A 141,817-nucleotide genomic window follows, 5' to 3' on the forward strand; every position below is an offset into this window, starting at 1 on the left:
CAGTCCACTGTTTATTGAAACCTGGTGCGTTTCCTTTTTTAGCACCAAAGAAAAGCCTCATAACTCCTTATTCTTATCATTATCATTCCTGTAGCCCTGAATCAGAGGAGCCCTAAACTCCCGTGAGATGGTCTGCAACCATAAAAGCTGGAGATGGAATCACATAACTCTACAACAGGGATGACAATGTGTGTTTTTACTGCCTGCTGCGTTACTGAAAGCGAGGGCAGGTGAGCTGTCAGTCAAGAATGCTCCCAGTGAAAGATGGAGCAGCTTAGACCCGGTTCAGCTCCCTCTCCTTCATGTGGCCTGTTGATTAAGCAAAGCAAGAACAATATGTTATATTTATCTTAACCTTGTGTCTGTTTTGATCTAGTCTGCAGTGGGACGTAGGTGAAATGATCACGGCCAAAAAACACAACTTATCTAACTCTCTAATTCTGAAATAATGAGTCTACACGTTGGCCCTACTGCATTGTGGGAGTTAACAGGCCAGACGCCACAGTGAGTCTGTGATATTCAATCAGTGAGTATGTGGGAATAAATGACCCAAACAGTGACGTTCTGAGAAGCTGCGAACGCCATTAAAAGACGATCAATAAGGAGCAATAAGGTGATTTTGTTGTTGTTGTGCATTTGAATCTTTATGTGCAAATACTTTCCCTGGAAGAGGTGGCATGAGGAGAGGAGGGGCAACCAAACAAGAGTCATTCTTTCTTTGAAGACGTTGCAGAAACCGCCACTTAACTCTTTGATATTCCCTAAACCCCTCCAGGTATCTTACCTATGACATTTGGCTTAACCACTGTTGTTACTAGATAATGCATGTTCTTAAGCAGCACAGAGAACTTGAACAACACCTGATCTTCAGTGGAGTGGGCAGCCACGCCATGTGTCACCATTATGGACAGCAGCATGTCTCAAGGCACTTTCCCTGTTTTCTGACTTGCACTGAACTCCAGGAAACCTCTGGACATTCTCCGGAGTGGCTGCATGTGTGACTATAAACGTCCAGACTGTCCCAAGTAGGATGAAGGAGGACTTTGTAGAAACGGACATAGACCTTCCACAGGTGGAGCATTTGTTTCTGCAATATTTCCCAAAAATAGGTATTTTTGTGGATCCAGAGCAAGTTCCACAGGTTTGTTCATAATGTGGGTCATCAAACTTTTCTTGAGGCAAATGAGACCAAACCAGGCTCCACTGCACTGGATCATTCGAGGGAACGTGTTGATTCTTGTATAACTTGGCCTCGCACACCGTTGTGAGATAATTTGACTTAATCGTTGTAGCTACAGTAACAGCAGCTCAACACAATCACAACCTGTCTAAACACAGAGAAACATGCATATACAAATACATACAAACTTTAAGGACACACTATCAAATGACCTCGTCAGTGCTTGAATCGTGCTTTTTGGTTTTTCCCTTTCCGTTTGTGTGTCACAGCTGTTTCTGCTTGTGAAAGTTCTGCTCACTTCCTAACGCCTCGTTTGCATCTCTGGCTTTTTCTCTAAAACGTGCAACATGCTCACCTCCTGAAGGGGAAATGTTGTGATTGTGACAAATCAAAAGAGCTAAGATGAAGTGTTTCAGACACAGCGTGCAGGAATGTTGGCTATGAGATAAATAATGAGAATTTTGAAACTCAAGGATTTTTGCCATTAGGTGACATTCAGAGGTGTTGACTTATCTAGGAAAATATATAGTCTGCACTTGCACGACAAACCACAGTAGCCTAGCAACATAAAGTAATCCCAGCCGTCACTCATCAGACTTTACTTTGCACATGATGCCCAATTCAAATATGTGCTGTGTTTCCACAGACAAATACAGACGAGTAAAGATGCGTCTGTGCCTGCAGAGAGTCCGATAGTCGTCTGAGGGGAGAAGGATTTCAAGTATTGTTCAATCAGAGTAATATCCAAAACTGTGAGGGGTTTAAATGCAGTATTTAAACTAATATTTCATGTTTTTAGGTTTTACTATACAATCACATTATAATATTTTACTTTACTAGCACCCTTTTATGTTTTACTATAATATACTTTATACTTTGACTCAGTCTATACTTTTCACACTAAATTGAACTGCCATGGTAAATTATACAGTATTATGCAGACTACTGTGCAAAGGATTTGTTTTGTAAGTTAAATCAAAGTTTCGTTTGAGCCCTGCCTGTGTTGAAGGGTTGAAAAGTAACACAATACACGACTCGGCCATCTGCGTCTGCTCAGGGACGCTGTACAGAGATATACATATTTTATGCTATGGTTTAACAAAGGCTTTGACACATGCATGATTTAAGGCTTCCAAAATGAAAACGCATTCCATGTGTGCCACACATGTTCCTACACCTGCACAGAACCCACCTACAGGTCCTGCCTCTTTTGGTACAGCAGCACCCCCTGCTGTCCATATCATGGAGTCACATCTCTGGCTTACATCTGAGCTGCTTCCCAGTTCCACACTAAATACTGACACTGTACACAACTTCTATTAATATCTATTCATTCTCACAGCCTATTGTTAAATACTGTATGTAAGAAATTAATTAAATGGACTGTTTGACTTCTCACCACAAAAAGCACGGGAGCAACTGCTGACTTTCCCCATGTCTCTGTTCCACGAGTCCCATGAAGCCTCTTCACAGATCTATCATGTACAACACCACAGCACTGACCCTGGATCACCTCAAGGCAACAAGTACCTCAGTCAGTACATGCACTTAGGTTCCACCACTGACTTCCTAAAGTCAGAGAGTCAACTCGTGGAGATGAATTAATAAAGATGATGAATAGAATTAGGAGTTTTACAGTTTGGGATCAATGAAGTACACAAAGACACACAACCCCCCCACCTACAAATGTGTCTATCTGCCAACCTCCCTGCATGTCTGTGTGTCTGTCACCATGCATCTTATAACTACAGACATGTCTATCTACCAACCTCCCTGCATGTCTGTGTCTGTGTGTCTGTGTGTCTGTCTGTCGCCATGCATCTTATAACTACAGACATGTCTATCTGCCAACCTCCCTGCATGTCTGTGTGTCTGTCTGTCTGTGTGTCTGTCGCCATGCATCTTATAACTACAGACATGTCTATCTACCAACCTCCCTGCATGTCTGTCTGTCTGTCTCAGGCTCTGTGAACGTGCATCTCATCACCATGGACATTTTGCAGATTGTCTCTGACCCGGACAAAGTCGTCCAGAGAACAAATCAAGTCAGTGCAGCAGAACACACCCTCCTCCTCCCAGTGGATTCTGGGACATTGTGTCCACATGTAGAAGGGGACAGCTGGACAGGGAGAAGCTGTCCATGGGGTAGAAGACTCGTGAAGAGGAAGAACAACCTCTACTTGGTCCCTTTGAGCACAGACTGGGACAGGGCTCGAATCTGTGGAGGGCACAGTGTCAGCTGGCTCGACGCCACATCTGCGCATGCTCAGTCTGCCCCTTGACGTCGCACGCATGCGCAGTTCGCCCCGGCGCTCATTCATTATAAAGCCCCGAGTTCCTCCGTCTCTTTCCACCTTCAGCCATTTTGACCATGTTGGGAGCCGTAGGACGCTGCTGCACCGGGGCTCTGCAGGCTCTCAAGCCCGGGGTCCAGCCCCTCAAGGCCCTCGTCGGGTCCCCGGCCGTCTTGTCACGTAAGTCCCCGCATGCGTGGTGCTTCGTGTCCGGAGAGAAGTGTGTAATTTGGGCGCTTGTCACGGGAGGGCAGGGACGGTGCTAGCGTTAGCTGCTGCTAGCTGCTGCTAGCTGCTGCTAGCCACACGCTGGCTGCAGCGGCGCAGCAGGCCCGAGTCGGGAAACGACAAAAAGACGAGACGTGTAGAAGGAACACCAACACGTGAAGGTGTCACACGTGTCCACGCGTGCTCCTGGTCATACATGACATGCAACATACATGACCGGGCTGTGTCTTTACCCTGCTAGCTGCAATGACCTTTGTGTAATGACATGTGAGCATAGCACAGCCGGCTAGCTTAGCTCTGACGTCCTGCCAGGATCCTGCGGGAAGATTAGCAGCTTGAGCAGAGACGTGTTCTCACCACAGATCCGGTTAGTTCGTGGAGAAGAAGATCCGGAACATGACAAAGTGTCAACACACTGTCCACCGCGATGTCCTCTGCTGGCAGCACCGCTAGCTAGTAGCGTTAGCACCGTTAGCTTCACGAACCCTCCATTCATCCCCGCGTCATTGGGGTGCATCGCCTCTGGGATCCAGCTTGAAGGAGTCAACGTAACGTTGTTTTCAAACCGTCATGTTTCACTTGTACTCACGCGGAGTCGTTCTGCAGGTGTTGGCATCAACTTGACATTGAGGCGAAGCGGCCGCAGTTCGTTAACATCAAGGGTAATAAACACTAAAGCCACTGACTGTGTGTTCACTCCTCAGGCAGGGACTATGTGGCTCCAGCTGCAGCTGCCAGCGTCGCCACCGGCCGCATCGTGGCTGTCATCGGTGCTGTGGTGGACGTCCAGTTCGATGAGGGGCTCCCCCCCATCCTCAACGCCCTGGAGGTCAGCGGCAGAGAGGCCAGGCTCGTCCTGGAGGTGGCTCAGCATCTCGGTGAGCTGCCCGGATCACACCCCCCGACCTCCTGCAGAGAGATGAGACCGTGCACTGACTTGTCATGTTGTGTGTTTAGGGGAGAGCACGGTGCGCACCATTGCTATGGATGGAACTGAAGGTCTGGTCCGTGGACAGCAGGTCCTGGACACCGGGGCCCCCATCAGAATCCCAGTGGGTCCCGAGACCCTGGGCAGGATCATGAATGTCATCGGAGAGCCAATCGACGAGAGGGGTCCCATCTCCACCAAGCAGTGAGTTCACTTTGAAAATGTGACGGCAGCCATGACTGGATTTGGGTCATTAGGCCTGTTAGAGTTGTTAATCACTGGATTTCTCTTCCCCAGGACTGCACCCATCCACGCTGAGGCCCCGGAGTTCACCGACATGAGTGTGGAGCAGGAGATTTTGGTCACTGGCATCAAGGTGGTGGACCTGCTGGCCCCCTACGCTAAGGGAGGAAAGATTGGTATGTGCTAAATTTAAATGCTGCACCGATTGTTTCCGTTCTTGCCACTTGTAGAAGTCGTGCTAACGACTCTCTCGGCTGCAGGTCTGTTCGGTGGTGCCGGTGTGGGCAAGACCGTGTTGATCATGGAGCTGATTAACAACGTGGCCAAGGCCCATGGTGGTTACTCCGTGTTTGCCGGTGTAGGAGAGCGAACCCGTGAGGGAAATGACTTGTACCATGAAATGATTGAGTCTGGTGTCATCAACCTGAAGGACTCCACCTCCAAGGTGAGATTCAGGAGAACAATTTAAAAACACTGTCGCTGTGAAAAATCCAAGTAAGCACTAACCTCTGTCTCCATCAGGTGGCGCTGGTGTACGGCCAGATGAACGAGCCCCCTGGCGCCCGTGCCAGAGTCGCTCTGACTGGACTGACCGTGGCCGAGTATTTCCGTGACCAGGAGGGACAGGATGTGCTGCTCTTCATCGACAACATCTTCCGCTTCACACAGGCTGGCTCTGAGGTCTGTAACCTACGGATCAAACATTAGAATTTATAACTTGGTTAATGTCATTAACTTCATCTGCTTCCCTCTCAGGTGTCTGCCCTGCTGGGTCGTATCCCCTCGGCTGTGGGTTACCAGCCCACTCTGGCCACTGACATGGGAACCATGCAGGAGAGAATCACCACCACCAAGAAGGGTTCAATCACGTCTGTGCAGGTAAACAGTGACTCGGAGGACTGGAGAACTGGTGGTGGATGAAAGATGGAGTTTCTTTGAGTTATTACTATTAAAGACTAAATGTCTGTTCCCTCCCCCAGGCCATCTATGTGCCCGCTGATGATTTGACTGACCCCGCCCCTGCCACCACCTTCGCTCACTTGGACGCCACCACTGTGTTGTCCCGCGCCATCGCTGAGTTGGGTATCTACCCCGCTGTCGACCCCTTGGACTCCACCTCCCGTATCATGGACCCCAACATCGTCGGGTCTGAGCATTACGACATTGCCCGTGGCGTACAGAAAATCCTTCAGGTGTGGGACTTGATCATTTACACTCTGTGACGCCGTTTGTTTTTGTCAGCGCCCGTCTAACATTTGCACATTTCCTCCTGTAGGACTACAAATCCCTGCAGGATATCATTGCCATCCTGGGTATGGATGAGTTGTCTGAGGAGGACAAGCTGACCGTGGCTCGTGCCCGCAAGATCCAGCGTTTCCTGTCACAGCCCTTCCAGGTGGCCGAGGTCTTCACTGGCCACATGGGCAAGCTGGTGCCCCTCAAGGAAACCATCAAGGGCTTCAAGGCCATTCTTAATGGTAAGTGTGCTTCGTGCATTTCTTTTTACAGTCGCGTACTTGAATATCTTTGCATTACTAATGTTTTGCACGTGTTTCTCTGTAGGCGAGTACGATTCCCTGCCCGAGCAGGCCTTCTACATGGTCGGCCCCATCGAGGAAGTTGTTCTGAAGGCAGAGAAGCTGGCCGAGGAGCACTCGTAAACAAACTATCGTAGGGAGAAGAGAAACTCAAAGAAGGGAGGGGTCCTGCAATTAGGAGCACTTGGTTTGTAAAACATGTCAAAATATACTTGTCATCCTGAAAGAAAGTTCTATTTAATGTTTCCAATGGAAGATGGAATAAAATACTGTCTTTACACAAAACATCTTGTCATCTGCATATTTCCAATAGGTTGGACTTTTTAGTTCCCTGTGGTGTTTCATTAAAAGTGGCTGTTCTCATCTACTCTAACAGGAGAACATATTCCTGAGCTGTGTTAATATGAACTGTTGTCACAAACTGAAATAAAACAGTGGACAAACATTGGCATGCGTGTTTGTTTTCGAGGTGATGATAGAACCTTGGTCCAGGGGTCTGAACTATGACGCAGGATTTGTGTAGAGATCTTTCGATAGTTTTTAAAATGAAGGTTAATAAGAACTATTACATCCTAAGTTTAATTGGGGCTGTGCAATAAAACAATCTATGATTTCTCCTGTAGAAACTGCTCAACATAATTCTATTATAATAAACAAAGCTATTCAGAGACAGCTTAAGAAGCAGCGATTCAAGGTCTCATGAGTTAAATCCTCCACCTGCCAGCCCACATGCTGCTGATTTCCTCCGAGGTTTACAGCTCCTGTAATTCCTCCAGACAAATTAACCTTCATTACACAACCGAGGCTTCGAGGCCAAACCGACCGACTTCCCAGACACCGATAAACACTTACCAGCATCTCCTGGCTGCTGCCGACTTTTCCGCCCTGGTCGTCACCATTCGTCATATTTAAGATCTGAACTTAGTGCCGACTGGACGCTGACACTGTCATGAATCAGCTGTAATCGATAAGATGTGTAAACCTGAACTCACCCGTCAGTGATACTAACAGAGAATCCATTGTTTCACTTTTTCAATAATGTGTATGTTTTTAACTCAATTAACATATAAAGTTCATGTGTAGTTTTACTTATTTACACTTTAATGAAGTTTACATGTCTTGTATTTGATACCTGTGAGATTGATGTTCAAATAGCTCCATCCAGTGGCTGAAGTTGGGTACTGCAACCTCGTTAAATCATGTAAATGAAGTGTTTCCAAGAACAGGTCGGCAGTGTGACCTTGACCTTTGACCTCAAAGGTCTAAACAGTTTGAGTCCAAGTGAATATTTGTACCAAATCTGGAGAAATGTTTCCCCTCATTTCACTGCAGCTTTAATCCGCATAGTTTTTATTCTTCATAGTTAAAAGCCCAAAAGTGAGATAACTGGAAAACTGACTGTAATACCAACTCTTGACAGCAGATGGGGCTGAAAGTTAGACTTTTACAGAAAATAGCGGAAAACTGATAATATACAATTTAAAGGACAATTTAAAACCAATTACGTTTAATATGTAAATCTAAAGCAGAGGAATAAAAGATAATGAAAAGCAGGGACATATAGTCGTGGTGTATAAAAGAAAAGTCACTTTCTAGATATACAGAATCATTTAAACCTCTATCGCAGGAGTGAGCTCGTGTTACCTCAATACTTATTTAAACACACACAGAGAAGCAGAGTAATACGACGTGTCTGTGTGTTTATCACCTCGTAAAAACCCCCAAATTAAAACCGTGTGACGCGGGTTAATGAACTGCCTTTAAACACACACACGCACACACACACACACACACACACACACACACACACACACTTCAGCTTAAAGGGCAGAAAATAAACCACTTGGGTCATTTGGGGACAAAACACTGGAGCAAAAGGGGTAAAGAATTTAGCTTGTGCTCCTTGCGTGTTATAAATGAAATGATAGTTTTTTTTGGGACAAATTCATTCTTACTTAATAATGCACTTTATTTTGAATATTTTAAAATGTTAATATGTGAAACAATGGCGATAGGAGCCTCGTTATTATCCGTTCGCGTGTCGAGGTGCCATTTTGGCTGTTGGCCTCAAATTGGTTGAGCCAAACCAAACAGAAAGTTGTCACAGAACAAACAAGATGAACTTTAATCTAAGTGTTGATTTAGTGTTGTTGTCATTGGTTGTTTAAACGGAACAAAAGTTCAAATATCTTTGTTCAATCACAAACTTTTAACATAAAATCTAAACTGAATATCTAATTTCTAGAAGAAAACAAAAGGTTCTAACAAATAGAAAAACAAAATAAAAGTTACCAATCATTTCTTTGTCTACTTATACTTCGAACAGCTGGAGAAAGTTTATCACATTGTCCTGTGATGACTCTCCAGAGCTTCGTCAGTCGGTGGTGTCATTTATTTATACTCGCACTGAGGTTTTTTCCGTATTTCTACGCATATTCCTCTAAGAGCTCAGGTTTGTCACAGCAGGTTTTGTGAATCATCAAAGCAGGAGGAGTGTGGGTGTAAATACAAACTGTTTGATGAGTCAAACTGCTCTGATGCCGCTCGGCTGCGTTTACAAAGGTTCGGAGGTGGAGGCAAGTACGGCGACCATGCTAATGAGGTGAGAGGTGCACGCTCAGAGTTTGTGTTTGTTTGCACGCTGCAGGTGACACGATGGCGTGTGGGAGAACGGACGACAAAGCTAAATAGCTGCGAGCAATGCACTGGTCAAACATGCTTTTATCAACTTCGTGACACTGAGCTGTCCCGGTTACTCGCCTCCAACCTGCGGCTCCTCTGCTTCTCTGGTTTAATGCCACGAAGCATGAATAAAAACAGTAAATCAACCGGTACAGGCTTATTTGTAGGACAAGTCAAACCCACCATCGTTCTCAGTGTCTTGGTAGTTCACAGGTCAAAGGTCAATCAAAAGGTCAGAAATAGTTAGCAAGATAGCAAGACTCTTGCCTATCATTTCTGGAAGTATTGTGCATTTCTGTGACACAAGCATGAAACACTTCTTGTTTAAGTTGGTTCTTGTAGTTGTTGATGACGAACTCCATTAAAATAACCTATTGCGGTTGCTGTGACTATTATTAGTCCTCTTTGAGGGTTGAGGAAGTTCTTTACTTGTTGTTCCAGCCTCGTTCCATCTAACAGACGTCTAAATATACAAAAACATTTGCGTCTTCCATGACTCACCAGGGGAAATAAAATCATTTTCTTAGAGTAGCCATGAATTCAAGATGAATCAACACCACCTGATGTTCAAAAACTGAAGTGTATTTTTCCATTTAAGCTTCTTGATTTCTCTAATTTCGTGGACTTGTGATTTTCCAGGTTCAGTTTGTAGCCTTGACTCCGTCCAGCTGCTGAAGCTCTGATGTTTGTTCTGCTGAAGACTGACTCACACTGACAGACACACTGAGTGCACCTCTATAACCTTTATTAACGTTTCGTTTTTACGAGCTTGCGTGTGTGACTTCTTCGTTGTTTAAAGTCAGGAAACTGAGCAGGTTAGAAAATAAAAAGTTCAGAGGGAAGGTTTGGACCTCGTCTGGTTCTTTCCCTGCTCAGTCATAGCTGCGTCCTTCAAACCATCAAGGAACGAAGGAGCCCGGAGCTCCGCCAAGGTGGGAAATTTCATCTGTGACTCACCCTCTCGCCGTATGTCAAATCAATTTGAGCTAACGATGTTCTCAATAACAACATCGCCTCAGCGGCCAAGGAAAGAATGAGCCCAAAGTGTTCTGAGGAAGGACTTCAAAGAGGGAGAGCGCGCTGTGGACGTCCCTGGAGAGCTGGCTCATTTCTCGCCAGTAATGCCGGCTTTTCCAGAGGAGGGTCTTGGCAGCGTGGACTCTCCCACCCGGCGGTCCCACAAGATCATTACCGGAATGTGAATATATATCAACAAGCGATTTATTTAACCTGGAGCTCAGGCTGAAGAGATGACTCCATTGTGATTGGAGGCTCCGCTCATTTCCTGCAGCCGTTTCCTGTCCTGGGGACGGTTCTCCAACTTTTACCGAGCTTGTAGAAATGTTGTTTTTTCTCTAATTCTCTAAAGTAAATAGGAGAAACTCCCTCCAGGAAAGAGGAGTAGAAACATCAATCCAAACACTGTGTAGCTTTAATTTATGTTTCCTTAAAGTTTGTGTGAAAGCTGCCACACACACACACACACACACACACACACACACACACACACACACCAGCCTGGATTTCATGTGTTTTCATCAGGAGTGCGATTTGTTAGATTGAAACCAGGATGTTTATGTTGTTGAGTTAAACCTGAAATAAACTAGCAGCTGAAACAAGCTGTGAAATTCCACAGACTCACGATATGTTTCTGCTGAACGCTGCCCAATGAAGCAAAACAGTAAATTGACATAGTTAATAAGTGTCATGACTTTACTTCCCCTGGTTGAAGACCCACAGGCCAGTGACTCCACCAGCACAGGTGCATTGTTGCTCAGTGCAGCCGGTGGGTCCAACAGAGAGAGGGTCTGGGTTTTGCAGCCACAGTTTAAGTTAATTAAGTTGAATTGACCTCCACAGTGGAAACCAGTGGGATTCCAGCCTCCATGGGAGAGACCATTTCACTGCTCACGGTGACACCAGGGTACAAATTCATATTCTTTATCTCCACCTTCATCAAGGAATAAAATGTACAAACTATTGATTCCTAATCCTGAAACTAAACCATGTTTGAGTCCTGTCGTGTAGAGAATCTGTGCAGCCCTGAAAAGTCGGTTTAGAAAAGTAAAAGTGAGCTAATTATTATAGAGCAGAGAAAGAAGAGAGATGAACACCCACAGATTTTATTTTGAAAGGGTGAATGAGTTCATGGGAAGCCACGGTAACATTAATCATAAGTCTGTGTGGTATGTGTGTGTGTGTGTGTGTTTGTGTGTGTGTAGTCCTAGATACACCCCCCACCCATTTATTCAAAACCAAAACACACACACACACAATTTACATGGCTCATGTCAGTGTGTGTGTGTGTGTGTGTGTGTGTGTTTGTGTGTGTAGGGAAGTGGTGAATTTAATCAACCCCAGATGAGTGGAGAGGCCAGACGAGCTGATTCACTGTGTGTGTGTGTGTGTGTGTGTGTGTGTGTGTGTGTGTGTGTGTGTGTGTGTGTGTGTGTGTGTGAGATGTCTCAACGTCTCCGCTCGTCGGCGTTCACAAAAAATTTCAATCGAATATAAAACCAAAAAGCTGTCGGTGCTGCGTTCAAGGTCGATCAGGACAAACTGCTCCTAGAAAGCAGCAGCTTGGTGCCACGTAAACTGTGTTTGTAGATTTATGGCAGAACTGGGAAGTTCCAGTATTTAGGGACAGCGAGGATTGTGATTAAATAAGATAGAAACGTTAAAATGATGTATTGAAAGAGGAGCTGCAACCACGGGGGGGGGTGGGGGTTGGGGCCTGCAGCATGAAAACTGACCTGGTTCGGTTGAGTCTCGTCAAATGAAACCTCTGACGGAGACAAAAGATCTGGACATCAGGACGCATTTGGTTTCAGTGCTTTCAGTCAGATTTGGAGCTGATTAAAACTTTATTTAAGAGCAGCTACAGAAACGTCCGCTTCATTTCCCAGACCAGGTTTTATGTTGTCCAGGAGTGAGTCATCAAAACTTCAGGGTTTGGAAAGGACGGCCACCGACCAAAACATTTCCCAGCATGCTCGGTTAGTCACATAGCAGGATGATGGATTGAAACTTCTTCCAAATAAATACTCAAAAACAAATGTCCACTTCCCAGGTTGGCGATGAGGTTTTTATTCAACCCCTATTTATCCAGGGGAGGTTTCTCAACAATGCTGTGATTCATTTTCATAAAGCCGAACACATTGTGATGTGAGAGCTGCTGCGACCGCACTCTCCTGCTGTCAGCTACTGGAACTTTAAGTTACCTCTAGATTCTACAGGTTTTCTGTTCATCTGAAATAAAACGTTTGTAGATATATGGATTTTGAACCAATTTGAAATAGATATCCTCACAAAATATGTTTAATGCAACTTCAAATTAATGTAACTTTATCAAAGTTTTTACCTCCAGCAGGCAGATTATGATTTCTACCATGAGAAGTCATCGTGTGTAAAATCCTCGTTGTTGATCGCAAAGAGAAACAACCACAAAAAGAGATGCACAACAACCTCAAAGTAGAATGAAATGACAAAAGATGTGGCTGCATCATGTGTGTTTGTCTCTTTCTGTGCGACTCATATGCACATGTCCATGTTTCATTTGTTTCTGAGCATCTTCTGGCGTCAGACCAACCTTCTGACGCTCGGCTCCGATGCTGACGGGCAGCGAAGTGAGTGCGAGTGTTTGTTGTCCGAGGAACGAAGAAAATATGCGGCTCTCCTCTGCCATATTTTTCTTAAATTTACATTCTTTGTTTTCACTTTTCCAGAGCTGGCGAAGGAACTGAAGCTCTCAGGCGGAGTTAATCTCTCAGGCGTCAGTGTGTGGAAGCTGGTCTTTAACCAAACAGAGCCCAGATGACCTCTGGACGCTTGATGGGTTCACAGCTTTTCTCAACACACAGAAATGTGTAAAAAGATATGAGGCGATCGTTTGAGTGTCAGTCTCCGACTTGTGAAGCATTCGGTGAGATATCTCCAGTATCTCAGACGTGCCCTCACACATCCAGCAGATGCAGATCGTCACACAAGTCAAAGTTACCAGTTATCACACTTCTTCAGTATCTGCGTAATAACATTCCAGCTCATTTAGATTCCCCTCTAGTTGTCGTGCGTTGCTCTGGAGACACATTCATTATCACAGCCTGACGGGACGACACTAACACAGGTCATGCCAAAGGGCGGCCGACATTTGCTTTTATTTACACTGACTAATGCTATTCATTTATTTAACGGGTCTATTTTATCGCTCTATTTTTCTCTGCTGTCTTATTCTCATTGAATCCCTGTTTGGTGTTATTTCATCTTTGTAAAGTACTTACATAAATAAAGTTTTTAACGAGGGATTATAAACGGACGAGCTCAGAATAAGGAGACACGTTTAGAGGAAAGTTCCACTTAACGCAAACCTCCTCTGGTTAAACCTCTCAGACTCCGATGTGACGCTTCTTCTTCTTCTCCTGCTGAATAACAGGTTTTAAATGACCCGTGACTGGTGGTGTTTTGTGGGTTTGGTTTTGAGTGATGCGCTCACTTACTGTCGTTTGGTGGAACCAGGGCTGCAGTCTGGAAACGGTGGTGGAGGAGTTGTGGCTAAACGTGGTGATCCTGAGCACAGAGACACGACCGGTTACTGTCAGGTGGACAGGAAGGAGACAGAGACAAAAGGTCAAGGTCGGCTGAAGCGTTAAAACCACCAAGCTCGTACGACGAGATAGTTTGTGATCGTCAACCTTGTCCCAGTTTGACCAATAGAAAAAAGCAAACATAGATCAAGTGCACGCTGGACTCTGTGATTTGACTGTGTGATCCGATACGTTCATCCAAACAGACGCGCAGCTTTCCGCCTGATAACTCTCCCCACAAACAAATTGCTTACAAGCTCACAGCCACAAGAGCTTTAACGAGCTGCAGGGTTCGGCTGTGGTATAAATAGGAGCAGAGGTTTTCAGAGGCTGTGGGGTTAAAGTACAGGGTTGGAGGCTGTTAGGTCAGAGGTCCAGACGGTTTCATGACAGGGAGACGACAGCGACTGGCAGAGCTACACTCGAGCTGTCGTCTTCGTGGGAGGAAGAAAACACTCCACTTGTCTTTATCTTTATTTAGTCTGAAACAAGCAAACAAGTCTGTCAGTGAGGTGATTCCATTCCACTTGTTTCTCCTGCACACCGTCCCCTGAAGGACCAGTGGGAAGGATCTGGGAGGATCGATTGGCTCCAGAAACTAACTGTCAGTGCATTTTTCTGTTACTTTAGAATGAGCCTCTTATATCTGCATCAGGAGCAGGTTGTCTGCTACTTTAACCGACTTCAACCTGTCTGGATAATTCAAACCAAACTCATTAGAAACATGAACACTTGAACATGCACCAGTATGATGAGAACTACTGCACGATCTCCCAGTAGCATTTCTACAATATACTGGAGCAGGAAATAACAGGGAATGAGCTTGGCTGCAATCCAAACTCTTTTCTTCCCAGTCATATCAGTACCAATAGTTTTACTGTAAACGTTATTATATATCTATTTTGATACCTGATGGGTTATTAACACGTCTGGTTATCTAACACCACAGCTGCAGCACTTCTTCAGGGATTATGGAACCTTTCCCCCCCCAATAGCTGTCAACTCCTGCGGCCTCATCCAGTAAACAATGACTAATGTGAAGGTCGTGAAAACAAGATCCTTCACAGTGACTCATCTGCTCACAGACATCTGACACCGGACTTCAAAAAAACAAATCAGACGCCATCATCCGAGTGATGAAATGTTGTTTTTTTCCACTTTCACGACTTCATTCTCAGTTTTTCCAATAAACCTTTTTTTCAGGTCAAATAAAGTGGAATTTGATTATTTTGAGATTATGAGAATCAGTTCAGTTTCCTTACTGACAGAGTTTAAACCCTGTAAAAGGTCAAACTGGGGTAAAAAAACAAAAAGAGCTGATTTCCCAAAATACACCAAACCATAATAAATCACAAGAAAGAGGAAGAATGTGAGGTTACAATTACTGAAAAGCTTGTTCATAGATGAGGCTGTGTTTGAAGGAAAATGCTGCCATTGTTGGCTCGAAGCCCGCATGACTCTGATTTACTTAAACGATCTTCATAGAAAGATTGACACACTTCTGTCTGGGTGCAGAACGTCTCAGCACATTTGTGCTAATGAAGCTCGTGTGAGGTCTCGTCACAGACAGGAAACCAGGAATTGTTTTCTTGTTTTCTTGATTTTTAACCTAATATAAAATCAGCCCTTTTCTCTTCAAAAATAACTCAAATTGAACATACTATAGACAACACGGGACACTGGCATGAGGTTTCTCTACCTCTATGATCAAAACACCAGATTAACAAATATCTTACTTGGTACTAGTACTACAATGGTTTGTTTTACAGATACAACGCCCTTGTTATTCAGAACAATCCACAGACGTTGCAGTCGACTATTTTAATTGAAAATTATGTTCCACTGATAAAAAGCCAAAGAGTCCCTCTGAAAACTCTCCAGAGTGAAGTGTGTGATTATCCAGAGCAGCGAAGTGTCTGCGAAGATGTAATCAACGGGGTCATTCTCAGGCCAAACATCCCAACGTCTCAGGAACATAAAAACCTACAGTGTGACCAAGGCTCTGTGAGAAGAGACACTGACCTTTGACCTTCTTTCTTTCAGTAGCAACAGGAAGAGGAAGTGAAGGACTCATTTTGAAAAGTAGTACAGCATATATACAAAATATTACTCCTCAGGACGGTAACATTTGTATGTATGTATCGACATGGACCAAAAAAATACTAATCAAACTCCCTCAGGGTCAATTTAGCCCGTCTAGAGTTTTCAGTGATATCACATGATTCTCATCAGAACATAAAGACGGCTCTGTTGGAATTGTAAATTTCCACTTTTCTTTTTTAGAATCTGCCAATATGAGCCTTTCCCAGAGATCAGTATCACGATTATACTTATCAATACTATTCTACAGAATAATGCACAGAAAGTATGTGATTCAGGTTTAAATGTTATGTTTATTTATCTTTATCTATATATGTGGTTGTATTTGAGTTTTCTTTTCATTTAAAGTGATCTATTATAAAGTTTATGGTTAAACTGTAAAATATCAAGCCCCCGTTATATCTCTTCATCATAAGGGTTTTGAAAACGACATCTCAGGAATCATTGCCAACATTTTTTATTCCCTAATATCTGTATTTATTTATCATTCGGGCTCTAGTTTTTCCATGTTGGCTGAAACGTTGTGTATGTTTTTTAAATGGACCAGGACATAGAGTAGACTGTGTAATTGATTTTAGTAAAAAAAATGTCACTTTGAAAACTAGAAAAGTTCTAATTATAGAAGTTAAAGTTGAGTCCAAATGAGCTCAAATAGCTCCAAGTACGGACAGAACATCTCCTAAATTCCAGTTTTGATTCCACAGTTATTTACAAACCCACCGCTCTGCCTCTGAAAGTCCCCGCTTGCGTCCAAACTCCACGACATCTGCCACCAATTTACCAGAACACGCCTATCCCGGATACGACTATTAACCAGAGCTGCAGCCTGCCGCATCTCCTCCGGCTGCACAGCTCTCACCACTAACCAGGGCTGAAGGATGAGCCGCAGGTCCGAGCCCATCCAGACCGGCCCGACATGGAAAAAACACGACTGCAGCAGGCCTGTAATTTCAAGAGGCTGTGACCTTTAATCATATCTTGATCTACATCCTCTATCCCTGCTTCTGTCGGTGGCCCGGTGCTAATTTGAGACGACGGATGTCTAAAAAGTTTCACCCTGACCGTCGTCCCATGTTTGGTGCCATTTCATATTTTAGAGACGTCTGTGTCAAAGCTCCAGACGGTGAAAGACTCTCCCATAGTTGTGCCAGCTGTCCGAGGAACCAGAAAACAGCCAAAGGTCAAATAATACTGTTTATAAATATAAAACCAGAGGGATTTAACCCCGGTGGAGCGTAGATATTCTGCACTCTGGCCAAATGGAGGTGGATACTTCCATATATGCATCGATAAGTCGACCCTCAGGTGGTGTGTGGGTTTCCTGCAGGGCTCTTCAGGGCAGCACGATTAATCACATCAAAATCATGATCTCAAATCACACCTACATGCGTTCTCATTTGTAATTGATAAAGAAAACTCCACTGATAACATGAGAGCAAGAAAATACTATTATCACTAAATGTCATTCAGCTCAAACAGAAAAGTATCAGATGCAGAGGTGCTGTTGAGCAAGGCACCACCTTCACGCCGCTCCATGGAGCTGTGGCCCAGGAGAGAGAGGGTCTACGTGGGAACCCTCCCCTGCTTTGAATCAAACTCTAACCGCACAAATTTCACAAGTTGTAGTCAGAGTTTTGGGAGCCGTGTAAATGCCACCTCTGCATGTTGCAATAAAACGCTGCAGCAGCCTGCGGTGGCTCGGTGGAAAGTTACTGCAGCTCCTCAGCCTGTTCTGGTGCTGCCAAATATGTAAACTGGTGCACTTTAGTCATAGAGCAAGCTAATGATGAGGGACAACAGGTTCTGGCCTCGTAATGGCCTCTGCTCCCTGTGTAGTGAAAGCCAAAAGCTAAAGAAAACCTCAAAAACAGGCCGGCTTTTAATTCAACTGCTGCAGCGGACATGTTCTGATCAGAGGAAAGCAACACAGCAAAACTACTGATTCATAATCATGCTGTCAGCCGAGGACCAAACTTAGCTATTATCCTTTAAAAAGCACTATCATTTATTTTAATTACCAGCTATAAATCATTTTGTGCATGTCTCAATTAAGAGCAACAACTGCTCCGCTCCATTAGCGTCTGGAGATAACAAAGCCGAGCAATTCAAGCTCTGCGGGCTCGGATCAAACTGTCATCCTTCTCAAAATCCTTCTACGTGAAGACGGGGAAACAAAGCCGAGCTGCAGAAACAGAAAAAGGTGCTGTGGCTCTTTAAAAGCGTCTCATAAAGACAAAGGAGCGAGAGCGCGGCTGCCAGGCGCTCGGAGATTGAGCCAAGCTGTATTAAAACAGGGTGTATTTTAAACAAAGGTTGCATTTTAACAGGGCCAGAGGGTGGCATATCGCAGATAACTGTTGACTTGTAACTGCCGTGTTTAGTGTTGAACACAACATCCTGCCATGGCAACATGGACGCCAAGAGTTCCCCCTCAGCGCTCCCATGAGGCCGACCTGGAACTGTTTTAATACGCAAAACAGTTGCAAATGAGAAGTACATTTTAATTACAGGGAAGAAGAAAAGACCAAAATGTCTTTACAGGGAATGGTTTACATAAATAATGTAAATCAGTCTGCGCAGGTTTCACCTTCATCATCCTCATCAGGTGCAGGGAGGGAGACTCCAAGGCTCAGCTGCACCTCAACACATCAAACTTGTCCTTCTATCTATTTATTTGAACGATACTGCTGCGCGGACTATGGCATCGTTTGTATCCAGGAGATTTCATTCCTGGAGAGGAGGAAGTGGAGATGCACCGTCCGTCTTTATTTACAGCCTCTGCTTTAAACTAGAAAGAAAAACATTCAAAAGCAAATTGATTTCCTGTGGTTCAAAGAGAGACATCAACTCCTTCTGTTTCATGCCATTCATTGTCATTTTTTTCCAGTTTGAACCATCATGACAAGATTCCAGTTTACTTCATATCCGACAGAACCAGTGAAGCCCCCCCAACGTCTGAGCTCGTATCTTAGAGCTTAAGATACGAGCTCAGACGTTGGGGATCAGGTGATGAGAAGTGACTTTGTGCACCTTTCAGTTCTTTCATGGTGCGTGGCGTGCTGGAGCACGTCGCTCGCCAGGCGCTAAGATAAATTCTGCTGACATTGACTTCACGGAGCACAATGAACAATACAGGAATCCTTCAAATGCAGGGCTGTGCAAAGCCTGAGTTCACCTCCCGATGACAGGGCGTAGGAGGACGCAGCATTCATCAAGTACAAGCACCTCGGTCTATTCCTGTCGTGGCCGGTGGTGGAGCTGAAGAAAGACTTGAGAAAAACAAGAGTTATCAAGACCGGTTGTGTTCTCCTGGTTGTTTGGCAGTAAAAGTTTTTACAAGATATATTTTCAACCATTAGTTTTCCAATACAAATGTACTTGTATCTGCAAATATTTGTGTCTCTTTGTGGTAATTGTTCTGTTAATTCTTGTGTTCTTAAATCTAAACATATCAAACTAAACTGAACTAAACCAGGTAACAGCTGCATACGTCTAGATGTTACTCATGTAAATGATGGGATACAACCAACCTGTGCAGGTGGAGATCTTCATCTTCATCTTCATCTTCATCCCATGATGCTCGCTGAGGTCAGAGGTCATCTCCTTTCTGAGCAGTTATTCTCTATTAAAATCATTTTTAATCGATTTAAAATGAACAAAACACGTGAAAAGTTCAGGCCCATTACAGTAGAATTAATTATTCTTTAATAATTCATGATCATGATCAATTAATTACAAACCATATACAAAGTTAGAAGTTTTACAATAAAATGATTGATGTTTAAAATGATGTATTATTGTTACTAGTTACTAAAGTATAATTTCCTGCTCAAATATATTAAAAAGGTATGAGTATTATTATATTTGTATTGTATGTACTCTTATTATAATTATTTAAACTAAATGAATGTAAAAATTACAATAAAAATCGTGTAAATGCTGTGCTGTGATTGGTGGAGAGTGTTTTTAAGGTCGTCCGGGTGGGTTCGCAGTCCCCTGGTCCCTCCCGCTCTGCGCTGTCAGTCGCGTTTGGCCCACATTCGTTCCACCTTAAATATTTCTCCTCTCGCGTTATTACGGTGACACACAAACACACGAGCACACGCCCCACGCGCACTCACCAGCCGCGTCGGGAGCGCGCGGCGGCGGCAGCAGAACCAGCCCTGTCAAATCACAACGGAGGAGAGAAATCCCTCCGAGGACTTTTTTTAAACTTTACTTTACTTTCGAACGCGTGAAGCGTGCGGGGTTCTGCGGTGAACCGACGCGGGAGTACGCGGCCGTCGGGACTATTGAAAGTTGCGGTAGTTGACGTGCGTCTTTACGGACGTTTGGAGGAGTCGAAGGAAACAAAAGTAGTTTTTACGCACCAGGAGGAGAAGGAGACGGGTTCTGTGCTTCGTTCTCCGGCTCCTTTCCCCGCATCCTCTTCAGTCCTGGTCGCTCGTCGTCGAGGGGGTTCCCTCTTCCTCGGTCCGGACGTGAAGACCCTGACGCTCCTGGACGCAGCCGCTGTCCCCCCTCGTCTGCCCGGACGCCACCATGCTGCCGAGCACGGCGCTTTACGCGGCCAAGAAGCGAAAGAAGCCCGTTCAGAAAATGTAAGTCAAGCAAACCCCCCCCCCCCCCACTGTAATTACTGCTTTAATAATCCGCATAGTAACATCCCATAATGACCCTAATAACACCCCACAGGCTGTTTGAAGCGTGTTTACAGTGACTTGTCTGTGCGTAATGACCTTATTGTCTGTGTGAACACCCCCGACGTGCGTCTGTGGCTGCGGCGCCGCACCGCACGTGATCCTCCGGGACGAGCTTATAACCCAATACAACGCAAACACAACGCGGTTGTAACTCGTGAGTCGTGCGGGTGCGTTGCGCAGAGCCCCGTCTGTCTGGAGGCGCGTGCAGCTGTGCAAACACCTCCAGTCGCTCCGCATCGCAGTCGGAGCTGCATGGGAACAAGGGCGCAGCAGCTCCTGCGTTGGGCTCTTGTGTTTGCAATAGAAGAGACATTGTCCCGAGCTCGATCCATAAAGTCTATTTTCCCCCTGCTGCGGTTATGCAATGTTGGCCAGCCACACCAGAGGTAATGTGAAGGGCCGAAGTCCAACAGCCGCGCAGGCCTATCCACATGCAGCATGGAAAAGAAAAGAAAACTGTTGCTTCAGTACTATTTAAATCTAATTATACCATGTGAGACAGCTGGCCCTCTCAGACCGATTCGTGCAAATGGACTCCACGCTGTAAAAAAAGCCATTTCACTCAGATCTCCTTTCAAGAAACCTCCTGGAGGAGCATTGCAGCGAGGTGAGGGCGCTCTGTGGGTGGGGAGGTGGACATCAGGAATATCATCACACCACCTCATGGTTCTACTTGTGATTTAAGTAAACATGCACATGGCATCTCGTCCCCCCCTGGATTCCCCTGCTCGGTCCCCTGGAGGGCCCCAGACCACAATCTGAGAACTGCTGCTGCTGCACACTGTTGCTCTGCAGATCGTTCTTCAGCATGTGCTGCATAGTCCTGCTGTTTGTTCAGTGGAAGCCCGGCTCTGGGTTTCAATCTCCTACTAGCACCCAGGTGAAACAGGGAATTGAAGTCAGGCACCTCCGAACCAATCAGAACTCCCTGAGAACCTTGAGAAAACACCTTAACAGAACCCTTTGCAGGTTGCAGATACTAACTTCCTTTCAGACAACACACGGTGGCCCCCAGGGGACATACAGATGTGCAAAGTCCCTCTTCAAGAACCTTCAAGGGTTGTGTGTGTGTAACAGCTCTGTATTAGAACCCTCATAGAGGTTTAGTACCATAGTAGAACGGTTCCTCCTTCATATCGTCTTAACTTTCAGACAGGCTCCATACTTAAATAGTTTATAACAGACTGTTAATGGTGACAATAAAAAAAGTTGATAATTTATTCGTATAGCCGACTGGTGTCTCTGCCACTGACTAACTAGGAGCCTTTATAAACATCTGGACTGATTGTGCTCATCCCTAATATGAACCTTATATGGTGCTGCCTTGATCCTTTATCTGCAGCATCAAGGGCTCTTCCCTTCGTTCCACGTTACTTTGTTCTCTGATGTGCCGTGCAATTAAAAAACACTTAGTGCCGTAAGAGCTTTATATGGGTTCTCCGTGGGTTCTCTATTGCACCACGCTGAAAATAGTTTCATCCTGGGACCTTTTATTGCCGTGAGGAACCTTGAGATGGGTTCTTTAAGGATCCTTTTGAGGGGTTCTCTATACGTGGAAGTAACTTCAGACTTTCACTGTTCTTTTTACTTTTAGGAGCTTTTTTTTAAGCACAGAGTTGTTCCACTGGGAGCGTTCATGGTTCTGTAAAGAACATTAGATGGGTTCTTTAAAGCACCGTGCTGTAGTAGAAGTCTCCTGGTTCCTTCAGGATTTAAGAGCCGCTTTAATCCTCCCTGTCGCCCTCCTCCGCCTCCTCTCTGTGATTTTTACCAGTTTGTGATTTTCTAACTTTAACAAGCCAGACAGAGTGTTAACTGCTCCACTCGGAACCACAGGCTGGAGCCGAGAACCCTGGGAGAACCCTGCCAGAACCGTGGTTTCAGTGTGTGTGTGGTACTACCTGCATTAATCATAATCAGGACGCGGAGCGAGAGCACTCTCACGCAATGTTTCCACGAGGGAGGGAGGGAGGGAGGGAGGAAGGGAGGGAGGGAGGGAGGGAGGATGGCGTAATCTGAGACTCGCTCTGTTTTTTTCTCCTCCTCCTCTGACTGCCACAACATACTTTTTCCTGTCTTTCCTTCTGTCTCTCTCTGTGTGTTTTTTCGGGGGTTGTTTTTTTCCTCCCTCCCTCGACTCAAATTAACATAGTTCTGTGTCACGCAAACGGTTACGTAAGTCTGCCATGTTCACTCGCCTCGGTTTTTTAGGAAAACTTACTCTCTGGGAATTTATCTTTTTCTTCCTTTCTTTTCTAGGGGGGGGGGGGTGTTGTGAGTGAGTTATGAGTGTGTGAGACGGACTGTGTTTAACCGGCAGGCAGCACTGGAGGCGGTGTTCCAGCAGCAAACCCTCAAGCCCTTCACCTTTTTGTTTACACTGCACCGTGAAACCAGAACATTTAAATCTATGCTAATGTCCGCGAGGAGGAAAGAAGGAGAATTCAACGTGGTTCAGCGTCACAGAAATGTGCAAAACAAACTTTAAGTAAGAAGACAAAAGCCGACAAAGACACACAACATGACGTAAAGTATGTGGACACAAACCATTCACCCCCTTCATGACTTATGAACGTGACACTCTGAAACTATGCTCATGTATATGCTGCGAAGGAAAGCCGTTATATCATACTGGTATTTGCCCAGTGAGCCACCAGAGACACCAGAGACACCAGAGACACAAGCTGTGTTCAGACGGGGAAATGTCCAGAAAACTGGGTCAGGACGTTTTGCCTTTCACATATGAAGAGCAGGAGATTGTTCAGGTCTAGAGCAGCAGGAGGGAGGACATGACGTGGAAATCACATCTTTGTGCGTCGTCTTCTCAAGTTGTCGTCTTTGTCGTGGTCTTGTACGTGTGCGTTAGAAACGTCAACAACACACCCACTTAAAAACTAAATCTGACATTTCTTATGTTCTTGAAAACATCCAGAGCAGCTCACTCAGACATCTGCGTTCTCACATACAGCTCCTCCGCAAAAATTCCAAGAAAATGTCTGAACTTCATTGCCCGTGTGCAAACAGCTGTGGTGAGCTCCACCAGTTATAAGGTGCGGTGCAGATATTGGACTTGAGAAGGCTGCCAGCTGATATCTGATATCAGTTGCACGCTATGCATTTCAGACAATATGTCATAAATAGACTTTACACACTGTTTCCTGGATTAACTAAAGGTCATAATTGAGCTTTTTCGCCGTCAGAGGTGTCCCAGTAAAAGTTTTATGATGCTGGTTTGTGGGGAAAATGCTTTTTGTGCCGCAGGGAACATTCATGGTTCGTCACAGTAAACTGGGGAAAGTATTTCTTTATGGTGCTGACTTTGTGTTGTCATGTTGACAGAGGAAAGAGCTTTTCTCCAGGGCTCACTTTGGTCTGAAATATTGTTTTTATGCCGCAGAAGATTTACTTAACTCTGGACCTAAAGGGTTGAGGGACAACTCTGGAGATGCAGTGATGTGCATCAGAGCCAGTTCTGATGATTTGGCCATGATGGGCACAAAACCACAGTTATTAGTTTCTTTATTTATGGCCCTATAAAAGTTGAAATTTGAAATGTGATGATTTATGATCCATAGGGGAAAAAAGCCTGTAGTCAAAACAGGAATTTCCATTTAGTTCCCCTTTTGAGTTTTGATGGTAGGGGATCAAATGAGGTTTCCAAGTTGCAGAATGATGAAAGGAAAAGAAGCGTTAAAGAACAAGAAGTGGACGTTCCTTCCACAGTGGACCTCTGTTGTGTTCAGTGAAATGTGGAGCATGGCTGCACATGCATGTGTTTAGATTCCGTGTTTCCCTGCAGATGAATTCAAGTGCCAGATGATTTCTGTTTGTCAGACAGAATGAAAGAGAGCAGGAACAGAGCGGTCAGTCCTGCTCGTCCTGCTCTTCCTTGTGTTGTTGCTGTTGTTGTTTTGTGTGTCGCTGGACGTGATCCTGGCTCAAGTCCTGCTGGTGCGTCTTGAGGCCGGCAGCCCGAGACGCACAGCTTCTCTCATGACTAACACGTGATGGTCTCCCAACATCCACTTCCTGGGTGTTATGACACTGGCCAGTGCCACAACACACTCACTGGTTGATTTATTGATGGTTTTATTCTGATGGGTTTTAATTCCTGCATTGTGCTAATCAGCTTTGCTTCATTACAACGTTCGCCACTATAATTTCTAATATTTATGGATGAGGAAAGTTATAAACACTGACTTTAATCAGAGTAAACACAATTAAAATATGTATATTAGTACTTATTAATGTTGGTAATATAGGATTTTCCGACTATTTATGTAGTATTTGATATATATTCCAGTATCTTTGCATCAAAGTGATTAAATACCTACATTTTAATTTAATTAACCAGATCAGTCAAAAACAGACACCTCTAGTTATTTTAACCATAAACTCAGTTGACTTATTTATTTATTATTATTAACGTGGTGCTGAGTTTTACACTTTAATAAGATCAAAGTGTTTGTGACGCTGAATGTGAATAAAAATGTAAATTAATTTGAAAAGTGCCTTAAACATACAGACACACATAAAGACACATAAAGCAGAGAATCTTTTATGTTCATGTGTGAAAGATGATGTTAGTATTAGTAGAGTATCGATCAGCTTTAAACCCGATGACCTATCGGCTGTGTCGTGGTGTTTCTGGCTCTGATATCACTGGAGCTCTCACACTCCTCTTTTTTTCCTGTATCATAACTCCGGCAGGGAGCAGATGCCAAAATCGTATTTAGTTTCTTTTGTTCCGCTAAGGTGTCGTTTCCCCGTCGGAGACAAAGTGCCTTTGTGTGAGCGCAGGGGAGTGTTTCTTCAAATCCAACACAACTCCACACTCTCTCTCTCTCTCTCACACACACACACACACACACACACACACACACACACACACACACACACACACACACACACACTCGTATATACACGCCCCTTCCAGGACAGATTAAGCAGATAAAGCGAGAAGCAACAACACTGGTCGCTCATTGTTCTCGCAGGGAGTTGTGCCGTCAGGAATGCAGCGATAGCCATCTCGCCTTGATTTCAGATATGTCGTGTTCTGGAGTATTATTGGAAGCAGATGTCTTATTTACAGGAGGGAGGGAGGGAAGGAGGGAAGGAGGGAAGGAGGGAAGGAGGGCCAGCGTCCACATTTTACACGTTTGTGTTGCAGTTACACTTCAGACTTCCCTCCACAACTGTTCTCCCACAGGCTGTCGGCTCTCAACAGCAGAAAAAGCTCTAAAACATTTCAAGAAAGTGGTTTTCTGTGCTAGTGATTGTGTTTTTAGGCAGTTTTGGTCCCGAAGTTTGTGAAGGTCTTAACTCCAGCGAGTCGAGGCATGAGTTCTTCTGACACGTTTTGCCTGTAACCTCTTTGATTGCTCTTTTGGATTCAACGTATTTTACAATTCGTCCTTTTCCAGTCTGATTCACTGATCCACCCGGAGATAAAAGTCTCTGACTGGCCAGTGGATCACATTCCTGCTTCAGACTCGTTGGTACCCATCATCTAAATTGATCATATTTCACAGGAAGCCTTCTCTTACCTGCAGGGCACAAGTTGATATTGGCAAATGAACCCGGAGCTGTTTACATTGTGTATCCACTGCAGACGGCCTGCAGCAGGTTTCTGTGAGAGATGTTGAACAAACACAACGAGGAAAGAACTTCTGGTCCTCGCTGTTTTCACAGTTTCCTTCCAGGACGCTTGAAGGCACCGTTGATGAGTCATAGAATCCGACTCTGTCAGTGGTGGTAGCCAGGGTCTGTATGTGTTGAATGGCAGAATCCGGCGTTCAGGTCATTTTGCAAGGTCGTCTTCATCTTATTGTATTTTACAGGAAACGTTCCGTAACATGCATCGTCTAGACGTCGTGAACATGAGAATCTAACGTCAGTTTCTCTGCTCTGCAGATTCAAACCTGCTTCCTTTTGGTTTCATGTTGCCTTTTGGGCTTTTGACATCACATCCAATTCGTTCAAAAGGTTGAACACCTGACGTTGCTTCGCTCGTCTGTGGTACGTCCACCGCTGCCTCAGTTTGGTGGAAGGCCAACCGCAGAGACCGCGGGTTTGATTCCGCCGTCGAGGACGTTAGCTGCTTTGTACAAAGTTGCCAAACAGCCTTATCTTTGTTCACACACAAAACACGCTGCTGACTTTCTTGTAAAGTCTTTTTTTACGACTTCGGTGTGTTCCTGTGCTTGAAGAGCGAAGGAACAGGATCAGGTGTCACAGGCGTATGAGTTGGGTTGGTTTCAAATTGTTGATGCCAGCAACTTGGCACCTCCTGGGCCTAAGTTGTCCTCTGACTTAAGGTGGCGTTCGGGTGAATTTTCCAAGTCGGGAACTTATTTGATTATTCCAACGCAGTAGGTCAAGCTGCTCCCTAGCGCCCTCTGCTGGGTCATGAGGCAAACTATTCGTCTGATGCACGTCTAGACTGTAAATTTAAGCTTCAAACATTTCCCCCCCCGTGTTTTAATGAAAAATGTAAAAGTGACGGATCTAGTTATTTGTTTTATTTGTAACTAAGTCTCGTTTGTGTGTTTTCTTCAGACGAAAAGCCGAAGTAAAGATGAGGGCTTGTGTCTCTCAGTGGAAATTGTGTGAAACTGAATCTTTAAACGACTCATTGCTGTTCTTGTCTCAACTTTCTGAAGAACACGAGTCACCAAAGAAGAAGTCACCAGTTGATTTCTGAGCTGATAAGGAATTGAATACGTGAAAATTGAATGGGTGACAAATCTAAATTCAATGGTCAGACTAACCCTCGTCATCAGACTGTATGAAAACCCCCATGGAGCTCGGGTTGACCCTGAACGAGCGGCATCTCCTGGGCCGGCCTCACACCTTCTGTGGGAAAAAAGAAAAGCCCCTCTGTGCAGCGGAGGTCTGGTTTGAGTTACAGACGAGAAGCCGCTGGGTTTACCGCCGGTCACCGGAGTTCAGTTCCAGATACAGACCTGCCGCCGAGCTTCATCTGTCCCGTCGGCGTCGAGCTGCAGCCGGGGCCTGAGCGACTGGCGGTTTATTTACCACATTACACAGGTTAGAACAACAAAAACGTGTCAGGAATTTATTTGCACCGAGGCCGATATGGAAACCAATATGAGCGGACTGGAGCTGCAAGGTGTCATCGGGCGTTTATGAATAGAGTTTATTATATCAGGCATTCCTCTATAATTTAATCAGGATTTAAATATGTAACAGTCTGTCGTCTTCACTAGACCATCACACCCCCACGGATCAGATTTATCAACTACAGTAAACTGAGTATATTTATTTTGGCTGTTTTTCCTTCTGTTCTCCCCCAAAATGAATTTGAACTATCTCGGAAACGAGTGCCGCCATCTTGCTCCCTTGACATCATTTGCCGTGTCTCAAGTCAGCAGGAAGTTGCAGGCAGAAGAACTTGGTCTTTGAACTTTCAGTTTTGTATTTTGTGTAATTTTTTTTTAAATGGTGGAAAGGAAATCTGATTCAGGAAGGAAACTGTCCATTTCCTCTCTCTGTCTCTCTCTCTCTCTCTCTCTCTCTCTCTCTCTCTCGTCAACACTCCAGCTAAACATGACAGAGCGGAGTCGAGCACACGGGCGACAACACGTCCCTGAGCAGGTGGCATCAGGCCGTTCACCTGGTTCCCATGGCAACAGCGGATGGAGCTCCTCCACAGCTCGGCCTCTGGAGAGTCCAGGTGGTCGGGGCTTTGTTGTTGTTCACTCAGCCGACGTTTCACTCCCCCACATCCAGAAGCTCTTTCACAGAGGGATGTCTATTCAAATCAAACAGAGGGCCGGCACTTACTACTCTGTCTTAACTTCATTTGCACACATTAAATATCCATGTTCCTTATTGAATGTTGTGCAGCAACCATTCCAATAATTGATTTATTCTTGAAACCTTAAGTGTGTCCAGATTCTCAGGTGTGAAGATCTCTAGATTTTTCACATCTTAAATCATTTTAAGTTGAACACACTCATCCAGAATGTCAGTTTGTACCCTGGGAACTTTCTGACCTTTTGATTTTGAGTCATAGGTTTATGAATCGTTTTAATTCATGAGATGAGATGATTGATAATGGATAAATGGAATAATTGTGAGCCTTATTTAAAACGCACATTTATTTATGTGTCTCTCTGTTGTTTTATCTGCTTGTTGTTTCAATGTCTTCCAGCTGCTGTTGCACTGACGCACACAGACGTCAGTTTACAGAACATATTTAGCCTCCAGCTCATTGGTTGCACTCACCGTGACCTTTCTCAGTCTCAAACCCGAGCTGTGACTTGTCAGGGGAACTGACCTTTTAAAAAAAAGAGTCAAAACCGCTTCTACTTTCTTGTAGATGTTTGTTTTTATGTCCTAAATTAACCTTCTGTTCTTGTTTTAAAGTCCTTTTTCTTGTGCCCGCAGCCCCAAACCTCCACCTCCCGATGGCATCAAGTCCAACCCGTCCAAACGCCACCGCGACCGGCTCAACGGCGAGCTGGACAAGCTCACCAGCCTGCTGCCCTTCACCGAGGAGGTCAGGGCTCGGCTGGACAAGCTGTCCGTCCTGCGCCTCAGCGTCGGCTACCTGAAGGTCAAGAGCTTCTTCAGTGGTGAGTGTGGAAACCTCCGGAGCTGAAGATGTGTTGTCTCTTATCTCCCCGGCTGCATCACTTATTCTTCCATTGAAGCCTCTCAACTCTTCTCTCCTTGTACATTTACTATCAGTTTCATTTTGCATCGGGTATCAAACTGCTGCTGACTCGATAGCCTCCCCGTCTCTTTACTGGAACATCACCATCACAGGGTCTCTGACGTTCTTTCAAAGCCTCTCATGACGTTTTCCTTCGCAGCTTCGTCATGTTGCGTCACGTTTTTCTCCATTTCCCTGCTGGTGTTCTGCTACTGTGCAGCACGTAGGGCGGCGCTGCGATGTCATTGGTTGAAGGAATCATTAGGAGCGCTTGTTTTTTGATGCAGCAGAATCGCTGTCTTCTTTCTACCAGGTTCAGTCCCATCGAGTTTAAACAGCTCGGCAGCGAGGAGACGTCCTGCGTGTTTTTAACTGAGAGATATACATTTTATATTCATTGAACTTTTCTCTGTGGCAGAAACTGGAAGTGGATAAAGTATTAAATAGATGAAATGGCAATTTAAACTCAATCCCAATACAACAAATGCTGGATTTTGTGGAAACAGATTAGAATAAATAGACTTTTAACTTCAGGTAATGCAGGTTAATTAATCAGTCTTTATCTTTTTAATAGAGCTTCTATTGAACTTGCAAACACATAGTAGAATAAGTGAATTACCAGACAGACATTTCACGGCTAAGAAGAAAACCAACTGTTTGTTTCCCAAATGTTGCTTTAAATCTCTGTTAACAATTACTTGAAAAAGAAATAAACTTCTCGGTTATTTAAAAAAAAAAAAAAAGAAGTCAAATCTCTCCTCTGGGAACCAGGAGGTTATTTATAAAAAAAAAAAGAATTCTGCCCTATTTCTGTCAACATGGCGCTGGGAGGTTATTCCAGTTTCCATCCAGCTTCCTCACATTGTTCTGCGACCTCTTTTGAAAATAGCAGCAATTAGATCCAGAACGCCTGAAAGATGAGGTTCCTATTTACAGTGTGTGTGTCTCTGTGTGTGTGTGTCTCTGTGTGTGTGTGTCTGTGTGTGTGTGTGGTGTCACTATCTGAGCGGTGACATCAGTGCAGGACGATGAAATTCGTCCCTTTCTGTCTTCTCGTGTGTTCGGAGCCGTCCTCCTCAGCAACAGGAGGTGTGAAGCGGAGCGAGAGGAGGCGAGCATTTCTCTCTACGCGTTGCCGCGGCGATGATGTCCCCCCCCCTCTCTCGGGAAGTGACGACTTTATGAGGGTTAAGACTCAGGGTCCAGTGTGTGTGTGTGTGAGTGTAAACATGTCAGTGTGCACCTGCTGTCACTGTTACTGCGATGGTCAGAAGCTTTTCCTCTGGCGGTCGATGAGTCGACGGAGCAGGCGAGAGTGTTTGTCCAGTTTCACGCTTTCTATTCTACATTATACAACATTTTTTTTTTAGACTAAACAGTGGATTGATTGATTTGATTGAATTGACGTCATGGAGCACATTGGGGGAAGAATTCAGACAAAGAAAAGTCAACAGATGAAGTAATTGTAAATGGGATTCTGAATGAAAACAGAGAATGGTTGTTGATATGTCGAACTGGGCCGTTTCTTCTCAGCCCTGATCTCAGTTTGCTCGTTCAGACGTCAGAGCCCGTTGCTTCGGATCCATCAATTATTTGGCAGCGTCGCTCGCTGAGTGTCGGCTGCACAGATGCGCCCGGGAGTCTGGTTACTTTGGTAAAGGTTAAGTGTCGTTATGAGGTGAGGTGGCAGCTTCGCCCAGGGCTTTTATTTTGAAAGGAGATGAGAAGAAATAGTCATAGATTAAGATTACATTTTACAGCTGTTTTAAAAAGACAAGTCATGTTCCCTTATTGAAAAATCTTAATGTTGTGAATAGAATTATCATTGTAAAAGAGATCAATTCCATGAACAAAGAAAGGAATTAACAGATTAATCCCTGATCCTTTATAAGTTGCATCCCTGTGTCAACATCCCACCGCGCTTGTGCTTTTATTATGACAGGTACTGGCGCCTTTTGTGTGATAATCCAAACCACAGTCAGAATCCATGTTGGCACGTTCACCCCCGGATCAGCACAGAATAACTAAGTCAGCATGTGACAGTGTTTTTATTTCCTAACTCCCTCGCCCAGTTGCCACTCATTTACTTTCTGATTGCAACACACACGCCGCAGGTTATTACAGGTTGAGAACAGATTTATCTAAAAAGGACGAGATGAAATATAAATGCCAGTGTTCACAACAGCTTTTGAGATCACACACACACACACACACACACAAACACGCCCGCTCCTTGGCCACCGATCCGTCACCTCTCCCATCGAGCCACACCCGTTTCCTGTGGCGGCCCCTGCAGCACCCCGGGGCCCCTTTTCCTCCGACTGTTCAGCCCTTTCCTCCTCGGCTCCGACGTCTGAGGTTCGCAGCTCCGCTCTGCTCGGCTCGCTGCCCCCCCCCCACACTCCAGCTCAAACAAACGCTGCAGGACTCCAGTGTGTTGTTACAGCGGGGGGGGGGGGGGGGGGGGGGGGCGGCTTGTTTGCACGGCAGGTCTGCAGCAGGACAACTCAGGGCTTTATCCATTCATGAAACCCGCCGACACACAGTTCCCCCAATTTCAGCTGCTCCTTCAAAGGTCTCTTCTAAAGTGCACGCATCAGACGTCGGTGAAAGCCCATTGTGGTGCAGGTTATTATCTGCACTTGTTGAACAAAGTCCTCATTACCGATGCTTTTGAGGTTTTGTGTAATGACAGGTCGGCTTCCCCACCTCCAGGCTACATCCACTCTAATCCACCTTTTTAGTTCTAAAACTAAAACAACCTTCTGGCTCTGCATCCGTAATAACTGCCGTCGATACTGACACACCTGAGTATGCATATCACGTGGCAGGAAGCAGATTGGTTGATCAATCAATCAATCAATCAATCAATCAATCAATCGATCAATAATCAACCAGGAAGCGTTCAAACTATAAAGTAGCTGCAGAGTTTTTTTTATGGTTTCCTCAAACTAGTTGTCCCTTAATTTCCTGATATCTTTTCCTCAACTGTAGTTTATTATCAGAAAATCATGTCTCTGGGTTTTGAGAGTGTTTTTCTTTCAGGGTCATATTTATGTACCGTGAAGTACTCATAGGTAGTATAGTGTCGTCAACCGTCCACGTCCTCCAGGTCTCACCTGGTGTGTGCTGATAAATGTTGCAGCCTAATAATGGTGATAATAATCATGACTCTGCAGCCATTGTTCCTCTGTGGATTTCTGTCTTTGCTTCGCTCTAATAGCGATAATAGAGCGTATTGATTTTATTACACTAAACATAAAAGTGCTTTAACGGTCAAATAAAAGCGAGACATCAAAGAAAGGTGATTATTAAAAGTGTGGAGGGATAAAAGCACGAGGACGGAGCGTAGAAATAATCGTGGAAACAGTCAAAATAAAAGACATCGTGCAACAAGCGAGTCCATAAAATGGAGTTTACAAGGTTTAAAAGGTAAAACTGATACAAAGCAGCTGCTCAAGGATTAAGGTTGAAATGAGGCCGTGTTCTTCAACTAAAGAGAGAGTGTGTGTGTGTGTCTGTGTGTGTCTGTGTGTGTCTGTGTGTGTCTGTGTGTGTCTGTGTGTCTCAGTGTGTGTCTCAGTGTGTGTCTCAGTCCTGGTGAGCTGAGATGCAGGTTTACCTCGTGTGTCTATGAATTATGTTTGTAGATCATCAGCAGATATGTGTTTACTTGGACTGAGAGAACATGGATGATCTTCTGTGAGGTCATGTTTGGAGCCGGGGCAGCGACAGGACAGGAAGTGGCTTCGATATTCTTAGAGCGCAGACTGAGCTGCTCCATCTGGGAAAATTAGCATCTTCTTGTGGACAAACCCAGAATTTAGATGTTGATTCATAGCTTTAAGTTCTAAAAACGTCTCAACAATGGTCTAAAAAGGACGGTCGCTGAGACAGAAAGCGCAGACGTGAAGATCTGCTCCGTCTCTCCAGCGCGTTTTCCCTCATGTTAAACCACACGACCTCCGAGGCTGAGAAAACCTGATGTCTGTATCAAACTAACATGAATAAATATAACAAATTCAAGGAGCTTCCTTGAGGTTAAGAGCACAGTAGGAGCTCTAAGTGTTTGGATGGACATCTGCCAAAAAGACAATCTTTTAATCAACGAACCACACAAATGTATTGAGATATGAAGCCACTGTGGTTGATTGTGGCCCTAAAACATATTTGCTAATATGATTAAAGCGATAAGCGATTTTAAAAGATCAGAAAACCATTTGGGTTTAATCGTCCATCGTGGCTTTGTAACTCGTCATGAGACACGAATGATGCAACAGCGAGAAAACCTCTGGCTCTGCGTGAGTGAGTGAAGACGTGACGGTGTTAAAGCTGCACAGCCTTTTATAAATGAGCCTCGCTGCCCACATCGCAATTAAAATCGATTCCCCGACGCAGGGAAAACACCCGAACCAGTCGGAGCTCTGCAGGCGTCAGAGAAAACAGCAGCGGAACAGTGACCACAAATTAAATCAAGATATTCCCTCCATTCCCAGGACAAACATTTACTTAAGGGCAATAAAATTCCTCCTTCCAGACACAGGATCTGAAAACAGTGTCAGGCAGAAACTAAACTGCAGCTCAGTCTGATTATTAGACTGTTAAACACAGATTATTGATCGGTTTAGCTCAGGTGCACTCGAGGGGGTTCCCATGAGCTAATAGAGTTTTTTTAAAGGTAGTAACACGTGAGTTAAGATATTTAAAATACTTGAGCTCTCATTGCTTGAGTTTTTATATTTTAAAATACTAACTAAAGCTAAAACTCTAAATGTTAAATGTAAACATCCGACGTGCAAGCGCTTCTATTTTGGTTGCGTGTTGCATTATGGGTCATTTTGGTCGTTAACCCGCAGACGAGGAGTGACTTCATTTGTCTGCTGAAAGAGAAATAATGACATTCACAGATCCAAAGGAACAGACTGACTGAGCGTCTGCGGCCGCGGTGAATCCCTCATTGTGACGAGTCCGAGTCTGTGCGATGGAGAATTTCCCAGCATGCCTGTCAGCGAACAAAGACGACCCTGGAGTGTAAAGGCTCATGGGAAGGCCAGGCCGGCACGTCGGAGCGGCAGGAAGTGGCTGAGAAAGGAACGCTCTGTGTCCGTCCTCTCGTCCCTGTCTCTTACCCCGGGGCCGAGCCGCAGGATGGGGCGGAGAGGCCACTGGGAAACGCCTGGAGGTTTGATCCCATGGATCGACGCTCACAACATGGGCATTGTTTAATGCTATGAACGTTTTCTGAACCAGACCTCCCTCATGTTCAGACACGGCTCTGTTTGTCAGCGTCTGTGTCTCGGACTCTTTGCTTCGCTTCGACTGTGCAAATGATCGTTGGCCTAAATAAACTAAAAGGGACGAAAAACACCTGAAAAGATACCAATCGACTTCAAATAATGTAAAATGGCCCCAATTGCCTCATATAGACACAAAACTGCTGCAAAATGACGCAAGACAATTGCAAAACAGCTGCAAAGAGCTGCACAACTGCCTCAAAAAGACAAAATGGCCTCGTAGAGACAAACATCTGCCTCAAATAGATGCAAAATGATTGAAAAGGGATGAAAACCTGCCTCAAAAAGACTAAATAGCCACAGAGAAAACACACAACTGCCTCCAAAACATGCAAAATGTCCAGACAACAACGTCACAGAAGAATGTGGAAAAAAAGAAGTAAAACTGAAAGTACAGGGTGATATTTCACCAGAAATAAGAAAACAACATTTTACGACAAAAGCTGGATGTTGAGAGGTTTCAGGCAAAGAAGGTCATTGAGAATCTTTTGTTCCTTCTGTCTGTGTGTGTCACTGAAGTATTTGCCCACAGATCAGTGCTCTGTGATGAAGGTCCTCTTGAATCCACAGCGCAGGGATCTGAGGTTTCCACATTTTTCCAGAGTGGATGTGTTTGGTTTTTGGAGTGAAGTCTGATGAGGCCCCAGCAGAGGAGATTTCTGGCTGCGGAGAGCCGTAATTTGTGGTCTTATAATAGCTCGGCTGAACTTCCCTCTCCTCGGCTGGGCCTCGGTAAACACACACACACACACACACACACACACACACACACACACACACACACACACACACACACACACACACACACACACTACCCCCCTCCCCCTCCATGTATTTTCCAGATGTGTTTCCAGCGGACGGTTTCAGGCTGCGCTCTGTATTCCCAGCAGATAAAACCTGCTGGAGGTCGTCGAGCTTCCTCTATCTGAACCCCGTGACCCCCCCCCCCACCAAACCCCCAGCCCGACCTCGGGCCAGTCTCATGGCCGGGGAAGGAGGAGGGGGTTGAAGGTCAAGGGTCACCGTGCTGTCAGAGATACTGTAGAGCTTTTAAACAACAGCTAAGAAAACATCTCCGGTCACTTTGGTTTGACTGTTCCTCAATTTAACCTGGTCAAAAGCTCCAGAAAAAGCCAGTAAGTGGACTTTGAGTGCTCTAAGTTTTCTAGACTGTGAGTAAAACTTTTGTTCTGTAAGAATCGAGGGAGTGTCCACTTCTCCCCTCTTCTGCTTTTTCCTGCCGTTTGCCTGGCAGGCTGCTCCGAGGCGTCGACAGACAGAAACCAGTGTTGTGGTCGTTGCTGAGGTTTCACACCGACACTGTGCAATGACATGAAACACACACACAGACACGCATAAATGTAACATATCAGCAGCTCACCTCCAAAACACAAAGCAAGACCTGCTGCAGATTCACTGTTTGGCAGGAGTCCTGAGCTGGGAACCGCTGTCAGGAAACAGATGCTGGTTTAACAGCGTTTGGTGGGACCTGCTTCGTTGTGAGGCTGAGTGAAGCTGAGTGAAGCTGAGTGAAGCTGAGTGAAGCTGAGTGAAGCTGAGTGAGGCTGAGTGAGGCTGAGTGAAGCTGAGTGAAGCTGAGTGAAGCTGAATGAAGCTGAGTGAGGCTGATGGAAGCTGATGGAAGCTGAGTGAGTCCGAGTGAAGCCGAGTGAAGCCGAGTGAGGCTGAGTGAAGCTGAGTGAGTCCGAGTGAGTCCGAGTGAGTCCGAGTGAAGCTGAGTGAGGCTGAGTGAAGCTGAGTGAGTCCGAGTGAGGCTGAGTGAGGCTGAGTGAGGCTGAGTGAGGCTGAGTGAGGCTGAGTGAAGCCAAGTGAAGCTGATGGAAGCTGATGGAAGCTGAGTGAGGCTGAGTGAAGCCGAGTGAGTCCGAGTGAAGCCGAGTGAAGCTTAGTGAGGCTGAGTGAAGCTGAGTGAAGCTTAGTGAGGCTGAGTGAAGCTTAGTGAGGCCGAGTGAAGCTTAGTGAGGCCGAGTGAGGCTGAGTGAAGCTGAGTGAAGCTTAGTGAGGCCGAGTGAGGCTGAGTGAAGCTGAGTGAAGCTGAGTGAAGCTTAGTGAGGCCGAGTGAGGCTGAGTGAAGCTGAGTGAAGCTTAGTGAGGCCGAGTGAGGCTGAGTGAAGCTGAGTGAGGCCGAGTGAGGCTGAGTGAAGCTGAGTGAAGCTTAGTGAGGCCGAGTGAAGCTGAGTGAAGCTTAGTGAGGCCGAGTGAGGCTGAGTGAAGCTGAGTGAAGCTTAGTGAGGCCGAGTGAGGCCGAGTGAGGCTGAGTGAGGCGCTGCTGCTTGTTCTGTAAGACAGGATTTTGGTCAGGGTGAGAGAAAAGTGGATATATTTTCTCAAAACCCAGGATTTCTGCAGGTTTTTGGTCTCCTGGAATATTTGGGACTTTGTGGATAAATGTTCCTCCTGTTAAACTTTAAAATATGACTTGTTTTATTGCACCTACTCCTTTACAGGGAGTCACAGATTTTCAGTTTAGATTTGTTGTTACACGCTTTTAAAAGTATATATTACATTTCTGCTTTCTGCAAAGATTTGATTCACTAGTTTTCATTCATTGTCTTCTGGTAAAAGATAAACAGCTTGTTCAGTGAAGGGTGAACGGGTTGAGAACAGAGCCATAAAGAACCAGGTTGTGTCAGTGAAGTATGAGCATCAATATTTGTATTGGCAGGAGAGACAAAGTCCAACAGAGAGACCTTTACAACGCCGCCGCAAACCGGTTCTGTCGACACAGAATCAAACACAAGACGAGAGGAGGGAGAAAACATGGGAACCATTTTAAATACCTGAGACTTGTGTAAACGTTGAAGGAAGTCTTCATGCAGCTGATGTGTCAGTGCAGTCAAAGGTCAGAAATGAGGTCATGATGCACGAGAGAAGAGCAACGTGTTTGTTTGTGGTCTGGTTCCTGGAACATGATCTGGAAAGGGTCTGGAACGAGTCCTGTTTGTCTCAGTGGGTCCAGGGTGATAACATCAGACCTGCAGACCGTCTGCACGCCGGGTCGCAGTCATAACACAGCAGACAGACGCTCGTGTAGAAACCTGCCCAGGCATCTGGGGAAGACCACAGTGTGTGTGTGTGTGTGTGTGTGTGTGTGTGTGTGTGTGTGTGTGTGTGTGTGTGTGTGTGTGTGTGTGTGTGTGTGTGTGTGTGTGTGTGTGTGTGTGTGTGTGTGTGTGTGTGTGTGTGTGTGTGTGTGTGTGTGTGTGTGTGTGTGTGTGTGTGTGTGTGTGTGTGTGTGTGGTGATCAGCAGAAACATGCTGCTGCTGCTTCATGCACTGTTTCTGCTTTATTTTTGTATTTTATCTTCAGCGTTAACAAATCATTTCATATCCTTTAAATTTGTAGTTTTCTTTTCTTTCTTTTATGACATTCACTGAAAACTTTGAGGAATTACGAGACTTTTATTTTCATGACGATGTCGTTTTATCAATGTACAGATCCTATAGACCAGAGGGATTGTGGGACACGCGTGTTTCTCTACACGATCCACATGGATCAAACACGTACGACTCTTCATCACAGCGTCCTCCCAGTCAGTGACGTCACACGTTGCGGTGGGCGTGCTTTGTTTTCGTGCCACGATGTTGTTTCTGTGCCGAGCTCTTTTCCTCCTGCAGAGAACAATCATAAAGCTGGAGAACAATCAAACAACCTCCGTCTCTTTCATCTGTCCGCTCCCCATCGGTGACTAAAGCCTTACTCACTTCGTTTTACCCACAAATCCCAGCACCTGACACATCTGCTTTGATGGAGCAGTTGCAGTTTGTCGTCATGTCTCTGTCTGTTCGAGGTGAGATGTTACTACCGAGCCTCGTCCAGATTTTTATCTCCACTATAAAAATGATTTGCATCGTCCCTCCTGCTCAACCGTCCCTGCCAACCTCGCACAAACAGCCCAAACAAAGAGCTGTGAAAAGCGTGGTAAGCTTTTGTCAATATATAAAGGGAACAAGACGTCAATGCACCAAATTGTGAATGAAAACGAGCTTTTTTTAACATGGGATCAAAGTTAGAAAATGATAAATGCAGCTTAATCGCTGCTTCGGCCCGACGTGCAGCTCCGCCTGGAACTCGCCGCCGAGCTCCACGTGCTTGTCAGTTAATCAGGGGAAACCTGTAAAACACGTTGACTAATCTCTCCTCTGTGTCTTATAGGAAGTTATGTTTGTCAGAGGAAGTCAGGGCGGGAGGAAGCGCCCGGGGCGAAGTGGCGCTGGAGAGAAAGGTGTCTGCTAACCTCTGCTCTAGCCACAGCCCTGGGGCCAAACCGGCTCGGACGCACTCGAGAGATAGGCGTTGTTATTTAAAGAAGAAGTACAGGACACGATGTGCTCTGCGCTTTGTGGTTTATCTCGAATCTCGGTTGCGATTCTGCTGAGAGCACGCAGGGACAGAAAAGAAGATCCTGCTCCAACAGGAGATCAAGCAAACGTCTCCAGAATACGATTAGAAAAGGAAGTTTCAAAATCTAAACATTTAGGATAACAGGGAATCTGCAGGATTTATTTCCAATCAAAGATCAGTGAAAAGCAGCAGCTCGTGCACGTCACAGTGTTTTTTTTATATATTATTGCATGTTATTGCATGAGTGAATAATAAAGAAAACCGTCCACAGGGACAAGCAGCTGCAGGTCAAAGGTGAGGCTGACCTTTTACCCAGAAGCCCCTGCAGTAAGTTACAGGTAGCTGGCAGTTATCTCAAGCCACGAAAAACCCCTTTACATGCTAAATTAGCCTGTAGAAAATCTGTGCTGTTTGCGTGAATCTGATTTAAGTGAGATTTATTTAAAGAAGACGACTGTTTGTTTCTGCTCCTACAAAACCTCCTGTGGCTGAACCAAACATTAGCATACAGGCTATCACCCGAGCTGGATTTCAATATCGTTCTTCTTTAAACTAACAATCTTCATCCACAAGTCGAGGCTGAGAAACTGGGAAAAAAAAAACCAATCTATCGACGGTCGGCTGCTGTTTTTCTAAGATCAAGAAACGTTAATATCTCAAAAACAATGTACACAGCTCAAATAACTTATGAAGAGTTAAGAAATATTCGGTTCATGTCTCTATATTTAGAAATCTTTTGAAGGAATATGTTTATTTAACAGAAATCAACTTTAAGTATTTAGAGTTTAGATATATGAAGCATTTGAAGATTCTCTAGGAAATGAGCATAATCTCATATTAGTTAAAAATAAAAAGCTCTTGCGACCACATGTTTGGTGAATCATTATGTATTGTGGGGGGGTTTCAGTTGTGTAGAAGGAGGAGAAGCTGCATCGTGGCTCCTCAGAGCTTCTCAAACTTTTTACCCAGGACCCTTTTTTACGAGAGTGTGGTGGCTCAGATATTTCCAGAGTCAGGATACAGTTACCGAACCGTCATGATCTCATTTTCCTCAGAGGAACAAGCTGCTTCCTGACTCCACTTCCTCTTTATCGACCCAAATGTGTCGCTCAGAATTAGCCTCTCCTTTCATTGGATAATTGCCGAGCTGTTTGCGAACGTCCCTGATACGGAGCGGGGGGCTCCAGCCAAGCGCTTTGATTTGTCGGAGACGCCGTCCAACAATGACGATAATTAACACAGTGACAGTTTGTGCAGCAGCGGGGGAACGTTTTTATCGATCTGGACTCTTCTCTGCTGGACGTTCGTTGAGCCGTTGATGTCAGAATATGTCTTTGTTTTGAATTAAAATGATCTTTCTTCTTTTATTTCACTGCTCCATCTTGAAGCGATTTAAGTGATTGTTGTGCTCCACAAAAACATCCTCATGTGATTTATCCTGTCAAATATCATGTTTCCTAGTCAGGCTCATCAACAGGTATGTTGCTGAGCAGCCTAAAGACTCATTTATGCCCCATGTTGGATTTGGAAATGGACGAAGCCTTCGTGCTCTTTGTGCTCGTCTTCTGAAAACTTGTAGCCGTGAGACTCCAGTAAGAAAGGTCAACAAGACTTAAATATTATACTTCACTGAGGGGCAGTAAACACACTGACTGGTAAAGCAGCAGATACACAAACTATAACTGATCATGTAAAAGCTCTTCGTTCGCTCTGAAGATGTGAAAATCCGTTTCCTCCGAGTGTTTCTCCACCAGCTGTTGTCCCTGAATGTAACTGGATAACCTGGAATGAAACCGGGCCAAAGCTTTGCAGCATGGGAGCGGGGAGCCAATAAATGGGTCCCAAGAATAACGCCAGGGATGAAAATATGATTAAAGAGATCCGCGACATCAAAGTGTGTGTACTCCGTCTGACTGTTCTCTTGTTTCTGGAGTTTTTCTCACTGAGAGTCAGATACTTTTACCACTTGAAGCCTCCAACGAGCCTCCGAACCAAGGGAAAAATCCCTCTTTGCTCGACACACACATGTGACGAGGGCTCACAACTGCACATTCTTTGATTTTAACACATGAAATGTTGGGAATCACCGACTTGAGGCTTCTTTTGAGTTGAGTTGAGGCATTTCAGCTGCGTTTTCTCTGGTAAATACACATTTTGGTAAAGACTCAAGTTAGAAAAGTGTGTATTCCCTCTGGATATTCTATTTGTTTAGATTATTTTGTAGTTTGAGAAGCTTGAACGTGTTGAGATCTGCACGTTCAGTGAACTAAGCTCTTCACAGCTCTACTGTCGCCTGCGTGCTCTCCACCTACTTGCAGATCAATTATGAAAAGCTCGAGCCTTTATTCAGTGAGCACAGGACGACATGGGGCCAGAGAATCGGGCTCTTACTCCTCCGAGTCTTGATTCCTGCAGCTGTCGGCTCTCGCCACCTGTTTTTCCGCTCTGTGTTTTTGGTTCTTTTGCGCTCGAGTCTCTCCGCGGCTGTAAATCCTGCGGCACCACGTGCAGGAACCGCCGGCCGCTGATCTGCTGCGTTTTTCATGTTTCAACCCTCGGTCGCTCCGTCCACCTGTTGCGTCCGCTCCACGTCACCCCCCCCCCTGTCCGTTTGAAACTGTGCGGAGTGATCCATCACTCAGCTATCTCTCCTGCTCGTTACGCAGCCAATCAGGAGCCGAGCGTTGAGGACTGTCAGATATCAGGAGTCTCCCTGCACACGCTGCACGTCTGGAGCTGCAGCGGCCCTGTTGTTCTTAATAACAGGGAAGTGCGTTGGGTCGGATCTTTATGATGGAAAATTACTGGCAGCCTCTGGGCCCCGCCCCTCCTCCCCATGAATGAGAGTTTACACAGGCAGCGAGGCAACTATGTGCAGGTCATTAAGGAATCAAGGAACTGCCAAGAGACACTTTGGTGCAGGGGGAACTCGAGCTGCCGTCCAACACAACTCGATACCTGCACTGACAACTAATCTCACATTATAGATTCAAGTCGGCCGGAGAAAAACAAGAGAAACCCAAGTGATCGAGCAGCTGATGAAATATTCATGGTTTGTTGCTGCAGGAACTTTCTGTCTGATCAGAATATCAGTTATTTGTCTGTTTTAAGAATTGTCGTCATCTTCTGGGGAAAAAAGTAAAGTAAGTATTAAAAGAATAAACTCAGGACACAAGTTCTCCTTTTTGGATATTTCCTGAAAAATATATTTCAAAATATAACATTAAATGAGGACTTGATTCTCGTAATCTGACGTAATCTATAACTTATAGATCGATGATAATGTGTCACGTGGTCTAAAACTCTGACTAAAAATAACCAGATTTGAATTTGGCTAAATAAAAATAACAGGACGCTGCGTCTGTGTTTCACTCGCCCAGAGACTTTTCTTTTTTTTTACACGTGCACTCATGTACATTTCAAGCTCAAGCGTTTCCAGATGTGAAACCCAGCGTCTAACAAGGTTCTCCACATCGTGCCCGACGCAGTAAACCCACCAGAAACAAGTCGAACTGGGAGAAACTCATCAGCTCTTTATTTCTCACTCATCGTCCCACGGCTCATTTTAGCTTTTCAACACGTACGAATGAATGTGAGCGACAGCAGCAGGAAATGTGATCTGCTGCGAGGCAGACGACAGGGTGACACCACCCTGAGCCGCGTTAATGTAATCAGCAGTTTACATCGCTGCTTCTATCGTCTGTGCTTCTCATCTGTTTATTTTCTGCTTCTTCTCTTTTCTTTGGAGACACTTGAAGAAAAAAGCCTGTTGGGACAGATCACCCCCCCTCCCCTCCCCTCCCCCCGCCGTATCTTTCCCAGCTGTCGTTTCTGGGAATATTTTTAATCTCTAAAATTAAAGTTGTGTAATTGATAGCGATGTGCAACACTAAAGAAGACACAATGGTTTGAAGTTTTTAAAAAAAGGCCTGTTTGACCGAGACTGCGTCACCATCTGAACTTTTCCTTTCCTTCCAGTGTCTTGTTGGTTTTCTCGTGTTTCTGCGTCTCGTCACCGACTGTGATCGGACGCCAGAAACCAAAACTACATACAAGCAAAAAGTAACTGTCTCCCCGGAGCTGAGAGGTGTGAGACACGGCGAGAACGACTCAGCGTCGCTTTCATGTGAACACAAAGGAAGACGTCTTGTGAAATCTCCACAGAGACGTTTGACATCATGCAGTTTCACAACACGCAGCCGGCAGCGCTCAAGCTCCAGCTCACTACTTTTACTTTGATCCAAATCTGTTTTTGCTTCTTTTGTGTTTTTTGAAGCGTTTTCAGCCTCATCCATGACTAAATGTTTTCAGTTCCTCATTAACATAACAACCCGGCGATGCTCCTGATGTCAGTGGACATTTCTCGGCTGCGGTGTCATTGGTTTAGATTAGCTCACTGGAAACTAAGCAGCAGCGTTGCTGAATAGGAGCGGGTGTCACAGTCTATAAAAGAGGATGGTGTTCGTCTGTCGAGATCAAATTAGGCTCTGTCTCTTTCCTGAAGTCTGGGGCCACGTCTTTAAATGTCTCGTTCCAACCATTTAGATCAAAGGAAAGCAGAAAACTGTCTCACGGAAAAAGATGCAATGGATACAAGTAATTGATTACTAATTGGACGATTGTTGGCATGGGTACAGGTAATTGATTACTAATTGGACATAGTGTTTCCCTGATCAATCAAGGTGGCGTTCAGTACACGTCCTCCCTGCGTCCTCCTTGTCTGCAGATGGGACATTAACGAGGCTGAAAGCACAAACTGATTTGCAGTTCGTCAGTAGCGTTGAGTGGAGGAAGCGTCCAGCAGCTTCGCGGTGACACCAGCAGCATCGTGGTGACACCAGCAGCATCGTGGTGACACCAGCAGCTTCGTGGTGACACCAGCAGCTTCGTGGTGACACCAGCAGCATCGTGGTGACACCAGCAGCATCGTGGTGACACCAGCAGCTTCGCGGTGACACCAGGAGCTTCGTGGTGACACCAGCAGCTTCGCGGTGACACCAGCAGCTTCGCGGTGACACCAGCAGCTTCGCGGTGACACCAGCAGCTTCGTGGTGACACCAGCAGCTTCGTGGTGACACCAGTAGCTTCGCGGTGACACCAGCAGCATCGTGGTGACACCAGCAGCATCGTGGTGACACCAGCAGCTTCGCGGTGACACCAGGAGCTTCGTGGTGACACCAGCAGCTTCGCGGTGACACCAGTAGCTTCGTGGTGACACCAGCAGCCGCCGGCCTTGACTGCAACGCACCAACTGTTGCCGCTGAGTTCACTGGTGACAAATGTGTGTGTCTGTTTGCATACTTCTGAAGCCGTTCGATCCAAATGCTCCGGCAGGAAATTGAAACCTCTCTCGCAGGTATTAGTGCAGCAGCTGTAGGGGGGGGTGTTCGTGTGTGTGTGTGTGTGAGACAGTTTATAGTAGACAACCCCGGCTGTAGGTGTTGGCGTGTTGCTGCAGGATTCACCGTGACACATTCGATCCACACGTGACATCAGGGGATTATAATTAATGGAAGGAAACTATTAACCCAGTGAAATGAATGATCCTGAAAAGCCACTAATCACACCCATGATTAGTTCAAGTGCTGCTAATAAGAGATACAGATGAAAACATCACCTCCTTGGTGGTGAAGTTTAATTTAATAATCTGTTCTTTACTCTCGCATGCTTGAATGATCCATGCATCCGTCTCCTGGCACCGATCTGGCTCCACTCTGCAGAAACCCTGTGCATCAAATGTGATGAGGAAATTCCTTCAATTCAATCAATAATGAAATATAAAATGAATCCGTTGGTCCTGTGTCTTTACACGTTCAGTCCTCGGTGACTCCAGGTAGATTGTGTGCAGCGCTGCTCCTCGTGTTTACATACCTAACCGGTGCAGATGAAAGAGGAGCCGGCGCCTCCCTCCAGCTGGTTCAGACATGTCGACAAACATGGCCGTCCTCGCTGTTGGGCCCAAACACCAAAACAATGACTGGGTCTGTGTAATCACTCTACACACTGCGGAGGGTTTAACCCCCTCGTGGCCCTGCAGGACACACACAACTCCAACACATGTGAAACTCATCTGGGGTCAGAGATTCTGTTTCAGTTATGACACGGCAGAAAAATAAGTTCAGATGATTAAATCAATAGTAGGACACGATCAGGGACAAAACACACAAAGAGATCTGTTTTTTAAAATCTGTTTTTATCCACATCTGAACAAAAGCCACATGTTGCCTTGGAGCTGAAATTTGCCACAGATGCAGCAGTTTGGTCATTAACACATTAACGTGCTGATGTGAAGAAAACAAGCAGAACCTGGAGCTTTAGGGAGCTGGTGCCGACTTAAGGGATCAAAAGATTCCTGATGCAAGTATTAAATAAATTGGCACTGATTTCTAAGATGTCGTCATCGAACGCTTCATATTTTACAGTTGAATCATTAACTTTACTATAAATAAATAGTAAATACAATCCAGTTTTAGGGATTTGCGTGTGAACGAGAGGCTCAAACGCAGAATTAAATTCACCTTCGAACGCTTCACCTGTTTTAAATGATCAGGTGAAGTGTATTTTTCAGCTCGGACACAGATCTCAAACCTGCCACAGGTGGTTCCTTTGCAGCAGAAGAGGAAAAGTCTGGCTTCCATCATGAATTAGTCAAAGTGACCTTAACTCACCAACAATAAACCGTGGAGCGAGCAGCTGTGTACATGCACACAAGCTGCAGGGCAATTACACACATGAAGCAGTCGCCCCCCCCGACTGTTTAAAGGTAGCTTATCATGTGTTTCCTGTTGGGCTTCGTGTGGCAGCAGCTGACGGAGCTCTTGAAGCCTCAGCGTCCGTGTGTGTGCGGCAGTCCACTCCGACAGAAATATTTTTAGCCATGTGTTGTGTATTTTTAAGAGCCTGTCGGGATCGACAAATAAAACCTGTCGCCCTGCCCGGCCGCGCTGGAGGGGAAGGTGAGAGATTCCCGGCTCAGACCAACTGATCCGGTGTCTCGTATTAGATTTTGTGGCTCATGTGTCGCGAGGTGTCGCCCAGAAACTAAACCAAACAGACGCAGGTTTGCCCGTTTCATGTGAGGAGTCGTGCATCTGGATGTGGAGGATACGATGGAATGATAAGTTCAATTTTTTATCAATTTTATAAGTCACAATGCAAACTGTTAAAAGTGTCAACAATCAACTTGATATTGAGGATATGAGACAAATATTCCAAGTCACAGTTACAGTTAATAAAGTAAATATTGACAATCAAATTAGTTTCTGGTTAATTTCATCGTCTAATTGATTAATCAACTTATAGTGATTTCCAAACCTCAGGCAGACATGGATCAACACAAGCGCTCGGAGGAAACGTGAAGAGAGAGAGAGAGAGAGAGAGAGAGAGAGAGAGAGAGAGAGAGAGAGAGAGAGAGAGAGATCTCAGATGATTAACGTACAAATCAGAAATCATTCACTCCTCTCAGGGCCGGTCAGGGGGACGATGGCTCCGCCCTGTTCACAGACAAACCACGCACACGCTGAACTCAACAATTCAAAGGGTTAAGGATTTACTGCCGTTCTGTGTTTTGTCAGTTTTCTGCTGTTGGCCGGACAAATGAACGGATAATGCAAAGTGATTTGTCTTGTGTGATGTGAGCCGAGCACATTTATCTTGGACCGTGATGCATCAGAGCCACAAACGGCTCAGCCTGCGTTTGATGGACACGCCGGTGAAGTCCCGGAGACTTCTTTCCATTGTGGTTCGTGGAGTCGGTGACGTGGGTCTGGACGAGGTCCCGCACTTGCGGAGCGAAAACCTCGACGGATCTCCAGAGTCTGTGACTCGCTGATGGAAAACAAACTTTCCTTGCAACGTTCCCATGCCATCCCCGGCCAACATGCAGGCCCCTCTCCTCCTCAACCACCGGTGTTTACTGACAGCGCAGGCACAGAGTCACGCTCGGCTTGTGATTTCCTGAGCCTAATTCTGCTCTGATGCCATCCAGAGGCTCTGCCACTGCGTCTGGGGACGAGCGGCTGGCCTCCGGTCCCACTTTGCTCTGTTTAGGTTGGGAGAGCTCCGTGAAGAGGCCGAGCCAGAGTTTACATTGGAAGAGTTTCATTCCAAAACACTATAAATCTATTTAGGAAAAGAAAATGAATTCCCAATGTGCGTTGCTCAATAATAATTAAAGGAAAGCTCTGGTTCTGCCTTGTGAGCGAAGCTGTTGCAGTGAGGAGCTTCAGGGTGTTTGGGTTTCACTTTGATGTCGACAGAAGAAGTGTCTTTGCTCTTCAGATGCTGGTTAGAGTCGGATCACAGTTCACACAGTTCATCCTCCTTTACTTTCAGATGGTTTCTTGGAGTTAGATCTTTAGATGCGAAGATTCTTGAAGAGACAGAAGAAGAAATTACAAAACACGTCGTGTACGATGCCCTTAAACACTAATACGATGATTATTGCAACTTTAAGACAACGTAAACCGGATGTTTTACACTTTTAAAAGATAAAACAGGACAAACATCATGTAAAGAAACTAACACGCTCTGAAAAAGAAAGATTAACTGAATGAATAATGACGTTTTCAAGGAGCTTCACTCCCCCTGCCTCAGATAAGACTGTATTTTCTGAACATATAGTCACTGCCTTGCTCATTGGCAGGTTTGGACCTCTGCTGCAGTTCTCTGGAGGCAGAGCCGTTACTTCCCTTTGTGAAGACAAGGGTGATGGTATCAGTAGTTAGTGTAGTACTGAGTCACTGAGTACTTTTACTTTGACTTGAGTAACATTCCTGCAGACGTGCTGGAACAAACCCACCTGGCCTGTTTGTCTGCATTCACATGTGTAACTCTGAGATTCTCCTCACATGTACTGCAGCTCTGTGTGTGTCTGTGTGTGTGTCTGTGTGTGTCTGTGTGTGTCAAGTGTGTCCGAGGCTTCACTGTGACCGACAATCAACACAACATGTTGACGTTTCCAGTTCAGTCTGAAACCTTAGTGTGCGAGAAAAGAGGTGTAAAGACTTTTGAAAAGCAGCATTTAAAGAGCAAAGAAGTTTCCATATAAATGGAAACGGTCGTATTCACTCAACGTTTCCTTCACGTCGTCTGTTTGAAGTGAATCAGGGATGTAGACGTACACTGAATCACCAGCTGCGTCCACCTATACTTGACTCTGATTGGTTTGTAGACGGCGGCTGACGTGGGCGTGTTGTCAGTTGGGGGCATGAAGCACTTCAGGTGGTTGCCGTGGTAACATCATGATGGTGTCACTGCCAGCATCAGCACCTTCAGTTCTCCAGGTTCAGATGCACCAAGTGAACGTCCTCGTGGTTCAGACATTATGTCGTCGGAGGTGAAGACTTCAGCTGCTTCCTCTTCTTTTTCTACCTTTTCAATCTTCGAGGTGTTTCCCCCACAGAACCTTTCTTTCTTTGAGTTTGAGAAAGAGTTAAATCTAAAATCAACAGCCAGTTCTTTGGATTATTAAAACATTATCTTTAAATATGTGATGATTTACAGGTGAGATGTGAGGGAGGCTTCAGAAGGAGGAAGTCTAGTCCAGGAGAGAAGTTCATTTGACCGGGAGCTGCTGCACGTCTGCTGCAAACCTGCTCTGTGTTGAAGTGAACATGTTCAGCAAACGATGGAAATCTGCTGTGATTAACTGGATTATTGGAGCTTAAAGCTGCAGCGTTTTGTTTGTACTGAAGCTGCAGACGTCACATATGCTCCACTGATACCCAGTAAAACAAAACGTTCACGTATCCAGTGTTTCCTTAAACTGAAACATGAGCTGTTAAAGTCCTGCTCACTAGTCGTTTTATTGAAAACCTTTTTTAGGTCAATAAGAAGCGGAGCGTCTGGTTTCAGGTTATCCCGCCTGCTTTCCTCCAGCTGTGACCAGAGGTGGATGGTATCTAATATTTAATAAAAGACCAATATTGACTCTGTGGGTCAGGTTTCCCTCGTGTCATTCACAGCTGTGCAGATGTGCGGTCTGGAGTTGATTGTGTGGCGAGGCTGCAGGGAGCAAACGGCAGACACACAACACTGATCCCTAATCAGTGCGCTGTTTCTCTGTGCTGTTCGGCAGCTGATAGCTCAGACATCCAGCTGAAGCTTCTCACTTCACTCTGTGTGTCTGGAAACCTCTCTCTCACTCTGTGCTTTGGGCAAACTGATCTTAAAGTGTCGGAAATTCACTGAAATCCTCATTGGCACCATCACACTGGCTCAGTTTCAACTTTTCATTAACCGGTTTATTGCGGGTTTTTGTTTTTCAAGTGATGAGATTTGTCCAAAATCCAAACACACCCTGAAAGTTTGGGCCGTTTCTACCTCAAACAAAGATAAAAGAGGAAGTGATGAGGTTTTAATGGGTTTTGGTATTTCCCTTTGGTATTTCAGACTTCATTAAGGGGGATTTGAGAAAGAGAAGCTGAACGGCTGTAACAACAACCTCTGCATACAGACGACGAAGAGCGATCAGTGCGAGACGAGGCAGGGCAGGTGTAGGTCTGCAGACGCGGTCGCTTCTTTCAGGAGGAAACTGTCTAACACCAGCGATGGAAATAATGAACCATCACTTGCATTTCTGTGTGTGTCACCACAGCGGCAGCCATGTGCTACCACTTCCTCCTTGTGGCACCAGCAACACGTGGTGTCACCTGTGAGGGTTTTCACGGTTTAGGTCTGTTCACGTGATGATTCATTTGATTTCTTTGTGTTTTATTCTGAGAGTCGACACTTTAAAGGAAACCCGGCTCTCTGTCTCCCACCCTTTTTACATCAGATTGATCTAATTGAACTCCGTTAGAGTCATGGTTTCAAACTTTTACATTTCTGCAGGGAAGTCGTTGCAGTAAAAGTGAGGAAAAGTTTAATGCTTTTATTAATAGTGTCATTTTATTCAACTCATCAAACCAAAAAGGGGATGTGGTGAGAAGATCGCCTTGAAGACTGACAGGAAACCGATGCTCTTCAAGTTAAAATGTCATGAGAAAACGACTTGAAGTAAATTTCAAATTCAGACAGTTTTAGTCTAAAAAAAACCCAAGATTTGCATATTTGAACTTTTTATTTGAAGCTATTTCCATAATGTCCGTTCTGTGTAAACAAACTTTCCAGAGAATCCTGATTTGAATGCATCAACGTGTAATCTGAGTCATACTGCATCTTCTCCGTCCACCTTAAAGACTCCTGCAGTTGAGGGGACGGCTGAATCAGGGCGTCGTGATGTCATCGTACGGAAGCTCCACTCGGTTTCACCGCCGACCTGAGGCAGGAAGCTGCTGAGGTCGGCTGGGTTTTCCTCTGATTCACTCTTCTGACAAATGACGGCCTCGGCGATACCGAGAAAACCTCAGTGGACGAGCGTTTTTAATCAGGATTGATCTGACGTTAGTTTATTTAATCTGTAAATGAATCAAGTGTTCAATTATCTACGACTACCGAGCAGCATTGTGGGACAAAATCCAATCACAGAGATGAAATAAGTTCACTCACTGCTCTAACTATAGACTCTAAATAAAGATGGACGACAGGACAGCTCGAGAAGATCAATACATATAATATTATATATATATATATATGTATATTGTATTAAATTTAACACTCAAAACACACACAGGGAGAGGAGGTGGGCGAGAGCCTTGAGAAATGAAAAAAGAGGAGAGAGCGAAAATAAGGTGAAGGGAGAGAGAAACAAAAGAGAGAATGTTTGGCAGAAGAAACCTGACATGATGAGACACACACACACACACACACACACACACACACACACACACACACACACACACACACACACACACAGACACACACACACACACACACACACACACCTCTGCCAAGAATAGAGCACATCTGTCATTTTTGGGCCGTGCGTTTTGTGCATGTTTTTGCACATCTACAGTTTTATAGGTGGAAACAATGCAAACGTGTGCACGATTATTGTGTTTATACACACACGCACATCTGCATAATTAATATGGTTTTGCTTGCGTGTCGCTGTTTAAGTGTCTGTGTGTTATTGCGCACTCACACAGACACACACAGTTTATACAAGGTTAGTGTTTCACATCCAGACTTTGCCAACGCTGGAGAATGGTGACGCCAAAATATTTCAATGGCCCCCTGGTGGCTGGTTGCAGTATAGGTCATAAACCCAACCATCTCCATGTTATTGGATGGGCCATGGGTCACACTAATAAGTCAAAGTAGGCGTCAAATACATATCTATAAATATATATAAATACAATATTGATTTCTGACAGAAGTGAGACCTCTCAGGTTTGAGCAAAACATCTTTGAACAGCCTGCCCCCCACTGCTTTCTCTCTCCCTCTCTCCCTCCCTCTCTCTCTCTCTCTCTCTCTCTCTCCCCCCCCTCTCTCTCTCCCTCTCCCCCTCTCCCTCTCTCTCTCTCTCTCTCTCTCTCTCTCCCTCTCCCCCTCACCCTCTCCCTCTCTCCCTCTCTCTCTCTCTCTCTGTCTGGCTCTCAATCTCTCTCTCACTCTCTCTCTCTCTCTCTCCCTCTCCTTCTCCTTCTCTCCCTCTCTCCCTCCCTCTCTCTCTCTCTCTCTCTCTCTCTCTACCCTTCCTCCCCCTCTCTCTCTTACCCTCCCCCCTCTCTCTCACTCTCTCACTCTCTCTCTCTCTCTCTCTCTCTCTCTCCCTCTCTCGCTCTCCCTCTCCTTCTCCTTCTCTCTCTCTCTCTCTCTTGTCTAAATAAACTCTTGACACGCAACTCCACTGGCTGCCTGCCGAGCTTGTCTGCTGCTGAGAGCGCCTGTCAGTCAGCACTCAGGGCCACAAGCAGCGGCTCTGCCAGGTACTGACTGACTGGTTATTGACTCAGTAGTTTTGTTACTGGTTTACTGACTGGTATCCAAGTATCGTGATTTATTCATTCAGAAGCTGGCACACGGTCACATGTTTATAAAACTTAGTGGAAAAAGTTCCTGACCCGATGAAGATCACAGTGAAACAGCCGATTACTGCATCGGTCAGAACTAAACTCATGATAACTGTCCTCTGTCTCCTCTGTGCTCACTTCACCACGGAGATAAATCAGAGTCAGTAATGAGGCTCCACTGGGTCAGCACCACTGCTGCCACCGGCAACAACAAGCGGCGGAGAAGCTGCTCCCGCCGACACTTGAAGTTGTCGCCACGTTTCTGGATCAAGACAAACGGCCGCAGGGAGAGAATTAATGAATGGAGGTTAAGTGCGAGGCTGAAATGTGCCCTCCTGCAAATTCCCGGGCATGAGCTCATTATTATTTCAAATTATCTGCTGCTTTTCTCTTTTTGATGGGGGGGGGGGGCTGGGCTGCGGCACTGGACAGGAGTCGTGTGGGTTTGGACGGAGGACTGAAATGTTTCTGAGTGTGGTGCAGACGCAGGAGGAGGACGTTCACGTTGACCATGTTTATGTGTTCGGTGTCCGCGGGGACACTTGTGTACTTGTTCTGTGGATACATGGTACCTGGAGCATGTTGACGCGTATATTAGACTGTATTTAAACTGCAATTTGTACATTTTAAACCAGGTTTGGTGCAGATGGCTACTTGTTTATATGAAGATAACCTTTCCCACTACTTCCAGCTTGATTACTGTGTGTGTGTGTATGTGTGTGTGTCGGGGGGGGGGGGGGGGGGGGGGGGCAGTGGTTTCCTGTCCTCAATGGGTCCATGGCACGACAGCGATAAGAGCACCGGAGCTACATTATGCTTCAAACTCCATTACAGATTACTGGCTGTTACTCAACACCCCCTCACCCCTCTTCCTCCCTCTACCTCTCTCTTGTTTCCATCCCCCTCTTCCTCCTCTTTCTTTCCTCCCCCCTCTAACTAAATCTCCTTCCACCCCTCTCTACCTCCTTTCTTTTTCCATCTCCGTCCTCCTCCCCCTCCTCCCCCCTCATCAGTATCTACTGTATAATGACATTTAGCAGTCCCAAATTGGAGAACATGTAATCATGCAAACCTCCCAAAAGCCAGTAAAGGCATCAAGAGGCTTTGGCAGCCGTCGCCATTGTGTGTGTGTGTGTGTGTGTGTGTGTGTGTGTGTGTGTGTGTGTGTGTGTGTGTGTGTGTGTGTGTGTGTGTGTGTGTGTGTGTGTGTGTGTGTGTGTTCTTTCACACAATAATCACGCTGAATGTTTTCCTCTCTCTCTCTCTCTCTCTCTCTCTCTCTCTCTCTCTCCTTGTCTTTTCCTCCGCCGGCCTCCTTCCTCTCCTTTCTCAGCTCAGGATGCCAGGGGTTGAAAGTTTGCACGCAACGACTGTGTGTGTGTGTGTGTGTGTGTGTGTGTGTGTGTGTGTGTGTGTGTGTGTGTGTGTGTGTGTGTGTGTGTGTGTGTGTGTGAATTACAGTAAATTAGCCGTATTTCCATCTGTTGTGTTAAAGAAAGTACCTTCCTGAGCTTCTAGACTTTGTTGTCGTTCTTTCTTTCGTTCTTTCGGGGGAATTTCTTTGAATTTGTTACAGGAGCTTATTTGGCCTTAAGGGGGAACTGAGTAGACTTTGGGTGGTCAAAGGTCAAGGTCAAGGTCAGGGGCTCCTCTTATTGTGAATTAAATATGTCAGGTACACCTGTAGAAAGTGAAACTAGACCAGTCGGCGGAAGGAACATAACCACAGCTGTTAATCGCACCTGGATCTTCGTCAGTGTGACAGTAAATTTGTCCACATTCGATCAAATGAAACACAGAAGTTCAGTGTTTCTTTCCCCTGAACTCTGCAGATGAACTCCTCGGGTTGTCCTTCTATTTAATGAGTGATCGGTATGATCCCTCTCTGTGTGTGTGTGTGTGTGTGTGTGTGTGTGTGTGTGTGTGTGTGTGTGTGTGTGTGTGTGTGTGTGTGTGTGTGTGTGTGTTGGGGGGGGGGGACTAGGTTGTGTGCAGTATCACCTCAGAGCAACCTGCCCTTCAGACAGAGGAATGTAAACTTTGAGACGTCTCCTCCAGACTCTGCCTTATCGCTGCATGCAAGGGGTCAAAGGTCAGCAGGTTAAAGTGTGTGTGTGTGTGTGTGGTTAACTGTTCAAGCACCATGCATTGTAAAATATAAATGCGTTTTCACATGTTGGACTTTTCTTATTCCAGATTTTATTTTGCATTAAAAGGAGTATAATAAATACGCTGTACTGTAGTCAGCCACTAGGGGCTGTCATAGTATTTACACTGGTCCTCTACATTTAAACTGAATATCTTTGTAATGGTTGTTAAAAGATGACCTCCGCTGTGTTAAAACCACATTGTCAGCGAGAGTCAGGTGACAGGGACAACTCCGTGTGTTTGGCGGATTATTCAGGAAACAGCTGAGCGCAGGAATCATCAGTCAGAGAAGCGACAGCACTGGAAGTTACCACACAGCCTGAAGACAGAAGATCCATGGATATGAATCTAAACCCTGAGGTCTGACGCTGCTACAGCGGCGTGGACTGGAGGCGTTATGTTTTCTGTCCGTCTGTCTGTCTCGCTCTGTTGAACTCGATGACTCCGAAATGCCTCGAAGGAATTTCTTCAAAGTTCAAGATCGCTGACCTCACAAAACAGGTTGTTTTGGCTATAACTCAAGAATTCATGCACTAATTATGACAAAAAAGGGATGACACATATATTTATTCAAAAGGTCCAAGGTGAACGTCACTGCGACGTCATGATGTTCTGCAGAAAACACTTCTCTGGACATAATTTAACACCCAACTGGCCAAGTTTCCTGCAACTTGAGGCTTCTGGGTAATAATCGTTTGTATTTACTCTCCCGTGGTCGGGCTGTTGTCTTTGTGTGGGCTCGTCGTTGGGGCGCGGCCATCGGTGAAATAGTTGTGGTTTGTAAGGAAGTTGCAGTAACAACAACAGTGAAGGAAGAAAATAAAGCGCGATGAGAAAGATTAGAAAACAAGGCTTCGGATGACTGATCACTTACAAGTGTTGTGAGTGAGTTTGTAAAGTGGAGACTCATAAAAGTTTGTTACTTGCATTTATCCGACTTTCGCTTTAGCTTCAAATATGTGGAGTAACTGAGCCCTGTCATCCTCAGATTGATTGATTCATAAATAATCAGTGCAAATTATATTTTAAGCTAAAAATATACTTTCACAGAATTTAATAAAACATTATTTCATTTCTCCTTTGTAATCTTTGACATATCTGTACATATAGACAGTTGTAAATGTGTGGCCGGTTGCACATCACTGCGACAGTGTGTGATAGCGCCCACTACAGGGGGTGAAGTGTGTTTTATTTCCAGTGTGTATTACATGTGGTCTGCGCTGTGTGGGAGCCAAACTGAGCGAAATGTCCCTGATCAAAGCCACGGCAGAAAAACAGGAAACGACACAGATCAGACAACAGATGATACACGTTAAAAACACAGAGATGATTTAAAGCCCGAGAGCAAATGGAGGCAGCGTTCGAATCCGAAACCCGTTCTCCATTTCCAAACCAGACAAGGCCTTTTCTGTGCCGCTCGAAGTCCCGCTCACCGCTCATGTCCAAACCTGCAGCGAGAGGATCACAGGGAGAGCGAGCACTGCTGAGAGTGAAAGGGAGAGAGAGAGAGAGAGAGAGAGAGAGCATGAGTGTCTGTGATGCTGATCTCCTGTCACACACACACACACACACACACACACACACACACACACACACACACACACACACACACACACACACACACACACACACACACATTCCCCCGCCTCCCTCCTCCTCCTCCATCCTGCTGCAGTCCAAAGCGATGAAGAACAATGACTCCATTCAGCTCTTGGGTTTCAAAGTGGAGAGAAACCACAAAGTGCTTCAGAGAGCGGGTGTTGGGAGATGGAGGGATCGGAGGGGGAGGAGAGAGAGAAGGAGGGCGGGTGTTTTCGCAAATATGATAAATATGATAGAGAGAGAGAGGGGGGGGAGGTGGGTTGAGGGGCTCGCACCAGCCCAAAAGGATTTGCCACGTTGTGGGTTTGATTACGGGTGTGCACCGCTTTTATTTGTCCTTACCGAGAATAAAAAGGTTCCACATTAAGGATCTATTTTCTATAACAGGGTTTCCAAAGGGCCTTAAACCGTCTCAAGTTCAATAACCTGAAATATGTTCAAATATGACGTATTAGGTCTTAAATACAGTGCCAATGAATATTCAGGTTCATGTTGGCAGGATCTGCACATGCCTGTAATCTGGCAAAACATCAGTCTCGGGTCCGGCTCAGCTAATTCTCTCTCCGGCTCAGTCGGGAAAGGTTTGGCCCGAGCTGCACTCCAACGTTTAGGTAGGTCTCCATCATGTCAATATTCAAACTCTCTTAAAGCACTTTTAGCTCCTTTACAACCCTGTAAACTCACTGTCGGGACATCTGAGCACCATTAAAGTCCAGCGTGGAACCACAAGAGCATTTGGAATAAACAGGCTTTGTTGGTAACGCTTTTTGATCAGAAAACGAAACTGGGGAGTGGGACGGACTGAGCGCTTCAGGGCCTCGTCTTCCTTGTGAAGACATGGGAGGAGGAGAGGTGGAGGGGGCTGTGGTGGTGGTTCTGGGGGTTTCTCCTGTTTTATGAGGGCTCTGGTGGTTGGTAGGAGTCAGCTGTTCCCTGTTAAACCTCCACACTCAGGGTAGAGGGGGGTAAATGAAGTGGTTTTTATTCACCATGTCAGAAAGCAGCCTGGAAGTCCCTCAGGGCACCTACGTCGGCCCTCTCAGGTTTTCTGTCTTTGTTTATGTAGTTTTTGTCTGGTTACTTCTTTCAGAATAATTAGTATTTTTCCTTTAGAAGCCAGCTTGTCTTTTTTTGTCTCTTCTTTCTCCCTTTGTGTCGTACTTTCTCTATTTATACCTCCCACGCCTCTTTCATTTCGTCGGCCTTATCTTAATCAAACTTCTTTCTCACCATCTCCCCTCGGTTCTAAAATATCTCATTGTTCCTGCACTGTGATGCTCAACCACTAAACCAGATCGCCTCCGGCTATGAGTGTATACGAGTGTGCGTCAGACGCCTAACTCCGGGCATGCCCGTACAAACCCCCCCCCCCCATCACACACTTACACCAAAACCACAGAAAGGCAACAGTGAAACCAAAGACAAAGACGTACACTCTTCAAAATTCTTGTGTCTAGTTTTGGGTAACATACATCTTAACTCAATATTTGTTAACAACCCACACACCACATGTTGTTTGTTTATGCATATGCACGACTGTTTCGTATTTGCACTTGTTATCATTATCCAGATCTGCAAACAGTGTTGAAGTGTCTCATTTAGCTCAAGTTGGGTCCTGTTCAGTTTCTGTTCGGACCTTCGTCACTTTTAATGACCGTAAATGTCACTTCTTCTTCCGGTGGAGGAGTGTTTTTTTAAATCTAGTCCCCAGGTGTCGTCTGCTGACGAATGATATTCTGTGTAAGCGCCGTCCGTCACTCCTACATCTCGAATGAGTGTGTGTGTGTGCGGTCGGGTTACAGAAGAGAAGTCAAACCAGGTGTCGCTGCACATCACCAGGTGATTTCACAGGTTTAGTCAGAGAGCGGATCTCGGTTAGAGGATCCTCGAGGATATGATGTAAAAGAATTCAGAAGAATGATGTAGAAATTGGTGATAAAACCTGCTGTCTTAGTATTATTACCATATTACACAAAAAGTACTGAGCGAATTTCCAGGAAACCTGGTGGAACACGGGCCAAGGCAATAAAATATAGGCATTGATCTGAATCAGCGTTTTTATTGATTTTATATGGAATAATAGATGTTATATAAAAACTCAGGCCTATTTAGAGGACTGATATTTATGAATGTGTGATATCTGGTGCCATTCTGGTTCTAAAATACAGTATCTCTCTCTCCAATGTAATGAGAGGCTGTCAGGATCTCTGAGCTCAGGTTAGTGTGTGCATACAGGCTGTCTTTTGGATTTATTATGTATTATTACTGTTGATAATTATTATTATTAGCCGTGGGATCTCTTGAGCAAACAACCCAGGTTGTGGCGTTGCCGTTGGCCGGCAGAAGAAAAGAGGATTCAGTATTTAAATTTGCAATGTGAGACTGCATGAAATCCATTGGCTCTGTTGTGCTTCGCCATAAATCACGTTAAAGTCTGAGCCGAGCGCGTCGCGGGAGCAGTAAAACATTTGGCAGCGCGCGGGGGGGGGGGGGGGGGGGGGGGGGGGAGTGAAGGAGCATGGGATTAACAATGAGTCTGTTTTAACATGAAGCTGTTACTCAAGCTCGCATGTTGACACAACTCACAACACATGACGGGGAAATCACCACAGGTTCGGAATCAGAAAGACGGGAGGTTTTCACGCTTTCATCGACACGTAGACGATCGTGAGCAGATTTTTAAAACCTTTCTGTGTGTAACGAAACGTCCCTCTGCAGCTTTTTTGGATAAAGTTTCCACCGAAGGAGTTGATCATCAGCTGAGAAGCAAAAGTCTTTTAGCAAAGAGGCGTCGGGCGAGTGCTCCTCTGTCTTGGTTTGTGCGTTCTGGACAATGTCCGGAGCAACTGATTTCTGTCCTCACATCGAGCTCCTCTGGAAAATTCCAGGCGATTCTCCGGAGTCGGAGAATTGTCTGAAAGCAACTTTCTTTCCCTTGTATTTAACTCGCTGCTGCTGCTGCATCAGTAATAGGATTTCTGGAGCCTGAGCTCTCGGGGTGGCCGTCCGCCAACATGTGTGGAACCAGTGAAACAAAGCTTTGGGAATGTGAGCGGTATGCAGCACCATTAATCACAGTAAATCAAACAGACAGCGGTGTAAATCAGCACGAGAGGGCATCTCAGTGTAATAAAAAATAAAATACTGAATGTTTTTTTTCTCTCCGTCTCTTTAACTGGTGGATTTATGTGTCTCAGCAAAACAAAACCCTCGTTTTTCTTTTCTTTCTCCAGCAGAATTTGTTCCAACGGTTCCATAACTCAGATTACGTGTTCCCTTCTATATTTTTATGATCAATCCAGCAGCTCGCGCTCTGTAATTCTTCTGCAAACGTCGAACCAACAGCCGCAGAATTTGCATTTCCTGGCACGGCGTCCTCTCGCATCAACCTTTGTGTGAATGCTGTCTTTTTGAAATGTATTTCCACCTGGTCCTCCTCACGCAGGAAGTCACAGAGCGTGTGTCCAGTTCTAACCACGGTGCTAAAGTTCCTCCAGCTCTGCTTTCTGGTGTCGAACCGACCCATCTGGTTTAGTTGTTCCTTTGTTGCATGTTTCTGTCTTTTTCTACCAGATTCTCTTGGTTCTTTTACAGCCCCGACAAACTGTCTTCTGATCATATTTACCAGTTCATGTGGTCGCTTCGTTCATGTGGCTCGACCAGGATGTCGCGATTCGAATAGTTTGACATTTTGGGGAAATATGATTAACTCGTCCTGCAGCCGACCTCTAACTGGCCTCTGATGATTTAATATGGAAACCATATTAGTTAGAACATTCATTCTTGTTGAGGGCTCTGTCTATCGCCTGATCACATACGCTCGTGATGACGTCTTTAAGTTGCGTGTGGTGGCACCAGAGCATTTCCCTCATCTGCCTGCAGGAGATTGTTGTTTGCATGATGCGGTTTAAATCGATCTCAAATAAAAAGCATGATATTTAGACCACAGTAAAACTGCTATTATTGCTTTGTTTTTATATATATATTTCTTTTATAGACCAAACAAGACTATTTAATAACAGAGAAAATGATTATTAGTTGCAGCTTTAAACTTGTGTCAACATTTTAGAGATTTGTTTGACTTTTCAACATCCTTCTTTCCGTGGTGCTGTGTGTCAAACAGCTGCAGTTTGAGCTCAGTCGATTCCGTATGTTGGTAAAAGAGAGAAAGTCTTCAGGCGTATATAAAAGCCTCAGGGTTTGCAGCGTCACAGCTTCACACTCATTACCGAGAGCGAGTTCATGCGAGGTTGAGAGAGAACGCTTGATTTGTGCCGAGGCTCCTAAAAGATCAGGATTGTTTGGTTTAAATAAAGCCCTTGGATTGAGTGTGTCTTCATACTGAATCTCTGGAGCCTAGAAATGTAGAAATAAATATTGTTGTCCTCTGTTGAACGTGAAGTTTCACTGCAGCAGCGAGCAGAAAAAAAACAGGGAACATTTGAGCCTCGACACAAACCTCAAAGATCATGAAAGATTAGAAATGACAGTTTCTCTCTGAATCACGATGGTTTCAAAATAAAAGGCTCTCGCTCTCAAACATCAAACTTCTTGACGTCTCCCATCTGTCCCTGCTGATTAAAGAGGCTCCAAAACTGAAATAAATAATACATGAAACCGTTTTCCACTCGCTCATGTCAGCCATCGTTTTGAAACGGCAGCGGACGAGAAGAACATTTAAAACCACATCGACTGAAGAAATGTCTTTACCAGTCTGTTGCAAAACCATAAATCTTCTGCGTTTTTATATTTTACCAGTAACTGTCCTTTTAATCTGCCGCTGCTCCGCATGCACTGGATAGAGTTTAAAGCACAAACTCTGCTTTAACTTGTCAGTTTGAGAAAGTCTGACACGTCCAGGAAGCTAAAAAGTACAAGAAAAAAGTGCAGGTCAAAATGTAAAAATCGTACAAATCTTAGTGATGATCACTCAAGATGTCAGAGGACGTTCTCAGAATAAAAACAAGCATTTCACACTGGTTTCCTGTTTTTTCTCTGCATGAGACATGAATAAAATCAAGTTCCTCTAAATAAAACATCCTCGGTTTAAAGGTCTATTTGTGACACAAACCTCACTTCAAGTCGTTCTAAATTCAAACACAATGCGTGTAATGGGTTTATAACTTGCTTCCTACAGAAACAGCACCAAACTATTCTTCCTATAAGTTTTAATCTGACAGTTATTGTCCAGTATTTTGAATTAAGTCCACACGTGGCCACGATCTCGTCCGTCGACCACTTCACACGAAGTCTCGTCTTCCAGAATCTGCGGCTCCCCGCTGAGCTCAGTCCACAGAAAGAAATAAAAAAACAAAACACCAATGCCAACGGGTAATTTTGTGGCTCTGCCTGTTATCCTTGTTTAGCCTGGGCTGAGCCAGCCTCCACCCAGAGAGAGAGAGAGTGTGTGTGTGTCTGTGTCTGTGTGTGTGTCTGTGTCTGTGTGTGTGTGTGTGTGTGTGTGTGTCTGTGTGTGGGTGTGGGTGTGGGTGTATGTGTGTGAGAGAGAGAGAGACGTCTTACTTTACACATGTTATCGCAGCGTATTAATTTTAGTAACTTTAAAAAACAAGATTGTCACGGTGCATCGTCCCCGCCGGCGACACCCAGTGGCCGGAGGCAGTATGTTTTCTGTCCTCACGTCCACGTCTTGTGAACACAATATCTCGAGAAAAGCTTCAAGGGAAATTCTTCAAATTGGGTACAAACGTTCAGTGGAGCTCTAGGATGGAATGATCAAATGTTTGTGGTCAAAGGTCAAAGCTCAAGGTCGCTGTGACCTTGAGGGCTGATTGAAATACTTCACACTTGTACCTTTGACTTCCCACCAAAGAGTCGGACATTTTGAGAATAGATTTGATAAAGAAATGACTCTAATCCCGGAAAAGAAGAGCACAGGAAAAATAAAATGTTCAGACAAATCATTTGGCTCCATAAATGTGTCCGTCCTCCTCCTCATCACTCCATCGTCATCTGAATTGTTCAGGTCCACCTGCTTCCTCTCAGAGGATATTTTCGGCTGCTGGGGTCAGTTATTTTTCTCTCCCGGTGATGAGAAGCGCTCGATCGGTGCCAGAGGAGGAAGAGGAGGAAGAGGAGGAAGGGTTCAGCGACAGTGTCAGTGACAGGAAACATCAGGCAGCTCCGCCCTGATAGAGAGAAGAGATGTTCCTTATTTCTGCTGTTCTCACTTCACACTTTTCATTTCAACAGATGAGTCACTCAGCTGCTTGCAGAGTCGATGTTGCAGTCGCACAAAACAGTTTCCGCTTGTTTCAGAGAGTTGTGAACAAGAGTAAAAGTTGTTTCTCAAACTTGTTTCACTTCCTGTTTTTGTTGTTGTGGACGAAACATGCGAATAGGACATAACCTGTGTGAAATAAATAAAAAACAGAAAGACGAGAAATAAATATTGATTCTGATGATGATGATGATGATGATGATGATGATGAATTCCCTATTCTGCGTTTTGCAAATGTACAAAGTGTGACATGTTTCCTTCCTCTTCACCTCCAGCCACCATGAAGAAGAGCCAGGGCGGCTCCAGCTGGACGAGCGACGGGAACCTGATGTTTGGGGGAAAAGTCCAGAATGCACTGACTCCGTCCTCCACGACCACCTCCTCCTCCTCCTCCTCCTCCACCTCCACGCCCTTCTGCTCCCAGATGACCTCCATGGACGGAGTCAGCTTCTCTGAGGGCGACCTGCTGCTCCAGGTAACACCTCATAAAACGGTTACAGGGAAACATACGAGTCCCGCGTCACTGAAACTAGTTTGTCTGATGCAACACGGCCCCACGTGATAACAAAGTGACCGTGAGACGTGTCAAAGCTTCTGTCGGCTCCCGAACATGAGCTGAAACGCAGCTGGAGCCGAGGTTAGTGGGTGCAGGAAGAGCCGTGCCACCAATCACAGGAGAAAACCTCTCAACGCCGCACGAAACTGCAAGATTCAGCTTTGCCAAAGAGAAGAAAAGCAGCCGGATGAATGTTGGCAGCACATTCTCTGGTCAGATGAAACCAAAATAAATGTGTTTGGATCGGAGGAGCTCCAGCGTGTTTGGTGCGGCCGCGGCCCGGACGACCACAGTGACTGAGCAGAGCGACACGGAGCTGATATGGGATCTGTAAACGCCGTCTGTGGATCGATGACATTTATAGACTTAAAGGAATGAAATCTCACTATCGACTTTAGTTGCAGTAGGATATTTAACATGGGCCGTTTATTGTAGTTTAATGTCTTTAATTGGCTTCATTCTTCTTCATGTTTGTCCGTAAACAAATAAAACGTTATTGAATTGACAGGATGTTGTGTTCTGGTCCGCAGGCGCTGAGCGGCTTCGTGCTGGTGGTGACGGCTGAAGGTTACGTCTTCTACATGTCCCCGACCATCCAGGACTTCCTCGGCTTCCACCAGGTAAAAGCACCAACAGCCAGAGTCGGCAGTTCTTCTTCAGGGTTGAGGAAGTTATGCTCAGCTCTGTGTTACTGTAACTTGAACCCACTTCCCCCTCTGGACAAGAAACACATGAGAGTCTGTTTCTCAGAGATTCTGCTGAGTGGAGATGTTTAGAATTGATCGCGCATATTTGGGTGATTTGTTTTGAATAGAAATCTTGTGTCTGCTTCGAGGTCATGTGAGGAAAACATGCTGTCGAACATGTTTATTAGAAACGCTCCGACCGCAGGAGGACGAGCCTGGTCTCGGAAATAACTCGTCCCTGCACATCATTGTGTTTTCACTTCGTCGACCTCCTGAACTCTGCTGTTCCTCATAAAACGTCCTTTTGAAAAGATCAGAGCGCTGCACAGATTGCAGGTTTCCTACTGTCTGTGAAGCAGCGACTTTCACTTCATGTTCGTGCACAAGAACAGTCGACTCGCACAGATTGGAGTCTGTCACAGTGAACATCTTGTTCTTTTTAAGTCCGTTAGAGGCTGCGACTGTCTCCAAACACACACACACGTTCCTCCTCCTGTGATTCAGACCTGGAAGACAAAAATAGCAAGTTATAAACATCAGGAAACAGAGAAGAAGACAACATAAACATTTTGTAAACGTTGCATTGACAAAAAAACGGAGACTAAAGAGCTAAAACATTTAAAAAACCCTGTATTGCTCCTTTTAAAATAACACATCGTAACACGTGGGAGGATAAAAAGCTAGAGGTCGCAGCTTTTCCACGACGCGATGTGAAGTCAGGATGCTAATCAGGGAAGGAAACGATTCCCCAGCTGCTTCGGCTGTTTACCACCGTTATAAACTTTATTTATAGAGCGGCTCTGAGCGCAGTTACAGAGCGGGGACAAGAAGAAACGAGCTGCAGATAAAGAGCAGACGGGCGAGATCGCACCGCAGATAGAAAAAGAGGAAACTGATGAAACTGATTTGTCGATGCCAATGTGCAGTTTGTACTTTACTTTGAGTTTCAAGGAGATGAAACGTGAAATTAGCTCTGAGGTATTTGAGGCAGTGATTTAAAAACAACAACTCACAGACCTCTCGTGCTGACAAATCCAGACTTGAGGCGTGTTTTGAACTCGGAGAAGCCATTTTTCAGCTCCGCCGACAAGGGCGGGTTTTGTCTCTGGTTTGTTTGTCATCGGTTGGGTAAGAGAACAAGCGGCGAGGTGTGGTTCACTCAGCACCTCGCTCCTGGAGCACAACAGGGTCTCTGTGTTTTCCAGCCTTAAATCAGTGGCATTCATCCGCCGGGGCATTGTTCCCCGCTGCGGTGTGTTTACACTCACATCATCGGTCCTGAACGCAGCTCGCCAGCGCAAACACGGGTCAGGATGGCGCTCGCCACCCAGCCGAGGACTGAGGGCGGCCTGGAGGAGGGCCAGTCTGAAACACGTGCGCCAACACACACAGGCTGCGATTCCATTATTTAACATTTGTTATGATCGCATGTGCTCGCCGCTAAGAGCCAGTGGTGAAAGACAGAGACGTCACTTAGCCTCTCAGGAGGAGTCACGTGATTTTCTCTGACATGCAAAGGTCACATCTACTTGATAATGAGAAATAAGGTTGGATTTTTTTGTTTTTAAAGCCTCTGTGTGAAGTTGTGAGGGACTTTTATTTGTCAGACTCACGCAAACACGACCATTTCACAGTTAAACCAAACAAAATATAATGAACTTGTATTAAGAATATTTTAACGTATGAGTAATTTGTGTTTTCAGTCGGACGTCGTCCATCAGAGCGTCTTCGAGTTGATCCACACAGACGACCGAGCTCTGTTCAGACGACAGCTGCACTTCGCCCTCAAGCCCAACGCCAGCCAATCGGACAGCGGCGCAGACAGTCCCAGTGAGTGACCATAAGAGAAACGCCGACACCGGCTTCAACGCCACGTCCCTAACGATGTAAATATCACGTTTACAGGTGAGAACTCTGCAGAGATCACCACCGGCGTGATGAACTACGACCCCCAGGCCATCCCGCCGGAGAACTCCTCCTTCCTGGAGAGGAACTTCTGCTGTCGGTTCCGCTGCCTCCTCGACAACTCCTCCGGCTTCCTGGTAACCGCCGTCAATTACGTAGAAGATCGCACGTCTTCATCCTGGCCTCTGTTTGTGTGTGAACTTGTCTCGTGCCCGTCTTCAGGCCCTGAACTTCCGCGGCCGCCTGAAGTTCCTCCACGGTCAGAACCGATTGTCGGAGAACGGGACGCTGGTTCCCCCGCAGCTCGCTCTGTTCGCCATCGCCACGCCACTGCAGCCGCCGTCCATCCTGGAGATCCGCACCAAGACGCTCATTTTCCAGACCAAGCACCAGCTTGACTTCACGCCCATGGGCATCGACACCAGGTACACACACACACACACACACACACACACTGACCCACACATCTGGAAATCACTGAGAATCTGAGTCTCTCATGTTGTTGTGTTTCTTGTCCACAGGGGTAAGGTGGTGTTAGGGTACAGTGAGACAGAGCTGTGCACCAGGGGCTCAGGCTACCACTTCATCCACGCTGCAGACATGATGTACTGCGCTGATAACCACATAAAAAGTAAGTTCCCACAAACACCCACACGTCTGTAAAGATATATATATATATAAAATAGGTTTTCATGGACAGACAGTGACGATCTCTGACTGTTTTCCTTTGTCTTGTCCAGTGATGAAAACCGGAGAAAGCGGCTTCACCGTTTTCAGGCTGCTGAAGAAAACTGGGGTGTGGGTTTGGGTCCAGGCCAACGCCAGGCTGGTGTTCAAAGGAGGGAAACCGGACTTCATCGTGGCGCGGCAGAGAGCTCTGACGTAAGTTCACAACCAAAGAGCCGGAGGGGACTTCCCGTCATATACCACAATTGTTACTTGTTTAAATAAATAATATTTCCTTTTATCAATTTTTATTTTGAGTCCAACAGAAATATTTGCTTATTTCAGCTTCTTAGAAGTAATTCAAACTTTTTTGGATGAATTGTTTTGTAACGTCTCCCAAAATCCACAATATTCAGTTTGAAATAATAAACAGCAGAAGACTAGACTCGTTCTTTTATTGTTTTCATTTAACAGTCTTTCTTCTCTTTTCTGCAGAAATGAAGAAGGAGAAGAACAGCTACATCTCAGACGCCTGCAGCTGCCGTTCAACTTCGCCACCGGGGAGGCGCTGCTGTACGACAACACCCCGACCGTGGACATGCCCGAGATGTCCGACATGTGCTCCACCCCGAAGCAGAGGAAAATAGACGAGTTCTCCGTCAGCCCCAACTCCATGCTGGGCTGCATACTGAGGCAGGACCAGTCCATCTACTGTGAACACAACCCCAATTCAATCAGCTCCCTCAACGACGTCGCCTTCCAGGACACGCACGCCACCGTCAGCGTGCCCGGAGACGTCTGGCCGCACCCCTCACCCAAACCTGCGGGGAATCTGATTAAGTCGGAGGCCATGGTTCAGGACATGATGGAGACGCTGCAGCAGATCCTCGGGGACAGCGACGTGATCAGCACGCTGGACGTGGAGCCCGACGAGATCAAGAGCTGGGAGACCATGTTGCTGAGGATGAGCTCCAACACGTCTGAAATGAGCGAGGACCTGAACGACATCCTGAACAACGACATCCTGTCGTACGTGGAGGAGCAGCTGCAGAAGGAGGCTGGGTTCAAGCTGCCAGATCAGCTGGACATCCCAGCCTCCTTCTCCACTCTGGACCACCCGATCCCGGACCCCAGCCTCGCTGTGGAGCAGAACTTCGGATGGCCCCTGGAGCCTCAGAGCCAGCTGATCTCAAACGGAGGCCCGATGATGAACGGACAAACGGCGCCGGTCCTGGAGACGATGAAACTCACCCACATGGATCTTCCTCAGCTGGGGTCTTCTGCTTTAAACGGCCCCACCCTTCAGCAGATCACCTCCCAGCAGATGCTCCCCACTCCTGTCAGTCTTGGCATCCTCGGCACTCCGGTGACCTTCAACCCCTCGCTGGCGGACTCTTGTGTTCAGACACAGAACGAACTGAGGAGCTTACAAGTCGCTGCCAAGGAGAACAACCTCGGAGCGTTCAGGCCGACCAATCAGCTTCACCCAAACCAAGCGCCGAACCACGTTCAGATGAGGACGCCCGGCGCGCCGATCGGCCTCCAGGACCAAAGCGGAGACAGAAAGTTAAACCCTGTGTTCAACTTTCAGGGAAACCGATGGAACTCCTCCGTCCAAAACTCCAACCAAGTCAACAACTTTGCTCAGACTTACACCCAGAATATTTCAAAGGAACCAGGTTTCCCTGCAGGTCCTCCCCCGTCCAGCTGCTTGCAGGGCCACTTTGCACTTCACACACACAACAGTGAGAATCAGAGACAGTCTTGGCAGCTGGAGCAGCAGCAGCAGCAGCAGCAGCAGCAGCAGCAGCTGGAGCAGCAGCAGCAGCAGCAGCAGCAGCAGCAGCAGCAGCAGCAGCTCATGTCCGGTGGACGCCAACAAATGGGCGCCTGCCTCAACCAAATGTCAGGACTTCAGAGGAATCCTCTGCCCGGAGTCGTTGCGCCGCAAACCACTTTCAACGGCAGACCGGTGTTCAGGACACCAGAGACTCCCACTGTACCGTTTCTTGTTCAGCAGGACTTGGAGCCGCTGCCGCCTCTGGCACTTTCGAGCAGTTGTATGTTCGGTAACGCCCCCGTGTCTGTGCCTGTGAACGGACTGCCCCTCGGTCAGGTGAACTCCTGCAAGCAGATGAACGCAACCAGCAACAGCCAGATCCTCTCCCAGCCCGCCTGCTTCTACCAGGGAGGAGGCTCTGTGCTGGGGATGCCGGCGTTACCAAACCCCGATGAGGCGGCGCTGTCCTGCCAAATGCCCGCCGTCCTGGACCTGAACGGCCTGTTGGTGCAGCAACAGCAGTATCTTAACTTCAGTGAACAGACGCAGGTAAGAATCTGTTTCTGTTTTCAGGAGAAGGTTTAATCTCACAGATCTGTACTTTCCTTTTTAAAACATCTGCTTATTGTAGTTTTTATGAACATGTAACATTTCAACTGACTCTTAGTTGTGATGTTTCTTTATCATCTTCTTGTTTCCACACTTCAAGCTGTCTGATCTCCTCACCTGTCATTGGTCTTCCTCACAGATCAACAGCCGTCCGGTCCTCGGGAACAAAGGGTTCCCGTTCCCCTCGCTGCCCGACGACACCGTGTACTACTCAGAGAACAAATAGGGACGAGAGGAAAACAAAAAGACTCCTGTCTCTAAACACGAAACGGAATAGACTGAAGAACAGAAACGTGCCCCCGAAAAGGATGAGGAGAGGAAACAGGACACGTCCCCCTCTCTCTTCTTCTTTATTCTTCCAATTAGGAAAGAGTGAGGAAAGCTTTAAAAATTCAAGTTTGGCTGAGGACGGCTGGTTTGTGGTCGAGGAGGAGGAGACGTCTCAAGAGGAAGGAAGAACGTTTGGTTTTCATGGAAGAAGAATGAAATCTTTTCTTGGAGCTGATTGGATTGTACCAAAAAAACTTACATCAGTGAAATAGTACTTTTGGCAAATCACTGTCACAGGATTGGCTGCAGTTCAGCTGGTGTCAGCCAATCGCCACACAGCACTTCTGAATCGTTCTTCAGTTCTCAGTGTTGACCAATGAGAGAAGAACTTCGGTAAATTCACTGTGGTGGAGAAAAAAAAGCAGCTAATTCTGCGTGAACAGTGAGTGGTGTCTCTCCACAAGGGGGCAGCAGTGAGCCCGTTCTCCACTCCGTGTAAATTGGAGATGTTTAAAGACGAGAAAAGACTCAAAGGAGGAAGTAGAACTGGTTGTTCTGGGCGGATGTTTCTCCGGTCTGGTCCCTGAGCTTCACTGTCTCACACCCAGCGGATCAAATCAACCCAAACGTGGAGTCGGAGGCAGAACGCTGAGACGACCTCCTGCTCCTCCTCTTTTCTACTTTCTCAGAAGGATGAAATGTGTTGACGTCTTTTTGTTTTGCTGTTTTTCAAATTGCGTCTCGATTAAGTTCATTTCAACTCTTTACTGTCCCACTGAGGGAGATTTGCTTTGCAGACAGGGTATGTATAAATATATATATCTACATATATATATATATATATATATATATATATATATAAAAAAAAAGAAAAAGAAAAAGAAACGCACAACGAAATCACAGCATCATCCTACTAACAGACCTTTTTTTAAAAAGATGATTGAGTGTAACCAGCTGCTTGTTAGTTCATCTCTCATAGATTTTTAAAAAGCAGTCGGAGCTTTTTCACTGAGCCAGTTCTTCTTCTTCTGTTCTTCAATATTTCTGTGTCGTTGTTTTCTTGTTATAGAGGAAAAACAAATGTAGACAGTGCCTTAACCCGACAGACTGCTTGAAACTTTTAAGGGACAGTCTGTCAATTATCTGCAATTTAAAGAAAGAAGCCTTTCCATCAGGAACATGAGCAGAGAAAAGGTGTGGTGGAAATTGGTGTTTGAAACCAAAGTGAAACTCGCCCTCGCCTTAACTTCACTCGCCAGTTTTTTAAAGATTTATTGCACTATTCCCTTTATTGCCAAAGCATAGTGAAAATAATTCACGAATCCTTTGTCTCACACGAGGCTTTAAGACTTTTATCAGAAAAAAGTTCCTACAGGTTTTGGTGATGATAGATGATACAAAAAAAAACATGATGCTCTTATAAAGTCATTCTAATGACTTATTATTTTTAAAAAGCCCAAGTTAAATGAATAATAAATATCTATTTCAATAATATTGTATTTAAAGTCGAACTACACTTCCTCAAATAGCAGAACCTGAAAATGAAAAACCAGAATGTTTCCGATACTGATCGCGACTCGTATTTTATTCTCAGCTTTCCGTTTTCTTCTTCTTCTTCTTCCCTCTCTGTCTTGTGCTTTATGTATCAACGCTCTTGCTCAGACCGGGAGCATCGCTGATCGTCCGGCGGCGAAAACGCAGAAGTAAAACAGTGAAAGGCAGCTATTGTATATTTTAAAACGAGGAAAAAAAATGGAAAACACTTTGCAAGTTAAACAAAACACACACACACACACACACACACACACACAACAGGGGTGGAAACGTCAAGTGCCTTTTTAAACGAGCTCTTCTTGATTGCCTGTGGATCTTTACTCAGCACTTAGATTGAAAAGAGACGCTGTGTCGCACCTGGTCGCTTCATCCAGTACTGAGCCGTGAAATCACTTTTCTTCTTTAGCACTTCTGAACCTTCGATAACAAACACTTAGTTGTGAAGGGTCACCTGCAGCAGACGTTAGCAGAGTGCTCACAACCAACTTGAATACTTGACTTCAATACCAAAAACAAGTCAGTGCAGCCATGTGTGAGACGCTTGATACTCGAGGATACCAAAGGGACAAATCAGACTCAGATCTACTGTTTCACTGATTCTTACAGTTTGTGGAAACACAGAGAACGACGTCTGCACACGAAACGACGAGAGATGGACCAGAATGATTGTATTTGTAGTTTCACGTAGGAAATCGAGCGTCGAGCTGCGTTCACGTCGCACGGGGAGTTCGTGAGCGATGGTTTCCAACATGTAAATTCACAGCAACATGGGAACTTCATCCGGCTGTTCGTCAAAGAAGCAAACAGATGAATTAGTGTAGCAGAACTTTGATCTCTCCATATTATCATAGCACTTTATTTTGAACCTTTTTAAAAGAGCTGAAAAATACTCAACTTGTTTGACAATCGATTTTAAAAAATCTGCGTTTCCTCCTCATTATCCGGTCGTGGATGTTGACACTGTTTACATGTTGGAAATCGTCAAATGTGACGTGAGCGTGAGTCTGTTTGCTCTGCGGGGTCGTTCAGCTGCATTCTGGGTAATGTAGTAAAGCACGCACTGCAGTGAAAACAGTGGAGGCAGATTGAGTTTTAAAGTTGCTTTGGCTCAGATCTATTATTCTTTAAAAAAAAAAACTTACGTGAACTAAATCTGCAGTGATGTTTCAGTGAATCTTCTGATAGGCCACACAGTTTGTTTTTGTTTATTTCCAGACGTCAACGGCAGATTTCTATTTGGTATTTGAAAGTGAGGATTTGGAATGAGAATCGAGAACCGAGCCGAAGCAGCTGTAAAATAGTGGAAATTAAGATAAAGCCACAGATCCCCAAATTTCTCGAGATTCTTTTGTGAAATTCATGTGATTTAAAAAAAAAAAAAACATCAGCAGCGAGCAACTACAACAAAAGTAACTGAGCGTCTTTGTCGTCGATTCAGCAAAAGTTCGTAAACCATCACATGTGGATCAGAGGCTGAGTATTTAAGACTCAGTACAAAATGAAGCGTTTCGTTCGGGGGGGTGATTTTCCCGCAGCGCACCTCAACGTCCCTTCTCTTCTCTCTCTCTGTTTCACTCACAAAATATTCTGCATATAGAAATTTAAATATATATTGTTGCTTGCTTCTAGATTTAAAAAAAAAAAGACAAAGCCATTGTACTTTTTTTTTTTTTTTCAAATTCAAGGCTCCAAAATGCAGTATCTTTGTGTACCTTGTATATAAATATCTATATTTGTCTTCTTAATTTTTTCAAAATCCCAATACGTCATATAATGTGTATTTTAACATCATATTGGCTTAACCTGACTCACAACTATCATTTTTTTGTACATTGTCTGCACAGCATATTCACATGTAATCTCTTGTTATGATGGTTTTTACTTTGTAACTTTTCAACTTGTTATATCTTGTGGATTTGCCTTCAATATTTTTGCTTCTAACAGTGTATGAATGTTTGAGTCAATATGTTCATGCTCACCGTATTAAAGGTGAAGTGATCACACGCTAACGTTTCCACCGCTTTTGTGTCAGAAGGTGTCAGAGGTCAGAGGTCAGAATATATTTTATTTTTATCTGCCCTTGTTGGTCTCCTACTCTGCAGGATTATGCAAAAACTTTAGCATATTATCTTATTTTTTACATTTCTTCCTCATAATCCTGAAGTTTTGGTGTTGTTGGTGTAGTGGCCCCCAGTGGCCACTAGATGCTGCTGTCGGCCTGTTGGCAGCCGCTCCATGCGTTCAGTGTAATAATACATCTGCTCCCAGTTAAGCCTTTAATGGTTTTTAATTCAGCAGCAAACTGGGCCACAAAGGATTAAACGCTGCCTCTCGTCTTGTCTCACTTCGAAACACAGAAAGTACAAATCAAGTTCTTACTTAAGTGAAGGGAAAGTACTTTGAGCTAAAGTAAAAGTACTTGTGCTGTAGAAAAATCTCTGAAAAGTAACTAGTTACCTCAGCTCGGTCAATTATAACAATAATATATTGTGAATACAACTTTATTTCCATCACACTTTTCCAAACAAGGTTATGAAGTACCTTAAAAATATATATATTAATTACAAAAACACAGAACTAAATATTAAAAACAATGTAAAGTTATATTCTGTGCAGTAAAAAGTGCCATATTTGCGAATAGTAAGCATAAAGTTATAAATACTAAAATAAATACATATAATAGTACTGATTAATTTATTATATAATTAATTAATAAATAACTACGAGTAATTATATTTGTAACATGACAATTTGTGAGTGTTGTCATTAAAATTAAAGCGTTATTTTAAATGGGCTTTATTTTACATGACCTTTGACCCCACTGCGCGCTCCCGTTGACAGGGCAGGGAGGCGCGCGCTGGTTTGAGGGAGCGGAGAGGAGGAGGAGCCGGGACAGGGAGGAGGAGAGACGGGGACAGGGAGGAGGAGGAGGAGGAGAGACGGGGACAGGGAGGAGGAGGAGAGACTACCGGGGACGGAGAGGAGAGATTACCGGGGACAGAGAGGAGGAGAGACGGGGACAGGGAGGTGGAGAAACTACCGGGGACATAGTGGTGACAGGACCGGGGACAGACCGGGTATATTCAGCGTCCCTCGGTGGTGAACTCCTCCCCGGGACGTGCACTTTGAGCGGGGCTTAGTTCCAGCGGAGCGTCGGCGGGACTCGACCCGGCTGCGGAGCGTCATGGACGGGACGACCTCGGAGGCAGCGACGCTGAGATGGAGCAGGAGCCGCTAGAGCTGATCTGAATCTAACTTCACGATCCGGAGTCACATCTGGATTCTACTGGATTCCACTGAGCAGCTTGTGTCAGTAGGTGAAGAAACAACATGTACGCAGGGAGGAAGAGAAGGAAACCTGCTCAGAAGGGGTGAGTCCGCTTCTTCTTACACTTTGAATGCTTCATTCCATTATCTCATTACTGTGCAATGTTAGTCTTTCATTGCAAATCCACTAAACCTCCTGTTGATGCACGTGTTGATGTATATTTATGAATGACTGGTGCAGTAAAACATTAATTTACAACAATCAGCTGCAGACAAATGTAAAATGACTCAACACTTCAATGTGCTTAAGGCTGTTAAACATTAATAAAAGGATTATTTATATGTTAGAGCGTATAAATGCTGAGTCAGGGTCTTAAACATGAATCAATTACAGGCCTTATTGTGTTAAATCAGTTATTACATATATGTTTAGTTTGCATTGAAAAGAAATGAGTATGAAATCAATAAATGTACAAACAACTGCACCAATTAATAATATGATATTATATCGTTTAATATCACACACACATGTGAAATCTGTAAATAACAGAAGTCAACAAAGTGTAATTGTACGTGTGGTTAATTTAATCCTGATAATTCCTATGAATCTGATGTCAACACCCTTCAATCAGGTTTCTCAGTCGACTGATATTTAACCGTCAATCACCTTGATGACTGTTTTTTGAACTGGATGTTTTCCCCTCGATAATCAAGTCACATCTCACAGTGTTCCCTTCGTAACCAGAGCCAAGCCGACCCCGGCTGAAGGGGCCAAGTCCAACCCGTCCAAACGCCACCGTGACCGCCTGAACTCCGAGCTGGACCGGCTCGCCGGCCTGCTGCCGTTCCCCGAGGACGTCATATCCAGCCTGGACAAGCTGTCCATCCTGAGGCTCAGCGTCAGCTTCCTCCGCACCAAGAACTTCTTCTCAGGTGGGATTGGAAACTGCAAACCTCCGTTTCCTGAAGCTTCCCTCACAAGTTACGGGTTTTAGAAGCAGTGAAAATGAGACGGGGGGAGATTCTGGTACATGTCCCTCTGTCCTGAAGCAGCTGCTCACCGGGTTCCTTTTGGAAACAGCTCTTCACACCTCACTCAGAACCTGAGGCCACAGAGCAGGAGGGTCAGAGACAGGTTCTGCAGGCTGAGCTGGACAGGGGGGGGGGGGTTAGAGTCCAGCTGTGGACAGTCACAGAGAATCAGTGCATGTGAGAGCAACAGCACCAGGTACGAGTGTGAAACAGTTCAGCTCAGATCTGTTTAGTTCCAGGTGAATAGAAGCTGAGACCATGTTTATCTGAAGCTTGATATTTAACAGTTTAACCATTAACTTTATTATGAATAACTGTAAATAAGAAGAAAACCCAGATATATAGATCTGACTTCGACTGAACATCACCTGTGACTGTGTGACTCAAATCGCTGACCCTGCAGAAAACCACCACATCCATCTCTTAAGTGCTTGAACCCTGGACGACTCCCCCCCCCCCACGTCTTATCATAACATCTTAATACAACCGCAACGTATTGTAGGTCAGCCCCTCTCGCCCGTGGCCACGAGGCGACACTTGTCCCAAAGTCTCAGCCGCACAGTAATGTAGGTCTGAGGAGACGGCGGCGGCGCAGCGAGGAGGCGGGAGGAGGAGGAGGAGGAGGAGATGAAAAGCTCCTGAGAATAAAAACACAAGGGGATAATCCACTCAGCCGTTTTACTGGGGGAAGGGGGGGAGACAGGCACCCACTTTTTAACTTTTGACTCCTGCAACCATTTTCTTTACACATGGGTCAGTGTCAGGAAGGAGGCCGTGCTACTGACGCTTTCTGGAGGAGTCAGTCGTTCTCCGGAGTTTTAAGAACACAGCAGATCGTTCCGTCTGCTTTTTTTATTTTTTAACAAAGCTGCTTCTTATTGACCCCGTTTGCTTTAAGGTCGTGAATCGATTACAAGCCACAGATGTTAAGTGAAGTTTGTGTCAGACGTTCTTTCCGCCTCATGAGGCAGCAAACGCAGGAGCAGGTTTCTGTGGAGGTCGAGTCGTTCAGGTCGCCTGGTAAAAACAAACGCTACACTTCAGCCGGGAACTTTATTCGTACAGCAGTTATTTGAAAGTCATTCCAGCGTGTGTGTGTGTGTGTGTGTGTGTGTGTGTGTGTGTGTGTGTGTGTGTGCTGGTCCACATCTGTCTCCATGTGAAGCCATCTGCCAAGTGCTCAGAGCAGATTAGTGTGTACTTATGTAACAGCACCGTGTATCTATTGTTCTTTATCACCGTCACATGCTGCTTCCTTGTTGTTCATACCCATGGAGACAATCTGTGTGTGTGTGTGTGTGTGTGTACGACTCGTGTTGTGGAGACTTAAATATCTGTTTACACCATAGACTGTATCAATCCCCACCTTCTCCCCCATGTTAGCAGATGGGACATGCACCAAACTAAAAAAAGGGAAAGTACGAGTAAAACACATTTTAAAGATTAAAGATGGTTTCTGTCATTTTCGTTGGTTTGGTTTCAGGACTTGTCCCAAAGCAAATATCAATAACATACATGCTTGAATTTTAAGGTAGATTATATGTGTAGAGATAATTAAAACAATAAGATAAATATTGCAGGTTTATCATTAATATTTAACTCAAATCTCTTTATCGCCCAACATCCACAAACACTGTGTTGTTTGCAGATCGCCCTCTGTTGTCGTGTGGGAGGTGCCCTCCTCCTGTCGCCCCGGCCGCTGCCACTCGGCTGAACCTTTGAAAAATTCATTTCGGTCACAGACCTTTTAAAGTCGGAGGCGGGGGGGGGGGAGACGCTGGATTAGACGGGTCAGGGTTTGTGTCATCGTCGCCGCACACTGACGAGACGGCAGAAGACACCGGTGGCTGACTGACTCCTGGTCGGAGGATCTTTGTGGGAAATGATTAAACGTTTGCAGCACAGGTTGTGGCTGGAGACGTGTGTCCCTCCTCCAATCACGGCCTCGCTCCCTCCTCCCTTTGTCTCGTCTCCGCCGCTGTGAAGTGACTCCGACGACCGAAGAGTGTCTGTTGTGATGTTTTTATCGACTGTTGGTGTCCTCGTTGTCCCCCCCCCTCGTCCCTCCCCTCCTCCTCTCTGGTGCCTTGGGGTGTTTTTTCTTGCCGGCGGCTCCTGGTCATGACGTCAGGGCGCAGAATACCTCCCCCTCCACCCCTCCTATCTTAATTATTAATAGTCGACATGCTTGTTCTGCTTCTCTCTCGGCAGCTTCCACTACACCGAGCTCCGACACCAACAGAGCTCACAGCCGCAGCCACAAGCTGCCACGCGGTGAAGCATCATGTGTATCAAACCTTTGTCGTACGCGTTGAGGCTGGTTTAGTTCTGTCGTTCAGGTCGTTGGTGGAAAACAAACACATTTCAACACAAACTGAACTTCTGTTGGGTCAGGTGGTGACGGAGATGCGTTAACCATTTGTCCTTTTTCCTGTGCGACTATTAGCTATGAGTGGAAAGGCGTCCACGATGGTGCCTGAGCTCAGTTTGTGTCCCAGCGTCCCACAGACACTGGACGATACGAGGGAGAAATGATTTATAAGAGGGATCAAATACATTAATGTGAAAAAGAGGAAAGAGGCTATGTCCCACATTTGTCCACAAGCCAATTGGACAAAAGACAACATTCACAATAGCAACCGAGATAGGAGCTGTATTGATCCCTCTGGGGAATTTGGGTCAGGATCAGAAGAAGCAGTTTAACCGGTCGAACCTTCGGCCTCTGCATTGTCTGAGATTTCCTCTTCCATTAACGTCAGCACTGCTGCTTCAGAAAAGCTCTTTGTTTTCGCTCAGACTCAACACACTCAAATAGATTTCTGTCCTCGGGGTCAGCTGGCCTCTCTGTTTCTGTCTCCGGGCCTCACAGAGCAGGCCCCTAGTTCTGTCTGCCTTCACAGTAACTCATAATAAACCTGGATCACTTTAAACACCAGTACTTTGACCTGTTTATTTGTTAGATTAAAACGTAAAATCTCCAGTCTCCGTGTATTTTCCTTTTTGCATTTTGTTTGTCCTTTGCTGCTCTGTCCCTCCTCTCACCTTTATGGGTGTTACTCCATCTTGTGTCCTGACGTCCCCTCTGTGTCGCTCTCCGTCTCTTTCTGGAGACGTGTTACTCCCTCTGGTCTCCTGGAAACACTCTCCTCCCTTCAATATGTTCGATTCAGTGCAGGGTGCAGCACAGATGTCTGCAAATGGCCGGTGGTACTTCACTGACATTATTCTCTGCCACTAACGTCTCTGTGTCTCTGTGTCTCTGTGTCTCTGTGTCTCTTCCTGCAGTGGCGCTGAAGAGCCAGCTGTCCAATGGCACGAACAAGCGCAGCGATCAACACAGCGACGGCAAGACGCCGGGTTCTGCTGACAGACACGTACCTGAGGGGGAGCTGCTGCTGCAGGTACACAAACATCCAAACACAAACGTTGTGTTGGCTTGTGTGGATGAAGTTTGTCTCGAGCAGGGGGGGGGGGACTGTCAGCTTTATGAAGCTGTCGGCGAGGAGCTGTTCTCCAGACACCACGAGCCCCCTCGGCTCCCAGGCTCTCAGTGAGTCTGGCTCTTTTTTTCATGCATCACACTGAGAGTCTGCACACGTCAAAAACAGCAACAGGACCTCGGCTGCTCCGGGTCAGACGGAGGCCTCTGATGGAGGAGAGGCGGCGCTGCACAGCGGGACGGCAGCAGGACTTGTTTGGTTTGACCTGCTGCAGAGACGTCTCTCCTGTTAGTCCAGGGCCAGAGAGGAATGAGTCTGAGTTGACAAGTCTGAACTAACTAAAAAGCCTCGTTACTGGTCATTTCATTCAAACTCTTCACAGTCATGGGAGCCACGTATTAGCTGTGTTGTTTCCCTCGAGGACGTTTAACATTTCTTTCTGGTTCATGTGAGGATTTGTTGTTTTATATTTCACCTAGAATATCCTGTTTGATCATCAATTATACACACAAAGATAGATTTATACTTTTCAGTCTCTGCTTAATGGATTAAAAGACATTATAATTTGTTGTTGAATTAAAAACAATCAGTATATTATTTATACATAATCACATTAGTCTTGGATTAAAGATTTAAGCTTCTAAAACTGCCAGAAAGATGCAACCTACAGTGAGTGACCACGCCCAGAACTGTCCAACACACACACACCATGAACACACACTACACACACTACACACACTACACACACTACACACAGATACAAGCTCTGTGTATAAATATTTACTGTAGATTCATCTGTCTGCAGAAAACGCATCCCTCTCTCTCGCTCTCATGTTTGGTCAACCTCTCTCTCCTGGGACTGAGAGTGAGCGAGTGTGTGTGTGTCTGTTTGTGTGTCTGTGTGTGTGTGTGTGTGTTCGCTGGAAGATGACAATCCAGTGACAGGAAACACTTCCAGGAAGCACGGGGAAACTGTTCCTCTCTCACGATTCACCATAAAGGAAGAATTTAATGAATTCATTTTGAGTTGCAGAGCGGCAGAGGTCGACGTGTTTTAGTCTGACCCGGCACACACACACACACACACACACACACACACACACACACACACACACACACACACACACACACACACACACACACACACACACACACACATCCAAACCCCCCCCTCCCTTCAATAATGCATGTGTTCACCGGCTCTGTATAATTCATGGGCCGGTGTCTGTGATGGAATAGAGCAGCTGAAGGCAGGAAGCCGCTGCCCCTCCACACCGACTCGTCTTTGATTCTTCACGGCTGCAGCGACGCACCTGCTCCTCTGGGATCAACACATTAATCAATGCACTGGTTCAAATCAGTGGTTGGTTTGAATCCCCATCACTGCTGCTGCGTTGTACGAGTCGTGGAGCCGCTAAAACTGAGAAGTCTGCAAAACGCTGCCGGACGTATTTGAGTTTAAAGCTGTGTTGTGGCTCCTGTGGACAGACGTGGTGTCAGTTTGAAATACGCACATTAGTGTGGACGTCACCTCACTTGGAGACACGTCATCCACTCGTGTTTCAGGGAAGTAGCATCTTTAAATTGAGATGCTGTGTTCACCGAATCCTGGACCGAGTGTGTGTGTGTGTTCATTTAGCATCCGATGTTAAAAACAAGTAAATTCAGGTTTTGTTCAAAGAAGTCAGTTTAGCTTTTTCCCTTCACACCACCGAGTGAGACCCTCCTCCTCTGAACTGTGAATTATTCAGCAGCTCAGAGAAACCGTCTTGTCTTAGGCCCGATGCTAATGCATTTTTGACATCATGTAATGGATTTTGAAAGAGGTTTCAAATGGAAATGTAAAGTTTTGACCCAGCAGCAGCGATTTGAATGTTAGAGATCCACCCGAGCCTGTGCGTGGACTTTCAGGAGAGTGTATTAGAACATGTGTCTGTTTAGATAAAGACTGTGTTCCTCCAGAGGTCACCATCATTATCATCATCAGCATCAGCATCATCAGCGAGGTGTGGGCGGATGCTGGCAGGATGCCGCTGTGACTCATGGCAGCGGCGGGACCGAGTGTCATCACCTCCTCGCTGGGCCCCGAGGCCCGAGGAAAACAAGGGGAGAGGAGGAGGAGGAGCGATGATGGAGGTGTTAGTCATACATTAGTGACCTCCTTCGCCTCCCGTCTCCTCCTCTACATGACTTCTCGCTGAACTGACGTACGCTGGGCTGCAGCTTTGACTCCTTCTCTTCCCTCCTTTCCTGTTTTAAAGCCTTTCTACTCGTTTCTCCAGCTTCCTCTTCAACGCAGTACATTTCCAGCAGATTGTTCCACGTCACCATAACAGAATGTGACATGTGGAAGTGGATGTGGCATTTCCACGTTTGTCCTGTGCACTGTTTTGTTGTCGGGTGACATTTGGGTTTAAGTCCTGATCACAGGTGACACAAAACTTGATCTCCCAAACAAAACCGTGTGTTTTCTGTCCGCAGGCCCTGAACGGCTTCGTGCTGGTGGTGACGGCCGAGGGAACCGTCTTCTTCTGCTCTCACACCATCCAGGACTACCTGGGTTTCCATCAGGTAAAACCTCCTGGAGAACTTCCCTGTCACATATCTGTCTCATGCTCAAATGCTCCTCCTCCACCACATATGTCCCTTTATAGTCTCGCTGTCGGAGCCGTTACACTACACATGTTTTGGATTATGAGGAATTAGTTTAGCCTGCAGAGGGGCGACTCCGAGGAGGCAGGTGTCTCTGAGGCGGGTGGAGTTAACGAACGCATCGTCCTCAGCGCCCAGTGGACTGAAACAAACGCACATATGGAGCGAGAGATTTAATCCAATTGGCTTCACAACAAAGCACCATAGGCTCCAGTCTAATCTCTATTTGGAGAATGTGATTATCAAATTATCCAAAGTCTGCCTGAGCGTTTCTCTGACACACACAGACGCACACAAACTAAATACAGACACAACAACACACTCGACACACTCGGACACATTCGCACATCTTTCCCCCCCCCCCCCTGTCGCTGCTGGCAAGGGTGCGACCATCACCTCTCGCCCCCCCACGTCCTCGTCCACCTGAGGCGTGTCTCCTCCCATTTACCAAACAGACCTAAATCCTCGGTGAAGCGTCTGTCTCCGCTCGCGTGGCGTGTTTGGAAACAACACGGCGCAGCGGGACACCTCGACAACACAAAGACACAAAAAAAAAAAAGGTGTTGACAGCTGTTGTTACACCCGTGAAAGAAGACACAACAGTGGGACAAGTCGATAAAGACAGGAGGAGTGACAGGAGGGACTCAGACAAGAAGGACCAGACACGAGATAATAAAAGTTTGGATTTTATCCGTATATTTGATTTGTTTTATTCTGTAGTTAACAGATTTAAATGAGGATGTGAGAAATTAAACTGCAGCTTTAGAGGAATAATTTGAGGTGATTGTTATGTTGTTTATTAAACTCTGTGATAAAGCAGGTGATAAGATTTGAAGAAGAAGACAGGAGCAGCACTGATCCCAGGATGTACAGTGATGTGCATCGTTCTTGCTTCGGGGCTGAGTTTGTCTTCTTCTTGTCTTCTGCATCAAAGCACAAATACTTTTTTCATTTTCAAAAGTATTTCAGCCAACACTTGTGCCTGTCAGAATTCCTTCTTGGTGATTCTGTTCGCTGCCGCGGTGGGAAGGTGCGTCCACTCCCGTCCTCAGCCGGTTCACGCTGGGTCTGGACAGCAGATATCAGGGTCACAGCAGGTCTTTGGCTCCGTTTCAGCTATTTGAATTAAACGTTTAGCGACACTTGATTTCTCTTGGCTCCACTTCAAGGCAAACGGAATCAAACGCAACCCTGAGGGGACCTGCTGACAGAAACGGCCTCATCAAAACATCCACCTTCACTCAGATAATCTCATATCAAGTGTCACGTTTTCTCTCTGAATGTATCTGTGCTACCCCTGCGCTGTATAAACTGTATATTCATACAAAGAGTCTGTTATTCTCCTGCCAGACCGACGTGATGCATCAGAGTGTGTTTGAGCTGATTCACACTGAAGACCAGCAGGAGTTCAGGAGGAACCTGCACTGGGCCCTCGACCCCCCCGTGGGCCCCAGACCCCCCACAGATCCCTCTACAGGTGGGTTTACTGCAGACGCTCCCACTCCTTCACATCTTCATCAGGGTCTTTAAAAGTCTCACATTGAACCTGTTGAAACCTGTTGAAACCTGCAGAAACCCTGATGAGTCTGGATGTCATGGAAAAGTATAAGACATTTATTTATGTGAGAATATCAAACCCAACACATTGAACGATCGTGCATGTAAGTTGATAAATAGCCTGGAGGACGGTTTCTTCTCCTCTTCTAAAAAAAGACACTGAGGTCACAGCGAGAGGTGACCTTCAACTGCAGGATGCTGAGATGTGGTCTGAATGCGGACACATCTGCAGATGTAGTGTAGTGTACAAACTGTACACACACACACACTCACACACACACACACTCCCATATCTACATTAAACAAGTCAAATAGTAATAAAGTGTTTAATATCCTCAGATGGGGAGTCGGAGTCGACCTCTCCTTGCCTCGTGAGCTACAACCCCGACCAGCTTCCACCTGAGAACTCTTCCTTTCTGGAGAGAGGCTTCATCTGCCGCTTCCGCTGTTTGCTGGACAACTCCTCCGGCTTCCTGGTAAGAGGAAGATAAATGAACTTCCTAAAAAGCAAATGGCAGGTTTTGCCTCATCCATGTACCCGGAAGAGAAAGTCGTTCCTGGAGCGTCTCTAAATGTAACGTCTGCCGACCTGTTGTCACGTTTAGCAGAACAACTAGTTCTATAACCATGACGGACTTCTGTACATGTCCACACTCAGTTGTTGTGTAATGCTTTGAGGCCTGTCGGTGCTGCCGGCGGTATGGCGTGCCACCTCAGAGTCCCTCCGGGATCAGAAGCCACCATTTACTCTTGTAATCCGCCTTAAGAGAGCCTCAGGGTCGTGGGGAAAGGTCTTAATCCCCGGCGCTCAGGAGAGACCAGAGAAGTGGGGGAACTTGCTTAGTCAGGGTTGGTAGCTCCAGACCGGCCACTTCTGCTCTCACTAAGACAATTAGCTGCGGATGGAGAAAATCATGTCGCGGTTCAGCAGCAGCGCAAATCCCTGAAACCTGCCTGGAAAAAAAAAGAGGCAGGGCCCCCCACGAGCAAGGCACTTCACAGGCCACACGCAGGATTCTGCAGCAGCAGCAGCTGCAGAATCAAAGAGGTCAGAGGTTGAAGTCTGGAACGTAAAGAGGTTGATTTTCTTGCTCGAGGACACTCCGGCAGGGCTCATTGATGACTTTGAAAACCTGCATCTCTCAGTCCTCCCTCCCAGTGCGTTTGCGTGAGCAGTAAGCCAGGTTTGCACTTGTGTCTACTGGTCGCTATGGCTTTGTTTTCCGTAATCCCTCCTGCTATTCAGGGCTAGATTCCTGACATCATGGCTGCAGGCTCTTAAACCCACCAAAGTCAATTAACCAGAGCTAACAGAGCAGAGGGGGGGTCTTCAAACGAGATGCCACAGGGCGAGAGGAGGGCGGCAGACAGGAGAAAGTTCTTTTGGGTTTCCTATGAGCTGCTGGGGGTTGTTGATCCAAAACCTGACACAACTTGAACCCTGAAGTTTCTGTTTTTAAAGTCAAACACATACAGACGAGAGGGGTGAGGGGATGAAGTCAGGTCGTCTCAGAGGTAAAATCAGACGAAGAAGAGAAGCTCGACATCTTATCTGTTCTCTGTGATGATCGTTTATCTGTCCTTTCAGGCGCTGAACATCCAGGGTCGGTTGAAGTTCCTCCTCGGTCAGAGCCGTCAGCAGAGTGACAGCGAGGACGGCACGCCGCCTCAGCTTGCTCTCTTCGCCATCGCCACGCCCATCCAGCCTCCGGCCATCCTGGAAATCAGAACGAGGAACATGATCTTCAGGACCAAGCACAAGCTCGATTTCACACCCATGGCCTGCGACGCAAAGTACTTCACTTTTACAACTCGTGATATTGCTGCTCTGTTGTTAAGCACAGCTCAACCTGTAACTCACATGTGTATCCACTGATCTGACTTTGTTTCAGGGGTAAAATAGTCCTGGGATACACCGAGGCGGAGCTGAGGGTTCGAGGCTCTGGTTACCAGTTCATCCACGCTGCCGACATGTTGTACTGTGCAGAAAACCACGTCAGAAGTAAGTCACAGCTGTCTGCATGGTTCACACATGGACTGTATATAAAGATGGACGACATGAGTCTCCCCACAAGTGAGGACAAAGCATTTCACCTCCTCATCAGAAACCCTGCCTCCTCCATGTTAACAGACGGCAACATGAGATGGTTTCTGTCAATAAAGCCTGCCAGGGCCCTCTTGTGCAAGGCAGCAATGCTTCAGTCTTGTATATATAATTACAGAAGTATAACGTGTTTTTGAGCAAAAACTAATTCTGTAGCTAAAATTAGGTCAGTCATTTCATGTTTTCACATAGTTGTGTTCTTTCTCTTTTCTCACATTCCTCACTTTAACACAAAGTGCATAATAAACTCAAAAAGACAAGGGATGAAAGTATATTCAAGTTTATTGTTGTAGTTCAGTAGAAAGATGAATTTGAGGCTGTAACTCGGATCCAGGGAGATCTTTCTGACTTCCTGCTGTTTGAATATCACAGACTGTGATCAGCATATAGTCAGAAGTGTGCTGACCCATGACTCATGTTTGACTTCACATTACAGTTGTAACACATGCTACGAACAAACAAACAAACAAACCAACGCTGTGTGTGTCTGTTGTTGATGCAGGAAATCTCCAAGCGAGAGTCAAGTGTCCTACTTAGCTTGTGTACCGGATGACCCGGTTAGTCGTAACCATGGTGCCCTCAACTCCCGCATCACTGCTACCAGACACACACACACACACACACTGCATGTAGTCATGCATACAGAAAGGGAAATACATGCATATGCATTTGGAAACGTATAACACAGAGATACATCCATGTTGGCCACGCTCTGATGCACGCACAGATGGGAGGGCAGGTTCAGCAGCCACCAACACAACATGACAATAACACATGTCTAATCCCTGCCGATGCAGTGTTGATCACTCCTGTGTTCAATGGACGTGATTATAATCCACACACAGAACCTGCCACCCAGCGAGCGGGTTTATGTGGGGTCAGGAGACGTGATTGGCCCAGTTGGAGAACACTGTAATCCCTCAGGTTATGAAGAAGGAAAACGAGGCTACAGATCAGAACACCAGGAAACTTCTCTCAGAGGGATTAGATGTTGTGCTCTGGGCTGATATCAGTAGTTAGTGTGACTGGCAGTCTGAGTTCCACTGGCTGTGCTTCACTCTGAGGCTCGTTCAGAAACCAGACAACACAGAAACACAACCTGCACCACTGTTACACACACTGACAGACACAATGCTGAGCCAGGAGATGAGGGATTTGGGCAGGAGGATGTAATGATGTATGTACGTGTGTGTGGTGGGTTGTGTAAGAGTGTGCAAACAGGACTTGTAACATGTGCACGTAGCCAAAGTGAACATGAGCACGTAGCCCTCGTCACAGCAGAACGCCCGACTGAGCAGATGCAGTGTGAGTGTGTGCACACTGCGGGGCGTGCAGAGCGTAAACGGCAGTGACACAGAGCCTCCAACGTCTCGTGTGTTGTGATTCCAGTGATAAAGACCGGAGAGAGCGGCCTCACCGTCTTCAGGCTGCTCACCAAGGAGAACCGGTGGACGTGGGTCCAGGCCAACGCCCGGCTCGTCTACAAGAACGGAAAGCCGGACTACATCATCGCCACCCAGAGGCCTTTGGTGTAAGTGTACAATGACTCCAGCTTAATTTGTTTGAGTTTTAGTGTCTGTTAATCTCTTCTCTGTGACCTCTTCCTCCACAGGGATGAGGAAGGAGGGGAACACCTGAGGAAGCGATCTATGCACCTTCCTTTTACCTTCGCCACCGGGGAGGCGCTGCTCTACCAGACCGGGCATCCGCTGCACGGCTTCCCTGATTCCTTCCAGGGCAAAGCCAAAGGCAGCAAGTCCAAAAAGGGCAAAGTGGACAAGAGCTCTGCAGATGAGCTGGACCCAAAGTCCCTGCTGGGAGCTCTGATGAGCCAGGACGAGTCTGTGTACGTCTGCCAACCCGACACAGAGACGAAAATGTCCTATCAGAGCAGCCTTACTGGGGAGCAGCAGAGCCAGACTGATGGTTTCAGTGGCTTATTTGGTGCTGACAGCTGGCAAATCGTATCCAACGGGGAGACCGGACGATGCAATGGTAAAACACCCAGTTTTGACCCCCTGCTGGCCACCTTGGACTCCTTGTCTCTGGACGGGGACGAGACGTGCTCCAACAGCGAGCTCTTCAGCGCTCTGGAGAACCTGGGCCTGAACGCTGAAGACCTCGAGCTCCTGCTGCTGGACGAGAGGATGATGCAGGTGGAGCTGGACCCAAACCACATCCCCTCCCTCAGCGACCTCCTCACCAACAATGAAATCCTCTCCTATATCCACGACTCCCTGGAGGGTGGCACAGAGGGAGGGGAACCGGGTGGATTTGGACTTTTGGGCCATCCGCCGAACACAGACTCCCAGCAGGAGTGTTCCACAGCTGCCGTCCCTCCAGCTCTCCCCGGCGGCAGGCAGCCCATCGTCCAGCTCTCCCAACAGATGCAGCAACACGTCCGTGCAGGTGAGCTGGGGAAAGGGCAGCTGGGACAGATCCAGCCTCTGGACACCAACGTTTTACCCAACGGTCACTGGATGGTCACGACAGAGAACCTCCATCACCCCAACAACCACACCCACCACCACCCGCACACTGTGCTCAAAGCCTCACAGCTGAGCAGTGATCACAAACACCTTCATTCACTTCTGGGATTGAGTCAACAGTGGCAGCTCCAACAAGACCAGTACTCAGTGCACCTCCAGTCCCACCAGCAGGAAAACAGCCAGAGCGCTTTGTTCCCTGGTTTCCACAACCAGCTGGGACTGAGCAGATCTCACACCTCCAACGGACACGCAGCCTTCCCACCCAACATGGAGGTGGAGCACTCAGGCTACAGCATCTCCAACGCGCCGTATACCGGTGGCACCGTCCTGAACAGTGTGGTCACGCAGGATGTTTGGGCCCAACAGAAACACCAGCAGACTCAGGTTCCTCCATCGTGTTTGTCCCAGTGTCCCAGTCAGAGCTCCTCGCTGGACCTCGAGCAGCTACTGGGTCTGTCCCAGCCGCAGCACAGCCTGCCGTCCCTCGAGGCCTACGGCATGTTCAGCACCGGGGCAGAGGATCGTGGCAAGGTGAGGGAACACTTACACATGTCAGGGAGCTTCTCTGGCCGTCACAGGGAATAGTTTTCTCCAGCTAATTTAAAACAGTGGCAAAGTACAGAGAAAAACATTAAGGCCATTAATATCAGGAATGATCTTGGTTTTAATTACATCTATCAAGCATGTGATTCAATTTGAAGATGCATGTGAACCACACTGCATCCTCCAAACTTCATTTTACTCCGTTTCGTGAAACAAAGAGTTTACATAACGTCCCCTTGTGAAATACCAGCCCCATGAAATGAGGGAGTAACAGTGATCCTGAAACTGAATCCCACCTCCATCTTCTGTCCCGTCCTCCTCTTCTCTTTCTTCTCGTCTCCAAACAAGCGAGGCTGCCAGCTCCACTCAGGACTGTTTGGTCTGGGAGTCAGAGCCTTTGACTCTCTCCCAGTGGCGAGGCCTTAAGTTTGTGTTGCTCTCAAATATCATCGAACATCAACAAACCGAGCGCCGCAGAATCCACAACCCTGACCCTTCACCCCCCCCCCTGCACTGTTCTCTTTCACTGTCATGAAAATAGATTTTTTTTCCGAGTCAGCACACAGAGGCCCTGGGCTGCCATGGAGCTCAGTGTAAACTGTGATGATGCGAGCGGACACGCCATGTAAATAAGATAAGAGGAAGATGGGTCAGAGCGACGCGGTCTGAGGAGAGAGTCGACTGGAATCTAAAGCAGCAGCAGAGTCTGGATCCGTACTGGTCCTCTTGTATTTCTGCTGAATGTTTCTGTAATCATCAGTGTTAAATCACGTTGTGTGCTCATACACCACCAAGTGTCAGAAATAACCTTTACTACTGCTTCTAGATTCAGTTCATTCTGTCGTCCACAGAGAGAGAAAAGAGGCTTTGTATTTACTCACTTGAGCAAAGTGCAGCGCTGGAACGTTCAGTCAATTAGTCGATGGCTAGAAAATCAACTGCAACTTGTTTTATAATCGATTAATCATCTACGGTGGCGTGAAAAGTGTAGTTACCTCTGTTCGACATGCTACTGTCTGCAGAACAAGGAGATTCACTTCATTTCCTTTCTGAAACCGACTTGTTGAGACGTTCCTTTGTGTGCGCACAGGAAAACGTTCCCTCTGTGATTGATTCCTCTAATGAGTCGTCATATTTAAGCAGGTTTCTCTGAAAATGGACAAATGATCACATAGAAACGACAGAAAATCAACCATCTTACATATTTACAACAAAGTCAACGTTATGATTTTAATCCGAGAGGAATCAGATCAAATAGAAATGCTTCTCTTCGCCCTAAACCCATGTATTGTGTGTTACTGAGACAACAAAGGAGATATAACTCATCATGAGAGCTCGGGCCCGAGCGAGGACAGAAAGGCAGTAGTGAGAAGAGAACAATAATGAATAGAATAAGGTCGGGACGGGCCCAGGAGATGGCCGACCCCGGCAGGCATCCATTCATCCCCGCCCCATTCAGCATCCACTGTTATTCTTCAGGGTCAGTGGCTGTCGCTGAAAGAAAAATACTGGCAGACTGGGCAGTCAAGCGTGAGCAGAGCTGACCTACAATTTGACTGTCATCATCACCTAATGCTGTGAACACGGGGCGGGGAGGGAGGCGAGCGATGCAGCGACACGTTCTGCTCTAGTTCTACTTTCATTTCACCGTCTGAATCCGGGAATAGAACAGCAAAGTGTCGCCTGCGTGAAGGTGAAGAGCAGCAGGACAGGAACTGCTCTCCAGGAACTGATCGTACGATTTAACCAATGAAACGAGGCTGAAATCGATGAGGCTGGAGAGCAGAGAGGTGGTTTCAGTCAGTGATGGAAAAGAGACGAGTGTTCAACTGAGCCAGAAACACTGACACTGTGAACGGGACTAATTACTCACTGACACTCGTGGTTAATGCTAACCGGGCTACTGGAACGGCGTGCTAAGCTAATCCTAATGCTAATCTTAAGTGCACATCGCCTGCAGACACTTCAGCCGAGTGCTCGACGGTTGTGGGAACAGAAGTTTCAGGTTTGTGGGGAAATAAAAGCTGGAAATTTAAAGCTGCAGGAAACTGGAGATCGACTTTTGAACATCGAATTTAAAAGGAAAAAATATTATTTTATATGCATATTTAAATATCACTTTTATATATGACTTTATAATGTCTTGTTGTTGTACAGACGAACGACTTAACTATCTGGCAAATGACCTAATCTGTTTAGACTCAGTGGGGGGGGATTACAGTCACTGTGATGTAAGTCAACTCAACAGCTGCATACTGTCGGATACTCCTCCCTCCTCCTCCTCCTCCTCCTCCTCCTCCTCCTCCTCCTCCTCCTCCCTCCTCCTCCTCCTCCCCCTTCCTCCTCTTCCTCCTGTCACGGGGTCTCTCAGGACGTGAGGTCTGCCTGACGCGACCTTCATCGTGTGATTGAGGTCAACATAAGCACACAGGACACCATTTTTCACTTCTTGACTCTGACACCTGGACTCTGCGTATCGGTTCCAATCAGATTGTGTTTTTGTATCAGTATCTGAACATCTCTAATCGGGACCATGTGGTTTCTGTTTCCCAGCTGGAGAACGGCTGCCTCCTCAGTGCCACCAACGCAGCGTACATCAAGACGTGTCTGATGCCCAATGGGAACGGAGGGGCCCCCGATGACATCCCTGTCTCGTGCCCCGAAGGACTCGCTGCTCTCCAGGACCCACAGAAGTCTGGATTCTTCCTCTGAAGGGAGGAAGAGTCCGCGGAGGCGAGAAGAGAAGGTACAGAAGGAAAAAGAAACAATAACGGAGAGAGAAAACGTTTCAACTCCTCTTCCAGAAAGGACTTTGTGTCACTTCCTCTTGTCTTGAGATCGGACTCGAGCTCAGAGAACCGAGGTCCCGTAGATAACCTAGAGACGGTTATAACGAGGAAAGACAAACGAAGCTTTTCGTGAGTTGTGCGCTCACTGAACGTTGTGTGTCCACGTGTCAGGTGTGTGTTCTTTTATCAGGAGTCAGACGACTCACCTGAACATCAACCTCAAGCCAAAACTCATCGTCCTCTCGTCTTTACACTGTGACTTTCAACAGAAGTGGTTCGTTTGTTGGTCAAATAACTTGTTGACAATCGGTTTTAGTGCCATTTAATAAGATAGAAGCCACTGGACTATTAAAATAAAGCACACAACTGGAGATTTAAACTTCACAGTATCCTACAAGTGAGCATTTGAAGCCGTGTGTGTGTGTGTGTGTGTGTGTGTGTGTGTGTGTGTGTGTGTGTGTGTGTGTGTGTGTGTGTGTGTGAGTGTGAGAACATGCTGCTTTCATTAGTGTATTTACTGCTCAACACGTCTGCTGGTAATCTGTTTCTGCTAATGCAGGAATGTGAACGCTTCGTCTCGTAATCCTGCTCCGTGTGTGACGTGGAGACGGCCGCGAGGTGTGGACTGAACACACCAGCAGATTATTTAATGTGTTCGCTCGTCACCTAGATGTAGATGTTCGGCCTCGTGGGTGTTGTTCGTCCTGGTGCTTTACATGTCGACAAAACAGCATTTCAATCTAGTGGTTTATATTGTTGAGATGAGATTTAAACAAATTATGAAAGGTTCAAACCAGAAGCAGTTTAACGGTGTTTTTTTTATCGCCGCTGCTTCTTTAGCCACGGCACCACGACATTTATCCTAATGCTGCATTTTAGCCCGTTTGAGGTTTACAATGATGTTGTGCACTTACATGTATGTTACAGACGTGATCAGAGAGGATCTGATTTGTCCGTCAGTGGCACTGAAATCAAACAAAAAAGCATTTTTTGTTTCCTGACCGGAGACAGTGTGAGAATCTCCCGTTAATGCCTTGTCTGGGCGGCCGCGGCCAGTCAGACTCCCGCTTCCTCTTCTCCTGCAGTCGTGTGGGAAACCCTGAGTGCACTTACATGCACGCAGTAATCCATTAAGGACCTAAATGTAAATAATAGATCACAACTGAAGGTGAGGGAGGAGGTGCGTGTCAGCGTTTCTCAAGATTTGATTTCTGTCATCACACAATAGTAATTATTAGTAATATTATTCCCCCGTGATTGAGAAAATATCTGCACTCAGAGGTAGGAAACATTTGTACTGTTCTTAATTTCATATCTGGCCAGTTTGTGCATTTATGTGGAATCAGACCTATTGTACTGACGGATTATCGTTAATAGACATCAGCAGATGAGACTTTTCAACTTTAATTCAAGCCACTGCCTCAATCGTAGAAAACAGAATCTGTCCTACACAGTTTTGTGTCTTATTTTTTCTTTGTGTTAAAACATTTAAACAAACAAACTGAACAATACGACAAAACCTGCAATGAAAAGAATCCTCAGCCGGACTCCCACAGCCGTCAGTGGGACATGGAAACTCACGCTGCGTTCATGTCATGTCAGATTTACTGTAAATGATTGAAATTATTATTTAATAATTATTAATTAACACATTTTCAGGACTCCCAGTTGTGTGTAGTCATTTTTCCGTGTGAAAAAAACATCTCACTTAACTCTAACATCATCGTGCAGGAGGAAAGTAAAATTCAAACTTTAGAGCACAGTGTCCAAAATCCAATTTAAAAATGAGTTGTGTGTATTTTGAGTTGTGTTTGTCTGATGTTTAACTCGTTACATTTCCTCACGTCTGATATGACATGAATGTAGTTTCACTCCCATTGACCAGTGACCCCCCCCCCCCCCCCCCCCCCCCCCCCCCCCCCAGCAGCCGGAGTGGTGACGACGGACTGGACAGCATTTAGCACCGACTCCAAAAACCAAATGAGAAACATGTAAACACGCGTGTGTGTCTGCAGTTGCTCCTTCGTTGAATGTCTCGGGTAAAAAAAAACTGTAAAGATGTTTAAAACATGAAGCTTTTATTTCACTATGAAAAACAAACTGTCAATCAAAGGTGTTCTGTCGTCATGGCGGCGGCGGCGGCGGCGGCCGAACGTCTCTACGACAAAACGACTTTACGCATTTGCCTCTTGTCTGTTTTCCTCTGGTTGTTTTTGCTTTTCTTTTATAAACGGAACTTTTATTATAAAACAGATTATTTAAAACCAGTTGTGAGATCAAACGCTGTATGAAAGGAACATTTATAAAGAGACGGTCATTTTCCAGACGCTGAAAAAGAGAAGCTTGTGTGTGTGTATATAGACAGTAGGTGTTTTTTTTATCGACGTTGTTTCAAGCACTACTTTGAATTCACTGCTCTTACAAACGTCCTCCAGCACTGAAAGTAGTCTTGTAGAAAAAAAAAAAGAAGCATTTTATGACTCAGTGTTGATTGAATATTGTTCCCGAGAGTCGCGTGTTTTATCTTTACGTCATGTTTAAAGACAGTTTGTCACTTTAGCTCAAAACAAAATGGTGCCATAACGGCGAGCTCCGACTCGCCATCGTTCAGTAAATGAAGAATATATTTCAAAACACTTTACGTACATGAACCTTCTTCTCTCCGTATCTTTAGAATCCACTCTGTCCATAGGTTACCTTCGAAAGTGAACGAATCGCTTTATATTTATGCCGTTAGTCATTTCATCAGAGTTGGAACTGAACTGAACTTTGAAACCAAACCCTCCAGTAGCTGTTCAATGTTTTTAAAGGCACACAGACTTTATTTTGCTACTTTTATCACTGAAAGTCGTAGTCGTACGTAAACTGAACTTTTAAAAAAAAGGGCGGTTTGTCTTGGAGCCATGTGTTGAAATGTGCTCCTGGGTCCTGGAAATAAAGGATTTGGTGCAAACACCCTCGAGTCTTCTTCTTCTTTTCTTTGTTTATTGCTGTGCAGACGTCATTCCTCACCTGCCCACCAGGCGTCAGTGTAGCACCCCCCCCCCCCAACCATCCCTTCAGTGCACAGAGTAGCCTCAGAGGAAAGTTAGGTAAGAACTGAACTCAGATGGAACAGCAGCGTCTTGAACACTTTCCTCTTCAGGTTTTAGTCCACGTTGGTTTAAAGAAATCCTCTCAAGTCACTTTCCTTATAACTTTTACTAATATACATAAAAATTACTGACAAAACATGAACAAATATATAATTTCAATGAAGATAATAATACTTAAAGCAGCTTGACACTTGATTTTAGGTTTTAAAAATCTAATATAACTATTCTTTGTAGACTTTAGGCTCTAGTTGTGTTGATGAGTTAATAGAAAATTAAACAGAGACGACAAATCACAACAAGATGATGATGATGATGATGATGATGATGATGATGAAATCCAGTCACAGCTGCATTATGGGAGCTCAGAGGAGTTAAACACCGAAGTGACGCACGCCACCAACAACCTGAGGATGCTTTTAGCTGCTGTCACTGAAAACACACTCTAACACCTACACACACACACACACACACACACAACACTGCTGTCCATTTCCACCCACTCGTTCTAATGCTTTTTGCACCAGAGGACGTGTGAACTCACACCCGGCGGAAAGCAAACAAACACACACTGATACCAGAGGTGATCCACCGCCGACGCAAACAGCAACAAACTACTGAGGAGCAAGACCACAGAGATTCAGAAAAAGGGAAAATCTCCCTGAACTTGAAGCTCAGTGAAGTTTTCCAGGTTGAGATCCGTTCAGAAAACAAGGAGACAAAGATGATCTGCAGCTCCTGAGAGGAGGGAGGAGCGGTGTCACAAATCAAACCTCCCTCCTCCTGCTGGGAGAAAAGGAGGTCAGGCAGAATCCATCTTGTTTTCTTTGTGCACTGAACCTTTAAATAACCTGTTCTTCTACATCTGACGCGTCACATTTACCAACTTCAGCTGCAGCTCAGATTTATCAGCAGGATTTATTTATTTTAAAAATCAAAGCCTGACCGTGTTTAAACTGCTCATTTTATTCTGCGGGAGTTAATATTAATTAATAAATGATATTTCCTCCTGACGAGACAGGAGTGGACAGAGAGGAATTCCTAATCGTCGTCTAATATTAAAATAAAGGTGTTTCTTAAGTAGCCAGAGAGCTGCTGCATGTGAGAGTGCAGAACTCTGTCTACATCTTTAATGACCCGCCCCGAATCATTTATGAGAGTTTTTCTTCTCCCGCAGTCTTCAGCCGGTTAACTTTGCCCGCTTGTGACGTGATCAATCATCCAAGCAAGATGTTGTGTGTCCCACTTTAGCTTCTGTGGGCCGCTGCGTCACACACCCGCCGCCACGGGCCGCCGGCGAGGCCCACTGGGAGAGGCCAGGGGAGAGAGAGGGAGAGAGAGAGAGAGAGAGAGAGAGAGAGATGCTGTTGATGTGATGGTCACTGAGATGATTCACCACATTACAAACCAGGAGGACGACGACTCAATGGTTTCTGATGGGAAGATACCTGAGATCACACAACGACAAAAAACTAAAGTCCAGAACAGGTTGAAAATGTAGAAGTGAAAGAGAACTAAGAAATCTAGACAGACAGACAGACAGACAGACAGACAGACAGACAGATAGATAGATAGACAGACAGACAGACAGACAGATAGACAGATAGATAGATAGATAGATAGATAGACAGACAGACAGACAGACAGATAGACAGACAGACAGATAGATAGATAGACAGACAGATAGATAGATAGACAGACAGACAGACAGACAGATAGACAGATAGATAGATAGATAGATAGACAGTCTTTATTCACCACCCCCCCTGTAAACATCCTGTGTGTCCAGTATTTAATGACCAGGAGCACATGTGGTTGTGAGTCGCTCCTGCTGCACAGAGAAGATATGAAATATTTAATGCCCATCTCTAACCACTCAGGCCTTTTCCCAGATGGAGAGTATGGACCCTGTGAAGTTCCTGTGAGCGGGTGCAGAGCTGCTGACCTGTTTTTAAACCGCTCAGCAACACAAACACTCAGATACTCTGACTGACGTTTGTGTTCCAGTGTCACCTGTAGTTGTTATTCAGGTGTTTCCAGTAAGTCGTCTTTCTTACATTCCCCACGATGCTTTTCACCAATTCAGGAACCTAACAATTCATTTTTATCTTTGAAATTCAACTAACATCATCCAATCTCTATGATTCCAGTGGGAAACGTTGTCTATTAAAGGATCAAGAGGTAAATTCTAAAGTTTTAAAATCACAGTAACCTGTAAAGTCCCCAGAAGCTCCTCACGGAGACTCTGAGTGATCGCCGACCGATCGATTATTCCACCCAAGTGTGTTTCTATTCATGTTTTCCTTCCTACTGGTCCATATGCAGAGCTGCAGCAGGAAACACTGATCTCTCTCCTCCGTCTCTGTCTCCACCCGTCGGCCTGTCACTGTGCATTACCTCCGCCCGACGACCACACACTCCCCCTGCTCGCCCTCCTGCATCCAGGTGAATCACACTCCTGCTCCGCCAGAGGAAACCATGAATTATGGACCTGAACTTTATTTGTGGTGACGTTACAATAATGGATACAAAGTGTTTTGCAGACAATAAAACATGAATAAATAAAGAGGAAAGCAGGAAATCTGACAGGAAGGAATTTTGATGTTAGTCTCATCACCTTCAGTCCTTCTCAGAGGCTTTGGTGTGACCACGCCCCTGATGACCACGCCCCTGATGACCAACCCCCTGATGACCAACCCCCTGATGACCAACCCCCTGATGACCACTATTGTCTCTGCCGGACACAGAAAGCTCCTCACAGCCGAGCAGACGCAGTGTAAGCCGCCATAAAGGTTTAGACAGGGAGCTAATGGCTGGTGTTAACAGGCAGGGGGAGGCTTTTAGGGAGGAAACACCCCCCCCACACCACCCCCCCACCCACATACACAGCCTCAGCCTTCACCTCCACCTCCCCCCTCTCGTCACTGTAACCCAGATCTGAGCTCGGACTGTAAAACCACATTCAGCTCGTTTAACTTCTCTTCTATGACCACAGATGTTTTATTATAACTGCAGCACATTATCATTCAGTGCCTGTTTATACTCACACACACACACACACACACACACACACACACACACACACACACACACACACACACACACACACACACACGTGTCTGCAGAGTTATAGTTGTCCTACAGGTTTGTAACTGGCTTCTTGTTGAATGAAGCTGGTCCCTGTGAGGAGCGTTGTTTTGTTCTTGTAGAAAAGGTCACGTTCTCTCAGCAGAGTCACACAGAGGTAAATATTAATGTACAATCAGGCTGGTATCAAATTTATTTTTGAATTACAGTACACAAATAAAGAACGACTATTACTTCTTCTTCTTCTCTGTAGTTGTTGGTAAATGTAGATTTTAAGCTGCACAGCGTCAACCTCTGTTAACCTGACAGTAAGAGGACGAGACAATTTATAAAAGATAATCAATCAAAATGGATCAAATCTGGACAAGATTTCAGTTTGTTTCCCAAAATCAGCTTCAGAAGTTGCAGGTGGTCAAAGTCAGTGTGCAGCTAAAAGGTCACAAAGCCTCCAGAGGACGTGTGTGTGTGTGTGTGTGTGTGTGTGTGTGTGTGTGTGTGTGTGTGTGTGTGTGTGTGTGTGTGTCTGCGGGATGCTGCTGCTGACCTTTACTGGGAGCAGCCCGCGGGCTTCGACCTCAGCGTGACGCTCAGGTCAAACCACAGAGTTTCCTGTGCGGCCCAGAGGTTTGACTGACAGCTCGGTGACACACCCAGAAAACCGTGAGGCTCCAGGAAGACGGAAGAAATCAGTCTGATAACGTTTTCTCTCTCTTAACGAGTGTAATTAAAGATGGACGACACGTCTCCACTTCCTCCTGTTGTAAAGAAATGAAGCTGAAGTATACAGGCGCCGCCATCTTGCACTTTAGGAGTCTGAGTCTTAGGGGCGGAGTCACAGCATCGAGGTCAGTCTCATCTGTCAATCATGACGTTTCAACCTTTTTTCCATCCCATCAAATAATTATAATTTTAAAAACCCTGAATAAAAACGTAAAGATCTACATTAATTTTTTACAAAAATTTGAGAATGAATAAAACAGATGAGTAAGAACAACCTCAGGAAGCTGAACACGAGTCAGCGTGTTGTTTACGTTGTTGACATCACACTGTAAACATGTCGCCATGTAAACACGGACTCTGTTTACGCTCGGCTGTGATTGTGTTTGACAGGAAAATGTTTCTCTGCGACTTCTCCGGTGACGACGCTTCACCGAGCGTCTTCACCCGCACGGTTTGACCTTTAACCCCCCCCACCACCTTCAAACACCACCCCCTTCATGTCAATATGGCAAAACAGGTTGGATCAGCGTGTTTGTTTTGTCAACCCCAGCAGCTGAGGTGGGTGGATAGGTCATGAAATATTAATGCCACAGGCTGAAAGACACAACTGCTCCCAACAGGCGACAGGCGTCTGTTCCAAACATCTTTTATCTGCTGATTCACTTCAAGCTGAATCCACTCTGATTCATTTTAAGTAAAACAAACATATTTAAGATTCAAGTTTATGTATTTATTTATTTTAAATCCTCATTATGTGACTTATTAGGTAAGTACTTATTATGTATTATTAGACCCATAATACTGATGGGAAGGAAGAGGATGGGGAAAGGTTGGTGTAGTATTATAAGCAGTACCAGTGGTATCAATCACAGTATTTTGTTAGCTGCAGCATTAATTGTAGTATTTGTACTAGTACTAGATTCTAGTAGAGTTGCAGTACTTCTGTTGCAGTAACAGTAGTGGTGGTAGTACAGTGGTATTTGTTGTAGTTGCAGTACAAGTATTTCCACCACCTCCTCCAGTCACACTCATATAAATATTTGTGCATGAATCCGAACCTCGCTGACCTTTTCCTCTGAGAGCAGGACAAGTGTGCAGAGAAGACACAGAAACAGGAAACAGGGGAAGGAGGAGACGAGGGAGGAGGAAGGAAAAGAAAAAGAGGAGACGGGTGATGAAGAGAAAGAGGAAGAAGAGATGAGACGTAAAGGAAAGGAAGAAGGAAACAGGAGACGGAGGAAGAGAAGTGAGTAGTGTTGGTTTGGAGGTCACGGCCTCCCCCCTGTTGGTCTGATGGATCCACACTGACAACCAGAGACCGCTGGAGACTCTCTCCCCAGTGTGTGTGTGTGTGTGTGTGTGTGTGTGTGTGTGTGTGTGTGTGAGAGAGAGAGACTGAGTTAGAAAACACACTCAAACAACACACACACTTCTTTTCCCCGTTTCCCCGGAGGTGTTTTCTCTGTCGACCGTGGCTTTGGAAGCTCTATTTTAGACACAAATACACACACACACACGCACACACACACACACACACACACACACAGACAGACAGAGGTCAGAGGTCACACATGCCTCCCCCATGTTATCAGATGGGACAGTAGTAGTAGTACCTTCCTCTTCTGAGTCGTCTCTTCACCGTCTCTCGTTGTGCTCGATGTAAATATTTGTATATGAATCAGATTCTCACTGACCTTTTCCCCTTGCACACACACAGACACACACACACACACACACACACACACACTCACACGCACACACAGTTTGATTTTGATTCATGTAAATTTTGTGTAATTCATCCTCAGGCTGGATTTATATTCTACGAAGAAATCAGCTACACTTCTGAGTCTAGTGTTTGTGAACATTTGTTAAAGCTAAGATCAGATGAAGATGATGAAGATGATGAAGATGATGAAGATGACGACTCCACCACCACTCAGTGATGAAGGTGGCGACAGCAGGGATGAAGGTTATTCACAGAAATGGCTTCACACTCAGTCAGGAGTCTGTATCAGTGTCTTCACCGTCATCACATCTGACACCAGTTCGTTCTTCAGACTTACAATCAAGACTTTAGTTTATCAGTGTTTCCAGATTTAATATAAACATTTATACAATAAAAACAAGTAAAAAATACTTTATATCAGTTTATAATACAGATTTTAACATTTTTACAGATTTAGTAGATGTTTGCTTTATCAGAATTTAATTTGTTTGTTCATATTGTGAGCAGCTCTCTCTCTCCCAGTGTGTTCGTTAACAACAGCATCAATTAAAAATCCCATCAGCGTTGACACCACCCGTCACTGTCAGACCTGAGGACCTGGTTGAGGACTTGACAGCGGCAGGGACAACCTGCTCCGGCCCCTCCGCTCCTTGACCTCTGTGACCTCTCAGAGTCTCTTCCTGTCGGTGATTCAGAGACGCCACGTTGGATCTGAGGACGAGCGAGAACGAGCCGCCGCGATGCTGCCTTCATCAGCACCTCACACACACACAGACACACATTCACACGTACTGTACGAGTTTACACACACCTACAGGTCTGCTGTTAACACACACACACACACACACACACACACACACAGTTTACTGACTGCTGCTCTGTAAAGAAGCTTCATGTCAAGTGTAAATAAATGAGTTTTGACTCTTTTGGACTGAGGTGTGAGAGAGTGAGAGCGAGACGACTGACAGACGATGCTTCTGTCACAGTGTGACTGTTTTAACTAATCAGCACACACACACACACACACACACACACACACACACCTCAGATATCTTTAACTATCAATCAAATAAACGATGTAACATCAAAATCCCTGAATTTAATGATTTATTCATCTCTTTAGCTGCTCATTGATATTTATAGGTTTAAATACAATGCTCACTTTCCGAATTATTATTATTTTAATTTGTATTATTATTTTACAAATATATAAAGTGCATTATGTATATATATATATATATATATATTACTACTACTGCTGCTGCTCCTAATACTTGTACTTCTCCTTCCAAACAGGCCTGTTTCGCCCCCTGCTGGTCATTAGTAAAAACTACAGTTTGAGTGCTGCACCTGAAAGATGATCAGAGAGCAGAGGTGAGAAATACTCTTATATATATTTATAAACCTGTGATTTAACACAAAGCTAGATTAGAATAGTACAGAAGGAGTTTATTTATATCAGTATTTTTAATGAAAAACACACGAAGTAACATTAAATCACATTTAATTTGCAGTTCAGATTAAAAACCCTGAAGTTTCATGGCACTCATTTGGTTTCCTGTGACTGTGGTGGAGTCACAGAGTCGCACAGTTATCGTAAGTTTCTGCCTCATGAACCAATGTAAAGTTCTCCAAACACAGGGAACTGATTTACATATGTTTCCTTTGGAGATAAGCAGACACACATTCAGTTCTTTGGAGAGTAAATAAGTGATAAAAAGTTGTCTGACAGTTTTCAGGTCGACACAGTTCAGACCATAAAACAGCTCAGGTCATAAAGTATTTGGACAGTTTGTATATGTGTGTAGCTACAGGTCATAAAAGCCTTTAGACGGGTCTGCAAAATCTTACACTCAACTACAAAATAGTTTTCAACCACACTTCGTTAATTTTTCCAGTACAAGCGTAACAAGGAAGCTCGATGAAGACTCTCGATGAAGACTCTCGATGAAGACTCTCATGTTCCCCTCAGCAGCAGCAGCAGAACACGGAGGTAATCCTCATCCACAGGGATTAACGATTAGCGTCTTGGTTGAGACTGCAGCAGCTTCCATGTGCTCCTCTGTCTTCCTGTAATCCTCCTGCTCGCTGGGAGTCTGACGCCTGGACACACACTCGCTGCCCTCAGCTGGACACATGTGAGCAGGGACCACCAGCAGATGCTGCTGCAGCCGGGACGCAGGATTAGAAATACACTTAACAGACGATATGAATTAACAGTAACGTCCATACGACACAGATACAGAAAATCACTTGGATAGAGATCCTCCACTTGCTCTGTGTTGGCAGATTATTATTAGCAGTAGGACTGGAAGCAGATTAGAGGAGTGGTGATAGTAGAAGTATGTGTTACAGTACTAGTATTAGTTGTCGGAGTATAAGTGGAATAACAGTAGAAACATTATATCAAGTGAAAATCTGTATTTGCTTCACACTTAATGATTTCTACCTCCACCAAGGAGGTTATGTTTCCACCTCTGTCCCTTTGATTGTCTGCAGGTTTACACAAACATTCGATTTTCTCCTCAGTCGTCAGTTCTTCATTATCGTGTAAAGTTGACTCTGTGGAGGAGGTGTGAGATGTTGCAGCTGAAGCAGGGTCCTGTTGACACTGGAAACTCCTGCAACAATCAGGTTAAGTGTACAGTAGGAAGGTAACACAAGTGGTGTCCAGCTGCAGCACAATTATCCAGGTCAAATCAAAGGGCTGCTGTGAAACTGGAACCCTGCAGACACCTAATATCTGTTAGAGGAAACACTACTGTACCACCGGAAGACAACCGGTGAGGCCAATTCATTCTGATGTGTTTGTTTAGGAGGTGGAGGAGGTCACAGTCCTGCTCCTTCTGAGACGTGATCACAAAACTAAAGTGAAATATGTGAGTCCTCCCTAAGCCGAGCAGCACCGACCTGCAGGACGGCTGTAAGATCCCACTCCTCAATTAATGGAGGGAGGACGGTGGCAGAGAGTGGTTTATCTGACCCGAGGATTTAGATGTATTACTCTAATCTTACTCTTTGTGACCAACAGGTCCGCTCAGCGTCTATCCAATACCCCCCCCCCCCCCCCCCCCCGCTTCATCCTACAGATGAGGGTAAATAATGGCACATCTGGCTGCAGCTGGATTGTCATATCTGTTAAGACTCAGAACTTCAGCAGATTAAAAACCTTTATTATTTAGATTTTTAAGATGTCTTTCTTTTGTGTTTCAGGATGATTCTTTCATCTTAATCAATAGTTTTCTTCTCTCTTGTCGTTTTATATGTGACGCCTTTCACATATCTGTTCTTCGTAGATTTCTGACCCTTAATCCAAGATAATCGGTAGAAAATCCCAGGGCACCTTCAGGAGCAGACTCTGACCTTTGACCTCACCCTGGTCCTGACTGTTCCAGGACATCGAGGAACCCCTCATGTTATTTGTGGCAGCAAATACGATGCAGAAAATGTGAACAAATTAAAAACCCATTCTTGCCTCGGACACTAATCCTGATCAGAACAACTGGAAAAATGAAAAATCTATAAATAAACCTGGAGAGAACTTTCTCACAAACAGCCACAATCAATCAAATCTGTCCCGACCTTCTAATTCTCTCTCTGTGGCCCAGTTCAGCACCAATCTGTTAACCCCCCCCCCCCCCCCCCCCCCCCCCCCCCCCCACAACTCAGCCACAGAGCTGTGTGGTGAATAATTGACGAGCTCGCCCTCCTCCTCCTCCCCTCCTCCTCTCCTCCTCTCTGTGTCTCTTTCCATCACTCCGTCTTTGTGGTGTCGCTCGTCAGCGCTGACCTGCCCTCCCCCTCGTCCATCATGTGCAGTTTCCACCTGCTGCCGGCTGCACGTTGACGACCATCAGGTGAACAGAAGCAGGGAGCAGCAGCTGGTAAGAACCAACCCTGACTCATTCAACAGCAGAGGAGGACGTTCACAGTTTTAGCTGAATACTTCTTAGCTGCTCTTGACTTTTAGAAACTGCTCTTTTCTCTCTCTTCTTCCTCTTTAACTACAGCAGAGCAAACAGATTCTGTACAAGATTCAAAACAAGTAAATACACGATGTTTGCTTCACAAATGGATTGTTTTTCCTCTTCAAGCCTCCTGAGATACCAACACATTCTGCTGATGATTTCTGTTGTGATGTATAAACTAGGTCTTTTTCTTTGTTAATAGTTATTTGGGGAGTAGGAGGATTTGTTAATGAGCATAGAACAGGACAGAACAATTTGTATTCAGTTTCTTTCAATCAACAACGTGGTTATTGTTTAAATCAAATCATAAAGACATATTTACATCCTCATGAAGATTGAATACTGATCTCCTGTTGTTTCCAGTCATGAAGGAGCTGGTGTTCCTCCTGCTCGTGGTGACCGAGGTGACCTCCAGGACTCGCAGCAGCTGGTGTGAGCTGGGCTGCGACTGTCGAGGAGACCTCAAGTTCACCATCTGCTCTCGGGCCCTCTTCACTCAGCTGCCCAGCAGAGTGGCCCCTGGCACGGAGCTCCTGGACCTGTCCGACAACCACATCTCCATCATCCCGGAGCGCTCCTTCAGCAAGAACCGCAAGCTCCGCGTCCTCCTGCTGCAGAACAACAACATCAGCGTGGTGGAGGACGGCGGCTTCTCGCAGCTGGAGTTCCTGCAGAAACTGGACCTGAGCTGGAACCAGATCTCCAGCCTGACGGAGGGGTTCTCCATCGGCCTGGCTTCGCTTCGGGAGCTACAGCTGAACCGCAACCGCCTCACGAGCCTGGACAGCCACAGCTTTGTGCACCTGGACGGCCTCCAGAGGTTAAACCTGACCAGCAACTCCATCTACACCATCCAGGTGAGGTCCTTCTCCTCCATGAGCAGCCTGAGGCACCTCCACCTGGAGGACAACCAGCTGGCCTCTCTGCGGAGCGGCATCTTCTCCATGCTGCGCTCCCTGGAGCTCCTCAACCTGGCCGGGAACCGCATCAGCGAGATGGAGATGTCTGTCTTCAAGCCTCTGGTCAGCATGACTCTGCTCAACCTGGCCAACAACCATCTGTCCACGCTGTCCTTCGAGACGTTCAAGAGCATCCACACCTACAGCACCCACATCCTGCTGGAGGGGAACCCCTGGAACTGCGACTGTGACCTGCAGAGGCTCTTCTGGAAGCTGCGCAGCATCCAGAGGCTCTTCCTGGATGACTACTACAACCTGACCTGCGAGGCGCCGGCCGTCCTGCAGGACTACCGGCTGATGGACGTGGACACGGAGCTGTGCATCGCCGAGACGGTCACCGTGCTCATCATCACCATCACCGTGGTGATCACTCTGCTGGCCGCCATGCTGATGGGCGAGAGGAAGAGGAAGAAGAAGAAGAGGGGGAAGCACTGGACGCAGCAGGGGGAGCTCTCAGATGAGTCTGACTACTGACGTCCACTGACTTCACCGTCCCTCTGTCCCTTGTATCCGTCTTCGTTTGCACCCACTCAGGTTGTCGGTTAAATCCCTCGGCAGCATCTGCACGCCTGGAGAGAGATTTTGGATTGTGCAGTTTATCTTTTGGGGTTCTTCACATCTGCTTTGCACCCAGAAGCTGAGAGAAGCTTTTTATTTCACTCGCACAGCATCTGCTTCACAATAAAAACACTTTATTGAACTGCATCATATTTACATTAGTTTCCCTCCTGTAATAAAGAAATGTTTATTTTCTAATAAAACCTTTGAAGAGCAAATATAATTTTTTTATGTGAATGGATGTAATGAAGCGGTCGCATGTTGTTAATGTCCCTGATGTGACTCTTACTTTGGAAAAGCATTAAATGGGATGTTGTGACATTTATTTGTACGTTTTGTGTTTCTAATAGAAAACAACACAGAAACACACTTTCACAAGTCTACAGCGCCACCTGCAGGGTAAAAAGGTTTATTACACTGAAGTTACTTTATGGCATTTGATTTAATTTACCTGAAGCAGCAGATGGTTGGTTTGTTTCCTGGTCAAATATCTTTATCACACTTTCCAGGAACTTGCATCGTGACTTTTTGCACAATCCACCAATCTGACACCACGTGCATGTTCAATTCTTTTTAAAAAGGCACCATGCTTTGATTTATTTTGTTATATATATAATTAGAGAGAAATATGAGATCAATTCACATCTAAATTTAGTCCGAATATTTTAAATTAATATTTTTTTGCTGCAGAAGAAAAGAAGTCTGGGTTTACCAATCAAAACTACAGGAAGTCGACAAAATAAAAGCATAAACCAAGGTTATAATTATACAAATTATAATATAATACAATATTTTAATATAATACAACACATTATTCTATAAAGTAATTAATACAACTTAACAATATAGCATAACATAGGAATATATAATACAGTAAAATAATATAATATAATACAACATATTATAGTAAAACATAACATTAATAAATAAAACATAAAATAAATACAACCTAACAATATAGAATAACATGGGACAATACAATACAGTATAATAATAGAATAGAATAAAATACAGTAGAATAGAAGGGAGCGTGAGTTTTATTCTGAAGTCGTTTGTTTTGAGGCGGAAGTGTGGCGTGGTTGTGACGTCACAGCACGGACAGGTGGGAGCTCCGGTTGAACGAGTGTCTGTTGTTGTCACAGATATTTGTTTCCGAGTATTTACGGAATATTACTGGAGTATTCACCGAGTATCGCTCCCTCGTGTGTGTAGTTTTCTGAACCCGAGAGCCGGAGAAACTCTTTAAATTGTCTCTGGGACACAAACATGGCGTCTCCTCCGTGAACTCATCGTTTTGTCTCCGAGTTTAAACATGAGCGAGTCCGAGTGAGAGACTCAACCCACAGCGGAGCCGGTGAGTTCTTCACGTGTCCTCTCTGAGTCTAATGGTTTCCACCGTGTCACGAGCTCACAGCGAATAACAAGAGCGGGTGGTTTATTAACCGGGATGAAATCCACCTGCAAAGAGGATGAAGCCTGTTTCCTTCAATTCTCATTTAGATGAACGGAGTTTGGTTTGTTACATTGTAGCCTGTTTCCTTCAATTCACATTTAGATGAATGGAGTTTGGTTTGTTACATTGTAGCTTGTTTCCTTTATATTCTCATTTAAATGAATGGAGTTTGGTTTGTTACACTGTAGCTTGTTTCCTTTAAATTCTCATTTAAATGAATGGAGTTTGGTTTGTTACACTGTAGCTTGTTTCCTTTAAATTCTCATTTAGATGAATGGAGTTTGGTTTGTTACATTGTAGCTTGTTTCCTTTAAATTCTCATTTAGATGAATGGAGTTTGGTTTGTTACATTGTAGCTTGTTTCCTTTAAATTCTCATTTAAATGAATGGAGTTTGGTTTGTTACACTGTAGCTTGTTTCCTTTAAATTCTCATTTAGATGAATGGAGTTTGGTTTGTTACACTGTAGCTTGTTTACTTTAAATTCACATTTAAATGAATGGAGTTTGGTTTGTTACATTGTAGCTTGTTTACTTTTAAATTCTCATTTAAATGAATGGAGTTTGGTTTGTTACACTGTAGCTTGTTTCAAGATGTCAACACTTCCGCATGGGAGCGTCGGTGACGTTTCCAAGCGGAGGTCCGAGGCCCCACAGCGGTCCTCCTGCACAGAGCCCATAGAAATACATTATGTTTATTTGAAGTATCACACATATTGTTTTAACCATCCACTGCAGACTCACCTCACGTGAGGAGGTTTTTAAACAATGTTATGTGAAGCCACATGTTGTATTTTTATTTATTCACCATGTCAAGGTAAGAACCACAGTACCCATAATCCTCAGGTGTACAATACAACATACTGGGGACATACATTCAGGGTGTTTTCCTGTTTTGGGAGCATAGAATGACTTTTAATATATTGTTTGTAGTTTATAAATCTCCCTAAATGTTCCTCTATAGACGGATCAGTTCACATCGGCTGTTTGATTAATGTTAGGAGATCTCCCCAGTAGTCGGCAGCTGTTGTGTGCTGGATCGTTTCAGTGTCATTTGGTTTTTGACCGCCGCCCTCATTTCCTTATCTTCCAGATATGCCAGCTGACGACAAGGTTGCCATCCTGACAGACGATGAGGAGGAGCAGAAGAGGAAGTACGTGTTGGCGGACTCGTTCAACACCCAGCCGGAGGTGGACGTCTCCACGATGCCTGTGGCCGTCACGGACGCACCGGCCGACCAGCCACCGCAGCCCGACTCCATCAACTGCTGCGAGAGGATGTGCCTCCGCATCAACAGCCACCTGCTCATCTCCAAGGTCTTCTACTTCTTCTTCTACGCCGCCTACGGCTCGCTGCACCCCCTGCTGCCCATCTACTACAAGCAGCTCGGCATGTCAGCCAGCCGCAGCGGGCTGCTCGTCGGCATCCGCTACTTCATCGAGTTCTGCAGCGCCCCCTTCTGGGGCGTGGTGGCTGACCGCTTCAAGAAGGGGAAGGTCCTCCTGCTGTTCTCGGTGCTCTGCTGGTTGATATTCAACTGCGTAATCGGCTTCGTCAAACCAGCAGAGATGACATGCGAGGAAAAGGATGTTGCTGTGTCGACGACGGTGACGCCCTGGATGACGACGACGCTCCCTCATGGTAACTTCACACAACCGAGCAACTCCACCAACCACACCAGGCGACGCCGGAGCTTCCTCGACCTGCCTGAGCTTCCTGAAGTCCTCCACTTCAGCGTGCTCCACAGGTACGAACGAAACGCTGACGCCAACGCGACCGTGCCACCCCCCTTTGAGCCGAATAACACCACCCAGCTCGGATCAAACTCCACCCAACCCACCACCACCATCATGACCACCACCACCTCTGCTGCCCCGACTAAAGCCAAGGAGTACCAGATCACCTACAACACGGACCAGGTGCAGACCAACTTCCTGCTCATCCTGCTCGTCATCATCGTGGGCGAGTTCTTCAGCGCCCCCGCCGTCACCATCGTGGACACCATCACCCTGCAGTACCTCGGCAAAGCCCGCGACCGCTACGGCCTGCAGAGGATGTGGGGCTCTCTGGGCTGGGGCCTGGCCATGCTGCTGGTGGGCATCTGGATCGACCACACACACGTCAAGGGCATGGCCGAAATCATTGGCTGCGTCATGCCCGACTACCGACTGCACAACTACCAGATCGCTTTCATCGTCTTTGGCGTGCTTATGAGTTTGGCGTTTATTGTCGCCACTCAGTTTCACTTTGAAAAGGGCGACGAGTACCGACAGGAGCTTCCAGAGGGGGTGGGGGAGCAGACGCCAGAGTCCGGCTCCTCGGGCCAGAGCAGCCCCGACCCCGCTCAGGAGTTCCACTACAGCGACCTCTTGAAGCTCCTCTGCACCGTGCGATACGGCTCCGTGCTGTTCGTCGCCTGGTTCATGGGCTTCGGCTACGGCTTCGTCTTCAGCTTCCTCTACTGGCACCTGGAGGACCTGAAGGGGACGACCACGCTGTTCGGCGTCTGCTCCGTCCTGAGTCACATCTCCGAGCTCGCCGCTTATTTCACCAGCCACAAGTTCATCGAGCTGGTCGGACACGTCAGGTAAGACGGTGAAGAAACAGAGAGATATTTAATATTTCTAAATATCACACGTATCTAGAAGTTACAAGGATTTTTTATAAAGCCTCTGAATACACGAGCCAATAAATCAATAAATAAACGATAATAAAATCTGAAATAAATCTGCAATTATCTCTGTAAATGTCAATATTCAGCATAATTCACGTTCAGCTTCTTTTGACTCCAGTGCAACTTGTAGTTTACAGTGAGCCTAATAAAACCCTGATTGTTCATCACAGTAGATAAACGTCTCTGCAGCGACCGGCCTCAGAGCAGCGAGCAGACAAAGCCGTCATTGATGCTCGGGGGGGGGTTTCAGTTGGAGGGAACTCGGGGCCTGGAGCTCGCGGGCAGCGGGGACATTTGAGAGCGCGGTGTTAGGTGACGGTCTGCAGCTCCGGACCCACATCGCATAAAACACCCAACGTCTCTGACACAGCTCCTGAGGGAAAGGGTGCAGAGTTTGTTTAAGGATTTAAAATACAGAAATATTCCTGTGTCACACATCCTGCTGTTAATATTAAAAGCTAATAGCTCTCAGTGCTGTTTAATATGTAGAATTTAATTTAGGTTTGATAATAATCATGTGTCAGTGTCTCCTTTTATTAGGTTCATCTACAAGAACAAACTATTCTAATCCAGAGCAGCTGATGTTTCAGCTCTGAGGTGTTTGTAGCTGCAGTTCAACACATGACACCCGACTTGTATCCAGGATGTTAATCTCACACTGTGTTCTCTTCACGTCGCGGAGCCGTCACTCGTCAGTGTGCGAGGATGTGACGCTCTGCTTCCTGTTTCTCTGGAACTTGTGATCGAGAGCAGAAAGCATCTCTCGCTCAGAGCAGAGCTGTGAACCGTCCTGCTCTGCCACACGTTTGTGTTCATCGTCCTGTAGACACTCGGTGACGTGACGCTGCGTCAGGTGTAAAATGACAAACCAGGGAGAAGTGAAAAATGCAGTATTTGAAAAAATGTTATCTGGTGTTGAACACGCGACTGACTGAGGGCGCGTCGGGTTCACATTCAGGTTTGTCTGCTCTCAGCTGCTCGTCACCTGGTTCTCTATGGAATCTACAAAACCTTGTATTGATCCTGAGCTGATCAGGCACTTGATTCGTTGATCATAGTCCTTCCACAGTTTGTACTGGTCACTCCTAGTGGATCACGATGATTCGTGCTGCGTAGAGTGAATAAAACTTTATATATTACCTCATCGGTGTCCATGACATCATCAAACTAGGTCTTTTGTTATTGTTTTGAATGAGAGACCCCTAGTGGCCAAAGTTGCATATTGGACATTTAAATTCTTCTTTTTGTAAATTAAGTTGTGGAGCATGTTTTTAAAATGCTCTCAAGACAATGATCATAGCAATGAGCGTTAATATAATATATGAACCCCTGTTTTCCTCTGTCTCTGCCCCTCAGAGTGCTCTACATCGGCCTGGCCTGCAACACGGCTCGGTACCTCTACATCTCCTATCTGGAGAACGCCTGGATCGTCCTGCCCATGGAGGTCCTTCAAGGTAACATCCGCTCATTTCTCCGCCTGCAGGGAAGGATTAGAAAAGCTCGGACTCTGGGGGCAAGTCGGAAAGTGGCTGTTTGTTTAACAGGACGCTTATCAGATGGCGTCTTTCCTGCGGCAGGCGGGATCACGCAAGGGCGATGGAGCTGCAGTTCAGACCCTGAGAGGAAGCTTAGAGAAACCAAGCTTTAACAGGATGAATGTTCAAACAGAGCAGGGAAGCTGAAGCTCTGTTTGAACACACTGAAGATCACCTGAGGCGTGAATGTGTGTGTATTTACTTGTTAATCGAGCGTGTCTGACCAAAGCCCAGTTTAACATCTGGGTGACAACACAAAGTGAACAAACACGACTCCAACACCACAATCTGTTTAAAGAGAAACTAAAAGTTCCACTCTAGTATTTTTGTTATTGAGAACTTTCTCTGTGAATTGATATCAACTTACCGGCTCCTTTTGTGGGGAAATTAAAAATGAAAATGGTGTAAAGATACAAATATTCTAATAGAAATGTAAAACTGTATGAGTCACTTGTGTGAGAAGTTCCACCCTGAGAAAACACTGACGCCTCACAGAGTCAACAAGTTAGAACGAGTTCAGAGCTTCAGTCTCAGTTCCACTGTTTTTAACTGTGAAGTCAACCAGATAAACCAATTCAAACACTTCAGACTCTCCAGCTCAACAGTCTCCTCATGAAACCACGTTTAAATCCACTGGATCTGCAGCAAAGTGGACACACTTACAGATAGGAGTCCCCTAAATAAGCCTAATTTAAAAGTCATTATAGCTGCAGATTTCTCTCCTGCAGCTTCTGGTGTCATATAACTTATTTTACAGTTATGAGTGTTGTAATTGAGCTTTATTGCACTTATCTGACAGTTCACGCTCTATTAACTGAGCCGCAACTGCCACAGGTACAAGCTAAAATGTAAAGTGTTCTCTGTATCTCTTTATAATATGTATATTAGATGTGTGACAGCAGCTGTGACCCATCACCGTCTCCCTGTGTCCTCCAGGTGTGACCCACGCCTCTGTTTGGGCAGCTTGCATCTCCTTCCTGAGCGCTGCCGTTCCGCCTGCACTCAGGACGTCTGCACAGGGAATCCTGCAGGGCCTTCACCTCGGCCTGGGCCGGGGCTGTGGAGCCATGGTGGGAGGAGTGTTCGTCAATTATTTCGGTACGACACAGCGGTGGTGTCACTGAATTGAGTAAAAAGTCACTTTCCCAGAGCTGATGTTTCCCTGTTCGCTTTGCAGGAGCTGCAGAGACGTTCAGAGGAATCGGCATGGCCTCCCTCGTCATCCTCCTCATCTTCTCCTTCATCCAGTTTCTGAGCGGAGATTCTGAGGGGAAAGGTGGGAAGAACTTCCTCAATCACACAGTTTTCACTTCATTAAATGTGGTTAAAAAGTGATAAAGAATTGTTGCTTCCTTGGGGATTACATGATTTTATGTATATCTCTATAAACCCATGTTTTCCTTCTTATGTCCTGTTCATTTTTATTCCTCAGAGGACAAAATGTTAGCGGAGAACATCCCGGTTCCCTCCAGCCCGGTCCCCATCGCCACCATCGACCTGGTCCAGAGCCAGAGCGAGGTCGGTAGCCCGGTCCACCTGGCCGCCGTCTTACCCGTGAAGAAGACCAAGCACCAGGAGGATCAGGAGGACCTGACGCAGCCGGCCTGGGTGCTCTCCGGCGCCCCCTGGGTCACGATTGCCTTCGCCATCTTCCAGATCAAAGAGATGATGAAGATCTCGAAGAGCAGCGGACCACCACCATCAGAGGTGGACCAGCTGCAGGTGAACACAAAACACCATTCATTTTGAATTCTAACACATCCTCATCTTTGGTTTTTCACGATAATGGTTTATTGTGAAAGTCTCTTACACAATAAACCATTAATAAAACTAACTTCGTGCTCTGAGGTGAGATTCCTGCGTGTCGTCACTGGAAATCGTCGCGTGCTTGTGTAGCCCCAGTAACAATAGATGTCGTATCATAGTAACGTGTGTTGTGTCTGTTTCGTAACTGTGTGGGAAATGTTTCTTTACCTTTCACTAATCTCAACCCTCTTACACTTCCTCCTCTCAACGGCTTCAGAAAGGTGAGACATAACTGCGTGCAAAGGTCGATGGAAAACTACCTTGCATGTGTGAGTGTGTGTGTGTGTGTGTGTGTGTGTGTGTGTGTGTGTGTGTGTGTGTGTGTGTGTGTGTGTGTGTGTGTGTGTGTGTGTGTGTGTGTGTGTGTGTGTGTGTGTGTGTGTGTGTGTGTGTGTGTGTGTGTGTGTGTGTGTGTGTGTGTGTGTGTGTGTGTTATGTGGGTGTGTACGCGCATGCATACGTCTCTGCAATTGTTAAAAACTCCCACGCCTGAGCGGTGACGTCATGTGAGGTGCATGCATTCCTGAATTAGATCAGGGCCTGTATTTATCAAGAGGGTGAGACGACGGCAATCTGAAAACGTCCCTGTGAGAAAATAAAACACCTTCGTCGTGTGACTTCATCAGGACTAAAACTACAATGTACAATATATTTAATCATTGTCAAGGTCTTATTACATTTATTTTAAAGTTCTTATCAGCGTTCTTGACTCTGTTTCATCCAGAATCTGTTCTTTATTCAACTTCCCTGAATATTTCTACGTTTATATTCACTCTAAACGTGTGTGAGTAGAAACTAAAGTAAATATGGGCCCAGATCCTTTTTGTCTCTGATGCATGTGAGTGGTTTTGTGTTTGAGCTTCTTGCACGAAGACGTCTCTCTACTCTCTCCCTGGGTTTTGCTCTTGATGCTTTTCTCTGTTCCCGACTGAAACGTCGACAGTCGCAGGACAAACACGGTTTCTGCACAAAGTCCATGTTCAGTCCAGTACACTAGTACCTGGTAGTAGTACTCAGGGGGGGAAGAAGTACTCAAACGTTTGTCTGAGGTAGAAATACAAGTAAAAGTACCACGTTAACTTTTCTACTTGACTAAAAGTAAGTCACTTCTTGGTTTTACATGAACTTTAAGAATAAAGGAACCAGGTTATTAGTCATCATTTCAGGCAGATGAGAGAAATCTGTGAGATCACACACATTAAATACATTTGTCGCGGGAACAAGAGAAAAAGTAATGTTGAGGGAGCAGAAGACACAAGTGAGACGACCAGATTCACTCAGGTCAGTGCAGCCGATGACTTCATGACTGTTTGTAAGATTGAACCTCTGCTCAGTTTCCTTGTTAACAAGTTTCTCTGAAGATAGAAAGTTAGAATAATCGTTTTGATGTCTTTATTATTTTCGGGCTAGTTAGCTAGTCAGGGAGACAGAAGTTTTTCCAGCTAGATCAGTTTTATTCTAGTTATCTGAGGGTTTTTAGACGATATAAAATAAAAGACGATGCTGAAATGCAGTGAAAAATGGTGTCGTGTGAAACGCTCTCACTGTTTGTTCCTCTTGTTGCTAGGTACTTAATGATGGGGCGTCGTCTGAGGCGGGGCCGTCGTCACAGGAACATTCAGGCGACGACGGCACAGATCCGCCGCCGGGCACCCCCGAACCAAACACCGCCCACCCGGATGAAGACCAAACGCACCCACCCTCAGACAGAGGAGGGCCTCATGAGAACCCAGCGTTCACAGTGGAAACCACAGACTGACCTTAAGTGGGGAAACTATTTAATTTACTCACTGAGCTTTGAGCTCGGCGTGTTTTTAAAACTGCAAAAATATCCGTCATAACAAGTCGCTTAACAAATCTGCAGGTGTGGGGAAGTAATTCCACTGTAGGTGCAACATTATATTTAAAATAATTTGATAATGCAGTCATTTCCAAATCAAGTTGGAAATATTTTAACCCTACAATTAATTTATAAAACCGGTTTTAAGCCTGAGACTTGTTTTTAATAGTTTGCTTTTGCAGAGGGGACTTTTAGTTTAAATGTTTAAATACAATAAAAAGAGGTGCGCTTGGTGGCGTTTGCTCGTCCGAGGCAAGCAAATCCAACGCACCTCTGAGCTCGGTGCACTATATTCTAAGTTAAACTGCCCTTTACCGTTGGAGTGTGGAGTTTAAACTATGTGCCTCTTGATAAGTTATTTTGTGACTTTATTCTCACGGGAAGTGATGAAATCTGACAGATTTTAAAAGAAGTGAACGGCACTTACCTGTTGTTATTTTCCATGTATTTACACAGAGGTTCCCAAATCGACTGACTCTGACTTTTGCTTTCTCACGTACTTAATTAATATAAAAAAACGAAAAACCTATTTTAATGGATTGAATCTTTTTACCAAACAAATGTACTTTTCTCTGTTTTTCTTCTCCCTCGATACAAGAGGGAAACAGAGAGAACTTAAACTAATCATTATGTTTACACACTAAATTAAAACCCAGACAGTTGTTCAGGATTCAAACTGAAGTCCTGCAGGTGTTGACAAGTCCTCAGAAGAACTTGTTTTTAGCTGTAGGCCGTCGTGTTGGTGCTTAAATCCTTTAGTGTGTGGTTGCAGCTTCCAGACGTTTCCCCTCCGCTGTCCAAACACAAACCACGACTGTGGTGACGGAGGATCCGGCTGCTCGAGGCTGTTCTGTCCTCTCGTCTCTACGACGGCTGCTTGTACGTCTGAGGCTCTTCTCTGTGTATTAAGCGTTCTGTGGTGCAGGGTTTGGGAACCTCTGTTATATTCAAGAACAACATAAAACAAAAGTTTTCTACGAGGGACCATAAAGAAGAATCATCTGTGTCAGATATCATCACTTCTCTCATGTTTATGAATTCTGAGCGTCGGGTGAAGTGCTGAGGTTCCGTTGCTGTATATTTGTATTTTCCTGAGGAGCACACTGATGAAGAAACGCCTCTTTTTAACACTGTTCGCTTATTTAATCATCGTCGTTGTCTTAACTTATTATTACAAGATGTCCGGCAGGAATCCCTTTACTGTAAAACACACTGTCGGGGTTTTCTGAAGGTCGACTCCACTGCTTTTGTATTGAAACTGCCAATAACTGACACATTGTGGACCTGCTGTGTTTGACTCTCATGCCAAATGATTCCCAGTATTCAGTGTTTTTTGAAGTCGGAAAGTTTAAGGAGGGAAGTAATCCTGTTCACTGTGATATGGATGAATAATTAAAGGACATTTTGGGGAAAGAAAAAAGCTGTTTGTCTTTTTCTGTTGTGGAGTCGTGAAGGTCGGTATCATGCAGTATCGGTGTAATCTTAAAAATACTGTTCTCTATATATATATATATATATATATATATATATATTCTATTCATCAAGTGTAGTCAATGAATAAAGTTGCGTTAAAGTGAGTTTAATAATAATTAAATTGTGGAAAAGGTATTTAAATCTTTTACTTGAGTAAAAGTACTCAAGTATTTGCATTAAAACAGACGCAAAAAACTAAAAGTAAAAGTACTTATTGTGCAAAAAGACACCACTTCAGAATAATGCATATATTATATTGTTTGTGTGTAATTCTTGATGAATTATTGTGCATTAATCCATATAATACTATTATAGTATTTAGTACAAAGTAGCATGAATATTTTATATTGTTTTTACCAAGTGTAAAAATGTGAGATCTCAGTTTAAGTGCCTCCAGCAGTAAGACAAATGTTGTGCAGTAGTAAGTGCAGTACTTTTACTTGAATGTTAATGTACTAGAGGTATAAAGTACCATAACATTCACCATATCGATGCTGCAGGATGTTTCTCAGGCAGGTGTTGTGACTCAAAGCAGCCACTTGATGGCAGTAGTGTTGTGGGAACAGTGGGTTTCTTAAATGGACTAAACCAGTGTGTGTGTGTGTGTGTGTGAGTGTGAGTGTGAGTGAGTGGAGGGTTATTGAGGTCGTGGTGCGCCTGCTACTGATGGGTGTGTGTGGGTGGACAGTAATAGGCTTCCTCAAAAAGTAGGCTTGTGCTGTCGTTTAAAAAAATAAATAAAAATAAAGATAATAAAATCTTGGCACACTCGGCCTGTCTGATAGCCGTGGAGAGATTTGAGCTGCTCCTCTGCCGCTGATGGCTGCTGCTGTTCTTTGGTCTTAATAATGAACAGGATAATGGTGCAGTTTGCTCTGGAAGGCGTCACGATGCTTCACATCTCACTTTCAATGACACCGAGGATCTGGTCGAGCTCTTATTCTGGGATACGTCTCAGAGTTAACACAGCGCCGACCTGCAGACGTTTCCAATTGCTGCAGCAGGGAGGGTTGGACACGATCAGTGCAGCGTATTGGCTGAGTTCACTTTGAGAGGACGTGCTCTGGTCTGTATCTGATTGTCCACCAGGAGACTTCAGGCTGTTCCCGGCCTTTTATCTACTGGAAAAAAGACAATAACTTTGTGCTTTAAAGTCATTTTTTTGAGTAGATTTGTTCAATTTTGGTTCAAATGTTAACTTAGAGCCACGGGTGAACTGATTAGAATTTGCTGTTTGAAGGTCAAAGGTCAAGGGCGACCTCACAAAACCCTTGTGCCTCATGAACCTATTGATTAACTGTTCAATTTGGAGAACGGTTTGGTTTGAATGTCTCGAGACAATCTGGAGAAGAGAGAATACAAATCGTGTTTTTTCAGCTTCTTAAACATCATATTTCAAGTCTGTCCTTGAGGGGATTTCTTTAAATCTGGACCAGACTCAAAGATAAACTGATTAGATTTCACTGGCTGAAAGGTCAAAGGTCACGGTGAGCTCATATGAGGCTGGGGGGGGGGAAATCGATGCCAACCAAAAACTGCTTGTCAGGGTCTGTCGGTCTGTGTTTGTAATTGAAGTCAACTCAGGCAGAGAACAATGCTTCTACCTTCAACCTTCTCCGTAAACGTGACCATTAAAATCACTTAAACCTGATGTTAATACCTCGTTAATGGAACGTCACGTTGTCAAAACACAATGAAGCTGCATCCGGTTAATTGTGCCCAATTATCATCAGTGTGAAAGAGCCTGAACATTATGCTAATCAGTCGCTTCCAGCTCAGATTCCACCTGAAGCTGTTTTTAGCCTCTCTTCCGTCCCTGCTGTGATGTGAAGGCGAGCGAGACGCCCTGTGGAGGCGACTGGGGGGGAAGCTGTTGAGTCAAGGTGAGGACGGCGCCTCCTGTCCCCCCCCTCCCCCCCCGAGCCACAACAAGGTGTCCATATTACCCACAATCACAGTACGCCTGGTGGACTCACAGGAACTTTGATCCTGAGATCGTACTGAGCCAAAACCAACCCCAATAAAACTGTGATAAAAGAAGATAATTGCCAATGAGTCAAAAACTGCAATTATACATTTCACGCCTCAAACCTTTGAGCTTCTGTGGGAAAAGGAACCTTTTTAATTCTCAGACTTTCCTTTGTCTCTCATGTTCTATTTCTCTGTTTCTGTGACTGTGTTGGAAAACTATCAAAAACCATATTTAGACGTTAAATAATCTGCTCCACTTCCCATGTTGAGGTCCAGAGAACCGCCACAGCTGATGGGAAGAACGACAGCAGTGTTGATTTCAAGGATTAACAAGCTGCTGTCTGGTTTCACAAAACCACACAGACAGATATTTCTTTCTGCTGGTTAATCACTGGCAATGCAAAACATATAAAAAGCTATGAAGGGTTTTTCAAAGAGGCTCTTTGAAACGCTGAAATGATTAATTTATTCGTCGTGCGGGAGGCGACAGAGGCTCTTCCACTGAAACCTTCACCTCGGCCTCGTTACCTTCTCATAGATAACCGATGATGACTTGGTTCTATGTGCTCGTTGTGTGCAGGTATTTTCTGATTCAATGGGAAAACATCAAACACTAGAGAGAAATCAATGGGGACGGGATCCTTAGTAAGTTGTGCACAAACAGGCGTGAAGACATAAATAATAAAGCTGTTGACTTTCAATCTTATAGTGGAGGAGCGAGTTATTCTGGCTTCGGTTTCCCTTTGTCCAGAACCTCAGCTTATTGTACTGAAGACGATTCGTTGTTATTACTGTTATAATTATATTCTGCTCATGAGACTGAGTTCTCCCCAGAACAGCGACAACCCTGAGAATATTTTCAGTATGTTTTGGTTTTACTCTTTAGATATTTAATTGAACATTTATAATTCAAACTTCATAAGACTTCCATCCTGTTTGGTTGTCTGTGGCTCTCTGAGTTGTGTGAGTTGCCGGGATGAGCGTCAGTGTTCTCACAGAAACCTGCGAGGTGAACTGCTGGAGAGCGCCGAGCTAAATGACTAAACTGTGAAGTGTAACCGAGCAGACAACAGCAGGGTCACGGGTTAGAGATGAGAGCGCTGCTGACGCTGTTCCAGAAAACCAGTTAGATTTCCTGCAGCGCTACGATCGGGACCACCTGAGTCAAGTCTGAGTCAGAGTACAGAACACAGAGTCATGTTATTGGCAGGAAGACGTGTCTGACTCCCCTTTTAGTTCAAGGAATTTTTCATTTTGAAACACATATGTTGTTATTCTTGCTGCTGTAGGACACTAAAAACAACCTGCTTGAGCAACATGTTTCCAGTTCGGTCAAATTTAAAGTTACACCAGCTTGAGCTGAAATCCATCGTACACTTTAAAGTGTTTGAGTCAAATTCAGGATCAATTCACAGCCCGAACAATAACCTCCTCTTTAAATTAGCAGTGTTTGCTCTGTGTGCATCTCGGCTGCAGTGACCTGCCTTGGATTCAACCACAGACAGTAAATAAAGATGGACGACACACCTCCACCTCCTCCCACTGCAGAGACTCTCCAGATCTATACATGCACAACAAACCTTTTAAAGACCGCTGCCTCTCTCACTCATGTCTAACTTACCAGTTGTTTGTGCACGGTAAGGACTCAGTTTGTCGGGGGGGGGGGGGGGGGGGGGGGGTGTGGAGGCCATGTGCTGAAACTACAAACACTGCATTGGTGGTGTTGTTCCTCCGGACCTCAGCCCTGTCCGACTGTTTGAAGTCACAGGAACATCTGTGTGCAGAGCAGCTGCAGCGTGAGGCGAGTGCAGCCGCAGACGACGGATCAGAGCGGACAGCTGTCATGGTCGCTCTGGCATCAGCCCGCCGGCTCATCCCGCCTCTGTTTACACAGGAGAAGTGAGGATGTCACAGCCTGTTACCTGCGTCCACGTACAGCTCACGCCCGCTCACGTCCTCTTGACCTGGTTCATGATCCTTCTCTGTTTTAATTTGCTCTTTTAACGCAGGGAGGTTTGGATCCTGGGTCATCGTGAGCGGAGCTGTTCCACTGGACCACAGGGAGGAGGGGGAGTGTACGGATCAGCTGCACGTCAGAGGTCGTCCGTCCACAAACTTCCAGGTATTCCAGGAATTCAGAATTTGCTTTCACCCTTTGGATTAAATCAAATTCTCGTGTTTGAAGCTGTAAAGATTAGAGAACTGCTAATAATCTCCTGCCTCATCAGGAAGAGTTCTTTCATGTCACTAATGCTTTAAATTACTTTTGTTTTAAAAGACCTTTAATCCTGGGGCTCCTCAGGGACCCCCCCCCGTGGCTTTAATCTGAAAAACCCTCACAGGTTTCCCTCAGGGTCTCATACATTTCACAGTGTGCAGACACAGTCATGTATTTTAAAACATCTTAAGCACATTACGAGCGTGTTGTGTGCCATTCTGTTTGTATAATCACATTTGGAATTGACATGCATCATTATCAAGGGAGTAAATTAACATGTTTTTTCATCCACCGGCCACAATGGTTCCAGATTTTGCCAGAGTCCTTCTCTGTTTCACCAGCCAAGACGGATTCTGGTGAATGAACAGAAAGCAGCCGCAGCAGGATGGGAGGTTACCGACGCTTGGCTGCAGGCGGCTGCTGGTTCTCTACCTTAAAGAGATTAGTGCTCGCAGATACGTTTTATATCAAGTGATGAGGAAAGAAAACGGAGAAAGGTAAAGAAATAAAAACAACGTAGAACAGCAGCGTCGCCTTCATGGCATCAATTATCATGGACTGTGTAAAACCTGTGAGTGTAGATTAGAGCAGACTGAACTGTGTGAATAGGGAACATGCGTTATTAGTCATTAAAGATCAATGAGAGCCGACGGCAGCTTCGTACATCTGTGATGTGGTTGATGGTGATGATGATTATCAATCAGATGAAAAAGCAGAGAGTTGATGTGTCACTAATCTGACTAATTGGAACATTTCCATAGATGCTGCGACCTCTGTGACCTCTGACAGGCGCTGCTGGAGGCGGAGAGGACGCACTTCATGTACCATCGAGGAGGAGGAGGAGGAGGAGGAGGAGGAGGAGGAGGAACGTGTTCTTCATCTTCAGGTACGTTACATCTTTTTTAAATTCCCAGAACAATGATGTGAAGGGTTCCTACTCAAGCTTCATATTGAAGCTGCAAAAATATAACGTAATCTATTTTACATACTGTTTCCTTTAACTCCAGTAAATCGTTGCAGCATTTTCAGAAATTATTCTCGTTGATATCGAATCCGTCTCATTGACTCGCAGCCCGGTGGCGTTTTTTTTTCTTGAGGCGTCTCAGCAAGAATTCATCTTTCCCGTGTTTTGTGGGGAAAATCATTTATTTTGTAGAAGCCAGGCGAAGCTTCAGTGCAGCTGCAACTCTGTCATGGAGGTGAGACAAAAAATCAGTCTCCATAACTTAAAACATGCATGAAAACCTTTCAGATGTATGATCCAGTGTCTTTTAACATATATGTTGTATCTCACAGTGTAGTTTGACCGAAGTGATAGATGGATGGACAGATAGATAGATAGATAGATAGATAGATGGATAGATAGATAGATAGATAGATAGATAGATAGATTTATAGATAGATAGATAGATAGATAGATAGATAGATTTATAGATAGATAGATAGATAGATAGATAGATAGATTTATAGATGTATTCTAATGTGTGTGGCTGTAGTAAAGTGCATCCTTGCAATAACCTTTGTTTCCTTCACATGTTTCAAGCCCAAAAGTTTCCAAAACTCCCTCCTGCATAAAAAGTCAGCGTCAAACCCACGCCACCAAAAACTACAGGTGCTTTTTCTCTTCCTCGGCAGCAGCTGACCAACAGCTCAGCCTGATGTGGCTCGGCTGTGATACGTATTATAGAGTCTAACAGACCTGTTCTCTGTGGCTGTGACCTTTCCCCCTCTCCAGGCGTACACCTCCACAACCAGCCCACACCAGCACCCCCACCAGCACCAGCAAGGCGGCGTGGACTTCAAAAGAGAGCGACTGGCGTGAGACCAAAGTCAAACGACAGCTCCGCGCTCAACCGGCCATCATGGCTGCTTCTTTACCTCTGTCCTCTCGCTCAGTGGCTTCAATGAATGGAAACTGCTGCGGTTAGGAGATAAATGTGTTTACATGACTTCTGCTGGTGACCTCTGACCTCTGACCTCTGACCTCTGAAGGTGTTAAGCTCTAGTCTGATGCTCTTATCTACATGAAGGTTACACTTGTTTGATTTCTGCAGAGGTGTAAAGATGTAACTGGATCAGTGGGAATGAAGCTGGATCACAAAATACATCAAATATTCTATCTCCCCTCTGTTGTATTATTATATATATTTGTAGTGTTGGTCGTAGTCACCATCTGGTCCTGAGCTAACTGGTAAGTAACCAGTGTGATATTAGTAGTTAAGTGCAGTGTGGCGTCTCTGCTGCAGTGACTCAGAGCATTTTTTTTGCCGCTGCGGCTCGAGCAGGACAACAGGGAGACTTTTTGTCCTGGCCGGGATCAATCGCTCCATAGATGACGCCCACCCAGCCAGGCCTCTCCGTGGGCGGCCTGCAGCCCAGCAGCACAGCAGCGCAGGAGCCCGGCCCGGCCTGGCCCCGCCTGGGCCCTCCTCCGGCCCCCGCAGCCTGCAGGGCCGGCACGGCAGGAGAGCTGCACTTTAACTGACACTCCAGTGAACCTTGGAGTCACTGGCGAAGAGAGCAGTGCTTTCTTATGGTGATTTCCCTCCTGTTGAAGGAGGGATCGTTCACCTCCAGGAGGATCTCGATGAGAGAAAGAGACGGGGGGAGGGGGGGATATAGTTGGTTCACTGGTTGGTTCTGCGGCTCCATCCTGGCTCCAGAGGGAGTGGAGAGGGGTCAGCCATCTTTATCTTCAGTCCAGGATCACAATCAACATTGCTGCATACACACATCAGTGCTTAATATCTTTAAACTGGAACCTTCATAGTCTGTGATTTGTCTCCACCAGCCTCTGAAACGTCAAACAGACGATCAAGAGTCTAAAACTCTCCAGTGAAGCCTGACTCTCTGGGTTTTGATCTGTGAACGGTCGATATTCACCTTTCTGCAGCTTCTCCGCAGCTTCGTACAGGAGCCGACCACAGCGGATGATATCGGATATTTAATTAAAGGCAGATGAATCTTGATTTCCTCTGTGTGCTCGGCCCCGTTGTCTCTGCAGTGTCTTATCAGTGTGTACATTAGTTGTCAGCACGTCTCTGCGTTAATGTCACCAGGACAAATCCCCGCGCGTTCGCTGTGCGATTAAAGCGATGCCGGTTGTGATGTGCTGCAGGGACGTGGGCAGGGCGATGTGGGTACTTGTGCGTGAGGAGCCCTAAGTTGCAGAGGTTTTTTTCTAATTGAGTCAGGGACTTATGCTGGCAAGGTAGGCGTGCGAGTGGGGGGGGACTAATCCCAAGCTGCTGTTGTTTTTCGTGCCTGCTGGCTTGAGATCAAAAACTTAACAGCAATAATCATGCAAAATGTGTGGCTTCACTTCAAAGCTCGCCTCAACTTTGCTCACGCCCTTGTAGCTCGCATTGTTTCATCATTTCTACCAGTATCTCTCCTCCTTCCTCTCCTGCAAGGGATTTTTTTTCCTCTTAGTGTTCATCTTTTGTTTCGCATGTGACGGCGAACACGTTCTCATAGGTAGTCGTGACCTTTCCTCCTCAAATTAATACATTTAACAGATTAATCACAGCGTCACAGTTGAGGTGTTTCTCACACCACATCTTAGGCTCCACGGTTTCTCTCTGACTGCAGTGTGTGGTCGTGGCGGAGGGAGCGTCAGCCTCCGCCCGGCAGAAGCAGACATGTCAGACGTCAGCAGCACTCTCAGGGTGAGGATGCCGTGGGCGGGCGAGGGTCGCTGAGGCCCATACGTGGCCAAAATGGGCAAATCCCCTCCACGTCAGCCCACGGCCTGTCAGCAGGGAGCTGCAGGGCTTCCCACTTACAGCTTTAAAGGTGCAGCAGAGCATTTCAAGAGCAGTGAAAACTCCACCGCATGAATGACGCTCGGCCCACTTCTTTTATGATTCCACTACTTTGGCAGCGCGGCAAGCGATGCAGGAGATTTGCAGATGTGCTGTTACGACCACACTACAATAAATAACACTTATTTCAGCGGAAGATCACTTTATCGAATCTCTGTTTCCGTCTGTGAAGGTGATTTGATGCACATTTTGTACATTTTAGGTTTATTGTCTGAAAGCAGCTAATGTAGATTCACAGATATAATAACGAGGACATAACGTTATCTCCGGCTGATGTCAAAGATTGAACATTTCATTTCCACAGTGTTTCTTTGGTGTGAATCCTTCAGATATTGTGATTAGATTCAATGGAAATTTTTATTTGATGTATTTTAGACTCAATAGGTTGATTTAACGCAACATTTTCAAGGACACAAACGTCCGAGGCTTTGACCTTGAGTAGATATTTAGTCAAACTTTATTCAGCTTTATCAGTGAGTCAAACATGTTTATTTATTCAACTTTGATAAAAACGAGAGTTTAAAACGCATCACTGTTGATTTCTGTCAACATCTGAGGATCAATTGATTTAACTGATTAACTTTGAACATCTTCATAATTTACACAGAGATAAAACTGTGTTATTTGGTGAGCTGCTGTTTGCTTTGACTCATTTTCTCCAGTGAGTCTCGTGCTAGATTCAGGTCACAGTGTTGACACCATAACATTGAATCACTTCAAAACTTACTGAAATGACAGAACAGTCACTTGTGAACGTCAACATTCATCAACTGGGAATTCATTGTGTTTCATCTGTTGCAAAATCATAAAAATAAATATGTAACACAATAAAAAATGCCTCATTTAGTTCAATTCAAACAAACATCACCTCGGCATTTTTTTTCTGTGATCAAATATGTTTGATTTTCAATAATTTAGAACAAAGAAAAGTAGAAAATCGTCTCATTTGAGAAACGTGTGACTTATCAACACAAAACAACGCGTCTGTCGTCACAAGAAGCCGAAATTTAAAGGAAACTAATTCCTCAGTTCACGTCTCCTCCTCCTCTTGACCCTAAAATCTCCTTTTCCCTGCGTCTCCACGGAGGAGATTTGAACTCTCAGTTGTCGTGGACGTGTGTGAAGGCTGCAGATTTCCACGCTGGCACATTCGCAGGCAGCAGGGCCCCTATAGCTGTTTGTGCAGTTGAGACTCTGCAGTAAAGTTTCACACACATAAACACAGTGCAGGAACACTGCTGTCTCTATCTGTATGTCACATAACCTCCGCCTACACACACTACGCCCACACACATCCTTGCCCAAAACGCCCACACCAGTGTACTGTGTGCAAAGACACACACTTACACACACACACACACACACACACACACACACACATCGCCCCTATACACAGTCCCCACCCACGCAGGCACACACGTGTTCAGTCAGACATAAGCCGCTCATACCATCCCACACTTTCTCAACAGACACAAAGTAAGACAAACCGGGGAGCCTGTGCAAACACACCAGCTTTCGCCCTGCACGTCCACACACACACACACACACACACACGCTGTGGCCTCGTACGACACCGTAAACTCAAAGAATATGTTGTGTTTTTCTATTGAAAGAAAAAACCTGCTTCTCTGTCCAGATTCTTGATTTCACAACGTTTATTTTCCTCCCGGTGAAGTGAAGTCACATCCACGCCCGACTCAAACGTGCCTGCCACCCGAACGCGGCGGCACAACGCAGGGTGGAGCAGACAATGGAGTCACCGAACTCCAGACGGGAGGAGAGCGGTGTTTGTTTTGTGTGTTTTTCTTTTTCTCTCATTACTGAAATGTTTTAAACTCTTGTTTTTGGCACCACTGTCTCTCTGTAACCCATATTCCCTCCAAATGAAAAGGGACACTCCATGACAAGCACCACCACCGCCTGGAGACTAAATCATGCCGCTCTGTTGTTCCTCTGGTTTTTTTTTTTTTTTTTTCTTCCTCCAAAAGAGGAACTTGGATGAAAAGAGCTGTTTTTTTTTTGTCGAGCGCAAAGTGTTGAGGATGTGGGTTGGTGGGAAGGGGAGGAGAGGAGACAGACGGGAGGGAGAAGGGGAGCAGAGCAGCGTGGGCGCTCTGACAGGGCGAGGGGCTGACAGGCCCAGGCGTGGGCGTGTCATTGAAATGTGTTTCTACTCCGAGGTGGGGGGGGGGGAGGCTGGGGGGGTCGAGGAGGAAACGGGGGGGGGGGGGGGGGGAGTTGCAGGGAAAAAGAAGAAGAAGAAGAAGAGACAGAAGCGAGCAGGAATTAAACAAGCAAGCGTCTCCAGAAAAGTGAAATATGAAGAAGCTCATTTTTCCAAAAGTGTGTGTGTGTGAATGTGTGAGTGTGTGTGTGTGTGTGTGTGTTAGTGTGTGTGAGAGTGTGTGCGTGTGCGTGTGTGTGTGAGTGAGTGTGAGTGTGACGCCTACTCACTGGGAATGATTGACAGGACGGGATGAAAGCAGATTGCTGATGTCATGTGAAAACCTTCGCAGCTCTTCCTCTCTGAGGTTCTTAGGACTAAATTGAAAGATGAGTAGAAATTGGAATCTGTAGTTTTATTGATTACTTTGACAGTGATACTCCACCACAGTATAGTCATGTATATATATATATACAGTAAATATAGTGGATACTGGAGTGTGATGCATATCCAGGGGCTGTTGTTTAAGTGAGTCAAATAATGTGATTAAAAGCAGAAAAACACAAAACTCAGACTCTGGAGACTCAAATCTTTTCACCTGATGACGAATTGGCCTCTGGAGGCGTCGGCCAATCATCTGGGGCTGGGGGTGTGGACAGCGGATGTCAAGGCCCTGGCCAGACCGCGGGAATCGAACGTTTCTCCACACGAGGACACAAACAGTGATACCTTTCGGGCAACCAACGCCTGCTCCAACCTGCCACATGCAGAATCAGACTATAGGAATCACTGGAAACTGAAGACAGTTCTATCTCTTATGAGGTGCAGTAAGCAGGAGCAGTTTGACCACGGGTGCTTGTTCCGACGTGTTACGTTACCGTGAGATGGTGCGCGGCTGAAAGAGGCGGATGTCTGTGGGTTATACAGGATCTATAACATGCTCCCGTCAGCCGTGCACAACGTGCGTGTTCCAGCGATGCAGACTCTCAAATACAAGCCAAACACCGTCTCCTCCAGGGGCCTGAAGTTGAGACACCGGGAACCTAAACATGTCCAAAAGCACATAAATCATCTTTAGAAAAACAGTGGGAAATATGCAGAGTAGCTCATGTGTCTTTATTATGGATGTATCGTGTCTGTTTCTGTCCTCTGAACCAGGCTGAAGCTTTGCATTCACCGCACATGATACGAGATTCTGGCAGATGAGCTTTTGTCGTCTGCAGAAACCATCATGTAAATACAGTGTCGTGCAGAGAAGGAGCAGTGGGAGTGTTAAGAAGCAAGGCAGTGGTGTAAAATTTGGTGAACTGGGAAACTGGGACTTGTGGGAACACGCAGCCTGGGTGTCGACCTACCTCAGAGTGTGGGTGGACATCCTATTTCCTGCCGGCGCTCTCATTTTAATTTGTTCTTGTTTGGTTCTTGTTGTTAGTTAGTGAGTGTACAGTGTGTGTGTGTGTGTGTGTGTGTGTGTGTGTGTGTGTGTGTGTGTGTGTGTGTGTGTAGGTGAGAGGAGGGGAGGAAAGGAGGGTGAGATCAGAAGAGGGAGATCTGGAGGTGAAACTCCTCCTCCTTCTCGTTTCTTTCACAATTTGATTTGATCCCCGTCTGCTCGGAGGCTGATCCATCCAAGGTCATATCTGCATAATAACACACACACACAGACACACACACACAGACACACACTCAGCAGGCAGACATGGATTTATTGGCCGAAGGTGGGCGGACTGGAATCCTACCTGCTACCTGCTCCATGTGTGCGTTTGGAAAATTCATCACACATCAGACACTTGCATGACGGTTCGTCGTTGACCTTGGAATCGCACGGTGTGACATAACCGTCTCAGCTCAAAGCTTCTTTTTTACGAGCTTCTCCCAGAGCTGTCGACCACATGTCACGGCCTTCATACGGCAGCTCGCTTGTCAGGAGAACGAGCGTGGTGATGTGTGAACTGTTCGATTCCAGCCGTATCGCCTCTTTCGGGGGCCTCGCATCTGCGTCGGCTCGAAAGTCCTCTGTGAGTTAACCTGCGTGTGATGATGTCATAAGAACGTACCTACACACACGCCGCAGCGACATCTGGACTCTTCTTTGTGGAGCGAGCGTAACGCAACATCAGAGCCAGTGAAACGTCTCGTTGCATTTGTTTCCTCTTGGATTCAGAAGAGAGTGAAACGGATGTTCCTCGTGTCGACCATCTTGTGTTTCTGGCTTCATCTGGAGCCGGAGTCTGTACATGATGCTGTTGTCCTTCACTTTGATCTCTCACATATTTTGTGGTGTAACTTATCGTGAGAGTTTCATAACGACATCTTGGGAACCACTGACACTTACCAGAATGTAACGTGGGTTGTACTTCATGCTAAGTCTACATATTGTATTTCCACGCTGTGTTTTTACCTTCTGGTATCGTCTTGATGTTCCTGCAGGAGTTTATATTTCAGCCTAATCTGCAGTTTGGCTTTGATATTTGTTTTAGTTTCCTTCTGAAATTAATTAGAGGATTATAAAAGCATGGAGTTCCACCCCGTCCACCCCCGCACACACACACACACACACACACAGACACACACACACACACACACACAGACGCACACACAGACGCACACTCTACAAATACTAGTTTTCTCATCATTTGGGCTTTTGAAGACACATGAAAGGAGGCGCAGCACAGACACTGAATTGTACTTCTGTTATTGTATTGTATTTTATTTCATTGCTGCCGTGTTCAGGGTGCAGAGGCAGCGGAGGTGGGTGGTGGTGGGGGTGCAGGGTTTCAGGGTGGGGGTGGCGGTTGACAAAAGCCGCTCTGGTTCCGTCCCCAGGGTGTTACACTGGTGGCAGCTGGCCTAATTCCCCAGAATAGCTCATTGATGGGGAATCAGGCAGAGTCGCAGCGATCGGGTGGAGATTTGATCGGAGCTGCTGGCGGCGCCGACGAGGGCATCGCTCCGCGGTGGCGCTGCCAGGACGGAGACGTTTACAGGCTCTCTGCTCCTCTGGGCTTCATCTCACACACTTAGTAAAGTTTCAGCCAGAGTGTGTGGCTGCTCGTAGTACTCAGACTTTACTGCATAGTCCTCACAGTGTACTAATATATGAATATATATATATATATGTGCACATTAAGAAGTAGATCAGAGGTCAAAGGTCATGATGTCCAACAAACACATGAAAATAACGACAAAATACTACTGTTACTACTCTGCAGTAAAGTTAGTTAGTTAGTATTCAAAGTAGCTCTAACTACTAAGGTAATTAACAGTCGTAGTAATAGTAGTCGTAGTATGTGTTGGTACTTGTATAAGTTGGATTTGTTGCAGTCGTGTGCATTGATAACAATAACAGAAGTAGTACTACGGATACTAGTAGCTGTGATGTAGAGCTGAACACGTGAAGTTAATAGTACTAGTGGCAGTACTGTTCATAGTAGCAGACATATAAGTCGCAGTAACAGCAGGAGTCACAGTGTATAATCGAGTGAACGTCTACATTAATGAAGTATTCTTAAGTATTGTACGTGTTTGCAGACGCTGTGTTAAACTCACTTTATTCTGTCTGACTGTGTTTTCACCAGCTCAATGGGTTTTAATGGAGGAAACAACACTGAGTCCAGATCATCTGTGTGAAAGTCACATTGGAGAAAACACTTGTGTCAGATTTAGCAGCAGATGAGTCAAACAAACGTGCTCACGCTGCTCGGAGGGCTTCCTGCCGCGCGGCGCCCTGCGTTGGAAACCATTTGCATGCCCTGTCACATCGCGGCTGCTTGTAAACTGCTGAATGTGATTGGAGCATTTGCATACAGGCCTGTTTCACTGACGCACGTGAACAGAGGTACAGACATCACTCACAGAACCTGCAGATAACAGCAGATGACCTCAAAACACAGAGTCAATGTGTTTGAAGGTGTTCGGGGAAATTCTGGTCGTCGCCTTCATCAGATGTTTGTGTTTCTGTTCCTTTGATTTGAAAGTGAATCCTTTGAAAACCTCGACTGGGAAATCTGAACTGAAAGAACAAACAGGTATAACTGTAAATATATGATGTCACATATACGGACAAACATTAATATGGCAAAATGAAAACAATGTAAATTATACAAACAGAAAGACAACTTTATACCTATATTGAAAAAACTATGACCCATAAAAACATTAAATCCATATAATTGTATTTGTATAAAGAAATATGCTAAGATTGACTGTTTACAGGTAAACATACACATGTGGACACATTGTACAAAGAAAGTATTTATAAATATACTTGTAATACACACATATACATATACAATTTCATACTTTCCTGAAATATAAAATACACCTTATACGTGGACCCAGGGATAAAACAAAGGCTATAATAATAAAGTGTACTATCTTGACATTTTAGAGATACACTGACAAATATTTAAACACATATACACGTGCACACATTTTTTTTTATTGAACATGTTGTACTTTTAAAGTTAAAAAGAACATTTTATCTCCCAGGACTTTTTGCACATTGATCCACATCCATTGATTATTTTTAAATGCTGAAATAATGAAGTGAGATCCACGGTCGAAGACGGAGTGAGCAAACTGCTGTGTCTCTGTGGGTGTTGAACCTGCCTGTGTTTGGTATTCCGTGCAGAAGCCTCCCACGCCCCGTGTGTCCACCCACGCGCGGATTTGCGTCACGCAGGGAGCAGCGTGGGCGAGGAGAGAGAGAGAGAGGGAGGGAGAGAGAGAGAGAGAGAGAGAGAGAGAGAGAGAGAGAGAGAGAGGGAGAGAGACAGACACACAGACAGACAGACAGACAGACAGACAGACAGACAGACAGAGAGAGAGAGAGAGAGAGAGAGAGAGAGAGAGAGAGAGACAGAGAGACAGATAGAGACAGGGAGACTGAGACAGACAGACAGATAGAGAGAGAGACAGAGAGAGAGACAGGAAGACTGAGACAGACAGACAGCTAGAGAGAGAGACAGAGAAAGAGAGAGAGACAGATAGAAACAGAGAGAGAGAGACAGATAGAGACAGGAAGACTGAGACAGAGAGAGAGAGGGAGAGAGACACACACAGACACAGACAGACAGCTAAAGAGACAGACAGAGAGACAGACAGACAGAGAGACAGACAGACAGAGAGAGAGACGCGGAATATCCCACTTTATTCCGCTGACGCGTCAAGCTGCGCGCGGTGTGGACGCGGCAGACAGGACATGTTAACAAAATAAAAGCTTCTGAATCTGATCAAGAAATAAATGATCATGCACAAAAGCCCAATGTACTTAAATAAATCTTCATAATTTATCTTCTTTGATTTGCTTTTTTGTTCCATTTTATTCTATTGTGCATTTTAATTTCCTTATTGTTATTGTTGGTAAATTTGGCAAAAGTGTTTTGGATCTGGAAAGAGAAAGACACCTAAATGTTGGAGTGGAATCTAAATCAAAGAGAAAACTATACATTATCTTTACCATATAAATACAAATATAATATTTAAGTACGTTTAGCATCACTGCATGTTTAAAAGTTGTAACCTGCACATTCTCCTTTACGCATCCTCCTCCTGGTGCTTTTACTTCATTACCTCTGGCGGAAGTGTGTGTGTGAGTGCGTGCGTGTGTCTTGACGGTGGTGACAAGTGAAGGGGAGTGGAGGGAGAGAGAGAGGACTCAAACACTCACACACGCTCACGCACGCACTGACACACACTCTCCATACGCGGGCTCGCACGCAACACACACTTGGAGGAAACAAGACGCACCAAAGACGCACGAAGGTCAGAGGCTCCTCACTGATTCTCTCTCTTTTCTCTCAACGGCAGGAGAAAGAAAAAGTTTTCCCGGAGGAGAGAAAGAAAGAAAGAACGAGTGACGCTCGGCGCGAGCAAGAAAAGACAAGAGAATCCTCTTTGGCTTCATATCTTCTGCGTCTTGGACACTATTTTTCCATTTTTTACGCACCAGGCTCTCGCTGTGGGAATCTCCTCAAACTGACTCCCGGGGTTCGTGGTGCTACACGGTGAGGAAGAGGAAGAGGAACCGGACCAGGGCGAACCGAAGGGGGTCAAAAACTCACCAGGTAGGCAAGATTAGACCCGGATTGAATCCTGCATGTCTCTGCAGGAATATTATAGGAAGTGCTTTGAAATCTCACTTTTACGCACAGGAACTCTCATCATAGCGAGATGAAATAATCCAAATTGCAAACCCTGCGCCTGTTTGAATGGTGTGTGTGTTTATTATAAGAGATATAAATGCCTAAAAGAAATATTAAAGTGGGTTTAAAAATAGCTCACAGCGCCACATGCCATTATTAACTCACTACTGAGCAGCACACACACCTCAAAGAACAACACTCCTGATTGTTATATATATATTATATGTGTTTAGAATGAATGTGCCGTTTTAAGAAAATACAGAAAATACCTCAAAGGAGATAAAAATAGCTCAGAACTCGTCATCACATAAACAGCTCTGGGTCACCGTCGCAATACTATGACATGGAAATACAGTAAAGCAGCATTATGGCCGGATACATGTATATTATATGAATATTATACATGTTAAAATACCACGAGGCGTCACTGTGTCAGTGTAAACTTTCATTTAGAAGTTGCTGTAGGAGAATTACTGGTATTTCACATGATTTTAGTTATTTCTAAAGATATTTTACAGCCATATTCTCTCAATTATTGTGATAAATATGATGTTGAAACACACACACACACTCACGCTGTATAAACTCATGGTGACCAGGTCATAGTGATGATTTATTGATTAAAACATTTATGCTGCTGCTCTGAGAAACTGGAAAATTCCCCTTGAATTACAGTCAAATCAAAGGAATCCTGGTTTTCTCTGTGGGAGGGCAGAGATAACGCCGGCGTGCCACTTCACCTGGAAAACCACACACCAGCCTTCATTGTGTGTGTGTGTGTGTGTGTGTGTGTGCGTGTGTGTGTGTGCGTGTGCGTGTGTGTGTTGGTGCCATTGTGCCAGTGAGCCCTGCTTCTCCAGGTGAAAAGCTGAACTCGCTCAACTCGCTTTGTGAAGCAGGGCTTCATTTAGAAGCTGCCATTCACAGCCGCCTTTTACACCCAGGACACACTCACACGTCTGCTGTGATAAAACTGGAGTATGATGGCAGGCGGTTGGAGTCTGAGAGTGTTTGTGCAGACGGATGATGAACACACACGCACACACACACACACACACACACACACACACACACACACACACACACACACACACACACACACACTGGACATCACTGGAGCTGTTTTTCCTCTAATACAGTAAATTGATCCCGTCTCAGAACACGTTGAGGTTCTTTTAAAGCTGCAGCCGCCAGGATCGGTTTCGTTCCCCAGCAGAGGTTTGTCTTTGTTGACGGACGATTTCACCTGCAACACACACGTTTACACTGCAGCTAAATATAGTCATTCAGTTCACACACAGATCTGTTGTAAAGCAGCAGAAAACAGCGTCTGTGCCAAAGTGACAGCCTCGTTCGGTTGTGTTGTCGTACTCAAGGCTGCGGCTCTCAAGCCCATTAATCTGCCAAGTGTTTTCTTTGTTAATTAGTTAATTGTTTTGTGACATATTCACATTGGTTTTCTGTCCAAAACCCAAAGATGCTCAATTTGCTGTCGACTGTTTCTCAAAGAAAACGCATCAAACTCTCACATTTAAGACAAAAGAAGAAGAGATCAAGTCGTTATCAGATATTTTGCTGATTAATTGACTGATTGTTTTGGCTGCATTTAAAAATCTGACCAGGTAAAAGCTCTTAACTCTGACACTGGACGATATCTGTCTTCAGACTCGTTTGATCGAAACCATGAATGTTTCTGCATTTGGAGATGAGCTGGAACGTTGTTTCCCAAAAGCAACTTGAGTCCGAGATGTTCGTTCAAACTTTGTTAAGATTAAGACGTAACTGACGATTCTCTCAGAAACAGACTCAGGAGACGAGAAGCTCCAGAACCTGCAGGAGGAAATAAAAACTAAATACTGAACATTACAAAACTTGGTAACTCCTAAGATCCATTGATCCATATGTAAAATATGACCTTGTGAACTAATAAACTATGGCAGAGGTGTGAAAGTATGAATTTAAACTTTAGAAACTTAAGTTAAAGAATTAAAATGTCTCATTTAAGCTTTATTTTAATTCTTTGCACTACTTCTTTCACTTTTAAGGTTCAAGTCTTTATTGCCCCACTTGTGTAAAATTGATTGAACATGTGCAAACAGGTTGAACAAGGTGTAATCTGTATTTCCATGATTCATTGGGTCTCACCTTTCTCTGCGATGGCAAACTATTGTCCACCTTTTGAGTGCGAGTGTTCAGAGCTGATCTTTTGTCTCGAGACGTAATCGGACGTCACGTTGTTCAAACAGTCCTCGGTTCGTACTCAGCAGCCGGACCCTGATCCAGATCGGGACAGAATCTAAATGTTTGGATGAAACTTGCAGAGATGTGAACAGGAAAAGAAAGAACTATTTACCTTCCATGATATACTGACACCATCATGGTTGTATTTCTATATCTTGTCCAGTGTAATCCTCTTTACATCTTATACTCTGGTTGAAACTCTCCTAAATGTTTGTGTGTGTGTGACTCAAACTCTCAAATTTGGTAAATTAGTTTTCTGAAAGTTGAAAGTCCCGTATTCGCTGACTTGGATCGTCTGGAGCTGCTCGATGCTTCGTGCTGAACTTTCCTCCCGGGGGGGATCTATCTTTCCCACAGTGATTTTGCCGGATCACCATTTTCTTTCTCAGCTCTCCCTCCGGTTTGTTGTAAACAAGGCACATAGGTGGAAACTCATCAGATTGAACTGTTGACGAGTTTGTTGAGTGACTCACATTTACGTTGTGTGGTTTAATCCATCTGCACGGACCAGGATGTTAAATTAAAGACTTATATATTCCTACTTTAACTAGTACTAGAGTTTAAGAAGAGAAATGATGGACTTTTCGGTGCCAGGACTTTGACTGAGACCGATTTGATTAACTTGGCAGGTTCAGGTTCAGCTAAAGCTCGTGGTAGACGTGGTTGTTTTAGAGAATGAAGCTGGAGGTAGAGATGGGATAAGGTCATTGTCTTCTCTCGTTTCACTGAGGCCGAGTCGAGGCCTGCCTGGCTCCCTGGGCTGAGGCTCTCCGGGCCTATTCTGGGCGAGGCGAGCCCACCACCCACACATCCTGCAGGGGTGGAGAGAGGCATGTGGTCCTCCCAGCAGCCCGGGCCTGCTGACTGCCACTCCTCTGTCAGCCTGGCTTCCGCAGGGCCTCACATGCACATAGGAAGAGTCAGGAACAAGCCTCTTTCTGATCCCCTCTGCTGCTCGCTCTCAGTTCGAGGTGGCACCGATGTGAGCGATTGGAGACGATCTGACGAGCTGAGAACAACCAAACATCCCAACCAGAAGAAGTGTAATCACAGGCTTCTGCTGGTGTGGAATCCAATGCATGTGGAAACACTACTGACGGCTCGAATAGTCCATTAAAATCCCACCTTTCTGCTTTTTATCAGTGCATTGAAGCAGCACTGTAAGAAATACCTTCCCTTAATCGTAGGTGAAAGAACGACTGACTGAGCCCTGTGAAAGAAGGTTTTGTAGTTTTTAAATCCTGCATTCAGACGTTTTTTAAATGTAGATTATTAAGTACGAGCAAAGCAAAAGACTCAAATATCCTGTCGGTGCCATTCAGGCTAAAAATTCATCCTTCCTGTATTTAACCTCTTCACACTCCTGTTCACGCCTGATAAACCGAAATCCAGCACCTGCCAGGAATAGTGAGTACGGTACGTTTCTGTGGAAATGTGTCTCCTCTTCAGGTCACGGTGATAATTTGGTTTCAGAGTCAGTTGGGACATGAAATAACCGATGAAGGTGTGAGCGCAGGTTTGGATTCGTTATTTAAAAATGCACCTTTTACTTCTTTAACCCGGTTTAACTGTAATTACACCTTTGACTTAATTCTTCTCATACTTTTTATGTTTATTGCCTTGATCATGATCTTCTCTCAGCAAATTCCCCATTTCACGTTGTTGTGTAATGCTGCTCGCTGATTTCTAATCCACGTGTGGCGTGTTCTCCCTCAGGTATGGCGGCGGTGTTGCCGAGGACCCTGGGTGAGCTGCAGCTCTACAGGATCCTGCAGCGAGCGAACCTGCTGTACTACTACGAGGCCTTCATCCAGCAGGGTGGCGATGACGTGCAGCAGCTGTGCGAGGCCGGCGAGGAGGAGTTCCTGGAGATCATGGCCCTCGTCGGCATGGCCAGCAAGCCGCTGCACGTGCGTCGCTTGCAGAAGGCGCTGCGCGACTGGGTCACCAACCCGGCTATCTTCAACCAGCCGCTCACCTCGCTGCCCGTCTGCAGCATCCCCGTGTACAAGCTGCCCGAGGGCTCGCCCACGCTGCTCAACGCTCAGGACCGGGCCAACACCGCCAGCGTCAAGATTCCCAAAGCCGTCGCAGCCGCCTGCTCAGATCCCGGGAAGCTGGACGTGGCGCGGGACAAAGTGTCGGCCGGGTCGCCCCTGCAGGGCGGCAGCGAGGCGCGGTTCTGGTCGGGCCACAGCAACGACAGCGAGCACAGCCTGTCGCCATCAGACCTGGGCTCGCCGTCCTCGCCCAGAGATGCCCTGGAGGCCCTGGATGCTGCCGCCGTCCAGTCGGTGCTGGAGTGTGTGGACAGGATGGCTCCTGGACTTCCTAAAGCAGACCTGGCCGAGGTCAAAGATCAACTGAAGAACAACAAAAAGTTGGCGAAGATGATCGGACACATCTTTGAGATGAGCGACGACGACCCGCGAAGGGAGGAGGAGATTCGTAAGTACAGCGCCATCTACGGACGCTTCGACTCGAAGAGGAGGGACGGCAAACACCTGACGCTGCACGAGGTTCATACACGTTTTCCTGTTCAATGAACTTTCCTCACAGAGGCTTAAGATTCTGTGTGTTACCTGAATTGACTCATGTGTTTGATGCAGCTGACGGTGAACGAGGCGGCGGCTCAGCTCTGTATGCGGGACATGGCTCTGCTGACACGTCGAGACGAGTTGTTTGGACTCGCCCGGCAGATTTCCAGAGAGGTCACGTACAAGTACACCTACCGCACCAGCAAGTAAGAGCTCGAGCCTTCTGGGCACTGATCTCAGATCTCTGTGATTCACATCCGTCCTATGAGTGTCAGATTTCAAATTAAAGGTATAAAGTGGTTCTCTGGACCTGAAGTAATTTATTTCCTGATGTTTCTCTGCAGGTCTCGATGTGGAGACAGAGACGAGCCGTCACCCAAAAGGATAAAAACCGAGGTACGCTCTTTGCTGCGTGACGTTGACTTCCTGACGTTGACTTCCTTTGCTGTACTAAACTGTCTGAAGTGTAGAGAGGATCCAGGCAGACGCAGCTTTGTGTAGTTTTGAGCAGTGAACAAAGTGACCTCACACTGTTCATCTCCTGACACTTGGCTGTGAGTTGTCTTTGAGCTGTGAATGGCTCCTCTCAGTTTGTAAACCGCTGATTGGAAACATGTGGCGGCTGCAGGGACTTTAACCACCATGCACCAACACCTGCCCACTGACTAACGGAGGGAGTTTCCTGTCAAATTCACTTTCAGGACATTTTACTGCAGAAAACCCAAACTCCCCAAAACCACAGTTTGTTTGTCACCTGGTTCTCATCGACACAAATTCTATTATTATTAGAAACAAAAGGTCTGAACCCTTGAACTCAGCCCTGACATGAAGCGTAAACCCACGTTCCTCTGTGTGTTCTGCGTCTCCAGGAGAACTTCTTCGACATCCAGGAGGCGCTGCAGGCCATCCACATGCGGCAGGAGATGCTGAGGGAGCAGCTGGCCTGCGCCAAGTTGAAAGGAGAGGAAACCGTCGGGAGGAATCTGCAGGTGAGCCACTTTTAAATTTGCATATTGAGCGAACACTTTTCCAAGATTTCGCAATAACTACTTGACGGATTTCCACGAAACTTGGTGGAAGGATGAGTTATGCGTCAGGAAAGAACTCAGTAAAGTTCGGTTGGGATCCGGATCAGGGAGCAGATTCTGGAATTGTCTTTTACTTTCTTTAACATTGTGAGACAGAACGTTTCTGTTTATTTGTTTAGGGGAACCATATTTTCAAACGTGTGGAATTTGATGCAGATCCACATCAAATCTGGATTTAGATGTGGTTTCATACCTCTTGGGCCTCGACTGAGTTCATGTCTAAATGCAGAGAGATGCTCATCAGAGGTGAAGACACAGATTTTCTTCTGCACCTCAGCTGTGGAGTTGAAAGAATCGTCAGCTGCAGCGACGGCGACAGATTTCCACAGCAGCAGATGTTTGTGGCGGCAGGATCCAGTTTGATCCCAGTTAATGGTCTTTATTGGTTTCCATGCTGCTGCTGCGGCTTGTTCCTAATTAGAGTCAGAGAGTAGGTGGAGAGCTTTATGATAACTCATTACCCAGAGAACACGTCGGTGCTGAGTGTGTGCGTTTGCCCCTCGACTTCCCTGTGCATGTGGAACACGTGTCTCGTCTGCGTGTGGATTCTGGTTGATCACTTTGTGCGGCTGCAGCTACACTTGTCATTTTGATGTGATTTCCAGAAATCGCATTCAGGAGAAGAAGAGATTTCACGGCTGCGTTCACACCGTCTGAGCGTCTGAACGTCCCACAACGATTTAAAGTGACAGCGATGTGCAGACAATAAGCAGACGGTTTTATTCCAGTGCGGATGAAAATCACACGTCACTAACTGGATTAGTCTTTTTTAATAATGACACCAGCTGTTGTAGTTTCTATATTCAGAGTTCAAATGGTTTGTGTCCTTCAGATCCAGCTGGAGCGTCTGCTGGCGAGGCAGATGGAGATCCTGCAGGACGCCGCCGTTCAGGAGCGACTCCAGGCTCTGGACTGGAGGATCCCCCCCGCCGCTCTAAAGTACCTCAATGACGTGCAGAACACTAACGGAGCGGCGGCCGACGCCAGCAGAGACAACCAAGGTGAGGAGACCGGCCGGCGAAGCTGCGACGAGGCAGAAGAGGTTCTGTGATTCCAACAAACCATAAATGTCTTCTTTGGCTTCTCCGCGCGAGATTTTAATTCTAGTTGTTAAATGCTCGGCTCACTGCTGCCCCCTGTGGCCAATAAGGGGAAAACATGCCGTCTTCAGCCAAATTGACGCCATTGTTGCGTCTTTGAGGCGAAACTGATTCTAATTTGACTTGATCTGTTTCTGCTAATTTGATTCATTTCCTCTCGTAAATGCTCGAGGAAGCTTCTGTGGTTGTGGAGGATTTTCCACACTCAGCCGCGGCAGCTGTCACTTCCTTTTTTTTCTTTCTTCACCTCCATTTTTATATTTATTTCATCTCCACAGAGGTGAGAGAGAGAAACATCATTATTCAGGATGTGACTCCTGCTCCGGGCCTCATCTCATTTTCATCCTGTTCCTCCTTCACCCACTCCCGACAGCTCATTATAACGCTGTTCCCACAAATCCCACAATGCACCTGTAATTATCACGCCCACGCCTGTTTACCTCCAGCCAGTTGCCTGGAGGGGGGCGTCTCTCTCTCTCCGTCTGGCTCTCTCTCTCTCTCTCTCTCTCTCTCCCTCTCTCTCTCCCGCCTCCACCTCTTCTTCTCTGCTTTTCTTCCTCGTGTCCCTGTTTCCTCCGTCATTTGTCATTTCTTTTTTCTCCTTCTTGTCTCAAACTGTCTCTTGCGGCAGTTTGACGTTTTCAAACTCTCACTGTTTTTCTTAATTTGTCCCTTTTTCTCTCTTTCTCTTTTCCCAGTTTGTTTCCTTCCATGTCTTTTGTCTGTTATCGCACTAAAAACCTGCAGAGAACCTGAACCTTGTGGACTGAGTTATTAAAGTCCATAAATCAAATGGAATTAAATTCATGGCCCTACACTTATGACTGAACTGATTTTCTGAACTTATGACTGAACTGTTTTCTGATATTTCACATTCAAAACAATTGATCGATTGTATAATAATTATTCGTCGCAGCTCTGTAACTGTGATGAGACGTGATGATGAATAGAATCCTGAGAAAAACCCTGATTCGGCTGAAGGTTAATTTCATGTAATTTACACAGAAGTCAGGAAAACCAACAATGTGATTGAATCCAGACGTAAATTAAAGTGGAACGACTCAGATAATATGCAGAGTAAACCTCATTGTTACTGGTGAATGAAAACAGACTCGATAGCCACCGGTGAATCCCACATTAACAATGAACACGTGTGTGTCGGTATTAAACAAAGAGCGATAGTTCCACAGTGAGATCTTCCGCCCTGCATCTTTCTCTCTCGCTCTCAAAGGCAGTAAAAGACAAACACGAGGGATCAGCAGCTTCACTCGCCTTGTTCCCACTGGGAGTTTATCAGGGAACATGTCAAACACAGTGAGCGCTGGGAGAACATCTGGGCTGATGTTTGCTTTTGTCCCCGACGTGGATTTGCTTGATTTCATTTGATGGTGAATACGACAGGAAGAATAGAACCTGCTTTTGTTTACATTACGTCCGACAGACATATTCTTCTCTTTATGGTTTTTACAGCTGTTATAGTGAAGTATATAGAATAAAGTATATTATGGGATAGTATTATATAGTATAGCATAAAGCTTAAGTATAAAAAATGGAATGTTTTCTTAAGAATGGTTGAATTTAAAATGAAACATCTTAGCTCCCTGAACACTCACTTGTTTTTCCAGTGTTTTCCACCTCACGGTCTTTCCTCAGTTTCCTGAGTTAGTCACAGTCAAATGTTCTGCGAGTAGATTTAAGGAATATTTGTTTATCTTTTTTCCAGACGAACGTCCAATCAACTTGCGGGTGGTGAGTCAAAGCATGCAGGAAGGTGACCTCCCATTGGGGAAGCAGCTAGCCAACGAACTGAAGCGTCATCACAACCACAACCACAACAACAACAACAACAACACAGACGAGACCAAAACACCAGCAACAGGTTTGTGATGATCTTATATTTTAAATGAACCAGCATGCAGAGGCCTAGAGACCTGATCTGAGTCTGAGTTAAACTTCTTTCTTCTCTCTTCTTCAGAAAACGGGACGTCGCAGCGGGCGCCCAGCAGCGCAGAAAAGAAGACCATCAAGTCAGAGCCCGAAGACTCCACATAGTGCCTCGCCCACCCTCCCACTATACCCACTACCCAACTTGTACCCACTCCCAATTCATTCTACTCACACTTGACAGTATGCAGTTACTACCCGTCAATAGATACTAAGCAAGCACAGCCACAGTAGAGCCTTAACAACCAATGTTGCCTCATGAATAGCATTTATTTTTCTTTGATTTCGTCTTTTTCGTTGTTTTACTTTGAAAGGTATTTGCCAAAGCACCTGAGAGCAGGTTGGAGGAGCCCTTCGGTGCTCTGCAGGTCTTTGTCTGTAACTGTACATGTTCGATTCACATGTCCTTTAAGAGTGTCGGTACTCTTTACCTCTGCCTGGGTGGTTTTTCTGTTGCTTTCTTTGGACGCCGGGTCGCAGGCTGTGACGTCGGGGCTGAGTCTTAACTCGGGCGTAGATTCAGACATGAGACAAAAGGCAGGAATGTTGCTGCAGGACCACAGCGAAGTGAGCTCAGCCCAGTTCAACCAATTCATGGGTATCCCACAGGGATCATTCTTTAGAGGCTGAAGCTGCTGCTGCTGCTGCTGCTGCCGATAGTAAACCTGACACTTTGAATTCCAAAGTGTTTTAAGAATCTAGTGTTTCCTCGTTAGATCTTTAGCAAAAACCAGCTTCGTTTCAAATTGAAATATGAGAACAAATATTAGATTAGATTTGATTGATTCCATGTTTCTCAGCGGATGAATCCTGGAACTGAAGGTGACCCCCTGGCTTCAACTGAGCCTGTAGGTCCGTGTTGAGTGTAGAACTATATTCATGGTTCCAGGGTTCGGAGTCAAATATCTTTACAAGTATCCACAAAGTTGGGAAAAGACTCTCTCAGGATTAACTGCACAAATTAAAAATGTCTCCATCAGGACGTCGAAACATTTGTCTCCTGAAAACTATTCCCGTCAGTCTCACCTGTACTTTGTCTTCGGTGCTGAGACTAAACGTCTGTTGGAAACAGGGTGGAACACAGCTACTTGTGTTTTTATGACAATTGATACTATACATGTGACTAATAACTGAATATTTATTGTAAAAAATAAAAAAAAGCAGACACCACATGATAATAGTGGTCATGCAATGTGTTCTAACTGTGAGATTCCTATAGGCTGCGGTGGCTGGTTTCACAAGCCATTTAAATATAATAAGAAAGTTGTGTTCATGGCCACACGACCTCTGAGCCTCCGTCTCTCTCCCGACTCCCCGAGCTAAAGTCCGGAAGTACTGTCGGGAGACTGAGTCAGGATTCAGCCCCTTCTGTGTCATCCACGTCAAATGGGGAAACAGGAGGAGTGGGGTAAATGAACCCCCCCCCCCCCCGTCCTCCTGGTTTGTGTTATGTATATTTATGGGGGGGTCATTTCAGAGGAGGATGTACAGGAGCTGTTGTGGAAGAACAGCTGAGGCCGGCCTGCCGGGCTGGTTTGCCGCGGGCCCGAGCTAATTGGTTCATTTCACTTTGTAATTTAGCAAAACACTGCTGTTGAACCAAAACCGTGCATCGACGAGAACAGGGATCATTTCAGGAATCAAGACGCCTGCGTGTGTGTGTGTGTGTGTTTGAGAGGTGATCCAGTGAAGTCCTCTCAATATGAAAACTTTCAACTCAACACAATAAAATACTAAAGATTGCAGGTTTTCAACAACAGCAGCAAACAGTAAAATCCCCGTGTACTGCGTGTTGTGTAAATAGAACCATGATAACGAGTAGTGTTAGCCTAATCTCTCCACCAGGGGTTTTCCTTCGTCCAGTGTAACTTTGCTGTAGATTTTTCTCGGTGTCAATACGGTGTTTATGTATGTGGAGCAAAATCAAAAAAAAAGAAATCCTAAGTGTCATTGAGGAATTAGTTTCTGGTATATACAAAAAAAAAAAGATGCTTTACATGATGATAATGTTGATTAGCCTTAGCTCTTAACAGTTTTTAATCCATCAGTGCAGATTTCCAAGATGTGTTGTTGCTGTTTAGAGGTAGATAC

The 141,817-nt window shown here is 45.6% G+C and overlaps 7 protein-coding genes and 2 long non-coding RNA genes across 15 annotated transcripts in view; 7 read left to right on the top strand and 2 right to left on the bottom strand.

Moving 5' to 3' along the window:
- The window catches only part of LOC117773994 (collagen alpha-1(XXVIII) chain-like), a 21,827-nt gene extending 20,290 nt beyond the window's left edge, over nt 1–1,537 (bottom strand). The window contains exon 1 of the mRNA XM_034605976.1: nt 1,393–1,537. The gene's annotated coding sequence lies outside the window, so the exon portion shown is untranslated. The remainder of the gene's footprint in view (nt 1–1,392) is intronic.
- Nucleotides 1,538–3,473: 1,936 nt separating this feature from the next.
- LOC117774609 (ATP synthase subunit beta, mitochondrial) lies at nt 3,474–6,822 on the top strand. The gene is made up of 10 exons (XM_034607173.1): nt 3,474–3,654; nt 4,407–4,580; nt 4,660–4,834; nt 4,928–5,049; nt 5,134–5,318; nt 5,396–5,554; nt 5,630–5,752; nt 5,854–6,066; nt 6,150–6,351; nt 6,437–6,822. Exons 1-10 carry the CDS (start codon nt 3,552–3,554, stop codon nt 6,532–6,534), a joined length of 1,554 nt encoding a protein of 517 aa, XP_034463064.1. The 5' UTR covers nt 3,474–3,551; the 3' UTR covers nt 6,535–6,822.
- Nucleotides 6,823–19,872: 13,050 nt separating this feature from the next.
- Nucleotides 19,873–71,362, top strand: LOC117774065 (aryl hydrocarbon receptor-like). Of its 3 annotated transcripts, none has more exons than XM_034606115.1 (12): nt 19,873–20,374; nt 28,889–29,076; nt 61,980–62,179; nt 62,791–62,880; nt 64,650–64,776; nt 64,852–64,988; nt 65,074–65,276; nt 65,373–65,482; nt 65,592–65,733; nt 66,013–67,307; nt 67,368–67,846; nt 68,046–71,362. In XM_034606115.1, the coding sequence occupies exons 1-12, from the start codon at nt 20,316–20,318 to the stop codon at nt 68,130–68,132; spliced, it is 3,117 nt and encodes a 1,038-aa protein (XP_034462006.1). In that variant the 5' UTR covers nt 19,873–20,315; the 3' UTR covers nt 68,133–71,362. The 3 variants fall into 3 exon arrangements, with proteins under 3 accessions (XP_034462006.1, XP_034462014.1, XP_034462022.1); XM_034606123.1 differs by having other exon boundaries at nt 66,013–67,292; nt 67,359–67,846; XM_034606131.1 differs by having other exon boundaries at nt 66,013–67,292; nt 67,365–67,846.
- Nucleotides 71,363–72,691: 1,329 nt separating this feature from the next.
- On the top strand, nt 72,692–89,586 carry LOC117774197 (aryl hydrocarbon receptor-like). 3 transcript variants are annotated; one of them, XM_034606449.1, is made up of 12 exons: nt 72,692–73,101; nt 73,725–73,930; nt 77,315–77,430; nt 79,951–80,040; nt 81,472–81,598; nt 82,018–82,154; nt 83,267–83,472; nt 83,571–83,680; nt 85,172–85,313; nt 85,395–86,571; nt 86,602–86,802; nt 89,368–89,586. In XM_034606449.1, the coding sequence occupies exons 1-12, from the start codon at nt 73,061–73,063 to the stop codon at nt 89,524–89,526; spliced, it is 2,712 nt and encodes a 903-aa protein (XP_034462340.1). In that variant the 5' UTR covers nt 72,692–73,060; the 3' UTR covers nt 89,527–89,586. The 3 variants fall into 3 exon arrangements, with proteins under 3 accessions (XP_034462340.1, XP_034462324.1, XP_034462331.1); XM_034606433.1 differs by having other exon boundaries at nt 85,395–86,802; XM_034606440.1 differs by having other exon boundaries at nt 73,743–73,930; nt 85,395–86,802.
- Nucleotides 89,587–92,766: 3,180 nt separating this feature from the next.
- Nucleotides 92,767–113,832, bottom strand: LOC117775099. Its single transcript, XR_004616179.1, has 4 exons — nt 113,547–113,832; nt 112,139–112,143; nt 98,627–98,638; nt 92,767–92,777 (listed from the first exon to the last, which is right to left on the bottom strand). It is a non-coding gene; the product is annotated as an uncharacterized LOC117775099 (long non-coding RNA).
- LOC117774825 (slit homolog 1 protein) lies at nt 102,562–103,629 on the top strand. The gene has a single exon (XM_034607485.1). The coding sequence runs from the start codon at nt 102,562–102,564 to the stop codon at nt 103,627–103,629; it is 1,068 nt and encodes a 355-aa protein (XP_034463376.1).
- On the top strand, nt 106,243–113,265 carry LOC117774332 (major facilitator superfamily domain-containing protein 6-A-like). 3 transcript variants are annotated; one of them, XM_034606704.1, is made up of 7 exons: nt 106,243–107,752; nt 109,196–109,293; nt 110,311–110,472; nt 110,552–110,650; nt 110,807–111,096; nt 111,398–111,401; nt 112,748–112,878. In XM_034606704.1, exons 1-7 carry the CDS (start codon nt 106,260–106,262, stop codon nt 112,753–112,755), a joined length of 2,154 nt encoding a protein of 717 aa, XP_034462595.1. In that variant the 5' UTR covers nt 106,243–106,259; the 3' UTR covers nt 112,756–112,878. The 3 variants fall into 3 exon arrangements, with proteins under 3 accessions (XP_034462595.1, XP_034462587.1, XP_034462577.1); XM_034606696.1 differs by lacking the exon at nt 112,748–112,878 and adding an exon at nt 111,583–111,964 and having other exon boundaries at nt 111,398–111,442; XM_034606686.1 differs by lacking the exon at nt 111,398–111,401 and having other exon boundaries at nt 112,748–113,265.
- Nucleotides 113,833–130,314: 16,482 nt separating the features above from the next.
- LOC117774620 (NGFI-A-binding protein 1-like) lies at nt 130,315–140,877 on the top strand. The gene is made up of 8 exons (XM_034607180.1): nt 130,315–130,738; nt 134,774–135,576; nt 135,667–135,800; nt 135,939–135,990; nt 136,464–136,583; nt 137,515–137,683; nt 139,506–139,661; nt 139,758–140,877. The coding sequence occupies exons 2-8, from the start codon at nt 134,776–134,778 to the stop codon at nt 139,832–139,834; spliced, it is 1,509 nt and encodes a 502-aa protein (XP_034463071.1). The 5' UTR covers nt 130,315–130,738; nt 134,774–134,775; the 3' UTR covers nt 139,835–140,877.
- Nucleotides 131,782–141,240, top strand: LOC117775134. Its single transcript, XR_004616194.1, has 3 exons — nt 131,782–131,794; nt 133,310–133,319; nt 141,060–141,240. It is a non-coding gene; the product is annotated as an uncharacterized LOC117775134 (long non-coding RNA).
- The last annotated feature ends 577 nt before the right edge of the window (nt 141,241–141,817 follow it).

This window comes from Hippoglossus hippoglossus, chromosome 2 (assembly GCF_009819705.1).
Source record: "Hippoglossus hippoglossus isolate fHipHip1 chromosome 2, fHipHip1.pri, whole genome shotgun sequence".
Lineage (NCBI taxonomy): Eukaryota > Metazoa > Chordata > Actinopteri > Pleuronectiformes > Pleuronectidae > Hippoglossus > Hippoglossus hippoglossus.

Excerpts from the sequence above, each read along its gene's own strand:
- LOC117774197 (XM_034606433.1), top strand. The coding sequence starts at position 73,061 with ATGTACGCAGGGAGGAAGAGAAGGAAACCTGCTCAGAAGGG. Across the intron at positions 77,431-79,950 it reads AGGGGGAGCTGCTGCTGCAG|GCCCTGAACGGCTTCGTGCT; the intron begins GTACACAAACAT and ends TTCTGTCCGCAG. Across the intron at positions 85,314-85,394 it reads GCCACCCAGAGGCCTTTGGT|GGATGAGGAAGGAGGGGAAC; the intron begins GTAAGTGTACAA and ends CTTCCTCCACAG.
- LOC117774825 (XM_034607485.1), top strand. The coding sequence starts at position 102,562 with ATGAAGGAGCTGGTGTTCCTCCTGCTCGTGGTGACCGAGGTGACCTCC.
- LOC117774609 (XM_034607173.1), top strand. The coding sequence starts at position 3,552 with ATGTTGGGAGCCGTAGGACGCTGCTGCACCGGGGCTCTGCAGGCTCTC. Across the intron at positions 4,835-4,927 it reads GGTCCCATCTCCACCAAGCA|GACTGCACCCATCCACGCTG; the intron begins GTGAGTTCACTT and ends TCTCTTCCCCAG. Across the intron at positions 6,352-6,436 it reads CTTCAAGGCCATTCTTAATG|GCGAGTACGATTCCCTGCCC; the intron begins GTAAGTGTGCTT and ends GTTTCTCTGTAG.
- LOC117774332 (XM_034606686.1), top strand. The coding sequence starts at position 106,260 with ATGCCAGCTGACGACAAGGTTGCCATCCTGACAGACGATGAGGAGGAG. Across the intron at positions 110,473-110,551 it reads AGTGTTCGTCAATTATTTCG|GAGCTGCAGAGACGTTCAGA; the intron begins GTACGACACAGC and ends TTCGCTTTGCAG. Across the intron at positions 110,651-110,806 it reads CGGAGATTCTGAGGGGAAAG|AGGACAAAATGTTAGCGGAG; the intron begins GTGGGAAGAACT and ends TTTATTCCTCAG.
- LOC117774065 (XM_034606115.1), top strand. The coding sequence starts at position 20,316 with ATGCTGCCGAGCACGGCGCTTTACGCGGCCAAGAAGCGAAAGAAGCCC. Across the intron at positions 62,881-64,649 it reads ACTTCCTCGGCTTCCACCAG|TCGGACGTCGTCCATCAGAG; the intron begins GTAAAAGCACCA and ends TTGTGTTTTCAG. Across the intron at positions 65,734-66,012 it reads GCGCGGCAGAGAGCTCTGAC|AAATGAAGAAGGAGAAGAAC; the intron begins GTAAGTTCACAA and ends TCTTTTCTGCAG.
- LOC117774620 (XM_034607180.1), top strand. The coding sequence starts at position 134,776 with ATGGCGGCGGTGTTGCCGAGGACCCTGGGTGAGCTGCAGCTCTACAGG. Across the intron at positions 135,991-136,463 it reads CCAAAAGGATAAAAACCGAG|GAGAACTTCTTCGACATCCA; the intron begins GTACGCTCTTTG and ends CTGCGTCTCCAG. Across the intron at positions 136,584-137,514 it reads CCGTCGGGAGGAATCTGCAG|ATCCAGCTGGAGCGTCTGCT; the intron begins GTGAGCCACTTT and ends TGTGTCCTTCAG.